The following is a 137934-nucleotide window of genomic DNA, read 5'->3' as shown; positions in this document are numbered from 1 at the left end:
ACACCTGAAAGTTACTACCTGTCTAACTCTTACTTAGCCATTTGATTTCAATACCAGTTGGGACAAAAGGATATCTGAAGGGTTTTAGTTATGGTTTTATTTTTTCCCTTAAAATCAATGTCTCCTCAATAAATCATTGAATCCCAGAATATGCTGAGTTGAAAGGGACCCATCAGGATCATTGAGTCCGACTCCTGGTCCTGTACAGGATACCCCAAGAGTCACACCCAGTGCCTGAGAATATTGTCCAAATGATTTTCAATCTCTCATCAGGCTTGGTGCTGGGACCACTTCCCTGGAAAGCCTGTTCTAGTGCCCAGCCACCCTCTCGGTGAAAAAACCTTTTCCTAATGTTCAACCTAAACCTCCGCTGACTCAGCTTCAGGGCATTCCCTTGGGGCCTGGCACTGGTCACCACAGAGATGAGATCAATGTCTACCCTTCCTCCTCCCCTCACAGGGGGAGATAGGAAACAAAACATACTAGTGAGTAATTTAGCAGAAAAAATACACAAACTGTTAAGCATGTGAGCAGTTTCTTGAGATAGTTTTCTTTTCCTGATATAGGATTTAGAAGAATGGAAGCTAACTTGTGGAGGATTACATAATAGATTAGGGTGTCAAAAGAAAGTTTTCAGTCACATGAAGTCTAATAAAGATTAACAAATTCCTGGCTAAAATAATTTAGGACAGCACTTGGGACCTGCTTTCAGTATCTGATTAGAGCCATTGATGACTGTACATCTTCTGGGGCAGGTATTCCTTCTGTATGTAACTATGGGTTTAAATGGTGAAATTAAGTTACTAACAATATTCATCAACTAGACAGATTTCAGTGGAAAAGTTTAAACAAAAAAAAAAAACAGAAGTCAACAGAGGGTTGGGAAAGACTGTAAAATAATAAAAAGTTCAGTCTTCTCTGCCTTGGTGTTTTTGGTTTCAGCAGACGTGAATTTTGTTTACAGGTTCATCTTTTATGTATTGTTGAAAATCAAGTTGAGACATAAAGATAGAATGCTACTTTTGAGAAAATATTGCACAGAATTAGGATATAATTTTCTTAGTCTCCCCAGTGAAGTTCCTAAAGGTACAACAGTTGAAAATTTCCTATCATTGTTACATCATAGGTTTAATTTCTCTTTCATGTAGAGCTTAATCACATCTGAATATTCTTGCCAGAATATCAGTTTATTGCTCTTTAAGTTACTGTTTTATTAACAACTATTAAATCACTCATGGTACAAGCTAGTATAATAAATTAGTATGTAATAGGTATAAAAATTAAGCAATGTTAAAACTGATAAATTATAGTAACCATTACTTAAAGAAAATGATTTTCATTGAATTTCCTGAAATATTTATTATTTTTCATCTAGTAAACACAGTAAATTATTTAGTTTCTTAATCCTTTTCTGGTCAAAAAGGCTACTATAAGGGAAGTTTACTATTGCAATGAAAATAAATGTATTTATTATCATAGAACATGCTTTTCTAGAGCTTAGCTATGTACTGACCACTCCTGTTCTGTGTAACTTGACAAACAAAGCACAAAATTATAATAATAGGTTGATTTTAAAAGTTTTTCCAACCTAAATAATTCTATGATTCTAAAATGAAAATACAACTGACAGCTGAAGTAGCTTCCTAAAATCCTATGTGTTGGGATAGAGTGACCTCCCGGTAATGAATGGAGAAGGCGAAGCTGGTAACAGGGTACTTAACGAGTGAAAAGTGAGACAGACCCATGTGTACATTGTTCAGAATGATTCTTCACATTCTTCTACTCTGATCTATGTGACCATGGTCACAGGGGTTTTCAGGTGAAGGAAGAGACAAGAACATTGACTCCATGTTCAGAAGGCTTGATTTATTATTTTATGATATATATATTACATTATGACTATACTAAAAAGAAAAAGGACAGGTTTTCTCAGAAGCTAACTAAGCTAAGAATAGAAAGGAAAAGAATGATAACAAAGGCAGCTCTCTTGCACTCTGTCCGAGATAGCCCGGTCCTCGATTGGCCATTAATTATAAACATCCAAGATGGGCCAATCACAGGTGCACCTGTTGCATTCCACAGCAGCAGATAACCATTGTTTACATTCTGTCTCTGAGGCCTCATAGCTTCTCAGAAGGAAAAATCCTAAAGAAAGGATTTTTAGTGAAAAGATGTCTGCGACAGATATACCTGTCCAGAACTCAAAGTCTGTCACTGACATCAAAAAATGGTGCAAAATCTGTAGGAGGAGGATTGCAAGAGCTCTGTATCTGGCAGCAGCTGCCATGTGAGTCTGGTGGACAAAACCACAGGCACAGCAGGACATTCTTACATTATGCATAGAGCACAAGAACATACTTGCTGAAAAGTGTAAATACAGATTCCTAAGGAACAGGCAGTACCATTTTTACCATTGCTTGAGGCAGTACAACTCACATTTAAAGCTTTTTTAGTGTGCTGCAATACATGCTGTTCTGTTCTACCTTGGGTGTATAAAAACACAAGCATCTGTGATAACCATGTTAAGCTTCCACATCTAAAAAAACCCAAACAACCAACCAAAAAACTATATTTCATACTGTGATATTTTTCTGGGAGGACTATTGTACCAAATAAATCAGTGTTTGCAGGAGTTGTCTCTTACATGCACGGTGTTAGTGGTGGTCCTCTCAAACTCTGAGGTATTTTGTGCTAGATACACATTGTTCTATCTTGCTTCTTTCTCCTAGACATTGCTTTCCAATGCACCTCAGAACAGAATCCTGGTGTTGGCTTTAGCTGTTGCTGTAAGAGAATAATAATTGTGCCTTGATTTTTCATTTTAGTCATGGAGAAGTAAAAAAAATAATTCTAAGTATAGTTTGGATGCTTAAAAGTAAAAATTCAGTTTACTATTGTCATCATTTAAAATTTGTAGTACTTATGCTGACCTCTCACACTCTTTTTAATTTTCTTCTTCCTATGCCCCAAACATGCAGAAATTTAAAAGGAGAAACATAAGAAAAAAGCTACATTTGACTGTAAATTTCAGTGGTTCCACAATGAACTCAAATAATTTTTGTGTTTCAGCTGAGAAAAAGTCAGCATAGTTATTGAAGAGGTGTTTGAGAAAAGAATTTTTAAATGAGACCAAGTAAGTACAAAAAGGAAGTGAATTGCTAAAATTGTAAGCTTTCTTTAACTAAAATTTAGCTTTGTCACTTCCTATATACACAAAATTACAACACTGTCAGGAAATTACTATTTTATCCAAGCTACTCTAATGTGGACAACAAGTTCTCCATTTGATTTAAGAATCAGGGACAAATTGTCATTTTAGGCCTACATGTTGTGTATTTTACTATATTTTTTTTTCCTTGAGTTAGAAGTGTGGAAAAAAAATTTCCAAGCAAATACTCATAGAATCATAGAAAATCCTGAGTTGGAAGGGACCCAGAGAGAATTAGACAGGGCAGAAGACTTTTCTCCTTTTTAATGCCTTTATTAAAAATGATCAGGTTAAGGTTGGGAAGCTCGATGGGTCCGCAGTATCTCCGTCCTCACCCTCAGGAGTGGCTTGGAGGAGAAGGAATGTGCAGCTTTATTCACTAAAGGACAGAGCTGGGTGGTCTCATCCTCACAAGAGCAGTGGGGGTACACCCCGTGATTACAACTTTTAGGTTCTGCTGTCTTTGTGGTCTTGGCTCCAGCTGAGGTCTTTGCTCAGGGCGAGGGGCAACAAAGGTTCTCAGCATCTCCGCAGGCTTGGTACTTTGTTCCTCACATCCAGACATCACTCTGATCTCTTAATTCTGTGTTGGCTCGTTGTTTTTGGGGTCTTTTTGGTAAGTTTGGTGGGGTGGCTTCCCATGGCATGCTGGTTCCGAAGTTATTTTGCATGCCCTCTGATGTCCCCCGCCATGCCCCCTCCTCTCACTGTCCAAGCAGAAGGGCTATCAACTTAGCTTTAGGCAGGGCCATACTGATACAAAAGGAGCAATTAACGAGAATGACTGGTGATTACAATAACAAACAGGTAGAACTCCACCTTGGCAGCAACTGGTCCAACCTGTTCACTTTGCAACCTTTTTACAAAAAAAAAAAAAAGGGAAACGTTCTTTTACTCATAACAACCAGGATCATGAAAGTCCAGTTCCTGGCTCTGCACAGCACAGTCCCAAGAATCCCACTGTATGTCTGACAGCATTATCCACAACATCCTAGCTGAAGTTTGTAGTTTTTACTAAAGAAAATCCACTGTAGAAACAAGTGCTCAAAGTCTCTCTTGACACTTATTTTGCTCTCTTGTGCTAATTAACATGAGCGGTCAGAACAATTTCTACAAAACTATGAAGTAGTAATTGCATTTTAGCCAACTTAAACACAGGTAAGATGACACAAAACATGCTTCAAGCTAGAACTGTTCTTGTTTCTCTGTTCCTTACTCTTTGCAACTATCAGAGAAGTTTTTGTGTTTGGCAATCCCAGAGTCCTGGTTACACTGACAGCCCATGGATGAACAGCTCTTCCAAGAAGATGTGTAGGCAGAAGGAAGGTCTCAAAGACATCTCCATGTCCATTCTCCCCATTCTGTTTTGCTTCACTGGACTCCTCCTGTTTCACATTTCATCAAGAACTGCAACTAAAATATTTATGACAATGGCACATAAAACAAAGCACCTATGCAGGAGTAGAAGGTGAGTAGGCAGCAAAACACATATTCTACATAAACTAAATTTTTGTGATCTGGGAATCTTGGGGATAGCAAATCCCCATCCTGCTGCTACTTTTTACTCTAGAAAGTTTAAAAACAAAAGCTTTTCTCTCAAAAGGATATGCTAACATTATTGAGCCACATTGCTTTTACACAGAATGAAAAGTGCAGACCAAATCATATCAATAGCGAAAAATTTACTCCCTGCCTCTTTGGTTTCCTCATTTCTTTTCCCCTAATTCAAGAGGTGTTGAAGGAAAGCGGTTGCTACTTCAGTAACCTCTTCTAAAACAACTGAAGAATAGGTTTTTATTTGCTGGGGAAACTAGAACAAAGTAGCAAACCTTAAACATATTTTTTCAGTTTAAAGTGTGATAAGTCTGTAAAGGCCTTTTCATTGTTCTAATGGTTTACTGGATCATGCCTGGACTTTTAAAGGTCTTGTAGTTATGGTCTGTTAGCTGGAGTTTCAAGTACAATTAGAAACAAATAAACACTTACTAAATGTATGATTTATCTGCTAATAGGACTCATCTGAAGTCCCAGACCACAGGAATTTGAACTGAGACTGTTACATGGGTCGCCATAACCTTGCTGCAGGCATCTCAGATACCACTAGCATCTAGATTAATAATTCCTTTTACATCTAGCAATAATGACAAATAAAACTTTCAAAATACTGATACCTGATATTCTGAACAGCTGTGTGATTTGGTACAATAGGGCTGGAATCTCTCTTCTGGTGACTACCATGAAAAAGGAGTGGTGTAGCCTGGCTGCATCTGTTTTGCTGGAGCAAACACAAGGGCGGGGTGTTCTTACAGACAAGGTCCACCTGGACCTGTTTTTTTGTGCATGTTGATAATTCCGGTTTTGGTGAGGAAACTCAGGAGGAGCTTCTCCCTCTGGTGGGTCTTGGGCCCACAGCATTCCCATGCCCAGCTGATGCAGGAACAGTTTCAGCTCTACAGTCTCAGGCACTTGATGGTCACATGGGGCTGTTCCACAGAGAAGGCTTTGTGACTGCAGCAAAGAGGTGTTTGATGAGGTTGCATCTTTTGGTTTGCTTCACTGGTTTGGGCTGTAGGAGCCTGCTTGTCTATTCCCTGCATAGACAAAATTTCATGTATGAAAAAGATGGGGTTTTCTTCCTCTTTCTTCTTTGGTTCATCTATGTTCTTTTTGTCTACTGCTAAGTTGTCAGCTTCAGATATTTAATAAGATTTTTACAGAGGCTGCCCTAATATTTTCAGAGGGTTTCCCATGACCTAGTAGTAACTTTCTAATGAAAAATTTGTCCATGTTGTGACCTGCTGTGTGGAAGAACTATTTCCAATAAATCCTGTCTACTAAATCTTCTCCTATTTATTTTGTAAGAATTCCTCTTCTTCTGGGGACACAGGAATCAGAATTGTCTCAATCACTGTCTGAAGAGGCGGAATAAACCATGAGAAGTGGCTGTTCTTTGTCAGAAATAAATACATAATTGATCCTGATTATAGTATACAACTGTGGAAGCCACCCAAGAAGAAAGACAGATGGCTCTCAAGCCTGGAGATAATAGTCTAGTGACCACAAATTTTAGGTTTTGAGTGGAAACTTGAGCATCAAGAAGAAAACAGTCTCTTGGGGACCTAGTTACAGAGTAGACTAGTTATAAGAGAAACGAAAGCACATAGATGATCTTCTTTGACATAATTTTCTTTGCCACTGGAGGGTACATGGGAGTAAGCAGACAACTTATTGTAATGCCTGCTTTGCTGAAGGACCTTTTCCTATGGTTCATCACTCAGGATGTACTTGTGCTGGTGTCTCTGAGGTGGAGCAAGGGACACTGGAGCAGATCTGTCTGGGTATTTCAACACCTGTGTGTACAAACAGGCAGCACAAACAGATGTTGCACTGTGTGTGGCTTCTTTCACCACATGCAGTCCCAGGAGGTCTCTGCATTCTGCATGTCCTGTGCTAGGAGAGGCAAAATACATCAGTAGCATGATGTTTCATTAATACTCTGTGGCAGGGTTTTCAGTATGCCTTTTGGTTTTGTGCACAATTTACCACTAAAACGTCTTCAGAGCAGGGATCTCCAGATCTCCACCTATCCCCAGTTAACTTGTCTGTATGGGGGATGAAGCTGATGGTGCTGATGGTCACCTAAGGAATACAGAGAGACTAAGTGCTTAAACAGCTAATTAAAGAAACACTAGGAGCTTTCTGAATTTGTTTGTTGATATTGCTGTTAAGGAAAAAGAAAATCACAAATCTGGATGCCCTTTCAGTTAATATAAACCATCTGTCTTCTTTAGTCTACTTTTCTGGCAGAACTTTTACTTTTGTGGTTCTTCTTCTTCTCTTTCTGATTATGAAACAATCCCCAGTGGCATGTCAGAAATCACCATAATAAATACTGACAATTGTTCTGGGGTTAGCATTAAAGGCTTTCAAAACCCAAGATATGTCTGAAGCTGTGTATGTAGTCATTGGCTTCAAATGCAAATTGCCCTTAGTTGTGAACATGCTACAAATTCTTTTAACACAGATATGCTTGTCAAGTGCAAATCAGAACTTGGTCTTTGGGACACCATTCCTAAGGGGAAGGGAAGTTTCCCAAGAAATCAGTTGGATACAGTGAGATGGCTGGAGGTCCACAATCCCAGCTGGGGAAGGTGGAGGGGGTCAGAGGTTTTTTGTAGCCACAAATCTTTGCCCTGAAGACAAGCAGGGACAGAAATGGTAAATAACTCTCACAGCTGTGTACAAACTGTTTGAAAAGGAAAAAGTGTGCAAGGCTGTTTTTCAGATAAATTAGTGCTCCTACCTAAAAGACTTGGCTTCTTCTGCATGTTATTCTTCTTGCCTTGATTTCATGGGTGTTTGCTGACTTTTATGCCTGATTGGATGAGACTAGGACTTGACTCATGGCCTCTTACATTCACCTTTCAGTTGTGGAGAAAAGAGGGGTGCAAAGGAACAAGAAATGGTTTAAAGTTTGCCTCCAGTGAACTGGCAGCTGTTTTGCCTACAGCTGAACTGGTATTTGAACAGCAATACATACTGTGGCAAGGGAAAGGATGAGAATGTTAAATCTAGTGTTCTGGGGAGTTCTACAGTATATTATAAAATCTGAATCTCAAATATATTTAGAAAAAATGCACACAGAGGCATAGAAAATAACCTATTTATACACTCATTAATTTTAAAAAGTACTGGTTTGTTTCTGTTCTGAAAGTAGAAATCCTGACCCTCTACTGTGATGTGCTGGATGAGCTGAGGTAAGATGGCTTTCATAACCTTTCATAACCAGACAAAAGAATTAATAAATACCTTTAATACTGTGTTTGGATGTTCTAGCTGTTTGCTGCTGTTGAGACTATCTTTCTATTTCCATGTCCAAATAGCACTGAACAACATAAAATAAAATGTAATGTTTTCTTTGTCTCCAGCATAGTGTTCAAGGATACACATCTTTTCAGTTTGCAGCATCTCTAGGTGACTGAAAATCTTTGCCTATTTCCATTAATATCAAGTGAAAGTCTTTTTTTTCCTTCAATGGGAGCACAACTGAGTCATTACATACAGTTTCTTGAAAGCAATATCTGTTCCTGTTTTCTTTCACTTTTTACTTTTTTCCTTCTAATGTCTATTATGGAAATTAATAAATATCAATATTTTATTATCCTCTAGCCTTTTACTACACTCTTTTTCTATTTTCAAAATTTTTTTTCAAAATTTATTCTGTTGTTTTGGCACACAACTACTGTTAATGGAAAGACTTAGTTAATAATATTTGGAGAGTATTACAAACAAAACCAGGGAAATACATCATCATGAGACAGGTTGAAGTAAGCTGAATATTCAATTCTGCCTGTGCCAGCATTTCAGAAATATGGGTTTTTTTCAACACTGGTGTTCACCACTTCTATTTTCATCAAGAGATTCCAAATCTTCATTGAAATCTACAAGGGAAACAGGAGAAAGCTTAATTCTATTTTTAAAAGCAGGAGATTGTGTAAAATATTGGTATTGAACAGAGTGTGTGACCATAGCAAAGTCAAACACAATTGGACTCTCTAGCACTTGACATCGTGTAATAGGGTTTCTGTTATTTATGTGAGTCAAAATTTAGCCTCCAACACTAACAAACTGATGTCATTCCAGTTCTGGTTTGAATTAGCAAAAATCAGAGCTTTTCTTTCTCCTCTTATTTTGCAATAACACTGCCAATTAAGAAATAAGACACCAGCCATGAACAAAGAAGCAGTTCCTGCTCTAATGAGTTTGTGGTCTGAATTCAACAGGCCTGATGGTCACCAGCTGTTTTACAGCATCAAACTTGTATTTCCATCTTAAATTGGATGTCCTCGTGAAATGTAGCTCCTCTTGCTTAGGGAGCCTTTCTCTTGTTTTTCTGAACATACTGGGGATTAGAATGATGATCTGTATAGTTACCCAAAGAAAAATGATTTACTATATGTCTGTCTTTAAAACCAGATGTTTTAAATACTTCTGCTCACAGAAGTCTCCACTTCTGTTGGTGTTTGGGAATCTCTTTATTTGAAGAAAACCAACACAGGTAGTTCTTATGCACAGATTATTTCAATGAAGAATTTTGTAATTTTTTCTGAATAATCTATTTCATATGAAAATTTTATTATTTTCTAATGGGTTCCACATTATAGTAGAGGAAATGTTTTGTATTTGAATATCTGTATAGAGGCTTTGCCCCAGAGGTCCCGGTTGCCCTTGATGGGCTGCAGCTGCAATGTCCTTGATTGGGCTGCAGCTGTGACCAATGAAGATGACTGGGATAAAAGGGGGCGGGTTAGCCAGTCAGGGAGAGCCTTGATCTGAGAGAGAACAGTATGCAGAAGAAGGAGTCAGTGAAGATCTGCAGCCATGAGAATACACCAAAGAGGTATGGACTTTAGAAATCTGATAACAACGGTAATTGGTGTCCCCGATGTGATAGTTAGCAGAAGATAAGACAGCGGAGAGCTGTGGCATGGCCAAGAGCTGTGGTGATAGTTGGCAGAAGATAAGACAGCTGAGAGCTGTGGTGGCCAAGAGCTGTGACAGAACACAGCCTTTGGGTCAAGGAGCTGTGAAAGAGTATAGCCTTTTAGCAAGGAGCTATGTGTGTCGTACATGGCCTGTGAGTCACGAGAGAATATGGGTGTTGTACACGGCCTGTGAGTCATGGAGAAATGTATGTATTGTACTTGAACATCTGTATAACTGTTAACTCAAGTAAAAGAAAAGGGGGAAATATAGTAGAGGAAATGTTTTGTATTTGAATATCTGTATAGAGGCTTTGCCCCAGAGGTCCCGGTTGCCCTTGATGGGCTGCAGCTGTGATGTCCTTAATTGGCCTGCAGCTGTGACCAATGAGGATAACTGAGATAAAAGGTTAGCCGGTCAGGGAGAGCCTTGGAGGAGTCTTGACCTGAGAGAGAACAGCATGCAGAAGAAGGAGTCAGTGAAGATCTGTAGCCATGAGAATACACCAAAGAGGTATGGACTTTAGAAATCTGATAACAACACCACATTTCCTCACAGGTCTGCAGAAAGCAATAGCTGCTGCTTTCCCACTCATGTTTTGTGTGAAGCTGTCTGCACCAATTATGGAAAACTCCTGGCAGGACTGAATCAGGGGATTCCAAATAGGAAGACTGTTGATCATGGCATACCTTTTTGGCACAGATTTTCACATGGCTTTTTCATAAAATTTCTGTCTTCAAACTGGGACAACTCATCTCAGTAGAAGTACTCTCACTTTGCATACACACTGTAGATTTTAATTACCATTTTACATTATTGCTACCACATCCATGCCAAGTGCTAAGCTGGCCATAATTTTTTTCAGCTGACCTCAGACTTGTCAGCATCATTGCATGGTGTTATACTTTTAAACATGGCTCCTTTTTATTTTAACACACTCATAATTTTGGATACTGATACTTTATCTCTGTTGCTACCTATTCTATAATTATTGTGACCAAAATCTGCAAGTGTTTACTTGTGCCTGATGCTTGGTGAATATGTACTGCTGTCTTTTCTTTAACATACTTACCCATAGCATAATAGGAAATCACAATGCTCAGTCAGGCCATCAATAGAACATCTCATTTTAGGGATGGAAAATGTAGTGATTTCTGAGCTTCATATAAAAACAGGCCATATGTGATGTTTTCAGTCCCTGTGTGCTGTATGATTCCTTTGAGGAGAGTCTGAGAGAGCTGGGGCTTTTCAGCCTGGAGCTCCAAGAAGGCTCAGGGGGATCTTACTAAGGTGTGCAAGTACCTGAAGGGAGTGCACACAGGGCAGGGAGCCAGACTCTTTCCATACAAGCCCAGTGTGAGGGCCACAGATGATGGGCACACACTGAAACACAGAAAATTTCCTACAAACAGCAGGAAACCCTTTATCACTGTGAAAAAGCCTTGGCACAGGTTGCCCAGGAAGGCTCTGGAGATGCCATCCCTGAAGATATTTGGAAGTCATCATGGCCCTGGGCACCTGATTCTGGGTGGCCCTGAATGAGCAGGGGGTTGGACCAGATGGCCAACAGAAGTCCCTTTCAGCCTCAGTTAGTCTATGGTTCTGTCATTCTGTGCATGCCTTTCCTAGAGTCTCCAATTAAACTGAGCTCAAGTCACGTATGTTTTGTTTTACAGACTGATTTTTATATTATAGAGGTATCCATAATTTCCATTTCAAATTTTGATGAGGTATCATAATGTATTATGAAATAGAAAAGGCAAGTTTTCAAGTGGAAAGCATAGAGGTCAAATTGAAAATTAACAGTAGCACCAAAGGAAACAATAGCAAATAAACAGAATTGTCAGGTGAGTTGATTGTAAATCTTGTGTGATTAAGCAGCTGTAAATAGGAAGTTACTGAATTACAAAAATGACTAGGGTCTGTTGACTTTTAAACCTGGGCATTGTTAAATGGTCCCTATGGTCATCTAACATAGTTTAGCCTCTGGTGGTTGTATGAAAGAAACTTGCCATTCAGCGTTATTTTCCATCTTCTTTTGCTCACAGTTGCTACTGTTGTGGCACAACTTTCTTTTGCAAGCTTAAAATTTTCCATTACAACAGAAATAACATAACTCAGACTGGCTTTTGAACAAATATGAAAATTTTCTTGCAAATAGCACAATTTGCCAGCTGATATAACAAGGGATTATATATACCTGAGATTGTAAGTCATGAAGAAAAGCTGCAGTACATGCTTGGATTTCTTTGTTCTTGCAGTCAGCCTCATCTTCTGGCTCTGCTGACCTGTAGAGGTTAGACCTCCCTGCCCATCCTACTACTTTGTATTCCTCTAACAGTTTTATTTCACTCTGTCTGTTCCTTGCAATCTCATGACCTTGAAATCGCTGACCAATATATGGTAACACCACAGAGATGTTCAAAATGCCTGGTGAACAAAGATGCATGCTGTTTCTTCCACCTCCCAAAAGCAGCACAGCTCATTCCTTTGCCTTAAGTGATGAACTCTCTACTCCATGTGGGAAAGGGTTTGTGACACGATTCAGTGTCATTGTGTCTATGTCACCATCCCTTTGGGGCACCTCAGCTTGCAGTACTGTGGTAGATTCTCAAGGTTCTGAAATTCTTCCTTGGCTTATAACTGTCTCACAAGCAAGCATGGAGTTTCCTTTCTCCCTGCCTTTTTCTGACTGGCACCAAAATAGAAGTCAGACATAACATATTCTTTCAGGGTAACTTAAAACTGAAACAAAATGATTTCCACAAAAGGAGTTACTAGGGAAAACTAAAGAAGTAATTTGCTATAGTGCTCTGTTATTCCCTGGCATTTTCTGCTGTTTCCATCTAAAGCCTAGTAATTCCACAGGTCTTTGGATTAAGCTGCAGAAAAGATCACAGCTTCTTGTTTCTTGGTTACAGAAAGGACTGTATTCCTAAAGGACTGGATATCAGAAGATGAAATAGAGGTTAAAATGAGATTATTTTTTTCACACTCTTTTGAAATTCATAATTTAAGTTGCAAGCACCCACTACCATTTAATTATCTATTGCAGTTTGGGGAGCAAACAGCTGGAATTGGATCTATGTGCATTTGCAGAGTTACAGTATCACTGCATGTACCTTGCTGTACTTCGATGGATGGAAACGTACTCACATGGCTGGAGTGCTGTGATGGATGGAAACAGATTCTTTAGGAAGGACAGGCTGGGTGAGTGAGGAGATGGAGCTGCCCTTTGTACAAAGGAGCAGCAGGAGTGCATGGAGCACAATCCTGCAATGGCCAGCACATGAGTGGTGTTGAGAAAGGTCTCTTCTACAGAAGACATGCTTAGGAAAAGAAGATCTGCCTCAGAGAAGATCTTCAGATCTTCAGATAAGGTCTTCAGACAGCTGGACGACACTTCACTTTCACTTGCCCTCAGGGGGTTGTTCAGCTCTTCAACTCTATCTGCTGCAGAGTTAATGCAGTACAGCACAACTCAGGAATTTTCCAGACTCCACTGAAGATGATTTCCTGACATTGGTGACTGAAAATTCAAAGAAGTTCTGTTGTTTCTGTTAATTTCACAGAAAAAAAATATTGGTTGGTAATGTGAATATTGGGAGGAGCCATGACTGCAGTTAGCACAAAACAGTGTAGTTCACTGTGTACAAATACCTGATGGGGGGCATAAAGAAGATAAAGCCAGACTCTTCTAATGGCACCTAGTGACAGGACATGAGACAAAAGAGAAAAATGAAGAGACAAAAGAGAGATATGGGAAATACTACTTAAAGAGAAGAAAAAATTTTTTAGTGTTTGGATAATTAAACAGTGCATCCAGTGTCTTAGGCAGGTGATGGAGTCTCCATTCTTAGAGATATTAGAAACCTGGTTGAACAACAGCCCTGGTAAACTTGTTGTAGCTGACTTAAGCAGGGGTTTTGACTAAGTGACTTCCAGAGATACCCACCAACCTCTGAGATTCTGTGACGTGGATCTGTGATAAAAATAGATTCCACAGCACATTTCATGGTAAATTTTAGAAAAGCTTATTCATAGAGAAATTACAGGGAGAAATTCCAGCTGACAAAGCACTCTTTCTTTAAAAATTTAGGAGCATCAGATTTCTTTAGTCTGTTATGCATAATGCCATACAAGTAACAGCAGAACACGCTTCTATTTATTCTCGCATACACTTCTGTGGCCCTTTCAGCCCATGGCTTCACTGCTGTGTGGAAGGTGAGCTAAGTGTCCCAGTCATCTCTCATATAATTGGGACTAATGGGCACCATCAATTAATACTATTATGCACAAGCTGTCAGCTGGGGTGATGACTTGCAGACCATCAGCCAAGTATAAAGGAAATCAATACAAAGTTAATCAGGAGATTATGTGTTGACAATGCCCAGCTCTCCCTTCTCATAAGGCTAGGTCTGGACAAAGGAGTGAGAAGCCTGGTGCTTGGGAGAGGTGGAACAGTGATGAACAGTGGCCCAGTCAGTCTGAGGAAGCTGATGAAGTTGTTGCTATGTCACGGTGATAGATGTAAGACCTGTGTGGGAACCCTGCCCTGGAGCTCTGCTCAGACCAGTTCTTGTCGGCCCACCTGTAACTGAGCACCTCAACCCTTATTCTGGTTTGTTCTCTAGGTGACTATAGATATTGGCACAATATAATCATAAACCTCTCTGTGAGAGTTCACCTTGATAAAAAACACTCCTGCACATCTCAGAACAAGTAACAATTAACATCTAGAAACTTATGGAAGGAAACAGGGTATCTGGCAGCTTGCTAGTTATTGAACCCATCTTATGATGATGCTAGAACTAAAAATGGAGTGTTCCTAACCAGAAGAGAATGCAACTCTAAAACATATACATGTATTGTGTAAGTCAGTCACAGGACCCAGTTCACGACTGCACATTGTTGTGGAAACCTCATATCCAGTGTCATTAATTATTAGTCATTTCCCCCCTTGGACCTTGCCATATACTGTAATCCTCACTCACTGCTTGTCTCTAGATGGTTGCAAGAAAGCCACAAATTGTAGCTTGGTTGACAAATGAAATTTGCTCGTTTACCATGATGTGCAGCTTTTGGTGCAAAGACCACTACTGGCTCATCTGGTATGAGGTAGCCAGGGTGCACAGATTATTGGAGACATTGACCACATCAGCTGACAGGGCAAAACCACAGCCACAAGAAGGGGTGTAATTTTGGCTTTTCTTTTTTTGCCTAAGTAAAAAACTTTAGAAGAAATAGCCTCATCTGTTTGTTAGCTTTAAAAACAGGAAGAAGAACTTCTAAAGTTTCTAGATTTAATTTTTTCTTTAGAGATTATCAGTGTGAGTCTGTCATTCCTTCTGCCAATCTGGAAGCATTCATAATGTCCAACAGTTCCTAATAATTCCTAGGGAACAAATATTTTAACCTGTGAAAGACATTTTTGTCCCTGCCGATTGTCAAATTGGCAAGGCTTTTTGGTTGGAAAGCAAATCAGGAATGACAAAGTGGTGCTCTCTCTTTCATGAAAATTGGCTTCTAAAGTACACAGTATACAGGGATTTTTCTGTACCCCCCAGGTTTGCATTCTTTATGTTCATTATTTGGGTCCTATACTCCCTTAACTTGGGCTACATAACATTTCAGTTTGAGAAGCCACACTCTTCTCACACCAACCACAGGGCAAACAAGGAAGAAGTAGACTGAATTATAAAACTGAGATGTGAAATGACAACCAGGCCTTAACTGTTTAAATAACACTAAATAGATAAATACCTGAGCTTATTAGCATGCTGCTCTCTTGCTGAGGAATGAAATGGATGATTCCAAACAATAAACAACCACCATGTTCATCTCCCTCATCTCCCTTGTTTCTTGTTCCAGCCATTTCCCTTCTCCTACCATTGTAATAAATGCTGCACTAAAGATTTTCAACAACTGCTTGAGTGCCACAACATTTACAGATAAGAAACAAATTGGTGTAGCAGGGAAAAAATTAGCCAGTTTTGCCCATGAAACAGGGTTTAAGTCAGATCAATTGGCAATGCAGGAACACTGTGGAGCTGCCATTCAGGTTTTTCATCAGGTAGCTAACAAGTTATGACCTGTAATCAAAGTAAGCAATACATTACAGAGATTCTTCTTTGTTGTACGTAATCTGTTGAAATGCTAGCATTTAACATGAGTGGGCTGGGGTACCCTGTGGAATACCTGCCTGCACAGCTTTAAATATATATTCATCTCATGGCCCATATATTTATGCTATATATCAAATAGAAAATCGATAAGCAGCTGGAGCTGCCTCTTTGGAGGGTTGTAAAAGTGAAGCTATACTTCTTGTGATACTCAGCAATCTCTAGCATTCAGTGAGTGTCCTGATTTCCTTTGCAGTTGTTGTAAAATAAAGAGTCTTCTTCACTTTGTTATGAATTTGTAAAACTGCAGCCATAGTTCCTTCAGGCAAAAATGCCATATGTATGTCAGCTCTTTTGTTTTTGTGGTGGTTGGTTGGTTGTTTTTTGGGGTTTTTTTATTTTGTTTTTTTTTTAATCTCTTACACTTCCTATTTGATGTTGCAACTGGGACTGCTATTGATGTGAGCATGTATTTCATTTATGTACATATGTACATATCCTTGCTCTATTCAGCATGTTTCAACAGAAGAGATGGTTCCAGTGCTGGCAAAGAGAAAGGTCTGACACAGGCAGGAGGAATACCCAGCTAAAAGGTGGAGTATTGCATGACTTCAAGCCACACAAAATTCCAGCCTGGCAGCCAGGTGAGCGCAGTAACTTGCAGCTGTAGGACCTCAAACCCCAAGGATACAATGCTGAGATGGTGTCTGCTAGCTCTTTGCTGACTCAGGAGACAGAAAAGGTCCTGACACAGCTGAACTAATCCTGTGACAGATCTCTCTTAAAGAGGGCAACCCTTCTTTGCAGGATTTTGATAAATTTTTGGGCAGAAATTTTGCCCCTGTCAGGTGGGTTCATGACCCTATTTCAGTCTCAAGAAGCCTCTGGAAAGCTACTTTATAGCGAGATAAGGCACATGCAGGTCCACTTCACTGAATTCTAAAACATAGGCACTAATGATTTTCAACAGCACTGAATAAATCTTCCTTTTTTTGTCTCACTTCCTTTCACCCCCCCCACCCCCCCGTCCCGTTTTCCATCTCTGCACATATCGTCATATTTGGCTTTGTCCTCTGTTTTCTACAAAGTTCTGCAAAAGTAATGTCATCTGAGGAAGAAACTGTCTGCAGTGCATTTATTTATACACAAATAATATTTTACCATGGCAACCTTAATTTTTTTCATTGTGCAGTCCTCTGTATCATGAAATAGCTTTTGAACAGCTGGGCATTCCCCTGCTTCTTCTGCAGCTGATATCTCAGAGAAATCGTAAAAGTATATTGTTACAGGCACAGAACCAATAAACAAAAGGGACACCATTGATAGAAAAGGTTTTCTGCAGTTGTCAGTGGCTTTTGTTCATGACAATAAGAAAGAGTTACTTATTTTAAAATAACCAGTGATGTTAATTTGCTCATATTTGATGTTGTAGGCCTAATTGTATTTACTTTTACCTGTATACTGTAGCATCTGGTACAAATTACTGTCCATGGTGTTTTGTTATTTCTGGATTAAAAATTTTTGTTTACAGTTTCTTCTCTTACCTGATTCATTCCACAATGTCCAAAGAGGATAATGGCACTTGAATGCTTTTTGAGCAAAAAAATACTTTTCTCTTTTCAGAGCTATAATTTGCAGCAGAATATAGGTAGTCTATATTGGAAGGAACAGTTTACTTCGGCCAATTGGACACTGCTCCAATGTGGCCTTCAGATAACTAACCCAGACCCTGACTTTAACCAGGTACCTTTGTGGGGGATAAGACCTGTTCATGATTCCAGATGTGTTCTGAATTACAGCTTTTCCTGAGCCCAGCTGCCATCCCAGGTCTTTGGGCTGAGCAAGATGTTGCTGACACTTCAACTCTGAGGTCTTTGATTTCCCTGGCCCAAAACCAAATCCTAACTCTAGCTTTATGCAAAGTAAAACTTCTCCAGTTCAAAATATACGCTGTCCTTCTACTCTATCCCATGACCATCTGGATTTTCCTAGAATTTTGTCTTTATGGGAAAACTTTGCAATTTACAAGCCAGAGTTACACTGGTACATCTTGTTTCAGAGTACTGTGAATCCCTTTTAAAATGAAAAATACACTTGTTTTGGAATTAATATTTAGGCTATATTTTTGCAAGTAGTCCTTATTCTCTATTTCACAGAATCACAGAATATGGTGAGTTGCAAGTGACCCACAAGGATCATGGAGTCCAGTTCCTGACCCTGCACAGGGCACCCCAAGGGTCACACCAGGTGTCTGTACTTATTAAAATTCATCTTTTCATGTTGACCAGCAAAGGTTGTTTTTTCATCTAGATATAACTAACCCTCAGTAACAGCACACTCACAGGACTGCTTTAATTGAAGCATTTCTTTTTGTTCTCACCTGAGTAGCTGAAATATTCACTAAAATGCCTGAATCTTTAGAAGTTCTGAATATTAGTTGAATATTAGTTCCCAAAACCCAAAATTTGGTAACATTTCTTCCTTCTTCTTCCCAAGTTCATTTCCTAACTGCTCAGATACTCCTTAGCAGAGTATCTGGGGAAATCTAGCGCTCAGCTTTGCCTTGAGAGGTCTTCACTTGTGGTGGTTCCTGTCTCTTGCTAGTGAAGCAAGGTGCTGTAGCTTGGACTTAATACAAGAAACTCCTTTACATGGATGCATGTGGAAAGGCTACTTTTTACTACTACTTTTTTCCTCTGTAGTTCTCATGGCTGTGAGATTGCTCCTCTCACTTTGGCTCTCCTGCTTTGACAAGGATGGTGCTACTCCAGCTCCTACCTACTGGCTTCCTTTCCTCCACAAGGCTGACCAGCCTGAAGTGTGAAGCTATAGAAGAGACTCTTGTAGAGCTGCATTCCCTAGGATGGATCAAGCTTCAGTATTCTTGTGACATTCCTGATCACTTATACCAACTGCAAAATCAGTGACTTGAGCACCCTCCACTGACAGAAAAGGACAGAATTTGTAGCTAAAAGCAATATCCAGTGGCCTTCAGGGGCCATTATCTGGCCAGCAGGCCCATTCTCAGCCTTGTAGTCAATGTTTAGATACTGCACAGTTCAGCCACAGAACCACAGAATAATAGAATGGTTGGGGTTGGAAAACACCTTTAAGATCATCCAACCAACTAACCTAACACTGCCAGGTCCTTGACTAAACCATGTCCCTAAGTGCTACAGCTACGTATCTTTTAAATTCCTCCAGGGGTGATGAATCAACCATTTCCAATAATCTGCTAACTGTCTGGTTTAAAAAAAAAAAAATCATCGAACTCAGATGTGAGAAGAATTGCAAAACATTCATTAGCTATTAGACTGAGCACTGTGTAGCAAGCTATTTCTCTGGCACCTGAACGGTGTCTCTTTTTTTTGTTTGGTTTTTGAAAGAGGAAGTTGCAGTTTGCTGGTGCCAGCAGAGATTTAACAAAATGACAGATCACTGGGACTTAACTCATTTAGTAATTTCATATGCAGGTGTCATTCTTGACTGTTCCTTTTACTCTTCTTCACGAAACCACAATGTTGTAAAACAAGAGCCCACTTCGTTCCAGCAGCTGGCTTTCCTTTACAGGGAATTAAACAAGGTCTGTAAAGGTAAAGTAAGGTCCTAAAAAATAATATAGAAATTATAAAAGTAGCCTGATTATTTTAATATAAGAGAGGGTTCCTGAGGTCTCTTTGTTGCTGCTCACAAAGAGTCAGCTTTACTGAGCAGTGCCTTCATGCCCAGCTTTAACCTCCCTGAGACTGGCCTCCTGGTCTTTTCCCTACTATGAGAACCCCACATATTACAGAATAATTGAATATTTTTTAAGGATTGCTCAGCTCAGTCATTAACTAAACTCTTTTCTGTAAGTACAGCACTACCTACAGATATACATGTGTCTCATATATATACTTATATACTGCAAATGCTGACTTGGCATCTAAAACAGATCAACCCCTCCTGTCTGTTGTTGTGGCTCTGTATCACAGCCCTCAGCAGCAGCCAATCCTGCCAAGCTCAGTTGCTGCAGAATTCCCTTCACTGAGCTTCAGCAGGTGACGCAGCACTGCCCTGATTGCAATTTCCATTCACAAAGTCATGTGCTCCTTAAGATCAGTCACACACCCTCAGCAATCTAGAAGCAGTGGAGAGCTCCATGGGTCTCCATGTGTAGTTTTCAGAACATCAGTTAGCAGATGCAACTTCAGTGCTCAGAAGAGTAAATACACAGAATCAAGACACAATAAGTTGAAACAACATGACAAATACATGCATTTTGTTAGGAGTAAACTATGTTGGGCTGTGCAGAGCAGGGTATTCCAAAGTGTTATACAGAATCAGTTCAACAGAATGTAAATTAATTTCCTCTCTGAGCCATCCCCAAAAGCACATAGGTGTACCTGCTTTGCTGGTAAACACGTGGCTCATGCCAGAGACAGCAGTAGGAGAGCTTTCCCAAGTGCTCCATCTGCAGCAGTTGCAGTTTGCTCCTAAGAGTACCATGTGATAGTAACCAGAAAAATGAAATAATACTGCCAGGAGTTTTTGCTGCTTATCCCATGGGTACATTTCTTCTCTTACCCCACCCTCTAATGGTAAACCATGTGGGAGCAGAAATGTCCAGCACAGCCACTGGCTGCTAGTACCTTCTACCTTTCCAGTGGAAGTATTCCTACAGCATGACATACTTACAGAGAATGGAGAAGACAGCAGCTGCAGAAACTGGCTCATAGGCAAGATCAGAATTGTCTGAAATTGTGAATCACAGGACACAATGGGCAAAGGACATAAGAAATATGGAAATGCCAAAGCAAAGATAGATTAGATGAATTCGGCTCAAATTATTTGTATTTTTCTTATTGAAGGTAAATATAAAAAGGAAAAGATGACAGGACTTCTGTCTAAGTACACTTGTAAAGTGTCATGCATGATTATATTTCCATTAAAACATATAAAGCATAAAATAATAATATTAACACATGTATATGAGAAGACTGAAGTTTGAACACTGAAAGTTTGAACACTACAAGACTCATTTCCTTTTCCAGTCCTGATATCCTTTTCCCAACTGAGAACAGTACTGGTGTCCAATGTTGGAGAACAAGTGGAAAGTTTGGATGCGCCTGGGCATGCAAAGAGGTTTTTTTATTAAGTGTATTTTCCAGGGTTTCAAAGGAAACACTGGAGAGGACAGTATCTGTAGAATTGAGGACAGAATCTGCAGAGAATTTGGAAAAGCTCAGACTTTAGTTGCTGCTGTTCTCCTTCTCTGGTGCTGCCGTTAATCTGCAAAAATTGAGCCAAATTAATAAAAGTCAAATGGTAGCCTGTGGATTAATTTTGTACTCAAAGCAAGCTCATTTAGAAATAGGAGTAGACAGGAGGTGTAACTGGCCTCCTGCCTTATGCTAGATCTCTGCATTCCCTGTCTCAAAAGGCAGTAAGGACAAATGTGGCTTACCCATTTCCTGCCTGGTCAGGAACAAACTGGGTAAGTGCTTATGGAGCTAAACTCAGCTATCTGTAGAAGCCTTTTGTACCTCTCAAATACTCCTATATAAGAATTAATGGTGCTTCTGACATTTGTTTTCCCTTCTGAGGTTGCCTGGTTAGCATGGCCTTGATTATGTTACTCCCTGATATGAAGAGGACAACCTAATTAAATCAGCAGCAGGAAAGGATGGGGTGAGATTTCAGGAAACGTGAGTCAATAAGGGGCAAAATGCTTTTACAAATTCATTATTAAGGAGAATGTCTTCTATACGGTTCTTGGAAAAGAGTGTAGTGGGCCACTGAGGTTTTACACCAGTTTCAGGAATTTTAATGTCATCTCATTCACACACACTTGCTACTTCTTTGGCTCCTGAGAGGCTGCAGCAAGCTGCAGGTGCCAGTTTGAAAACCAGTTTACACATTGTGCTGTAAACTTTGGTGGCTGACATGTGAAGCTAAGCCATCTCTGCTAAGAGGTGGAACATCTTGGAAACCAGCAAGGAAAAAACTGAGGGCATGAGCCACTTCAGCTGTTCTTGATGAGTGCTTATATTGCTGAATCATCAGCATCCAATGGCTATTTTTTTTTTTCAGAAGTGGCGTATTCTAGATAATGCAGTAAATGCAATCTGTGTAAAAATAGGCATGTGTCAAAGCTACTGGAGAAATTTAGCTAATTAATTAATGGAGATCCTGAAATTGGCCAGAACAAACTTTCTAACTCAATTTGAAGGATTAGAAAGCAAGCATTCTTTATCTGCACAGGACACACAGAGGATCAAACTCTTCTCATTCTGTGTATGAGGTGAGACTTTACAACAGGGGGTTTATCCATCATAATCATACATATTCATTAAAAGGTGTTACTTATCTAACACATAAATACCACTTTCCTAAAAATAATTTACACACATCCACCTCCTGCTGGAAGTCCTTTTATAGTCCTGGAGAGTAATAAAACGGGTCTCTGGTGGTCCTATTCACTGAATGCTTTGATATTAAAGTATGGTAATAAAATGGAAGTCTGTATTTTAAATACTACTGTGTGCCACCAGTCAAATCTGAAAAGTATGCTATGTCTGCAGCTCTGATTAGACAAATAATTCAGAATTTCTGTATTTGCAATGCAACAAATTAAGTGATCTTAATCCCTTTTAGATGTGAGGTGAGAGAAGGCCACTGAGGTAGTTGGCCTGGAGACCCTGTCCTGTGAGGAGAGGGTTCAGCTGGGAAGAGAGATAACTTTGGCAACATCCAACAGCAGTCCTGGACAGGAGAGGGACAGAGGAAATGCAGCGTCAGGACTCATCACAGTGGTGCATGGCTGGAGAGCGAGAGGGAGTAGCACAGCTGAAGCAGTGGAAATTCAGAGCATTCAAAAGGAAGAAACACCTTCCGCACAAAAACAGCCCAGGACTGGAGCCAGGCCCAGCCAGCCTAACCAGCCTTGGAGGTTATCAAACCCCAGCTGAGCAACCTGGTCCAAGCTCAAAGCTGGCTCTGCTTTGGACAGAGTTTGGACTGGATGTCTCTTGTGGTCCAGTCCTGAGTTGTTCTGTAAACTGATGAACTACAGCCCTTGGAGCATCTCAGCAGCTGCTGGACCATTCTTAGCTAAAAGTGCCAGGGTACCCTGCCATGGTCCTCTGAAGGTCAGGTTTAGTGGAAGGGAAGGACAGACAGGCAAGCTGTGGTAACACGGGAACTCTGGCGCAGTGGGAGCCCCTTCATCCTCTGCAGATGTGTTCGAGTGGGAATCTTCCTGTTGTGCACAAACACCTGACAGGGAGCACGTCAGCCAGAGCCAAGCTCTTCGAGTGGTACCCAGTGATGGTAAAACAACGACGGGGGCGATGCACTGCGTACAAGCTGAAACGCGGGAAAAAACACTTAAACGTACGAAAGCACATTTCCCTGCGCGTAGGGTGAAACTCTTCCGCAGGCTGCCCGGAGAGGAGGCGGCAACCCCCACTCTGGAGGGCACTCCAGCCTCAGCCACTCCGGCCCCGGGCCACCGTCGGGGGCCAACCCCGCTCGGCGACAGGAGTGGGACGGGCCGCCCACCCGCGCTGTCCGCGGTCCCTCCCCGTCCCTGCCCCGCCTGCCCGGCCGCTGCCCTGCCCGCGCCCCGCCGGGGTGCCGAGGGCCGCTCTCCGCGCCGCACTCCGCGCCCCGGGCCGCCCGCGCGGAAGATGCTGCGGCTCTGCCTGCTCGCCGCGCTCGGTAAGCGGCAGCGGCGGCGGCGGCGCCTCCCGCCCGCCCGCCCGGGGCGCGCCCGGCGCTGCTCGGGGGCGGCGGCGGCGGCCCCCGGGCCGGGCGCGCCGTGACCGCGGTTCGTTTTGTCCTTGCAGCTCTACGGCTGGCCGCGGCGGCCTTGCTTTCGCCCGGGTCGTGCACCTTCGAGGACAGCGCCTGCGGCTACCAGTGGGACTACGCGCATCTGCCCTGGACGCTGCACGGCGAAGGTGAGAGCGCTGCCGCTCCCGGGCACAGCTCCCCTGCTCACCCTCCCGCCCGGCGCTGCCCGAGCCCGCGGCGGGGCGGCCGCATCCCGCGGTGCCGCTGCTGCCGGCGGGGCCGCCCGGTGTTCCGCGGGGAGCAGCCACCGTCGGGTTCCTCCCGCCGGGTGTGCTCCCCCCTGACAACAGACAGACCCTGCGGGGAAGCGTCTGCACTCCCCCGGCACAGGTATCTCCGCAGGTTTCTGCAGGATGCCTCAGAAGTCTCCTTTCTTTCTCTGTCTTTCACGTTTTGCTGGGAAAAGGTGTCTTTTATCAAGACCTCTTTCTAAAAAGACCAGTTACATCGGTCCCATTCCTTATGCATTATTTTCCTTATGCGTTCCTTATGCATTATTTTCTTTCTTAATGTATTTTGGGTTCTACTCCAAAAGTGGATGCATTTCCAGGGCAAGAGACAGTCTTTGGCAAGAGTATCTTTGCGACATGTTCAATTAAGACTTTTCTCCGCTTTATAATATGTCCAGTTCAACAGAAAAAGTGAAGTCTTTCAGTAAGTTGTACTAGGCTTTACAAGACTAAATGCTGTTGAAAAGAATAATCAGTCACTGCACAGTGTCCATGCAGCTCTGACTACTTGGTAAGTTTTCAGTGTGGGCTGCAGTTTTTGACTGAATCTACATGAACAAAAGACTAAACAAAAATATACAGAGCATGGTTGTAACTGGGTAATCAAATAATTTAGTTTTGATTATGTGTTCACCAAATTGTTCATGAAGTGAAAGCTGTGTTCACACAGAAAGAGAGACTATGTGTTTTTAAAGTTTTTAAGCCCAAAAACACATGCCAAGAATAATGAAGAAGTGAGTACAGATACAAAGAGATAGACAGCTTCTCAGAAACCATTAATCAGTGCTCCATTCAAAACTGGCTGGTCCAGTTTTGTATTCCACTTGTCTCTCAGTTGAGAAAAACTATTTTTTCCCCTGATTCATACCCAGTTCTCACCTATGCAAAATAAGTCACCTTCATTGTTACTTTTTAGATTACTCAGTAGGCTTTGAGAATGTACAAAAAACCCTAACTCAGAAAAGCCTGCAAGGATGTAATAATTGAAATATGTGCTTTTTCTCTTATTTGATATATATTTCTTAGTTTATTTATTTATTTAAATATACATTAATTTTCCTGTATTTTTGAAATTTCCTGTATTAGTAGAAATTTAGTTACCATCTTTGCTGTCCCAGCTATGCCTCCCAACACCATGCCCTCCTAGTCTATCTGTCTGCAAAGCAGCATTTACTTCCTCCTTGTGATTTACAGGCAGCCACATCATAGTGGTATTGATTCAGCTCTAAGGGACTGGGAGCTGCTGGGAGCAAAACCTGCAGAAGTGGATGTGTATCATGTTGTGCATATCCACACTACAGTGTTTCAGGATAGAAGGACCTTTGACCAGGGGTTTGGGTCAGCAGCAGCCTGCTTTTTTTGGTGCACAGAACACAATTTTTGTTACTATAGTTTGATCTTTCTTTACAAACAAATAGACCAGCAGCTGCATGGCTTCTGTTATTGCACATCTCATTTTCAAAGATACATAACTGAACTGTTGTACTCTGGGAGGATATGTGGTATACCAGCTCTCGTAATAGGCATAGTTCTGTCAGGATTTCCATTATAAACAGTTTTTCTGCAGTCTGTAATTTGATCCTAGCAAGACATTCTGTGCAAACATTTGGCACACAAGGTATTCTGTTGGTCTCCTCAGAAATACATTCATAGAATCACAGCTAAATCTAGCTGAAAATAATCCATTCTAATCTACACAGCAGGTGTGCAAAACTAATCTTCCTTAGACGCTCTTTCATTCTTTTGTCTTATAAAACCATGCCCCTTTTGGCAGCTCTGTGTCCTTTTATTTGCTGGTCAGTGTATGTGCCTGTGGTGATTTACTGGGACAACAGAGGAGGTTAAGAACGGGAGACACAGCTTAGCTTTGAATTGTTCAGTTTCTCCTTGCATTGCTTCAAAGTTGCTTTATTATTTTAAAATGTTATTTTTGCAATAGAATTGCATTCAGTGGGTCTTTAACAGGGATTATGTGACTTGCAGTGCAAGTTCTTGCATCTTATAAATGTCTCAATAGTGTAGTCTTGTGCCAAACTGTCAAGGTGATGTAAATATAACTAAAACCATGCCCAGAAATTTCCACTCCATACTTGAAAGTATTTTGCCCAGTTGCCAGGGAAGCCAGTATCTTCTGATGGGCCAGGCACACAGAAAGGAAGTATAAGTTTTGCTTTTGTTTGCAGCTACATAGCCCCACTTAAGTGAATGTATTTCTAAGGTTCAGCTGCTGTTTTAAATGTTTCTGGTTTCTCTTCAGTGTTCTGGTAGTTCCAGTATACAATAATTTTTTTTGTTTAATTTTAGAATTTTCATAATTGAAAAAAAATTAATTTTTAAAGTTTTGATACCTGTAACTGGCATTTTAGGGCCTATTTTAATCAAGTGCAAATCAAAAGAAAATACTCAGTGCTACAAAGGATAGCTGTTTCACTGCTAAATGCTTTACTCAAGACTGGCAAACCAGGCCCTGGTGAAGTGGCTGTTTGTAGGGACAGCTATAAAGGAAACAATTCAGGCATCTGTCCAGTCGAACTGTGCTCCCATAAAACCTCTGCTTCAGTGAACCCCTCTGTAAGCCTCAAGCTCTCTCACATGACTCTGAATTCAGGAATAGGACCTGCAAGCATATCAAGGTGCTTTTTTTAACTGTCAGCTTTTTCAGTGACTGGCTAGCTCAGTGTTTGCCTTTTAGAACTATGATGATTTTAGCAGACAAACACCATGCAAGGGAAAATGTAACATACAGAAAAAGCTGGATATAAAGTGGATATAAATTTCTAGTGAGCCTTGGGGTGGTTTGGGAAGCACACCCAACTGAGGTCATGGCCCAGGCTGGTTAAATACAGCAGCAGGCTTGAGGCAGTGTGTTCCCTAAGGAGCCAGTTCTGTTTTCAGTGTAGCATGGGAAATTCCATGCAACATGTTCTGCTGTTCTGCTTTGGGTGTTTGTAGGATACCAACTACACAAGAAACATTGAAAAATTGTTGCTCAGGAAGAGATCATCATTATGTCATCCTGCTTCTGAAATGAGCAACAGATCAATTTGTATGTTACCAGTGATAAGATCTGAAAGCCTTGTGAGGTTCTGCTATGCATAAACAGAGGGGACAATGGTCCATTTTCATTTCAGTGGTGTAGGCATGCCCGCAGAAATGTTACTGCATTCATGATGCCTTTGAACAGATAATTTTACTTTAAGTTCAGAATACAAGACAAAGATTAAACTCTTGGACTCAACCAATGGATAGGAAATTTAGGAATCTATATTCATCACTATTGCAGTAGTTAGAGATAGTTGAGAAGCTTGAACACCATGCTGGTTCTATTAACACCTGCAGGTGTATGGAGCATGAGTTCATATCCAGTTATTTTGGGGCATAGAGCTTTGCAGATGCAAACTGGCTAATTTTCAAAAGAATTCACTTTTTTGTCAGGAGCATATGTGTTTGCAAGAGAAATACCAGTTAATTCTAATACATGCTGTCAAACTGCATAGGGTAAGATTCATCAAAAAATATTGAGATTTTCTTTAACCAAATTGAGCAAGTATTTTAGATGACAGACATGCTGTGGAAATCCAAAATGGTCTTTGAAACAAAGGAAGATGTTGTGTGTAATAGGCAGTAATCCTCAGCAGAGTAATTAATAAAACCATGCAGACCCACTTGAAACAGCAGTAGGAAATACAGCCTTGGTTCAATTGTAGGCATTCTAAAGTGTTAGGTTTGGGCATTTTTTGCCAAACCTTATGCTTAGCCATGGCCAGCACAGAGCTCGCCATAACCTGATGGTAAGAACATCCTGCTCACAAACATTATTAGAGATAAATTTCATTAAACACAATAACAGTGGCATGTCTTTTCTGTGACTCTGGGCAATATTTACATTTTTGCTTAGAATATCTGTACAGCACTTTGTGTGAACTGTGGGTATGTTTTATTTTCAATTGCCCTTCACTCTAACAGAGCCTGGTTTAATACTGCTAAAAATAATGTGGATTTTGGCTTTGAGCTTAACTCTGCCCTAATGGAGTTTGCTATGCTGCATCTGCTTGCCTGGATTTAAGCACTAGATAAGAAACTTGTCTATTATGACAGCAACCTATAAGGAAGAATGAGTTTTTATTGGCAATGTGCTCCAAAAAGCAAGAGATCATTGTTTCATGTTCCTAATGAGTTTTGTGGCACTGAAACACTAAAGCTGTCACTGGTAGTTGATACAGCTGAATGGACCTGGCTCTCATAGGACAATTGACAGCTTCAAATACCTATTTTGTGTGTGTTCCTTTTCTTCAGAAATTCTGGAAGTGTGTATTTCTTCATATCTCATGTCGCCAAGGCTACATTTTAATAGCCCACATTTCAGGGGTTTAATAATGTTTTTTCTTTCTGCAGTATTTTGAAGGAAAAGAGATAGATTTCACTCAGAAGAGTGATGTAATGGATTACATTACATACAAATATGGCCATTTTTTCTTATTCTTAAAGCATATGCCTATTTTTGCCTCATTATTCCAAGATGCTGCTTCTGTGGTGCACTCCAAACAGTGCACCAGGTAACAATTTATAGAAAGCAAGCAACATCAATAACAGTAGCTTCAGGAAACTGAAGTTTGTCTTTTGTAACAGATTTATCACATAGCTACACTTAAAATTTTTTTGAAAATAATTTCAAGAGGCAGGACAGCTATTGCAGGCCATCAGATAAGTCAGGCGTGAGAGCAGCAGCATAAGGAATCTCAAATCTAAACATTGTCTGCATACCATTTAAATAGCTTGTATTTACAGCTGTGCCATATGACTTAAAATTGACCTCTTTTGATCTGAGCTCTCTGATCTTGAATGTCACATCATGTGGTTGTAATATGCAGAGTAATGAAGCAGGTGATAATTGGCAATCCTAGATTTTGTGGCACAGCAAACACAGTTCATGTCTGATCTGTGCTCTGCCATGCTTCGTTACAAACCTATTGGCAAATAAATTAGCACATTTGAAGGCTTAGTTTTCTTTCCATCTATCTGCAGTACTTTCCTGTATGTTGGGAAGTACATAATTTGAAAATGTAAAAAAAACTTGTGACATTGCTGGCTTTGTACAACTCTTGTACAAGACAAGTGGTCTCACGTGTTTGTTGTGAGATCACTGTGTACTTGGGAGTCAAGGAGACTTGCACCAGCTTGTACCTAGCTGCAGCAGAACCAGGCTGGCATACCCCAGAGCTTGTTTGCTGGCAAGTTCTCAGTTGAATTCACCCTGCCACAGAAGCTTATTGGTTTGGGATTTCCAAACCTGTAGCCACAGCATCTCTGCACTGAGTGCTGTTTGATGGAGGGTAGCAGCCCTTAGATTGGCATAGGGTCTGTTTTGCCTTGATCTGATAATTAAAATGTTGGTGTTCCTGGCCAAAGTAATTGAATTTAGAGAGACAGCTGTCCTTACTGAAGAGCGGGGAAAGAAAAAAACTTCTTTTACACTTAGACTCTCGTGTTCTTCTTGTTTTCCTTTACTTCTGGTACCATTTCTCCTGTACACTTAACTTTGACTACTCAGCCACCACTCTGGTGTTAGCAACTCCTTTCTTCATACTATTTTCCTGTTCAGGCTGTCACTGGCAGTTTAATAGTGGTACCATGTGTGAGGAGCATTCAATCTTGCTCCAGCCTATCCCTTTTCTTGCTAATCCCAGATCCCAGAATCTTACATTTTGCTTGCCCAGGTAAAACTTCCATCCTAAGCTCCTGGGTATTAGCATTTTTATTGAGCTATGCCCACATTACTGTTATTAGTGTATTTTTTCCCCATCTTCAGAGGCAGGTCTTGTGCGAAAAAAAAGACAGCCAAGGGCACTTTATGTCCATGAAGAGCTTCAGCAGCAGTTGCCTATGCATGATGACACTTGTGATAAGTCTGGCCTTTCCATTTGCCGCAGGGGAACAAACAAAGCTTAATTTGTTGTCAGTGAGTCACTACATGAGAGATGAGTTTCAAAGCATTCCTCTTCTCCACAGAATAGTAACATTCTTATAAGTGTATTTTCACATACAGCTGTTACTGATTCAGCACTTACAGAGTCAACAACTGCTGTAGTGCATTTTGCACTGAGCCATGGAATCTGGCCACAAGAGAGGGAGGATGGCTCTCAGAAAATTAATGTTTACTGAATATACCTTGCACTTCTGACAGTAGGCTGGACTTTGTTTTGCATAAAAGTACTGAAAATAGATAATTTGCCACTTGAATTAAAAAAAGAAAGAAAGAAAAAACTGTAGGAGGGCAAAAGAGAATTTGGGAGTTGTGATGGAGGTGAAATCACCTCAGTCAGAAAAGTCACTTGCATGTAACCCCTGGCCCTGCAGATGTTGTTGAAGTTTCCTAAAATTCAAGTACAGACATGCAAATCACTGAAAACTGCTAGAAATATTTTCAGCTTTCTGAAAAAGAATGGAAGATGCAAATGAACTGATGTTAAGTTTCTTTCAGGAATTTCAAAATGCAGCATGGCATGAGCTTTTTCATCAATAAAATTCTGTTAGGCAGCATTTTGTGGTTGTTACACCTATTGCACTACATGCATAATAATTATGAAAAAAGAAGAAGAAAGCAAATCATTTGCCAGTTCATTTTTTGGAGGGAAGGGAAGAAATTTTCACTATAAATTTTGGTCAAGATCCAGTGTGAGTCAAGATCTGTAGTGAGGAAAAGTAAGCTTGCACTTGTGCTGAAAGGATGATCACAGACACTCCAGAAGCACTTCTACTAGTAAAGAAGATTTGTTCATCTTGCACATGGTCCAGACTGTTCAAAACTTTAATAGAATCAGCCTGAAAATGCCCTAATATTCTTATTATATAGGATGCTATTCAGTAGAAATATTTGGAAGCTTATTGAAAAAGTAAGTCCAAACCAGTTACAGCTAGCTGGTTTTGTTCACTTTTTTTGGAGCTCTCCCATGATGTTACTTTCTGAGATGTTTTGTCCCCAGCCACTGTGTGCAAGAGCAATGCAAGCAAAGCTATAATTACTTGATTAAACTTACCAAATAGGGCCAAATCTTCTGTGGTTACATCTCATGAAAATATACTTAAGAAATTGGAGAGATTTTCCTTTAATGTTTGAGTTTTCACTGTCTTAATAATACTTTTTTGTTGTTATGCTACAGAAGGCCAGATAAAAGGCCACAGTCATCCATGTAATTTTATATAATGCTTTGATTGCTTAGAATGCTTTATATAATTTGAAGAGTTTTATTGCTCCCAATGAAAAAAGTAAGCCTCTTTTGCCCCATCCTTGACTGTGTCTCCAGACAGCCGGAGATTAACGTGTGATTATTGTAGTCCTCCTTCACAGCACAATCAAGCCAAAGATTCCTACAATTTTACGTAATGGTATAGTGGTCTTTGATTAACAGTGTGTTCTACACTATATGGCTGTTTCTTTCCTCCAACACATTTTCCTTTGCCAAATGTGGCTCAAGATCAGTATTTGAGACTACTCTACAAGTGTGAGTAATTGTGTTGGTGTACTTTGAATGCTGTTTTAAATAGATATATTCTCTGATCAAGTATGAGCTACATGTCACTAGCGCTTCTCTCTGTTCTGAAAACCTTGTAAGTCTAGTATGAAAATAACCATGAATCATGGTAATTAGATTTCCATTTGAAACATTAGCCAAAGTCTTTTAGGAAACAGAGTCTTCACAGTTTTCAATTAGCAAACTGTTAAAATGTTTTAAGAGGCACTGTTGTGATGTGCCAAGTTTCTTCAAATTTCCTAGCCCACAAAATGTATTTGATATTAAAAATGCATAAAGAACTACAGTAATGGAAGGGCAGTTTACAGCTGTTGTATACAAAACCATATTGAGATACAAAGCTATTAAATGAGGTAATTATCCATTTTTCAGATGATCTTATTTTTTGGATGTTACATCACTAACAATTGATCAATACTGTGAGACTGTTGCCTTGTCTGTCTCTCATGCTTCAAAAAGATTGGAGCAGGCTTCTGTGTGGCAGTGAAGTCTAGGGAAATGCTAATGCATTTGTGGCAAAATTTTACACTGGAGAGTAAGGAAGCCAGACAATTATACCTGATCATACCTGTGAATAAGGAGATTTCTCTGTTTTCTAGTAATAACATTAAAGATCATGTTCTAAGGCACTAAACAAAATTTAGATTTACTCTGTAAACACTTCGGTAAAATTTTTAAGTGTTCCAAAAAGCACTTTCCCCTTGCTGTAGAAATCCTCAGCGGATACATAAGATGGGGAACCTTAATTGTCCAATGAACTTAATAATTCATTTGTAGATCTGGCAATGAAAAGATGACTCCTTTTGCCAGCCAGCCTCTTTCACATTTGCTAAACATTGTTTATTCCAGCCTGGAACATGGTTTTTTGCTTTTCAGAAATTACCATGAATATGACTTGAGAAGGCCCTTGAAAAAGGCTGGAGTCAGCAGGTAGGATGAGTGCTTTCTCTGGGTTAGAGAACTGTGGAATGCAGCAAACACCACTTAACATCCGTCTGTTCATTCCAGGGTTAGATGATAAGGTTGGTCCCTGGCTATAAGAATCCAGCTAGGCTCATGGAGTTATAGGTACCTGTAAGGCAAAGTCACTTCTGACTTAAAATCTTTATGGATACTGCAAGATCCGTGAGCACTGAGGGTCTTTTGGGAAAACATTCCATGTTTTTTATATTGTGGCCTAGTTAGGAACTGCTCAGCAGAAAAGGCCCTGGAGGCTTTGGTGGATACGAGGTTGGACACGAGCCAGCAATGTGTCCTTGTGCAAGGGCAGCTCGTGGTGTCCTGGGCTGCATGAGCAGTGTTGCCAGCAGCTCAAGAGTGACTCTTTCCCTCTGTTCAGCACTGCTGAAGCCCTGTCTGGAGTTCTATCCAGTTCTGGCCTTCCCAGTACAGGAGAGACATGGACATAGCGGAGAGAGCCTAGTGAAAGATTGTGAAGATGATTAAGAGACTGGAGCACCTTTTCTCGTGTGAGAAAAGTCTGCAAGCGCTAGGACTGTTCAGTCTGGAGAAAAGAAGGCTTGAGGGGGAAAGTTTATATTATAAATAAATAGAAGGACTGAAGGGAGGGTGCAAAGGGGACAGAGCCAGGCTCTTTCTGGTGGTAGCCAGTGACAGGACCAGAGCCACACTGCACACACTGCAACACAGAATGTTCTCTCTGAACAATAGGAAGCACTCTTTCACTGTGAGGGTGGCTGTGAGGCTGTGGAGTCTCTATTCCAGTTGATACTAAAAAGTTGTCTGGACATGGTCCTCAGCAACTGGCTGTAGGTGGCCCTGCTTGAGCAGGAGGGTCAGAACAGATGATTTCTGGTGGTGTCTTCCTTAACTATTCTGTGATTCTGCGGCATCTTCGTATTTTTGACTGAAAGTTAAAAAAGCCCTACTGCAGTGGCCCTTCAGAGATATCTTCATGCACAGGAGAAGAACATTAGAATTTCTGGTTCCTTTTAAAGTTAAGAATTAAACAGAATAGTCACATGCTATGTGTAGGTGCCTGATCCATTTATATGTATGTATATATGAAATCTCTGCACCCTCATGCAAGAGAAGAAATTAGTTTGTTGTAGATCCTGTTAGATGAATGACCTCTTAGTTGTAAGCAGAATACTTGCTGCTTACTGGTATCTTTGGAGCTTGACTGTCATGTAGCTTATGTTTCTAATGCTTATGGCTGCAGAATTTCATGGGAAGCAGATAGGTTAAAGTGTAGAGTGCTCTGATGCATTTTGTGACAGGATCTGTTCTTTATAATTTCCTACCTTTTTAGTAATTTCCTTTTGAAAGCTTGCCTTTGGTGTGTTCTGTTTTAGACATGGTTGTTATCCTGAGGAAGTTTTAGCAAAATAGTTGTGCTCCATCTAATCACTCTTGGCAGATCATTCTGCACATGAACCTCCTTGACTGAGACCACAGTTTTGCAGCTGTTTGGCCAAAGTGAATTGAGTTCATTTTAGGCCATATGAGAGAGTTGATGGTAATTGGCATCATTGTTTTCTGGAGCCAGCTGGGAAGCAGATGAATCAATGGATATTGACTCTGAGTTGCTTTCAGCTCATCACTATGTTCAGGCAGGTGATGAAACAGATGTAGATGTCTTTGCTCCCTCCCTCGCATCTATTTGGTTAATAAGAGTCCTTAATTCTCCCAGGCCATGTATTTTCAAGCTGACCTGCAGTTCATTATCAGTATTTATTGCTTTTGTCTGCTCCTAGCAAATCCCATCTTCTCTCCTTCCCCTGAATGCCAGATGCCTGGTGTACAGCAAGGTATATTCTCTGCCTTAGACATGTAAACACTTGTGGCAAACAATCACAGTCATTTGCAGGATCTAGGCACAAGATGGAACCAGCAGACTGGGTACCTGGTGACACATTTCTTCATGCTTCACAATCTTCCTGAGATATTTTTTATCCCAGGAGAATAATATTTGTGTACCCAAGTGTCAGTTTTGTCCTGTATGATTACAGTAGTACAACAGTGAGAACTGGAGTAATGCCATTGTTGTTATATTTTGCCTCTACTCCATAGTCATTAATTTTCCATTATAGAGCCTGACAGTTTGGTGTCATCCTTAACTGTTCAGTTCAGAAAATTTACTCAATACAGGCTGCAAGAAAATGAGGAACTTCTAGTACTTCTGTGGCTTTGAGCTACAGATTGGTTTACTCCCCTAGCTGAGAACAAATTTGGATATGGTTTTCCATTGTGTAAACTACTTTTTGATTATGTCAATTCCTGAGCTCTTAAGGAAAGTAAAGTCTGCCTTGAATGCTAGAATACACAGAGATACCCAAACATAAACTGCAAATGCAACTATTCTGCTGCCTGGATTTCAAAAGCTAACAAATATAGCAGCAATAAATGTTTTAAGAAAACTGGATATATTAGATATTTTCTTCACTTAGAGGTAGGCCTTAGCAACATGCTAATGTGGGCACAAGCAACTATAAAATCTGACACTGTACAGAATAAACTGCATTTTCTAGTTTGTGTCATTATACAGGTTTGCTTAATGTTTGCATCTGCAGCTTAATATTGAGCTTCACAGTGCTCACTGTCAGTATTCACATCTTCACAGACAGCCTTGAGAACTCACATCTAGCTATAGAAATGCTTCATTTTAAGATGTTGTTTTATAGCATTTCAAGTAGAGTGACCTTTAACATTTTTAATATGCATCCATATAGCCAGGCAGTGCTAATCTAAGCTGAGCTTTGCAGAAGTTTAGTTGAAGTTCATTAACAAGCAGGAGGAATTCAAATGAATGAAGTTTTTCTAGTTCCTATACTGTCATTGCTTTGCATTTGAATTCTTACAAGACCTTTTACAGAGAAATTTCTTTCCTGGCCAAGGATATTCTTGTGTGCTTGAGTGGAAACATGAGAAGCTTTATACCAATACCAGATTGTTTTCTAAATATAGCCACTTCTAGTTGTTATTTTAAACTGAGTGTCAAACTGGAGAGTTATTAGGGCAGTAACTGTGGTTTGTTTGAAAAAGAAGAGAGAACGTTGCACAGTGAATTGTCTTATATGGAAATAAGATGAGTGGTATGTGTAGTTTGGACTACCACATGTAGGTAAAAACCTGAGAGCAGTAATCAGTGTTTGTTTTTATATAAATTTGGAGTGAGTATAAAGTGAGTATAAATTCACAGCTGATGGATGTTGAAGCCAAAAATAGGGTTACATGATCAATCATCCCTTATTAGCATAGGAATGAGAATCTTTTCCTGTGCTGGGTCAGCTAGATATTTTTCTTTTAGTTAAAAAAGTTATCTTTTCATGGTTCCTTAGATTTTGTGCTGGTCTTCTGATGGTTTTGGTTTTTTGTTTTTTTTGTTTTTTTTTGAGAGAGACCATTTTGTGTTTTCTGTTAGCTATGCGTCTAGAAGGAAGTTTCATTGCTATGCCTATGGTTGACCTGCAGGTTAGTCCACTGTGAGAAAGTTGAAGCCCAGAGCAGTAAGAAGTCTCAACAGAAGTCCACAGACTGAAAATACTTAAACAATTCTGTGAAAAGGCCAAAACCTCCTACTTTATCTTTGAAACTTGCTGGAAAATGGAATTGTTGCCTGCTGGACATCTGTGGTAGCTGAATCATCCTCATAAGGTCTTTTCTAATTCAGTGGTTGTACCATCTGATTTTGTACAGTGTGTGTATGAGCTGTTTTGTACTGCAGTGTACCCCCTGGCAGGGAAGGGTGGCCAACAGAAGGGGCCTCACAGGAATGTTTTGCTCTAGCCTGATGGAACAAGGCAGCCTATGAATCTTTTGGGGAGATGTTTGCAGGCTTTACCTGGCCAGGGGGTCTGTGCATTTAAGCACAGGTTTCTGAGCAGGTTGCATGGTGTGCCCAGGGAATCTGCTGCAGAGTTTCCATTAGTGCTGCTGTGGTCACTCTTGTCCCCTGAGGTGCCTGAAGGTGGCAGGAAAAAGCATGGGGGAGAGCTTAGGAGTGGTAGATTGTCCAAAGCCATGAATGCATCAGATAGGTAGACCACAGTATATCTGATGAAAAGGCTGCTGAAGGAATCCAGGTCAAAAAGGAATTGATATGCAGCATGAAATTTCAAAATTTAACCAGGAGTCATGGCTCTGCTTTACAATCACTTTATTTCTGCCAACTTCTTATATCAGCATGTTGACAAACAATAAATCAATTTATTTCCAGAAAGCTGAGAGAATTACAAAAATTATGAAATATCGAGACCTCTGTCAGTCCTCTATCAACCAATTCTGCTGCCCATCATCCCTAACTAATACCAATAGTCTTATGTCAGCAACAGTCTGCAAGCATCCACAACCAAAGAGCCATAAGCTATGAGGGAGAATGGACCACTATGAGGGAGAATGGACCACTACTGTGACAACTTCAGTGAGCATCAGAAATGAGCATGAGATGGGTTGTTCAGTTCCAAACTTTTATTCTTCATTAATGATTCCCTGATCAGATTAAATCAAACCGATTATATAAGTAATACTCCAAATAATTGCTTTTGCTCTTTTCTCCAGTTGCGACATATTTTTAATTTTCATCTAAAGCGATTAATTAAATTAATTGCTTTTAAAACACCAACTGCAATGAACTAGTCTATACTTACTGCTTTATTCTCCTATTTCACCAGCTTATTGCACAGCTGCATAATATTTAATAATAATAATGTGGAGATAAGCACAACACAGTACAGTGCAGGCACAGAATTGAGGACAAGAAGTGGATATGGACTGTAGGGGGAAATGAAGACCACCGAAAACTATCAAAGCCCTCTGGACTATTTCCATAAAGGTCTAAAAGAATGTACCGTGTGTGGTAGCTGATTCACATAGAAGGCAAGAAACTTATCTCCAGGGCAGGGATAACTTAGCTGTAGAAAGGTAGCTCTGCAAAGCCCAGATGCCTGGGCACTTCCAGGACCCTGGACACCCCAGCTGGTTCAATACTAGAGCCAGGACTGGTGACATCTTTTTCTCTCTTCCTTCCTCTCTTTTTCTCTCTCTCCTTCTTTAATTAACATTTCTCTCCTTCTTCTCTTTTACCTTATGCCTTTATCCAAAACCCACTGTTTTATTTTTATATAGCGGTCAGGAACAAACACACCAATTTCCTTGGCAAGGGTACAATTTACTAACAAAACTTGATAAGCTTTTGCAGACCCTCTGATTTTTGTCATTCCTTTTGATCAGGAGCCTCTATGAATCTTGCAGAAAATTTAGCTACCTACTTGAAGGTTGTATTTTATTGACCCGCCCCATTATAATTTTTTTAAAATGGAAATAGTAAAATGCATATAGCAAATTTCTTTGCAGCATTCTTGTGTCATTACATTTTCCTAAGTTCAGAATGTGAAGACTTTTTCCCTTAGATAATTTTTTCATACTAGATCAGCTTCTATCAGCTTCTTGGTACCTTTAGAGACCAGGGTTTTGAAGACTGGTATGTGACCTCTTGTGCTTCCTTTCCTTCCTCAGAACTTTGCAGCTATAGGGCTCAGTATTTCAGTATCATGCATTGAAAAGTTGTCTTTTCTGCGTTCCCAATGGTTATAAATATTCCCCTTGTTTTCCAGGATAAAACTTGGCAAGCATCTTCTCTTGTGGCCTAGTTTACTCTCAGCTTCTGAGGTGTGGAGAAGCAGCAGCTCTGGGAGTTTCCCTCTGCGTGCTCTGGAAGTGGGGCTTTCTCCTGCTTCACAGCAGAGGGAGAGGCTGGGGACTATGTCAGAAGGTTGTACTGATACCATCTTTCATGGCAAATCTCGTGTGTGTGTGTTTGTGTGTGTGTGTGTGTGTGTATGTTGTGAAGCAGCTGTTGATGCTATTTGAGTCTGTAGCTTGGAGCAGAGGCTGGAAAAGACATCACTACACCTTTTTATTTTAAAGAGTTGAGCAGCCTGTATATGAAATTTGAACCCAAAATAACTGTTGTCCAGTTAGTCTAATTAACAGTCTAATTGCTCATTAACATTTAGTAAGAAGTTAATTTTCTCTGTAGTCCCAGAGATGTCCATTGATACTTCTGTGTTTTGTATTTTGTAAATAAATTTTGAAATTTCAAAATTTATTTCTGTGTGTGATGAGCACACCTGCAGATTTCTTCAGTAAACAATGAGCTTTCTCTGCAAGCAGCAGAAATTTCTGGCTCTGCAGGGTAACAGGCGAAGGTGGTGGGATCAGCTGCAGGGACAAGCTTGAAAATCTGTTTCTTGAATTGCTTCACTAGAAGCAAAGCAGTGAGGCCCTGCCAGCGACCAGCCAGACATGCCAGCACTCCTGTCAGTGCTGTGAGCAGCGTATGGGAGCACTCACATGCGCCCAGTGCGAGCTCCTGGCTACCATTTCCCCTCCAGGGACGCGTGTTTGCAGAAAATACTTTGGCAGCGGAGAATTTGCTCTTCCTGGGGAAGCTGCAGACACAGAGAACATGTGTTTGGGATCGGCACTGAATGTGTTTGTTGATGCTGTGTGAACTTTGGTAACACCTTCAAGCCTTGCAGCATTTGCCATGTCTCAACTTATGAGTTATACTTCATGGCAAATATGACACTAAAAAGCATTCTCAGAAGACATGGACTAAGGACTGTTTTTAGAAAGACCACACAAAGCTTGGCAGATAGAGAAAAGTTATTTCTGCAGTGTTTATTTTCTGCATAGTTTGTTTTTATTCAGAATAAATGTGAGGCACATGCTGCTCAGTTAGGCTTGAGTGTTCATACAGTTGATACCACAGCCAGCACAGGCATGCCGAAAAATGGCAGCAGGAGCTAGGAGGCAACAGGAGGGTAGTGTCACACATTTTGTAGTGTAGTATTCTACACTTTATTCATACCTGGGCATCCATCTGAGACCATTCTTGGGTACTTACTAGCAGCCAGCTGGGAGGAGGTGAGGTCAGATCTGCTGGCACATTTTGGGGTTCTTTAACTGCATTGTGAGCAATACTCAAATGTAGGGTGTACATTTGCAAGGGAACTAGTCCTTTGGGGTAGTGCTAAGTGCCCAGTGAGATTTAGCACACTGAGTGTAAGTTAATTTAAACAGTGTTTTATGGATTTACATAAACTTCATTGATGTCTATTTGATCACCCTAGGGTCACAGAATCACAGAATATGCTGAGTTGGAGGGGTCCCATCCAGATCATCGAGTCCAACTCCTGACCCTGCTTAGGACACCCCAGGAATCACACCATGTGCCTGAGAGCATTGTCCAAACTCTGTCAGGCTTGGTGCTGGGACCACTTCCCTGGGGACCCTGTTTCAGTGCCCAGCCACCCTCAGGGTGAAGAACCTTTTGCTGATATCCAGCCTAAACCTCCCCTGACACAGCTTCACACTGTTTTCTTGAGTCCTCTCACTGGTCTCAAGAGTGCAGAGACCAGTGTCTGCCCTTCCACTTCCCCTCGTGAGGATGTTGAAGAGCACAATAAGTCCTTCCCTCAGCCTCCTCCTCTCTAGGCTATTTAGGATATAAAATAAGTGGAATAAATCCTAATAGCCTTAGTGATCCCTTAGGGGGAATAATACTAACATAATAATAAAAATATCTAATAAGAGGCTATAAACTCAATTACTTTGGAAAGTTTTGACAAGCTTTGACTTTGACTGTGAAACAGGAGTCAGTGAGGACATCTTGAAGAAAAGAGTTTCATGAACTGGCAGGGTCAGATTGATAGATTTTTTTCAATGACTCATTTATATCTCAGGTTTTACTTCAGTCTTGATAAATGTGTCTTATAGCTCAAGTGGGGTTTGCTGAATTCCTTTGTGAGTAATTACCCAAGGATAATACTGGATATTCACTGGAATGGCGTTGCAGAAAGTACTAAAATTCACCAACATTCTCATGAGGTTTTCACTTCAAAAGTAATCTAGGAAAAAAAAAATGGAAATATTTGAGGCATTTGTTACCAATAAAGTCTTAGCATCTGTGGTGACAAACGTCCCAGGGCAGCTGGGGAGTACTTGAAGGGGATGCCTGTAGGAATTCATTTGTTGACTGTTGCCTAGAAGGGGAAGCAGAGAGGCCATCACAATGTGACAGATGTGTGAAGACTGGACTGGGACAGACAGATGGCAGAGCCCTGTGCCTGGTGACATCTGATGGTCTGAGGTGAATTTAGATGTGTTAGGTGGTTCACTGAGTTGGACAAAGAAGGGTTTGACTAGCTATTTTAATTTAAAAAAAACCTAGGGAAGCTAAAATATATCAAACCTCAATTGCTTATAATCAACAGTTAGATATGCCGTAGAAAGCCAATTACTGCTTCCTAAATCTCCTAAATGACTAAACATTCATAGCATTGACTAGCATCTATCTCTTTCTGTTCCTTATATCAGAGTATGCTCAAGGAGTTGTCTTTTGCTTTTGATACTAAGTGATCCTTAATAGTTTTGGATAGTTCAATTATCCTGCTTGGAGCAGAAGCTCCATGACTGAATCATCTTCCAATGGTTCTAGGGACTGTGACTACTTAGGGACAGGGGAGAGAATCCTAGGACATCAGCCCCTCCCCACAGAGGCCCAGAGCATCCTGTAGAATACTTTGTGAATTTTATGGATATTGAGACCATCAGTAAATTCACCACTGTTCTAGAGATTAGAGTTATATATTTTGGGACTATTTTGATAAACCCTTCTCCAGTTTTGTGGATTCTGGCTCAGTCTGTCTGTACATCTCATACACACTTTCAGTGGCTACTAGCCTCTGCCAAGCAGAAATGATGTACAGGACTGCAAGCCTAGAAGCATCCCTAATAAACTCAAGCCAGTCTTTGAAATAGTTATTTGATGCATGCAATTGTGCAGAACTCCAGGAAATGTTAGCCATGGCCTGGTGGTTGTGATGTTCAGCATCAGTAGATGTGTTCCTTGACTGAAGGTTTTGTGATTGTGCATGTTGAATTTTCACCATTGCATGCACCTGGTCCAGGATGCAGCTTGCTGGGGCAGAAGATGAGTCACTGCAGCTGCTTTCTTGCTTAGGGTCAGTTTCTCAAGAGTGGCCACCAAATGAGTAGAGCAGGAAATAAGGGGCTGCCCAACAGCAGCCAGTGATAGACTCATTGGAAGACAGTGATCTCCAGCAGATTTTGGAAAAGGATGGTGTGGCTAAGCCGGTTCCCTCAGGTGACCTGTGACCAGGCTACTGCCCACACTCATCAGGATCTGATTAGCTCACCTGTAAGCTCTTTCTATAGCCAGCTGTTTCAGCTCATGTATATAAATATGTGCCTCACCTGTCTGCAGCTTTGTTTGCATTTTATGATGTGAGATCATTGATCAGCCCACCATGAGCCTGCCAGTGATCCCAATGATTCTGGTATAAAAAAGAATATGAAACCACTAAGCTTATATAAAGCAGGAAACTGAACTCATGGGAGTTCAACTTCTGATGTTAGTGAAACCAAATATGTATTTCAAGTTGTTTTTTTTTTTTTTTCCATCTGTGTAGGACCAGGGGTCTGGCTGGGTATCAGAATAAATGGAATTTCTACTACCTATAGTTTCCCTTGGAGAGGCAAGGGATCTATAGTTTCCCTTGGAGAGACAAGGCTTGTGGACAGAGGTTCCATTTTAGTTGATCTGATGTAGCTGGGAGAGACAGACAAGTGTTTAGGCAGATGAGGGGTTTTCCAGGGTAATGCAGTAGGCCAAGTGTTTGGCAGATGCTGAGAGAGCAGATCCAGGCAGTAGAAAGGTTTAGCTTTTATAGTCATGCATTTAGTGCATCCACATGGCTTGCAGATGCACTCCAGAAGGCCACCAGCTGAGGTTTTTTTGCTTCCCCAAGGGAAAACCTGGTCCAGGACCTCCCATGCATGCTGTGACCCTAGTCAGTCATGAACCAAAGCCAAGTCATGATGGGCAGACTTGTTCCTTGCTCATGCCAACTCGAAAGCTTACTTGCCCTCTCCCTCCCAGGACCATTACTTCCTGTGACCAGTTTGACTGCTTCCCTAAGTCCAGGATTGCTTCAGAGCTTGGCATAGATGTGAGCACCATGGGCTTTTAGTTTAACCACTTTGGAGCACACCAAGGACATGACTCAGCCAGGAAATCTTTACTTTTGACGTGCCTGATCTTTCAGATGAGGGAAATCCAGACACGCAGAAACCAGAACAGTGTTGACTGGGTTGGAGTATCTCTTCTTTTCTTTCTTAAACTCCTACTCCCCATGGCTGTTCTTGTCCATCTGATCCAAGGACGAGTGTGGTCCCATAAATGCCCCGTTTTAAAACACAGCAAGAAGTCCCTTGTTTCATGGTCTGGCTCACCAAATTCCTTCTGCTGGCTCCCTGTGGACTGATGGCCTACAGTTTGATGTGGATTGCAGTTTTGATAGTTTTTTCTTCTAAGATGTGCCCCCAAAACTGTGTGGACTACAGTTAGGCAGGTTTGCCTTGGCCAGGCTGAGATGTGCTCATACCACAGAGCACATTATGTGCACATAACACAATACAGAGCAATACAATACAATACAGAGCTTGTAATATGTCACCTGCATACTCCTCTACATCACATCACATGCACCTATGTAAGCAACTAAAAGGAGTAATGAGTGAAGTAAATAGACAACATAATGCAAAAGGAATGAAATTTTCTATTTTTCTGCTGAAGGAGGGATGCACTCCACCAAGGCAAGCAGCTGTGCTGGAAGAAATGTCGCAGTGCATTCCTTTGTATGCTTGCTCGTGGTGGAAACATGATTTAGCAAAGAAACAGAGCTAGTAATGGAAGAGATGAGAAATGTAAACAAATAGATGCTTGGTACTGATTCTACTTCTTATCTTTAGTATTCCTGTGCACTGGAGGCAATGGAAACTCATTTAGGGTGACAAAGAATAAAGGAAAAACTTTTTTCAATTATTTCCCATCCAGAAATTCACAGCAGAGAACCTTGTGTCTCCAAATATTGCCTATATTGGAGACAGAAGATGTTGATGTATACCAGCTAACAGAAGTCATGGAGATGTCTTTTGGAAAGAGCTGTCTCAAGGAAAATCAGAGATACCCAATAAAAACTTGGCAGCCTTTGTGTCAGCAGATGAAAAATTGTTGAAATTATGTGATGAGTAGCATGAAAATGAGAACTGAGTGATGTGAACAGCAGTTTCCTGAGATTGATGGGTTGGTTGAAACAAGAGAAACAAAATTTGAAAGTGCATGAAAATTGTTGAGGTCATTGTGAAAGGAAAAAACCCACATGCTTGTGGCCCAGAACAAACAGGAGATCTGGTGCATGATGTAAAGACCTTGGGACTTGAAGGAGAACAAGGAGACGAAGCATCCCCAGTGCAGTGGAGCAACTCCTCTAAATCAGAAGCAGAAAACAGCAGCTCAGGCTGGACCCTTGCCAGACCTTCACAGGCAAGCTGACGGATGGAGGCTGGAAGACTTTTCCAGAGTGGTAGTAGCTGCAAGCAGATGCCGCAGTCACAGAGTGTTTCAGGGCTACTTGTATTGGTTTTGACAGACTTTCTAACAGCTGTATTTCTGAACTTCCTGAGGAAACAAAGGCCAGGGCAGGAGGTGGAGCTGGTAGTTAATTCGTAAAGCATCCTTTGGGAAAGGAGACTTGGAAGATTTATGCCCCAGGGCTGGCAAACAGTTCTCTGGCGTGGTCTGGGTGAATGCAGCAAGAAAAAGATCAAATCATTAATCTCAGTTCCTGGAAGGAGACTCAGCTTGTAAAGTAAGGTGAGCTGGAGAGAAAGCTGCTGGAGGAACTGCTGTTGTCAGGTTTGTCCATTTGACCAGAGGAAGGTGGGTGACTACCTGGGTGAACTGCCTGTGTGTTCATCACACCAGGCCGTGTTTTTCTAAAAAAATTCTTCTTTTTTTTAACATACTACTCAGCTTTATGCGAGTTACCTGGAAATGCTGTTGATGCCCTGAAGATGACTAGCACAGGGGCAGATCTGGTGGGGTATTCGGGTTCCCTCCCTGCCTGGAAGGGCAGCCAGGTGGGACCACAGGCTTTTTATGCAAAGAAATTATATCTTTGGGCTTGAAACTGCTGCTGCCCCTGCAGATACAGAAGAGAAAGCAAAACCTTCACAATAGCAATCACTGCAGACAATAAATGCAAAACACCCACCTCCTGCTTCTCCATCGCTCAGCTGCTTTCACAGAGCTGCTTTTAAGAAACCATGGAGGAGACAAGGAGGCTTAAAGAACAGAACGTTTTTTCAGTGATGACAACACAGATTAGTCCCAGGGTATACCACGTAGGTTGTCTGGTGTGAATCTAACAGCTTACCAGAAATAAAATACTCTGTGGCTTGATGGGAATGAAAACACCGGTTATACCCTGCAGCATCAAGTAGCTGTAATCATGGCAGCCCCTTGAATGTCTGGGACTGAGACTCTACTTTCATTAATGAGGGACAGGCTTTTCCACTCAGCCCTGTGTGTATTGTGAGTGCATCCATCTGTTCATAGGAGAAACTGCTGCTGCAAGTCTCCCACAGGCCAAGGGGAATGGATTAAAAACCGCTCCGGCAAAAGTGGATCAGTGCTTGTGTACTTTTGAGACAATTTAATAAGTAACACTCTGAAACGAGCTACCTACCCTTCCAGGTTTAATCACTCCCTTTCTACCAATGAAGAGAAAGAAATAGGAGCAGATATAGGCGAAGAAAATTACACTTTACTAACAAAACAAAATAGCAGCAGGCAAAAAATAACACTAACAATCACTAGTTACAAAGGTGCTGAAATCTCACTGGCTCTTGGGGAGCAAGGGGAAGCTCCAAATGGGGGAGTGACCCCTCCAAGAGGGTGCTCTCCTCAGGCGACTGCATGGTCTGGGAGACGTGAGGAAGACACGGGCAAACTCTGTCCAGTGCAGCCTTCTCTCTGGATCAAAAAACCGGGAAGGCAGGAGCTTCCCAAGCAGTTCTGGTGGCAGAATTGCTGGTATAGCAGAGGCGTCAGCCTCTGGTTCACTGGGTGTTGGTGCTCTGGTCTTGCTGCCTCCTGCTGAACTCCGCCGCTGTTGGTGCTGCTGTTCCCAAGCTGCGGCTGTGTTGAGGGGCGGAAACGATCTCCCCAAGCACTGAGATAGCACCCTCCAGCCCCTACAGCTCTAGCCCCATCCTGCAGAATTCACTCCGAAGCAGGCCTTGATTGTGGAATGCATCTTCTCGCGTCGCTGCTGTTGTGGGCCCACAAATCTGCCCGAAACAACTCCCTCTCTCTGAAGGCAAGAGAGAAACTAAAAAACCCACTAAGAGGAGCCTCAGGCTTGAGGCAGAGCTTGGAGGCAAAGGAGCTCTGCTTGGGTGACCCCGGCTTTAAAAAGAACCAGCACCTGCTGGCCCCGTGTTTCCCGGCACACTGCCAGGTCTTAAAGAGACAGTAAAAATTTTGGGCACAGATAGATGTGGAATAAAATAACATTTTGGGTTATCCACCACACTGCTGCTGCATTTTCTTACCTGCAGGATACACTTCATTTGCAAAATTTTGTCCCTCTGGCTCTATTGTTAATATTTCCAACTATATTTTTCTGGAGATGTAAGAAGACTACATAGATCTCAGAAATGTACTGCCTTTCTAGCATTTTTTTTTTTTGCAATAAAATACAAAAAGAAATCCCAAAACTAAAGCCAAGACCCAAAACTGAGATTCTGAGATTCCACAGAAGGCATCGATAGATCAACTTTTGTCCTAAGGAACCGTGGTAACATTCCTTCCTGTTTCTGTATCGGCAATACAGAGAAAAATGAAAACAGGACCTTGCAAGTGTTAGAACATTTCTTGCCATTTTTCTGTATAAATGAGTATTTAATCAAATGTAGTTCTCAAATTTTCCTGCCTCATAGTTCCTTATTATTGTTTCTCTTGGAGCTTGCTGCTTATATTCAGTTTTTCTTGTAAAGCTGTACTGTGGCTGAACTAAGTGAACAGCTGTGTCAGACATAAACTCTACCAAGAGCCAGAACAAGTCTGTGGTTGCCCTGCCAAATTTTTACGGAGGAAATGTATCATTGAACTGGTAATTTTTTTTTTTTATTTCAGTGGGTATTTGGGGGCTTTTTAAAATTTTTTCTCAATGCAATTTGTTTTAGTTTATTAGCCAGCATCTAGCTTTTTTGTTTTGTTTGTGCTATTTACAGCGGAAGCAATCAGTGTAGTTTCTGTGCTCTTTTTTGGAAAAAGCACGATTTCTGACCTCAGTAGCCCTTATTCCTTAGCCATTGATGTAACCACTGCTGACAGATCTACTGATGCCCACCTTTATGTATATATTTTTGGAAAACTTGGGTGAATGACTCATGGAGTTAGTGCATCACCAACTGTAATTGAGAGAAGCTCTGTATAGAGCTGCTTATTAGAGCAGCAAGATGACAGACATTGATACAGGAGGATTTTAAATATCGAGTTTCATCAGTGCATGGTTGCACTGAGGAGGGATAGGCTTGAAACACAAGTGACCTAATTCCCCCTGGGCTCAATGTTTTGCTTGAACATGGAGGAATATAAAATGAACACATGCTTGGTCCTGTAAAGTTTGATTCAGTTATCAAGCAGAAGACAGTCAAGTTACATGGTAGGTAAAACATCATCATAGAAATGTGGGTAGAGGGAAACATATCTGAGTTGCCTTTCTCCCATCCCTTGCCCTGGCTGTAGGTGTTTGCCTTCACCAGGCATCTGCTGGCTGTCAGCTGTCAAAGGTATTTAGCAATCCCTGGCTTTTGTCATGTCTGCAGAGGTTTGTCTTTGCTCAGGAGCGAGCAGGGCTCATTGATAGAGATTTAAACTAGATGTGTCAGGGAAGGAGACAATGTCAGGCTTGCCCCTGACAAGCTGTGGGATGACATATCAAGGTTAAAGGGACAGGGTGCAGGTGAGGGTCCTCAGCCAGTGGACCTGAGATGTGCTGGCCACACTGAAGCACATTTGATGTCTTATGGAGACAAGCCAGGGGCTCCTGAGGTAACAGAAGCCAAGAAACACCAGTGAAATATCTAAGTGAGATTAGAAAGTATTCATCCAAGAGGGCAGCATGAGCTGGCAGCTCAGCTGAGGTGCCTTTGCACCAGTACACACTGCGTGGGCAACAAACAGGAGGAGGAGGAAGCCACTGTGCTGCTGTGAAGTTATAACCTCACTGCCATTACTGAAACTTGGCAGGACAAATCCCATGCTGGATTGCACCTATGGATGGCTATAGGCTGTTCCAGAAAAGTAAGGGTGGAGGGATTCCCCTCTGTTTCAGGAGGTGGACTGAGTGTAAAGTTCTGTCTCTGAAGAACGGGCATGAGCAGGTTGAACACCTGTGGGTAAGAATCAGACAGAGACAGCAAAGAGAACCTCATGGCTGGTATGTTCCACAGGCTACTCAGCCAAGGGGAGACTGCTGACAAAGCAGCTGTGAGAGGCATTGTGCTTGCAGGCACGAGGAAGGCACGAGTCTGGCCAGGGGCCTTGAACTCTGGGCAAGTAACGGGACAAGATGTGGGCAGTCCAGGAGACTCCAGCAGTGCACAGAGGATAACTTCTGAAGCCAGGTTATAGACAGCCCTACCAGAGGGGGTGTGACACTGGACCCGTGGGTTGCCAACACAAGTTAATTTGAGCTGTCAAGATTAGAGACAGCCTGGGCTGCAATGATCATGCACTCAAGGAGTTTGTAGTCCTGAGGGATATGGGTCAGGTAAAGAGTAAAGTCAGAATAATGAATTTTAGAAAAGCAAAATTCTAGGTTGTCAAGGATGTAGTCAATAGGATCTCCTGGGAATCTTCTCTGAGGGACAAGGGAGCAAAAGAAGCCTGGTGGATCCTTAAGGTTGCTTTCTGTAGAGCACAAGAACTAGCAAAAGGAGGAAAAGTTCAGGCAAAGAAGGCGAAAGACTAGAATGGGTTAGTTGGAACCTGCTGATTGAACTAAAGGGTAAGAAAGAAGTCCACAGTCAGTGGAAGCAAGGACAGGTATCCAGGGGAGACTATAGAGTCACAGCCCAGTTGTGTAGGAATGGAGTGAGGAAGGCAAAGGCAAGGCTGGAGCTGAATTTCACAAAGGTCACAAAGAAAAAATAGAGAGCATCTATACGTCTGTCAGCCAGAAAAGGAAGGTCAAAGAAAGCATTTGTCCCCTTGATGAGCAAGGCTGGCAAATTGGTAACTAAGATGAGGAGAAGGCTGAGGTGCTCAAAAGTTTTTTGCCTCAACCCTCACTGGCGGCCTCTCTCCCCATGCCTCTTGAGTGAATAGACTGTAAAATGTGGCTGAGGGAACCCTCAGAAAGAATTAGGTTTGTGACCACCTGGGGAATCTGAGTATACATAAGTCTATGAGACCTGATGAGATGTATCCCAGAGTCCTGAGGGAGTTGACTCTACAGTTGCCAGGCCACTCTCCATGATACTCAAAAAGTCATGTCACTCAGAAAATGACAAAGAAAGTTCAGCTTTCCTGTATTTGCACAGCCTCTTACACTAAGGGCTGCATCTATCCCCCTGAGCAAGTAATTGCTGGAAATTGCATGCTTGTGTTTCTGTGTCATCAGGCTTTTCCTAGAGTTTTGTGACTACTCTCATCTGCCTTCCTATGATTTTGAAGAGTAGCCCTCTCTTGATAACTCCTGAATGACTGCTATAAATTAACTGTCATGGGCATTTGCAGGAGGATTGTGGCATGCTGCAAAATGGAGCTGCGTGTTACATTTTTGAGATGCTACACCACTGTGCATTCATCAAATTCTCCACAGACTGGAAAATAACCTTCTATTACTCCCACAAACAAGTGTGGAAAGTTGTCTGCTTTAATCCAAGGACCCCGCCTTCGCCTTGCTTTGCTCTCACAATTGCTCTGTGTCAGTCCTTGAGGTCTGCATTGTGAGACCTTCCTTTCTGCACCAATGGCCACTGCTGTTACTGAAGTACAGTTTAGGGCAAAGGCTGTGTAGTCAATGCAGCCATTCATTTGGAAGAAATTTAATGTTGGTGTTTTCCATGCTTGGTACTGCCAAGTGCCACGCTCCCTGATCCTGATTAGCAAAGCATTTGAACCTACACATAAAGCTCTCTATCAGTGCTCACATTGATTTCAGTGGAGCCAATTACACATTTAAGTTTTCAAAGAAGCTAAAATTATTAGGTTGGGAGTGAGAGCACTCTCTTTCTGGAGAGTTAATGAATATGTAAAATTAATTCTTTTAGAAAAAGCAACCAACCCCCATTCCCAGTTAAAAAGGGAGTTCATGATCTTTGCTCTCATACCTGAGGTGAATCAGACAAAAGTGGGAGCAAGTGCACAACACACAGACAGCAGAGTCAAATTTACACTGACATAATCATCCCGATTGGAAATTATAAGAGGCTTTCTTTGAAACCACTGTTTTTGTAGAAGAAACCTTAGTCTATATACAATTAAGTTTTAAAACCTGGCAGCCACTTAAGCCTCATAGCTGGTAATTTGAGGTCTTCATGTGAATGTATTTTCCTATGTCAATGCTAATTTATTTCTGGAAAAAAAGAATTACTATTATAAGAAGGATCTGTTTTCTGTGGGGTTTCTCTTGAAGTACAGGCAAAAACAGGGCTGAAATCTAAACTAAAATTGCCAGGCATGGATTCCAAATTGTAGGTTTCTTTGTCAGTAAAATGATCCAAGTTCAGGCCAGCCTAAAACATAGATTCTTCATCTGAATAGGATATTACCAATTACATCAATGAAAACCAAATGGGCAAGAAGCATTTGACTTCTGATGGAGTCTCGGTGATTTCCCTCTATCTTCCTGTGAAAAAGCATGTGTACCTTGGGCAGGCATATGTCAGTAAATAAATGCTGTTTGTGCTAACTTGTGTGAGCTAACTGGATTAAAGCATGAAAGTGGTTGCTAGAGACTTCCTTGTAACATAGTGGCAGATGAAGTATTTGTCACGCACATTAAATGCCTATTTTTAAATATTTATTCCCGTGTTTATTTTTCTTTCAAATACTGCTGCAGTAACAAGTTACTTGTACTTTGCCAGTGATTTTGTATCTTTCGCCAGTAGACTAAAACCAGCAGATATAAAGGGAAATCATGATAAGAAGCAAAAAAAAAAAAAATTCCCAAAAAAGGGAAAAAGAATGCAGCTTTTCTGTATTTGCACAGTCCCTTGCACTGCTTAGGGCTGCAGCTATCTCTTAGCAATCATTTATCTTACATCAGTTAAACAAAATGTGCAGTACAAATGTGTTGCGGGGCACTGTGTCTGCAGGTGAGAAAGGGAGCAGATGCAGGGGGATGCTGTAGCATGCAGTTCCCAAAGAATCAGGTGTTGTCAGAGTGACTGTATGCTCTTGGCATCTTCCTGGGAGGTCTGTGGGAGAGGACTTTGGGAACCCCATAAAGCAGATCTAAACATGTGCTTTGCCTTGATGGGGTGATGACCCTCTGTGCAGATGATTTTTCTCCTTCGGAGAGAATACTTTTAAAAAGGCAACAAAGGAGCTTCTGAGAAGCAACCCCAGCGTGTCTTGTTAGAGTGGGAGGGTTCAGGCAGGATTTGGGAGGGGATTTTTGTGCCTCAAAGACAAGCAATGTATTTAACATCAGTGTAGCTGCTGACATTTCTGAGTTATCCAAGTATTTACATATGCATGGAAATTGACAAGCTCTGTGGTCAAATGAGATGAGATTAAAGAACAAGTATATTCCCTGGAAAGTGATGTGCTGCTGGATAAAGGCCTAATTGGACACAGGCCCCGACAGCACTTTTAACTCATACTTGCAGCTTGGGTGATGAGAATTAGTATCAGAAATGTGATCTGTCTAATGTACATTGACAATTAGGTTAGAAGGATCCTTTTCTTGATAATCTGTGGGACAATGTTTCATGCGACATGGGTGTCCTAGTTTGTCTTACTGTTTTGTTTTGTGGTGTTTTGGGTTTTTAAAATTTATTTTTAAGTTTTCATTTTTTGTATCACTTGTTTCTCACATTGCATTTCAGGTTTCTGTGACTCTTGTAGTCCATTTTACTCTTGGTTTTGATGTCTTAGTAGACCTTCACTATAATTTATTTGCTGTTGCCTCATTTTTCTACACATTGTTTCTTTTCCACTTTTTTTTGCCTCCTCATGCACTTTCAGCTTGTCATTGCACCCTTTTATTTTTATATGGAAGGCTGTTTTAGACCTTGCCCCAGAGAATAATTTTAAAATAATCTTGGACTGCTGGTATGTTTAAATGTTGTTTTATATTCTGTGATTTTTTGAATCTGCAGACTTGAACACGTCAGTTTTACTTAGAAGTGTCTTTCTAGTTTTGTTATTTGAAACCAGAAGTGCTTTGGGAGTTTTTAGGTGCAATGTCTCATATGTGTTGATTTTAAGCCTACAGGAAAATAAAAAGTTTTGGTCTATAAAACAACTAAATGTTCCTGCAAAATATTTCTCTGTGTGCAAATTGTCTTGTCAATCAAATTGTCTATCTACAGCTATCAGTTCCAAAGGGTACTACTTAATAATCTGCTTTACACAGATAAAATATCTTGTCTCAAAATTTCCAATAATTTAAAAATTGTTTTTAAAAAATATGGGAGACACATGAAGTCACATTTGTGAGAGTACAGCAGGATATCAAAAGGTTAAGTAACTTATCAGAGGAGTGGTAGTTTCAGCCTCCTGACCTAGTCCCAGAACTACCATTCTTTCCTAAGTAAGTACTTTCTCCAAGGACGCAAAAGCAAAGCCTCTGACATTTATTATTCTGGTGTGTGTCTGTTCCCAGGACATTACATTTCTGTGGATACGTCTTACAAGGGTGAGAAAGCAGTGCTGTCCAGCCCTGACCTGTACTCCGAGGAATGGAGCTGTGTCAGACTGATCTATCAGATAGCAACAACTTCAGACGCCTCACCTGATCCTGCCAGGCTCAACCTGTACCTGAGGAAGGAAGGAGAAAGTTTTGATCGTTTGCTGTGGTCAGCCAAGGAGCCATCAGACAGCTGGCTCATAGCTAGCTTAGATTTAACCAACAGCACAAAGAAGTATAAGGTAAGGCCAGTTAAAGAAGATGCCACAGGCTTTCTGGTGCAGCCCAGTGCATATGCTGGGCTGCACAAACTTCTTTTTTTAATATATGCAGACTTTGAGCCCTATTCTTGGCTTTCATGTCTAAGGCTGGCAGCACAAGTCAGCTGAGCCCTCTGTCCCTAGCACCCATGAGCAGAACTGGCACGAGGCAGTGCTCTGACCAGCAACTGCGTGGAGCAGTTCATGGGGACACACGGCCAGCTGAGGCCTGCCATGAGGATGCTTCATCTCCTGGTATCCCTGAGGAGCTGCTGGTGCCACATGGCAGATACAGGAACCCCCAGGTCCTGCATCTGCAGCTGTGCTCACTTATTCCTGCCCTCTGTGTCTTTCTGGAAGGAGCCACATGCTGACAGAAGAGTATTTCTACCCAGAAACCATCATGTTGCATCACTCACAATAATGTCTTGCATAACCACAGCTGAGGAATATGGAATTCCATACTCTTAAATGAAGTGTGGGAATTTTTTGCCTTGTCTCATTGTCCTTCAGCGTGTCTTCTGTGGTTAAAGAAGAACACTGGCTCCATCTTTAATGCATTCTGCCAAGCTCTCTCAGCAAAAGCACACTTGACTGTAAGAGGATGATGGTTCCCCAAGAAACATTTAATTTGTTCTCTTGTTTATCCTGTTTAAATATTCAAGGTACTAATGAAATTCTAAAATTGACAGTTTGGTTTATATTGTGCAGCTGGTACTGGAAGGTGAAATGGGACAAGATAAATCCACCAGTATAGCAGTTTTTGAAATCAAAATAACTTCTGGATATTGTATTGGTAAGTACTCTTCTCTCAACCCTCATATTCTCTGCATGGAAGAGAATGCCTTGTTGGCAGTTTTAAAACTGGATAGAAGATCTGGCTTTAAAAAAAAGACAATGGCTTTTTCCTAATTGAAAAGCACACTGCCATATTCAATACAGATAATTTTTAAGCTAAGAGTGCACAAACTAGTACGTGGGGTTTTTTCACCTATCTCTGCGGTATACACACACACACACATGCACGCACACACACACACACACATATATATGTATGTGTATTATATACAACAATATAATTCCAAATCTATTTATTGTTCAAGCAGGAACAACTGTTATATTTTAAAAAGTTTGCACTGCTTCAAATATTAGACATAACAGCTGCATGACTGTTTCTGCTCTCTGCCTGCTCATGGCTTCCTTACAAGTATCATCTTGAGGCTACAGACAAAAAACTGTGCTGATATATATATATATTTACACTTACTACCATTTCCTTATGATATTTGCTAAAAACTGCTAATGAAGTTCAAAAATTCCAGTGTCTAGGAGGCTAGGAGATCTTTACATTTCTCGAGAGCTCTGGTGGAGTCCAACCAAGTTGTCACAATTCTTTGGCTCTGTGAAAGAGACAAAGCAGTTGCATTACTGTTATAAAATACTTACCCTACTTTTCTTCTGGCCATCCCTGATTTACAAGTGAAAGTTCTGCTTTGACTATTTACTACAAGGAGGTGGTGTATTTAAATCTGCTTTGTTTGGTTCTAAATTACAGTAGTCCTATCCTGGCAAATGGTGGAAATATAGATTGTTCCAAAGAGGATGGAAATGAAAATTTTATCCAAAATTATCAAAAAATTTGGATAGGTTAGCTTCTATTTATTATGAGCTCTTAAATGCTGTGTCCAGTTTTATAAATATAGGCATTATCTGCTCTGCCGTATGTGAAGTGAGGCCAGTGCTTAGCAATTTGCTGTTCCTATTTCTGTAATGAAAATGTGTGCACTCAGCTGGTGGTGTCTGCAATTGCAGAATGTGACTTTGAAGAAAATCATCTTTGTGGCTATGTGAACCGCTGGAATCCTAACGTCAACTGGTTTGTTGGTGGAGGGAACATTCGGAATTCTCAGTCTATCCTGCCCAAAGACCACACACTTAACAGTGCACTGGGTAAGCAACAAATGTAGACCAGAAATATAGTGGGAAAATCTGAGTGTATGATTCAAGTATGACTCTCATACTGGAAGTTATTATTATGTGAGTTGTTCCCATTGTGGGGTTGGGGTGGGGATGGTAAGAGTGATTTATGGGCAAAAAAGGGGATTAGAAAGAGGTTGGGGGATTTTGCAGAAGTTCAGACAAAATTGCTTGTAAGCTTTATAAAAAGGTTGTTACACTCTTTGCTAGGATTCAAAAGTAGTCAGAGATAAGAGTAGAATTTTGGATGTGACAGCTGGAAAATTCAACTTTCTGTGTATTCTAAATGTATGGGCCACAGTAAATTTTAGATTCTTGTACTGCTGCTCTGTACATCTGGCAGGGATTTTTTTTCCAATGGCTGTTGAGAAAATCGAGTAGGAAAACTAAGGTATAAAAAACATGCTTGGAGAATCTTGGGTGAAACTGTACAGTTTAGAAGTCTTGTTTCTTTCAGTCAAATGTGGTGCTGTTAGAACAACCCCTCAGAGACATAATGCTGGGAAAAATTATTGGAATTTTTGCACTTGTCTGGTATGAAATGCTTATCCTTTAACACCTTGCTCAGGGAAGAGATTTTTACACAGCTGTGAAGAAGGCTGTGGGATAACTTCACCCTTGCACAAAGTACCACAGCAGGTGATGGTCAGGATGTGGGGCTGGTGCTGCACACCATGTGTGGGGCTGCCTGATGCTTGTGGCAGTGCAAGGAATCACATCTCATGAAAAGCAGGGTTGATCCTCTTTCCTTAACTCATGCCGCTGTGCCTTTTTATTTACTTCACAATTGTGTGAGTTGAGTACAGAGTGCACTCTCCATCTCTTTGTCACCCCCTGGCACTAAAATGCCTGTAAAATTCTGATGGAAGTTTAAACTCACCACACCTTCAACAGCAGACAGTGGATCAGCCTATTGAATAAGTGCTATGACAGGAAACACTCCCAGCTGGGAGGGATGTGTTTTCCCAGCTGGGAGGGATGCGTTTTCTTGTAGCCACAGCATTTCTATTTCACACCAAGCCCTCACTGCTGAGCAAGCCCTCTCTTTACTGAGAAGACTTCAAGAAGCCTAAAGTCACAGAAGAGCCTTCTTTTTGCAAGAATTGGGCTGCGAAGTTGCATCATCCAGGGAGATCGTAGGTAAACTATGAGATGTGCTAAAACTGCAGAACAAGAGTGAAGCTGAGAACCTTGCAGGCAAGTATTGCTGAAGTCACCACTCCCTGGCAGTGGGCAATCTGGAGGAGACCCACAGCCAGGCAGTCCTTTCCCCTCCTTCCACCTGAGTGAAGCAAGAAGTGACATCTGAAGGTCTGAGAGTGCTCTGTGCCAATTGATGTAGTGGTGCCACTCAAACTGAACAGCACAGTTTGCAGTGCTCGTGCTGAAGTACCCCTCCAGTCTGACACTTCTGTCTTCTCCAGGCTTTCTACTTGTGAAGAGCCATTTTTTGTTCATCAAATACTGTTTGATGCTGTGCTTCTGGGAGTGCAGAAGAAGAAAAACTACAATACACAGCATGTTTGTGAAGATGGATGTGTCCTGTTTAAATTGAGATAGCACTCCCAAAATCAAAATATTAGAAGGTGTACCCTTAGAAAATCCTACAGGTCATTGGCTCATATTCATGATGGGAAGATACTCTCCTCAAATGTAATGCATTTTTCTGTTCATGAACATCTCCCAAAAGTCTTCTTTAAGGATTTTACATAAAAACTCCAGTCCATGCAGTAAAAATAAGACATTTTTTATAAATCAAATCCTAGATACACTAAGCAGATATGTAAGGACTAAAAGCTATTGGACAATAATCTGATATATTAAATGAACTGCTTTGTAAAAGATGAGAAAACACATGGCTTACAATCTTGTTCATTTACTTGAATTGCTTCAGTCAAAGTTGCACTTAAGAGAGACTAAATACTACACCAAGGGAGATAACACGGTTGTTGCACATTTTTCCATTTATGAATGGCTTCCAAAATTTAGAGTTTATTATGTTTCAAATATAGATAAATATATTATTTCTAATAATAATAAAGACTTAAGAAAAGAAAGAGCTGGGACTGACTATTTTGCCAAGTGGTATCTTAGCCAAACAATTTTGGGCTGTACATAGGAGGAAAAGAGAGGAAAAAAAAAACTTTTAGAAGAGCTAAAATTTTCTAGGAAGCCACCATTGTTGCTCATAGATATATATGTCTAGTCCTTGTTCATCTGCTGATACTTCTTGTATGTGGTGTTCTTTAAAGAGTGTCTTATGCCAAATGTTTCTCTCCTTCTAGGTCACTACATGTACGTGGACTCTGTGTATGTCAAACATTTTCAGGAAGTGGCCCAGCTAATCTCACCAAGGACCACAGCCCCAATATCTGGCTGCTTATCTTTTTATTATCAGCTTAAGCAGGAAAGCAGCATTGTTTTTACTGTTTACCTGAGAGACATGAGTGGCTTTTATGAAGAGATCTGGAAAACAGACAGTGCACTGAATGCAGACTGGGCATTGGCAGAAGTCAACTTCAATGCGCCATATCCCATGGAGGTAAAGCAATCCTTCTTGCTCAGTCCAGCTGCGACTTCCAGATTGCCTCAGACATGAGTGCCAACTCAGGCCAAGCCAGGAACATAGCAGGCACCATGCAGTATCTGAAAGATAGCTGTAAAGATGTTGGTGATCTGTGATATCCTTTACCCTTTGCATAAAGATCAAGGAGGGATCACTTTCCACACTCATGCTTGATTTTGAAGACAGGGGGTTAGTGCTTGATCAGAGTATCTTGGGAGGTTGTAGAATCTCACTGATGGGAAGTTTTTTAGTTGGTGAATAATATCAAGGTTCTCTCCATTCCCTGTTTCTATGACTCTCTGATTCATTTTTGAGGATGCTGAATATCGTAAAATAATGCATAAGAAAAATTTTAAAAAATATTTGAGGTCTATTCTCCACCTTACTTAGATCCTGCAGTTCATGAGAGAAAGTCCAAACTTGGGTCCTTTGTACAGTAGTCCTTAAATGTGAAAGACAGCTCTTGATGGTTATTACAATGACTGTCAAGAGTATCAGAAAAAAATTGAATCTTTTATTCCCTAGTGTTTTCTAAAAAGTACCCCAAACTTAGAAGACTGAAATAAACAGTGTATGTATATTATATACAAACACATATACTTACATATATGTGTATTTTACACATATATTTGTAATTTATATATATATACAAACATATACTCTCTCTATACATACATACTTCTAATAATGGATTACAGATAAATTCTACTCACTTTAATTCTACCCAAGTTACTTGCTAATTCACCATAACCCTGTAGACTTCCAGAAATTACTAGGGGTAAAGCTAATTTTCATGAGATATTATGTAGGCCTTTTGCACTCTATAAAGTCAGTGATAATCCATTCAAATCATCAGACTTCACGGGAAAGGAAGGCAGCTCTCAGAAGGCTTCATAATACAAAATGGTAAGTGAATTACTGATTCACTTAATATAAACTAAATTCATGTTTAAAAAGGGGAAAATCAGTCCTAGCACTATCGATGGAAATTAATTAATGATCACTTAGAGCTTGGCAATACTGTTGTTGAGTTTGTGAAAATATCCTCTCATTTCCTGGTGGCATTCAAAAATCCATCCAGAATGTTGGAAACTACCCATAAGGGAATAAATAGCAAAACACGGGATGTTGTACTACTGGGTAAATGCACAGCGAAACCTTGTGTTCAGCAGGGTATGCAACTTCAGCTTTCTCAGTTAAAAAAAAAGAGATTTAAGAAGATTAAAACAAGATTAAAAAATATTGTCCAAGAGGGACATGCAGATAATGAAAAGTACGGAGAAGTTACATCAATGAAATAACAGTTTTCAGCCCTTAAAAAAAAGATGGAAGTAAAATATGTTAGATTTTCTTAAGAGTCATGAAGGACACAGAAAAGATTAACTGTTCCCTGTTTCTCAAAATTTACATTGCTGTTCCAAATTCTTAGTTACCATGTAACAGCTTTAAAATAAAGTGAACAGAGGGTCTTTTCATATGTGATTCAACCACTTCCACAACATACCATAGATACCCTTATTAAGATCAGTTAAAAAACTGATCAGAAAAATTAATGGGAAAGGAAGAATCCATCAGGAATATAATGTAAGGGAAGAAGAGCTGAAAGCCTGTAATTGTCTTCAGAGCACCTGTAGGTGCTCTCTGCTGGAAAAAAGGCACTGGGCTAGACAGGCCTTTAATCTGCTCAAGAAATTTCTATGTAATTTAACACAGAGATAATTTTATAGAGATAATATTAAACCTTAACACATAAATTCTTTGGTTGCTTCGAGAGGGTGTTCTTCTTTGTTTCATCTAGCTAAAGGAGATTGCTCAGGATTCTTTCACTAGCTCTCCTAGTCTGCAAAACATCACAGGCATTGCCTTCACTGAAATGAATCTCACTCTGAAAGCTTTTGTCCTTATTTCCTGGCTTTGTCCCTGGGGCTGGCTCTCAAAGTTTTCCTGTATCTCAGACCTTTGATACTTAAGAGAAATTTTAAGACACATCCTCAAGAGTTATAGATGATCCTCCACTTACTTGAGGAAATTATTTCCTCTGGGAATGACTAAATACAATACATTGTTTGATCTTTGTGGTAAACAAAATACAGCAATAGCTGTTCTGGCTCTTAAATAAATTCTATACAGAAAAGCTTCCCTGACAGCTAATGCCAAGTCATGGGTTTCAATATCTGAGGATATTTACAGAAAACTATAAAATTTAATCTATTAATAGCAGAGTAATGAACACAGAGGGTTTTTAGCTCTTGATCCAGACAGATTCTAGATAAAACCGGAGGTTTAGTCAGTACAGACTGATGATTGTGAATAGTGGTTTTGTATAATACAGTGGCAGAAGCCTTACTGCATCTTTAAAAGTGGTGCTTCATAAAGCAGAAGAGCTATATTCCTTTTGGTGTTTCCTTGACGTGGAGTGAGCAACGATCTATTGCTAAGGTCAGGCTCTGATTTATATCCCTAATAAGTGATGTAATTTAATTAGTCCCAACACTTTCAGCACTATATGAGATGTGCTGGAGTCTGTCTGGGACATTCAGTCAGAATTCTGTATTTCAAAGATGTGTACCAAAATTATTGCTGAGTATATGGCAGACGAATAACAACTTACTATAATTTCTAGGTAATATTTGAAGTGGCTTTCAATAGCGCCAAGGGAGGTTATGTTGCCCTCGATGACATTTCTTTCTCTCCGGTTTACTGCAGCAATCAGACAGGTATGATGAGCTCTTGCTGCTATTTCTCTCCCTTGTTCCCTCCCTCTGCCTTGCTCCTCAGAACTGTCTGTCAGTATTTGCAGTTTTGGTGCTACCTTCTCAGCTGACCAGCACCACTGGGCTCCTCTTCCTTCGGAAGACATAACAGCAGATAACACCTGTGCCATTCATTTTTTTGGAAACAAATTCTTAATGCTTCCTCTCCAAAGACCTTGCCCCAGGGTTCTGCAGCTGGAGTGCTGGACTGAGTGCTGTATTTGCATCACTACTGGTTTTAAGAAATTACCATTTGCAGGCTTGTCACAGAAAGAGAGGGCGGATTTTCCCAGGTGTGATGGTATGAGGAAGAAAATGCCCTGGGCTTTTCATTAATGCCAGTGTAGGCATTCTTCATGCCACATGCCCTGAGGTGTTCTACAGAGCCAAAACATGAGCTTTGTCTCCCTGTCTTCACTCCTCCAGGAGGTATTACTCATCTCAGGCAGGGCGTGTCTGTCGAGTATTTGTTAGGTTTTCACAGCAACAGACACCACCTGAATCCCTGTGACCTCTGATGTAGAGGCACTTGGGACAAAGGAGATTGGCATTTGAGCGTGCAGCCTCTTAAGTAGCTGGTTGTTGGCATTTTACTCTGGCACTAAACGCTAGTCAAAAGTAGATGCCATCTTTTCCTTTGGTCAGAAGTTTGAATTTTTTGGCAAATTCTTTAAAGTGATCAATGAAAAAAGGGCTGTTGTTTCCCCTTTTTATCTCAGAGTATCTGCTAACTCTGCCTCCACCTCTGAAGTATCACTGCTGAAGGAGGTAGATTCCAGATACATTAATCATTAATAATCCACATCTCCTGGCTGGGTAAATCCATTGTTTCATTATCTCCTCAATAACTTTTTGGTATTTGCTTTATTTTGCAACGAAAATCCTAAGTTATGCTTGCAATTTTCACGGGGTTGGAGCTGCTTATCTGTTTTTTCCATTTTAATTTTCAGACAACTTATATCTGTTGAGAAATGGGATAAATTTTATAGCATTTTCTGCCTCAATGGTTGAAGTTCAGATCTAATCTGAATGGATCAGAATCTGTTCTGAATATGATAGGTTCATCTAGAACTCGGCCTACTAACTTTGATTTTGAAGGTTGGTTTTGTGGTTGTTTTGGGATTTTTGTTTGAGAAATGAAAGTAAATTATTTGCTTTATACTCTTTTACATACAACATATACAACATATACTGTTTGATCCTTCAGACTTATCAATTATTGTCATCTTCAATTCTTCTGAGTAGAAATGTTAAAAAGCAAGAGCTCTCCATTCTCCTTGTATTTGGCCATAGCAGTATATATAACAGCACTAAGTTTTTTCTTTATTTTTTTCTGGAAGTTTTGTTCAACAAAAGTCTTGATGTTAGGAAATGGAGGAAAAGGTACCAGAGTACTAAACTTGCTCAGCAAAGGCTGAGTCAGAATACGGGTTTAATGCCACATGTTAGTGCTCCACCTGCCTTTTCTTTAACTAGGAAAGCAGAGGTGGGAGGCCATGGCTGCAGGAAGAGTTAAGACACATAGGAGGGCTTAGATTTGGCCTATCTGAGACTGAAAAGACCTCAGGCATCACTCCAAAGCCACAATTTTTGTTCTCCTAAAGCTGATAGCCTGCGTACCTGCCACTGGTGCAAAAGCTCTCTTCGTCTCCATGAAGAAAGGTCATATGTGCTACTGTAGAGTGATGTACACAATGTCCTGTGTCTGGGCTCCTGGCAAAGCCAAAATTTGCAGGATAGCTTTGGGTTGTGCCTCTCCTTCCCCAAGCACCTTCTATAAGCACCTTCACCTCTCTTATGGTAAGGCCTTTGAAGAAGTAGAAATGTTTTACTTACTAGCATGGCCCATATAGCATTTTTTCAGACTGAGAGGCAAGTTCTGACCGAGAGAAGAAGAGAATTCCATACTGCAGGTCTAGAGGGAGCCATCTGCAGGGCTGGGCGGGTCTTAGCTTTGCTTTTAATCAACTTTACTATAAATGGTTCAGCTTTCTTCTCTGCAGTATTAGCATGGTGTGAGGCAAGCTCCAGAGCAAAGTTGCCAGGAGGTGGTACAGGAACTAAAAACTGTTTTGCTTATCTACTTCCAGCATGCACATGCACACACGTTACACGTAACTATAAAAAGGATTTTTAATAAATGCTCTTTAAAAAAATACCAAGTGTTGATGTTCAGTGTACACACAGGCACATGGACACACTCATTTTGTCCTAATAGTCTTTTGAATGAAGGAGCAGATAAAAACAAATGGTCTGAATATCTTTGTGAATTGCCTATCCTGGAGGAAGAATCTGGTCTTAGTATCTGGAGCTCATTTGTGTTTTAGGGGGGCTGTGAAGCAGGGTTTCTCCTGGCTCCAGCAAAAAGTATAAGAAGATAAGACCAACTTGCAATAGAAGTTTGATAGTTTGATTTCATCATGGCTGTCCGCGATATGTGTAAAATCTTTGCATGTGCTTATCTTCGGTAAAGAAAAGCAAGATGAAGCAAAGTATGCTTTGGCATCCTTCTGCATCAAACCTATGTTTATCACACTGTACTCATCCTAACAGAACATATGCATCTTTCTTTTAGGAGCTCCTTTCAATCCTGCCAATGCAGGCTGCAATTTTGAGGAAGATCTGTGTAATTTCTACCAAGATCACAAAGATGGCCCAGGATGGAGCAGAGTGAAAGTGAAGCGCAATGTGTATAGAGCAGGAGATCACACTACTGGATTCGGTGAATCAAAACTGCTTTCTCCTAGAAGAGTCAAACTATATATAAGTATTGTATAAAAGGTTAAGGTTAACCTATTGTATCATTGTTCACTCTCTTAGATAATACCACTGCCACAATGATTAGCTTGCCTCAGTGCAACTCTCTGCCATTAAAGATCAGTGCTCGCAGCTTGGTCCTGTCTGGAGCTCTGGCTGTGCTTCCCCATGTGTAGAGGACGAAGGTCACCTATTGAATAGTCAGGCAGGACCACAAATCAGAGTATCTTCACTGTACTGCTCTGTAGTTGCTGGAGGGATGAATCCAAAAAAATATGGAAGTAAATGTAATAATAGGTTAATGTATTTTTTTTAGAGAGCAAAAGTGGTCATTTAGCTCTTCTAGGCTTAGAATAGTTGGCTTTTTTAAGGGAGAACATAAATATTATGTAGTGAAACCACATGATGAAAAGACTGTTAATAAATTCTGAAATTCAGACATCTCTTTGAGTAGAGTATTTATGGTTATTAAGCATATGCACTAAGGTCTCAGTTCTTTATACATGGTGCAGGGAATAATAGGCCTTGTACCACACCCTCCTTTTTTTTTTTTGTCTCACAGTGGTAACCCTGAAAAGGCCAGTTTTCCAGTGAGGCCAGCAACCCAGGGAATTTTTCGGTATAGATTTGATAAGTGCTTATTTCTGGTAACTTAGCCATGTGCTAGTTTAGCTAGAAGCAGACAGGATGCTTTAGGAAAAAAATGGTTATTTCCTGTCAGAGTGTGATAATCTATTTCTTGCCAGTTGGAACTGTTTTTATAACCCCAGTCTGATGGAATAACAGAAGCTGCTTTAATAGCAAATTAGATGTACTAATACCATATTAAATACAATAATTATGCTTTCTTGCAGGCTATTATTTGTTGGCAAACACAAAGTTTACATCACAGCCTGGGTACATTGGACGTCTGTATGGCCCGACCCTGCCAGGAAACTTGCAGTTTTGTCTGCGTTTTTATTATGCCTTATATGGGTTTTTCAAGATGAGTGGCACTCTTGCAGTTTATATCTTTGAGGAGAATCATGTTGTTCAAGAGAAAATATGGTCTGTCTTGGACTCTCCAAAGGGAGTCTGGACTCAAGCTGAAATCTCCTTCAAAAAGCCTATGCCTTGCAAGGTAAGACTCTTCAAATTTCCCGAATTCTGAGAGGAGATTTTCCTTGCCTTCTCAGAGTTCTTTGTTATAGGATTAATCCTAAGTGAGCTATACCTGCAAAGTGAATTAGCTGGAGATTTCACCAGAGGAGCTCTAACAAAAGCCATTTGAGTCTTAGTTTCTCAGCATGCTCCACATCCTCTCATTTTTGTTTGCTTGTTTCCTATGTGAGTCATATCATCATTGCACTCAATTGCAGATTTTAATTAATCTAAAAAGTACTGGTAAGTTCTGGTCAAAATGGGGAGCTGATCCTCCTTCCCTAAACTCAACTGCTGGGTTACAGTATGAAACTAGAAGTCAGTGTAAATGAGAGCAATGGACTTGAAGAATTAGCAGTGTCTCCTTGGAGAGGTCATTACATCATCTCAGCACATCAATAACACATTGATACTTGACATCACCTCCTGAGTTAGTCCTTAAGCCATTGTAATTCCTTATCTCCACTCTTTTTTCAAATACTGACTTTTGCACAGATTTCTATAAGTGCTACTTCTGTATTTATCCTGATTTCTCGAACAGATTTTCACTATCAGTGAGTCATCTACAGAGAGCCAGATGGATCACTACATGTTAACCAGAGTGTGACAATATGTTGAACACTTGAATGAAAACTTGTCTTGCAACTCTCAGTATTCCTAAATTAAAGACAAACATAAATATTTTCTCCACTAAAAATTAGTTTTTGAAATAACAGCAGTTACTGACCATAAAAGGTTAAAAACCAGCTGCCTAACTCTGTTGACAGGCAAATTTACATTTAAAATTTCAGTCCTAGTTGTTGGGTAGTGTTTTATGTCAGACACCTGGTATCTTAAAGTTTCAATGGGTTTTTTATGAACTTTATCCATAAAACATAACAGAATTTGTAATTCCCTTTCAAGTATTAGAGAATAAAAAAAGAATTTTATTTGTGCCCAGCAAGTGCATACTAGAAAAGTTTCTCATAGTATCATCCCAAGAAACTTGTAGAGAAGTTAAAATCATAAGCTTATAATTTACTTTTGTCATCTCCTGTTTAGGTATTTCTTTATTACTTCTGGAAGGGTTTAGTGGCATAATCAACTGCATGAGTACTGATGACATCTGAGCATGACTGTTAGAACTGGTTGACAGTCTTGGAGGTTGCAGGTTTTTAGCATCAGACATATACATGAAAAATCTTTTCCAGCATGAATTTGTGAAGAACAATTTTTGTTTTCCTAGAAGTCAGGATATGTAAAACAGTTGTGAGGAAGCTTGCCTCACTGCTTCTGAGTCTGAAGATGTGTAGGAGGGGGAGAAAAACTATGCTCTGCAGAATGGTTTATTGACCTCTGTCAATTCTTAAAAACCTTCTCTGGATGCTTCAGGTCTTGTGAAAGTCTTCCTTCCCATGGAAACAAGTTGCAAAATGTTTCTGTTGAGGAGGCATTCCTCAAATATCAGAAAATATTAGGAGATTCATTTGGCTTAACATAAGTCAGCATGTGTTTAGCAAACCATAATTCAGGCACCCCTTAGCTAAATAACTATGTATTTGACAGGGGGTTCAGTTCATAAGGTTTTCCTTAGATAAACAGAACAAAATGGGTTAAGTACTGAAGCATATTAAATGGAAAAGTACATCAAGGTATGTTTACAGATGGGAAGGTAGCATAAAAAATACAAATATTGCCAAAGCTTAAGCATGTCTGCTTAAGGCAGAGGGTGAAAACCTGGTGTAGTTACAGGCTGTCTGCTCATAATATTTAGAAGTAGGCTCAAATGCAGTTGCACAGGGAATTTGATTCTGGCTTTTCCTTGCAATCTCATGTCCAGCTCTTCAGGCTTAATACTTTTAAAAGTCTTTTCATGCTTTATTTTGTTTGTTTCTTCTTTTCCAAGGCAACAGAAGGAAACAAAGTATTACTGTGTGGTACTGTGTAAACACTCAGGTTAGTTATCTGTGAAGATGTGTCTGCCTAGTAGTGAAATAGCTGGCAAAAACCACATTACACATTTCAGTGTAGGGCAGCTGTGGAGGTGCACCAGAGCCTGTTTTGGCTGGTAGAAAGGAGTGGTAGGAACCAGCAAGTAAGGGATTACACTTCTGGCTCTGGAGGGAGACAGTGCTGAGAGACATGACAGAAGCTTGACCTCTCTTGTCCTGTCTCCTGCAATCTGTCCTGATGTCTCTTGCATCCTCACTGAGGCATCTTTATTTTATCTAACCAGTCCCATAGGCAATGAACCACCCCTCTGCCCCCCACCCCAGTCCTCATCTTACTCTCAGCTCTGGACAATCCAAGTTTTTTTTTTTCCTGTAATATTATTCATGTTCCATTCTGTTTGCCCTGCTTGTCCCATTTCTTACAAATTTTAGTTTCTCAAAAACTAATGACTTGACAGAAAAGATAGCCCTGGCATAAAGATCAGACTCTTGACACTTTTCTGCTTCTACTCCAAAGCCTTGGAGTGCTCAAGCTTTTCACAGAATTTTTTTGTTTAATAGGGGCAAAATAAGCCCTTTTTCCTAGCCTTGTTCTTGGAAATGATGGAACTGTTTTGGATTAAATCTTCCAAAACAAGGCTGTACCAAGGACCTAGCATGGAAAATCTGCGCTGAGATCATTGTGTCTTGGCAATGTTATAGACAAGTGAAAAACAGTCTTTCAGTGGAGAGAGGTGGTCTCAAAATAAGATAGGGCTGCCACCTTTCCTCTAATACAGACGTAGTGACTGATGAGCCTATTTTATTTTTTCCTGAGATGTATCATATGTAGACTTGGGTGATAAGAAGTTGTACAGTAGTTTGGCTGAGCATCTTCTTGGTTACCAGGAGCCACTTTTGGATCGGGTCAGCCCATGTGGAAACAGTAAACAGTCTCCTGGCACTTCCTTAACAGCTGGTCAAGTCAACAATAATGTGTCCTGAAGGTCAAAATTATTTTTTCAGCCAGAAAACAATTGCTATAAAATAACCAATAACTCAAATCCTTCATCTTTTTTCTTCTACAAATACTACTCCCAAAGCTTTGAAAAATATATAAAATCCATCTAATACATTTTAGTTTTGATAGCATATTTGTTTGCATCAGGACAATAAAAAGATGCAGATTTTCAGTTCTTGGTTTCTGTAATGGTTTTTGCAAGTTCTTTTTGAATTAGCTAACTGCAGTCTGGCACAAGTTGATGGTTTGAGTTCTGTGAGCAGGAAATATGAAGCTGGCCAGCTGGCTTTAATATGACATTTTGAAAATAAAATGTTTTAAAGGCTAGGCAGGTATGATCCAGCTAAGCAAGTCATAAATGTCTATACCTACATATATATATGTGTGTTTGTGTGCATATATATTTATATTTACATATATATGTGTGTGTGTGTGCACATACTGTAAATGCACATGCTGATAATGCTAGTGAAAAGGCAGGGAATTTAAAATCCTGATTTCCTAATTTGTACTTTCAGCACTGTCTCATAATATTGATTTATACTGTACCCAGGGAATCAGTGTGAGAAGAAAGAAATAAAAAAAAAAATTCTAATGTTTTTTGACATCACTTAAATCCTTCATGGTTTATTGTATAAGCCTCTTTAAGGGCCGCATGAAAACCTAAATCTGAATTATATAGATTATTTTCAGTTGATAGAATGTACTGAAATTGATCTTTCATGCCAATACATGTCAGGAAAATGTAGGAGCTAACTGGAAGAAAATTTGACATATCATTTGCATCCTTGAGAAGCTCACATGAACTGTGAAGCAAGAATCTACATTTTAATATTGTGTGTATGTGTGTGTGCGCGCGCGTGCGCACATGTGTGCATATGTATGTGGGTAAACACCAGCATGGAAAAATATTTTTCTTATGCAACTTCACAACAAATTCCAAATACCTAGATTAAAATGAAGGTCTGAGTTCAGTTGGGTCTGCTTTTATCAATTCTGCTCATTTTTGCTAGATTTGGGTTACCATTCTGAAGCTCAGGTTTTTGAAAGCAAACATCGTGTGGTTTTTATCCATCATGTAAGCTTTTGCATTATTACCTGATAAAATAGTGCTTGAACCTCCCAAAGAGTTCAAAATCAAATCCTCAGAAAGGTAATTGGCATAATAGTCTATTCTACTACCCTATCTAGCTGTGGCTGCATTTTTGTTTTTTCATTGCATAAGTATTCTCTTATTCCTCTTTGATGGTTTTTTCCTCACTCTCTTTACTTGAGTTCATCTGCTTGCTTTCTCTTATCCTCCATAAGTAATTTTAGTTGCAATTGTGAGAAAGGAAAATCAAGTGACTCTGTGTTGCACTTGAATATTTACATGTTTTAAAACAAAGAAAAGAGAAGACTTTCTCAAAACTTTCCTGCAAGATGCTGTGGAGGCCAATAGTAGACATATATTTAAAAAAAAATAAAATAAAAAAAGGAAAATAGACCTCACAGTGACTGTAACCACGGTGGTCCAGTTGTGACCTCCAGTTCAGCAAGTTCTTCAGCTTTTTTTGGGTTGGACATAATATAAAAGCTTTAGTGCTGGTTTCTTTCTTGTACTGTTTTCCCTAAATATCTATTATCACCCTGCTGCCTTCTGATGCCAGCAGTTTATATATAGACACAAACAGGATGGGGCCACTGGGATCAGTGTCGTGAGCAATTTATTTTCAGCATCAAGTCTCTTTACATGGTTATAACAATTGAGAGGAGAGATGCTAACAGCTCGCTGGTCCAGCAGGAAGCCAAAGAAACTTAATGTTACAAGATACCATAAATGCGTCTCAGCCAATTACATAGAGCAAAAGCATACTGACGGTAGTTCTATCCAATCACCTTAAGCACACGGAGCTTTGGTTGAAACAATAGTAGCCTATTCTCAAACACAATAGCTCATTTATAAGAGACAACGAATAAAGCTCTATAGATAAGCATAACCTTCTAGATATCTACTAAATAAACTTGTTGCAACTTAGAAAGCCGAATTACACAGCTCTATTGTTCTATTTCTCACGTCTTCTCTACCACTTAGTTATCTTTTTCTGCTGTGTTAGCACTTCACAATTCCTGCTGCATATGAGGCCTGTCTTTTTTACCACCTTCCCAAAACCCTCTGGTTTTTATAGATTCCCACAATTCCCCCTCTCTGTTGACCAAAAAAGAAACCTTCATGATGGTATTGTATACTACTTGTGTTTCATAGCCCTACTATAATATTTTTACTTACTATCTGCTTAAGGCCTGTTTTTGTGGACACTAAGCATTGCTATATCACAGCACAGTAACTTAATGCTGTGAAGGCCCAGTCAGTGAAAAAGGTATGAATCACGTCTGACATTGGTTGCAAGTCATTGTTCAAAAAACTCTTGTAGATTCCAGGGTCTTAACTCAAAACCCTCTTCCATTTCTATACCTTCAATCTACCATTTCCGTGAGATTTTGAACACTCTCTGTAATTCCACTTCCTATTTCTCTCTCTTGTATGACAAAAACTTTTCTGACCATTTTGTTCATCATTCGTCATACACACTGAAGTATGCAGGGGATCACTATCAATATCACTATCAAAACACCCAATACATAGAGACTTATCTTGCAAAGTTCCCTTAGCCAAGGTGCAAAGCTTCATTCTTGGAACAGATCATCCAACCAGCACCCACCATCTTCTTTAATTTGGGCTGTCAAATCTTTCAGTTTTTGTGTGCTTTTGTGGATGGGTTCAATGGATTCAGAATGATCGGACAGGTTCATACAACACAATCCTTCAAATTCCTCACAATCATGTCCTTGTGCCAGTAAAAGAAAATCAATTGCTGCTCTATTTTGAAGGGTAGCATGTCTAACACTATTAACATTGGTCAACATGTCACTGATTGCAGAGGATGTGGCATTAGTTTGTTTACTCAGCCAACATCCAACTTGATCTAATTGTTTCAATGCCATTGCTGAAGCCAATATACCTGCAGAAACCCTCTTGCAGCTTTCCAAGGCATGAAATCACTTCTACAGTTCTCATCATAATGATGAGCAGATCTTGTTCTCCTTTGTTTCTTTTTCATGACCTCTTTAGCTGTGGGTGCAATTACAGTGAGCATCCCAATGCTACATGGGCCACCTTCAAGTGTGGTGGAATGCCTTTCCAAGCCCTATCTCCACAAATGAACCAATATCTCTTGGGTAATTGTCGTGGATATTGGTCAGTCTCAGAAAGCACATCCCAACTGTTTGAAAAATTACACCAAAACCTTAAATTTCTGTATGCAAAATAATGAGGAGTAACATTGTACTTTGGAGGATCACCTTTTCACCAAACACTAGCTGTGAAGGTAAAGCAAAAATCCATTGTTAAAGAACCAAGGATTTCCAATTCTTGGGGTTCAGATGCTGCTCTGGGAAGTTTTTTGGCCCAAACGTTCCAATTCAATGTGGGATCGTTTCCATTATCAATCTTACCTGTCTTACCATTGGATTGCTTTTTGAGGAAAGGCAAATCTTTTACTGGCACACCAACCAGATGGGTTGAGAAAGGTTTTTCTGGTTCTGAATTAGACAAACATATAGTACCCAAGCCTGCTGCCTTGGCTAAGGTCACCCAAACATTTGTTTTTGGTTGTTCCACAGGCAAATCTGCACGACAAAAAACAATTAAAACCCACCAACACCAACATACAACTTGCATTTGCTCCATCTTTTTCATGAGCTAAGTTTTGGCAAAATTCTCACATATATATAATTTTAAAACTTTGCTTTTAGCCTTAAGATAAGATTTGACTTTGAAAATCTAACAGAGGGGATATATAACTTAACAAAAACAAAAACCCAAACTTTTGCCAAAAATCAGCTCTACTAAACAAACATTTGACATACAATTAACATACTTATAAATAACATTAACACAAAAGTTTGCAGGTTCCACCAATGCACAAGGAACGTCAGGAGTGACCTGGGATCCCTCTGCTCGGCTCGCGTCTGCGTACTTGCTTCTTTGGTTCTGGACTCGTCAACATGTTCTGGGGTGCGATATGGTTTGACGTTTTTGGCTGGGACCCACTTAATTCCTGCACCTGTAGAGACAGAAGCATACCCTTTGCCCCAGGTGATTAATCGGAAAGGTCCTTCAATTTGTCCAGACTCAGGGTTTCTAATTAAAACAGGAGGATTTTCTTTCAGTTTTGCCTGTGTGTTATTTGAAAAATGCCTAAAAATTGGTGGATCAGGTTCTGCAACCGAACTGTTTAAAAAATTAAAAACATATAAAGCTTTGTTCAGCCTCATCTGAAGTGTGACCTCTACTCCCCCTCTCTGTTGATCTAAAATGTGTTTTAATGTTTGATGTGCTTTTTCAATTGCTTGGCTTGTGGGAGAGTGAGGAATACAAAAGATGTGTCGAACACTTCATTCTTTTAGAAATGTGGCTAATTTTTGAGAAATTTATGCAGGACTATTGTCAGTTTTTATTTCTTGGGGTACACTCAATGAAGCAAAAGCTTGCAGAAAATGATGACAGGCATGATTACTTGTTTCACTTGTGTGAAGAGAAGCAAAAATTGCACTAGAGAACATATCTACTGAGATATGAATCTTTTTAAATTTACTAAAGGAAGGGTATTTAGTGATGTTTGTTTGCTATAACTGCAGGCTTTGTAAACTTCGTGCATTGACAGCTCTTGTAGAAACAGGAGGCTGTACAAGCTGACAGGGCAAGTACTGATGATTGCTTTAGCTTGAGTTTTGGAGACTCGAAACATTCGCACAAGTGCTTGTGCGTTTTGGTGAAAAAAGGCATGACTCAGTTTTGCTTGTTTAAAAATGTTTGGCAAAGTATTTGAAATGACTATTGTGAGTTTGTCCGCTCTCGCGGTTTTTTCTACTAAAAATCTAGGAAGCGAAGAATGAGCTCTGATGTGAGAAAAAAAATATGGATTAGTTCTATATTGCAAAGTTGTAAAAATATATGAAAGCTAATGATATAAAGTATCATTACTAACATCTTTTAAAACTGACCTTTCTAATTTCTTAACTACATTAGCAACATAAGCAGAATCTGTGATTAAATTAAAAGGTTGTGGAAAGAGCTGAAAAGATTGAACTACAGCAGTAAGCTTAACAATCTGAGGAGACCCTTCTACTATTTGAATGTCTGATACTTAAGCATTAGTTTTTTGGTTCAACTAAGTTACAACTGATTTGTGACTTTTGCTAGACCTATTAGTGAAGAGAGTTACTGCATTTAAAGGTTCTTCCCTTAATTTAGGTTTTTTTCTAAAACTCAATTTTGCTTGCAATAATTTGTGAGCTGGGTAATGAACAGAACAAACACTTGGAAAATCTAAAAATGCATACTGTAAATCATCAGAGTTTTGCATCGCTTAATTAAGATAATCTTTTTTCAATGGTAAATAGATAACTGCAAAGTTTTGACTTGCTAAAGTTAGCAATCTGGTTTTGGTTTTGATTACAATTTGTGCAATCATTTCTAAAACTGTGAAAACAGTTTTTGGAAACCTGTAGGGAAGAAAAATCTATTCTATTGTCAACAAAGGATTTGGCTCAGAAGGGTCTCATTGAAAAATTAGACCACAAAGTTGCATCTTTTCTCTTAAAATTGCAAAAAAGAAAGGCTTGTCTGGAATACAGCGATGAGCTTGTCTTGTTTGGAGAGCTTCTATGACTTTGTCGAGGGCTGCACGAGCTTCAGGTGTTAAGGTTCTTGGAGAAGTGATGTCACAGCTTCTTCTCAGTAAATCGAAAAGTGGATTCTGTTCGTCATTGGCGATTTCTAAAACGGGCTTGACTTAATTGATTTTTCTCAAAAGTTGTTGTAAGTTTTGCAAATTGTTGACACTGGTCTGGATCTGTACTTTCTGCGTTGTTATGGTCTTCTCAGTCATCTTCTATCTCAGATACTGCTAGGGTGGAACTTCTTGGATTTTTGTTGCAGAAATTACAAGTCTAGTATTTTGGATTTCAATCACAACACTAGCACGGGTTTGCTCTATCTCAGACTGCGTTGGAGCTGTGATGAGCAAATCATCTATGTAGTGTAGAATCATGGATCTTGGAAACTTCTGTCAAACTGGAGACAGAGCTTGAGCAACGAAATATTGACAAATTATAGGCGAATTCTTCATTCCTTGTGGCAATGATTTCTAGTGATATCTCTGCACGGGTTCTCTTCAATTGATAATGGGAACAGAAAAGGCAAATCTTGGAGCATCATCAGGATGAAGTGGAATGTGGAAAAAACGGTCTTTTAAATCAATGACAATGAGAGGCTAGTGCTTTGGGATCATTGATAAAGAAGGGAGTCTAGGTTGAAGAGGTCTTATGTCTTTAATCACTTCATTGTCATAAATCAGGTCATATGACCTGATCATCTTCAGGTCATAAAGCAACCTCTAGGAGTCTGATGTCTTTTTGTGGATGACGAAAACTGGTGAATTCTAGGGACTATTTGTGGGGGCGATGGGACTTTGCTGTAATTGTTCTTTTACTAATTTTTTAAGGATATTTAATTTTTTCTCCGTCAAAGGCCATTGATCAATCTATATAGGATGATCAGTTTTCTAGGTCAACTTTAAAGAAACTGGTTTATTTCTTGTACTGTTTTCCCTAAATATCTATTATCACCCTGCTGCCTTCCTTGTACTTGAGCTGAGTATCTTTGGACCTTTCTTCTCACATCATCACCATGGTGATGCTCAATGTTAAATTAGTCTTGCATTTATTTCTCTTTGCTGGCAAGAAATCTGTATTTCCTGCTTGTCCACCAAAGTCACAGGTAAATGACTAAACTAATCTTGGATAAACAATGAAAACCTAGATCTCTGTGATCAAGTCACTAGTGTAAAAAATACAGTTCTCCAGTCAGGTGCCAACTGAAGGAGGGCAGACATTCTCATCCTCACCTCCTCCTCCTCCTCCTCCTCCTCCTCCTCCTCCTCAAAACTCACACTTGTGTCAAATAGAAGATTTTTTTGGTACTGTTCCAACAAAACCTTTATCAGTCTTCCCACAATAAGATATGTACCCTGAAGAGGCTGGAATTAGCTGCATTTTTATAGAACAGTCCTGTCATTCCTTCCCTTACCTTTTAAAATGAAAAACTTCTTGAAGAACAGTCACCAGAAATGCCTAAAATAAGAATGGTAGAGTTAGTTTGGAAACAGTAGGATAGTGCTGCTAAGTGGGAACCTCAGTTCCTGTGGTGCTTAGTACGTGGTTATTGAAACAGCATACTTGAAACTAAAAAACTTACTCAGGTTAGGAAGCAGTGCCTAAATGGCTTGCATCTTCTCAGTTGCTAAGCAAGGTGATATGTTGCATGAAATATTACACATCTCCTTTTGGAATCTCCAATTCTTAATGGTCAGGAAACTGTTTAACGAGAATGAGGATAGAGCCCTTACAGTAGATTTGTGGAGATCTGTGAGGATGGTCAGGGACAGATGAGAATATCAGTGTCCTGTGTATATTTATGTGCAGGCAGTGTTCTCTACGAGGCTGTGCAATCCAGCAAAAGGAGATGTAGGATAAACAGCCTATGACACTGGGTTATTTTGTTAGCTTTATGTTTCTCTTTCATTGTTTGTTTCTGCCCTTGGACAAGATAGGTTTTCAAAAATACTTGTTCAACTGTCACAAGCTTATTACCAATGTTATCCAATTATTTACATAGAAGCTTTCACATTACATTATTTTTCCAATAGAAGCTCGTTGTATTTACATGGCAAGAAACTGAACTTGCCTGGCAAGTGTCATTTTAAATCAATCTGTTTTAAATGATAGAAGCTTGCAGATGTTCTAATTTTGGCTTACTTGAATTCTTGATAAATGAGTTTCTGACTGTTTAGGCCAAAGAAATACAAGCAACTTAAAATCTAGTTTTATTTAAGCTGGCTATGAGTAATTTGGTCTACACTTAAAACATCTGTATTGAAAAGCCCTGAGACAGTCAAAATGGTTTTCCCATCCCCTGTGTGGTCAGTCCTTGGCTTACATGCTTATATGTAAGCTCTTTATTTGCATAACTGACTGAAAAGTCAGGCTCCCTGTCTTGTGTGAAAACATCTTGACTGCTTCATCCTGTCAGGTCACACTTTTGTTTCTAGTGTTCAAATTATTTTTTTATTTTGTAATACTTTTGTCACTGTGAGGAAGTTAAAACAGTAGCTTCTCAGAAAAAAACCCATGTCAGACTCCACTATAACTGTGCTTCTTCTTTAGAAGAATTCTAAATTTAGAAAATTCCTTCAATTTTCTTTTAGGAAATTGAACTTTGAATGTGTCTAAGTGACAGACTGAGTTTTGTGTCTACACAGATTTACAGTGTGTCATTTAAACTAGGAATATTCATTAGGATGGAAAAAATAAATTACCTTGCTGCAGAGGCATAGCTTGCTTTTAAGTCACCAGTTTGGACGTTTTCATATTTTTCTTCTGTTTGGCTGATCTGGCTCTCTAATTGAGCAAGATATATATGTTCTTGGATAAACAAGGAGGAAAGAAAACACACAGAACATATATATCCAAGGGAACATACAGGCATCTCCTTTTCTCCTGTTCTCAGTCCAGCTCCCACCAAGCCTCCTATAGCAAACTTCCCACTATCCCTCCTTACACTGAAGGTACCTTACTGCATGTCCTCCTATTTCTTCTCCTCTAAAAGCAGATTAACTTTATATGCGTGTGAGTTTTAATTCCATGTAGAGTCGCTGAGGGCTAAGGATGAGAAGTCCCTTCTACCTCACCCAGTATCTGCAGCACAGCCCAATGTGGTGTCTTAGCAGAAGCTTGCTCAACTGGCCGTTTTCATCTGGCATTGCTCATACCTCATATCATCCAGGATAAGTGCTAAGAAAGGATTATTGGTACTTTGAGACTGAAGGCCAGGACCATTGATTAGGCACTGCAAGATAAACAAACCAGCTTCTAAGCTGGGGCAGTGGTTTGGAAGGAAATTGATTCCCCAGCCGTGTCCTGTTATTGGAACAAAAAGAAACCTGAGAGATATGTTTTATTTTCCAGTAACACGGGCAACAACTGCCTTCACTGGATACTGTTTTTAATTTAGCGTCCAAAATAGCATGAGAGTCCAGGAATCTCTGTTACCTAGCTTGAAACAATCAGTATGTTGTTCATCTGCCATGCTTTATGACAAACGGGAGCTCAGCACAAAGAATCCTCTGTTGTCTTCTCCAAGGCATGAGATAAAGTCATAAGATTTTATTTTGGAAAAATTGACCTAGCAAATATTTTAATTCAAAACAAGAACAAATGCAAAGCAACTTGAGATTAGTTCTATTGAGACTGTAGGAAGGATTCAGAGATCTGACTGAGTGTGAAAATGAGTAGTTTAGTAAATCCAAGTTGATACAATTTTGGTAGGTAAGGTTCAAATACTCAAATATTTTGCTTTATGACAGAAAAATATATTTAAAACAGAAGAAGAGTGAATAAATTTGACCTGTGAATAAAAATGTTCTAGTCCATTGCTTAAAATTAAATCAAGAATGTAACAATAAAATAAATTGAGGGGACTGTAACAATTTCAGTAGATTTGCTATAGCCAGTACTGAAAACTCTGCACTCACAAGTAGAAGCTCCCAAGTAGAAGACTTTGTAATTTCATCCCCGAGATTATGGAGTGTGCTCATGGCACTGTGTCCCTCAACACCACAAAAATCAAGTGGAAAACTAGTGAAGCTTAAGCTACAGATGGCAAAGCTGAACAAGTCACTGAATCAGATCAATCCTTTGGTTGTACAAAGATTACTGGTTCAGTGGCCTTTGAGAGACCACAGTTATTGTTGTGATGCTTTTTAAATGGAGGGCTTTCTCCAGGACCCAGTGGGTAGTTACATACCTTGTATGGAACAAATTACTGCAATCTAAGAATAAAAAAGAACTTAATCCTGCTCCCAGTGAGGTCAGTACTAAAGCATTGCTTAAAACATGACTCCACAGTGTGGATATGTTATTTCACAAATGGGGACTGACTTCACTCTTACATGTGTGGTTTTCTGAGATTCATGGATTTAGGGCTACAATATGTCTTTAGTTCATTACAAATGTTCACCAGAATGCATTTATTAAAATTCTGGCCAATGGTATTCACCCAATTTCAGTATCTTATTTTATGCTTATTTTATGCTTTTTTTCCAAGAGATGCTACTGTTTTTAAAGGATTGCCCCTGTCTCCTGACAATGAATTTATAAAGTATGAAAAAATTTTTGTCCTGTTAAACAGTTCTACAGTGGGAAGAAAAGAACAAAAAAAGGTGTGAGGTTTAGGCCACCATATGCTGAACAGTTTTGCATTCTGTGCAGGGACACTCCGTAACTCCATACCAGTGGCAGTTTAGAAGACAGATAATCAATAATAATCAGGCTTGGGAGCACTGAATTGAAGAGTTTCAAAAATTGCTCCACCCTGAGCAGCATAATGCATACACCCTTCCAAGTTTTTGGTGTAGTTCCTGTTATTATAAGCAAATGAGTCAATAAATATTACATAGCAAAACAAACTGGCAAAATACCATGTAAGTACCATACTGAAAATGTTACTGAGCCTACTAGAAGAGAACGTACTAAGTAATGCTCTAACAACTTTTGAATGCCATTTTGTACCCATGTGAAACTTGTCAGTCCACATTTAACTTCAAATATGCAACTGAGGTGTTGTCCAGAAAATTAAACGGTTAGAAGTGACAGTAATCCATCTGCAATCACTAGAATAGAATTCAACACAAAGGCATTGTTTTGAAAAGCTCCTCCTAAATTATGGTCATAACCCCAGTGGTCAGACAGATGGTTTGGTGTAGTTAGGCCAAGAAAACTGCCAGCAGTGTTTTCATAAAATAAATCCTAATATGTCTTCTGTAATTCAAAGAGATCTGTGTCAATTTTGGCAGAAGGGCAACTGAGAGTCTTAGAGTTTCTTTACATTTTGTTTTACTATCTCATGAGTGACTTGTATTTTCCATGGCAGAATTAATGTTTACTCAAATCAATGATCTTGGATGTTTTTATTAACCTTCACAAACTCAGATGAGCACTGTGAATTATGCATAACATTTCAAGTCTCCTGCGCTACGATGTCATGGCACTGAGTCATTTATGAATAATCCCATTGTGTGTAGTAGAGTTCCTCTCTATTGTTCTTTGCATTTTGCCACAGCCATTCTTGTCCATCACTCCACATTACTCTTTCAAATTTATTTTTCCATGGATAAAACCTCTTAGTTTTCAGGATAAGACAGCTGAAGATATTTGAGCTGTTCATGTTGGGTGTTGGGCAAGAAAAAAGCACAGCCTCAGTGAGTCATGTTTTCTCAGAGACAAAAAAATACTCTAGTAAAATGGGAATTACATAGAGATATACATAATTTGCCTGCAAAAGTGAGAAAATATTTTCTTTAGATTGAAAACATACATTTAGTCCCCACTAGAATTGACATTTCAGTCATTGGCAGAATGTGCCAAGGCAAAGTGCATCCATTATTCCTGTTCTGTAGATTTCAAAATTATCTGTGCATTTGGAAAAAATACTTAACATTTCAGACTCTTAACAGTGCCAGGTTTTATACATGAAACTTCCTTTTCATCCTGTATCGCAGGTTGTCTTTGTTAGCTGGTGTAAAAGCTTCTGGGACTGTGGACTTGTGGCACTGGATGATGTATCATTGAGCCTGGGAAGCTGCCAGGCTGCTGGTAAGACCATGTGTATTTGTCATCCAACAGCTGCTATCCTTTTGAGAAGAGTTCATACACCTTCATTTTCCAAGCCTATCCTACAGCAGACTTCATCCTGTTGCGGTTTCTTGTCTTTTTTTTTTTTTTTTTTCCAATAAGTATTGCATAAATCCTATTTCTGCAAAGTAGCAAACATCCAGCAAGGACCAGTTTTTGCTCACAGGGGTACCAGATAACTCCTAATAAATTTCAGTGACTCCAGAGTGGTTGTATATAGATGAAAGGTCCTTTGAGGGCATTAAAATAAACCCACAGTTCAACTGAGTGAAAAGTAGTTTTCAAATGGTCTTTAAGAAGCCAGAAATGGACCCTGTGTTTTTCAAAACACAGCATAATTTTATTTTAAGCAAGAAATACAGTTGTACAAGGTCAAGACACAGCCTCACCTGAGCTGCAGTTCTTTGATGAACACAGAGAAAAGCAGTCCAAGACTCCCACTGTAGTGGGAGAAACTGAATGGTTTTCAGTAAAATTTTACCCTCTGACATGCACAGGCCAACCTCTCTGAACTCACCAAACTCCCCCTTTTGTGGCTTTGTGAGGTTTGACAATACAACAATTGTATCCTGATTTTTTAAAAAAGTTCTCATGAGGCAGGCACAATCTACAGTCCCGTTCTTCTTTGGAATAAAGCCATGTCTTTGCAATGGTCCTAAAAGCTTTTTAATGACCTCTCTTGATTGGATGCATTCAGGCTAAAAAAACAGAGAGAAGTCACATGTACAAAACAAGATGCCATTTTTCTAAACTATTTCCAACAGCTGTCTTGCTGTAATTTTTAAGTAATTGGAAAAGAAACCAAAGGTGCAGAACTGGTATCTGGGTGTATAGTCATGCCATGGCTTGTCTCTGATGGCAGCAAAATAAATGCCTGAAAAATGCCCCAGAGGTATCAAGGCTTCCTCCTCTTCAAAAGGTGTTGGCAGCTCAAAATGTCTACTTCTGAATGACAAATTAAGATTACCTGACAGAAGCCTCCTGGCGTGCACCTGAATTATATCACCTTTTGTATGATCTAATAGAATTGAAATAATGAAAATACTCCAGTAATTGCAGCTCTCTGGTATGTTGTAGGCTGCAGTAGAGTCTGGTGCCAAAAGAACAGAGGAGAGCTAAATGTGGCATTGATTTCAGTTCACAGAAACTCCAGTCTTTGACAATGCTCATTTATTATGCATGTTATACATGCTGGGACTTATTAACCTGCTTGAGGTGCCAAAACAGTGAAGAAAATTACACTGGTAATTCTATAACAGTTATAGAATCATAGAATTGCTAAGGTTAGAAAAGACCTCTAAGACCATTGAGTCAAACCATTAAAACTAAAAGACCTCTTAAGATCATCTAGTCCAAAACACTATTGTGAAGAATAATAAACTGTTTTAAAGAATCCTAGGACTAGTGAATCCTAGTTACTGAGCTAGACTAGGGCACAGATTTTCCCAAAGATGTGAAGAGAATTAAATTAAATTTTATACAACAGTTTGAAGGTAGCTTGTATAATCTTGTGACTATTGTAAACATTGCCAGGTAGCTGTAATTGATGTCAGCAGGTGAGGAAATGCAATACATTACTTGCGTAATCTCTCCATATATCAGTCTAACATATTTTAAGTTTTAAACTATATCCTCTCCTTACAGATTTGTTGCTGCCCACTCCTGGAGAATGCACTTTTGAAAAAGATGAGTGTGTGTTTACCCAGAAGAAGAGAGGTCGTGGGAGCTGGCACAGGAAGAGGGGTCCAACTCCCACTTCTTACACTGGACCGAAAGGAGACCACACTACTGGGGTAGGTGAGTTAAATTCCACATTGAACTTTCAGAACAGAGTTTGGCAGTTAATAAAAAGTATTAATTAAATATTTTAAATGATAACCCAGAAGATAGAGAAAGCTTTTGCTCTTCTATTCAGAAAAGTTACTAATCAAACGAAATAAGCACATTTCACAGGGAACTCATGAGTGGTTTTGAGAATATTAAGTTAAATCTGAATTATCTGAATTATCTCTAGGCCATATGGATAATTTGGTTGCCATGTCCCAAAGTAGCCTTTTCCTTAGGAGATAAAAGAAGAGGATGACTGTCCAGATCTCACAGAAAAAGCTCCTTCCAAACTCCCAGTTTACGTGAATATTCCCTGAGACTGACTTCAGACCTATTTTCAGTTTATGTGGATCATTAAGTAGTCTGAGAAGTGAGGCTGATAGCTTGACTTTAAAACTGAGAGCCTTTTAAGCCTGGTCTGTGAATGATTATTCCTTAGTTCATTTCTTAACAGCAAGCTGTGCAAGTGGTTGGGATTCTTCTGTATATACCCCTTTGGGTTCAAACTTAAAAGAAAACATGAAGAATAAAAGAGATCCCACAAGCCTTTATTTTGAAAATGTGTTCCACAAGCTCACTAGTACAAGTTCAAGTATTTAGGACCCCCATTAGCATGAAGGCGCAGAAAACTGCATCACCACCAACCACAGCCTAAAGCATACCCTCAGATGTACTTGCAGCTGTCTCAGAATTCCAATGAATCAATCTCTACCAGAATGCAATTCCTGGTGTAACTGCAGCTGTAGTATATTCTTCCTTTTCTGTGGCTACATATTTCAACATATATAACCAAGTTTTAAGGGTTCAGGCCATGAACTGGTGGAAGGCAAATTCATGCCCCTCATTCCATCACTCAGATATCACCAGCTGGAGCAAACTGAAGTGTGTGAAAAGACTGAGGAGCATCCCCACATCCCATCTGCTGCATAAAACAACTGTTCTGTTTTGAGATGTACACTCTGCCAGAAGACAGTGAACTCAGATAATGCAGGAACTCTTCATGCAGTCTCAGTGTTCCCTTTTTGTGGTCTGTCCCTTTACATGCCTGTCTGTCACCACAAGTCCTGGGGGTGAGATTGCCTTCAGAGGGAGTGGCAATTCCCAAGGATCAGTTAGACAGGCAGAATGCTGAGAGCAGCAACAGCAGCCAGTGGATACTTGAGAGTATCTTGTGGTACTCAAGAGTCCTATTTTCTGTGCAAATCCCTAGTGAAGACATCCCCTCTCAGCCAGGTTGTAGTTTGGTGGTGAGCAGCAGTCAAGAGAGAGGGTGAAAAGGAACATTATCTACAGCTGTAGATCCATAATTCATACAGTGTATTGGAGGATTCCCAAGCTGGTTTGTACCAAACCTAGTGCAATCCATTTCAAATATTTTGTTGTTCACTATGCATAGAAGTACTGTCAGTTATTTCTTATTATTTTATTATGCTTATTACAGCATAATAAAATAACTTGCCTTTTTCTCTAATGACTGAATCATACTATAAACTTGTTATAAAGACTAGATCATCTCTTGGCTTTATGAATTCAAACCCAGCATTATTACAGCACACCATTATTACAGTATCTCAAATATTACAGTTCACAAATGCAGAAAGTCTGTGAATCATTAACAAAATAGTTTCAATCATGGGGTTTTTTTAATATAATGAGTATACTGAGCATAATGAACATTCCAATGTAATGTATCCTACTTTGCTAATATTTACTTATATCTTCTAAAGGATACTACATGTATATAGAGGCATCTAACATGGTCTATGGACAGAGAGCATACCTAGTTTCAAGATCACTAAGAGGAACATCTGGAAAACAGTGCCTGACATTTTTCTATCATATGTATGGAGCTGGGACTGGATTATTAAGTGTTTATCTAAAAAAGGAAGGGGATGATGAAGAGATACCTTTGTGGAGGAGGACAGGGGAACAAAGCATCTCATGGCTAAGGGGACTGATAGAATATGAAAGTGATACAAACTACCAGGTAAGAAAAAAAAGCAAGAAGCAGTCAAATTGGAATATTGAAATGAAGTATGTACTAGAATCCAAGTTTTGTATTGTTTAAAAAAAAAATTACAATAAAATGTTTAAATGTAGGTGGCATTGAACGGATACCTGAAGAACATGAAATAATGTAATTTTTTACAAATGAAGTTAGGGAGGGATTTATTAAATACATGAATAAGTTGCAAGTAGGAAAACAGTTATGAATTCAAATGTATTTAAACATATTTAAATGCCATTTTAAAGTACTTAAATTTAAATGCTATCATTTTTTAGTCAGTAGTGGTAGGGCTTTTTCAAGATCATTTGTGTAATTTCTTTTCCTTCAGTTGTCTGTAGCCCTGTCCAGATTTGACACAGCTACTGAGCTGTGATGAACTGAGCTGTGATGAAATGGCAGCTTGTGTAGGATGATCTTTCTAAGGGGGCACCAAGGAGAAGGAATGATGCAAAGCCAGAGGTCTGTCTAAGGAGAAGGGAAAATGAAAGGGAGAGGAAAGGAGAGGGGAAGGGAGGGCAGAGGAGGGGGTAAAGGGTATCCCTTGAATAGATTGCATGGCTATTATTTTTTTCAGTCCTTCCAACATGTGGATTAATGAAAATTTGTGTCTCACTGTACAGATTATTTTTGAGGCAATCCGTGGTGTGTCAATAAGAAGTGACACTGCTATTGATGATATTCTGTTCCAGGCAGGACCTTGTTTGGGTAAGTTTCAAGACACTTTGTAAGAGACACCTGAAATTCACAGTGCTTGTTTGTGGGTGAGTGATATTTCCCAGTAGTACCAATCTCCATTTGATACTACTGCCGGGTTAGTGCAGAACTTTTACCCTCTAATAGGATGTGAGATCATCCTCAGAATCTCAACTAGTAAACTAGTGGCTGTAAACTTTCTAAAAACCACATGACAATACCATTTAAATCCAGCATGCTAATTAAATTCTGCTGTAAGTATTCTTATGTATGACAAAAATAAAAAGAATTACAGTATTTCTTCATTCTTTGTATTCCAGAAGTGGAAGAAATTCAGTTCTCATCAGGCTATCCAGACAGCTTAAATGAAATTGAGTATTAAATACAGTCTGCTGAAAGGAATGAAGCACATTGAAGAATTGTATGTTAGAAACTGCACGAACTGCCTGTTTTAAAATATGATTTAAGTAAATACTGGACTGGTTTGAATACACACCAATACATAGGAAGAACTTGGAGCACTCATGTTCCTTGCCTTTTCAATGAAATTATTGACTCAGGGCTTGTTAGACCATAATTTTTTGATACTACTTCCTCTTCTGCATGAGGAAGTAGTTATTACATAAGTAGTTATTACATAAAGGCTTCCCATTTTGCACAGATCATTCATTTTTAATTTTTTTAACGTTTCTGGTATATAAGTAAAAAGAGGAAATTCAAGTTGCACAATTGAAGTCAATATTGTGTTATCTTAAATCTGCATTCAGTGAATGTTTTGTGTTGGGGATAGAATGGATTTTTGTTAAGAAAATTATAAATGCTTTGAAATAACAAAGAAAAGAGTGTTAGCTACTAGTATTATCCTACAGGTTAAGTGCAATTATTCTCAATGACAAATCTCTCTGGGAAACTTAATACTCTGCTGGCAATTTTTTGTGATAGTGTATTATTTTACTATAACATATATTTGTCAATAACAAACTCACTTCTTGTGTTCAGTATAATTCAGCATAAGATGCTGGCCTGTGGAATTATATGAAATGCAACATTTTAAAGCCATAGGTTTTCTGGGATGAGAGTCTTGTTGTTTTTGGATTTTTTTTTATTAAATAAGTTTGTAGCTCACAGAGAATGCACTTACACTTTGCCCAACCACAGATGTCTTGCATTTATATTAATAGGAAATTGAATTCACGTCTTGTTATTTTTTAAGGTTTTATGTATGTATGTAAGGTTTTTTTAAATTTACTTTAACTTCCTAATAAAATGAAAGTTTGAGTATCATCTTATTGCTCTGCTCTATACTTCGTACTAATCAGTGTAAGGAGAAAGAACTGAACCTAATACAGTAGCCTGAATTCATTATTTTGAACATGAAGACAATGAAATGTGTGGATCACATCACCTAAGAAGGCTAACAAAAAGTAATCTGAACTGCTGCAGGAAGCTATGTACTGAGTGGTAGAAATTATTCTTACAGCCACCATATCCCGGTCCTTTCAGAACAAAGAATATGCTTTTCCTAACAGCCTATAAGGATCAACAGCATCTGGGATGGTCCAGGCCCTTGCATCTTTTGTAAATTTTCATTTTGGTGGCAGAAACAATTGAAAAGAATGTTCAATGTAATACGTTCAATACTCGTGCATTTATTTAACCACACATACTGAAGCCATTTTTCGTTTCCTAGAGACTGAGGAAGAGCCAAAAGGAATTGATATCTTACCTGCCTCTCCTAGGTACCTACAGTCTCCCTAGTCAGCTGCTTATGAACACATCACTCTTGCTATCATTCAAAAATGAAAGCAAACAGAAATAATGGACTGTTTCCTATGCATCAACACAATTTTACAGTTGTTCTGTAAAGTACATGCTTTGTTATCAATATTCAGCTCAAATTATCTAATCAGAAAACAAGTGAAGTGGTTCAGATAATCAGACTTGGTGGTTCTCTGTATGTAAATGAAATGAAGCATGAAGTACAACTGTTAGGCTCTGTCTCTAAAGATCTACATAACTCTGCCTCCCTCCATCAAAGTAATCAGATTTAGGCTGATAAAATAAAAGCCTAAATGAAGGACTCTAACCTGTTCTCCACTGAGTGATTTCTAGGGACCTCAGTGCTACAGTCATTTTATCAGTATTACTGAAGGAAATACTTATCCACAAGGTGTGAGGCATTGTCCTGATGAGGGGAGGGGGAGGGGGGGGGGGGAAGCAAAAAAAGGTGGGGGAAAAAACTCACCAAAAAAACCAAACCAAAGAAACACCTAAGTTCTTCCTTAAGTAGGGAACATCACCTTTTCAATCATTTTTTTGGCAGGAATTAAAGTACAGAGGGAAAATTTGAAAGGTGGCTTTCATTTACTTCAGTGTCTGATGAATATCAGTTCATAGAATAGGAAATTCAGAGACTAGTGAAAGAATGGCTACAAAACATTTGAAAACTGGGTATGGCGCATTAAGATTTCTCCACTAGCAAACTTCAGTTTTATGGTGGAATAAAAAAAATATTCTATCAGCTCCGTCCAAATGGGAAACTCCTCATGCAATTAATTTCTGCCCTGCAGCCATATTTATTTACTATTTTTTCTTTTCTTCACTGCTGCAGTAGCTGTACCAGTACCACAGTGGGGCAAAGAACAGTTCTTTTGAGACTTGCCAACCAGGCCTGTTTAATGTCTGAAAATTCTTCAAAAGCTAGTGAAGACCTTACAAGTAATTGCTTTAATCCCAGTTGTGTCGCAATCTGTAAAATGGAAATGAAAAAAAAAAAAAACCCTTGAAAAGCAGCTATAATGCCCCAAGCATTGGGGCTTGTATTTGATTGCTGTAAATGTAGCTTTGTGCTGGACTGGAACCCAGCTTGTCCTGAGATCAGTGTAAAGCCCTTTTATTGTCTTCCTGTTCAATGCCGTCCTTATTTTAATATTGGTTTTATTTTTAAAATATTGTCCCATTAATTTTCATTTTATCATTATCTTTAATAATTTCCAAAAAGAGGGGCCAATTCAGATCTCATTTACACCAACAGCAATCCAGAATAACAACTGTTATAAAATGTCACTGTTATTCTGCCTTTGTAAAATAAATGAAATGGTATTCTGACTATGGTGTCACACCAAAATAAACCTAATACAAACTTCACAATAATGAATATTAACAAAGACATCTCAAGCCAAGCACTAAAAGAGCTGGCATTTTGTCCACCTGGATGCAAGCAGTGCTTGCCAGTGTGACTGCCCTCACTCAGGAGACACAAAGGAGCAGTGGTGTAGGGCAAAGCCTGGAGAGAGCACGCTCCTCTGGCAGTGTGACAGACACACTGAGTCCTGTTCCCTCTCTCATGTTTTGAGAGAGAAAACCTGACTCTGATCCCACCTCAAAGAAAAGACGAGCTGTCTGTTGTGATGCATTCCCCGGCCACGCTCTTTGGTCTGGGCCACTCAGGAGCTCTCCTGAGGCCTCAGCCTCGATTCCTGGCTCCTGGGCTCACCCTTGAGCTGTGTTCCCAGAAACACCCGGGAACAACTTCTTGTCTGACAGCCAGTCTTGGAATGTTATTTACCCGAACCATTAGCCTGAATCATGGAATCACAGAATTGTTAGGGTTGGAAAGGAGCTCTGGAAACCATCCAGCCCAACCCACCCTGCCAAAGCAGGGTCATCTACAGCAAGTGACACAGGAATGTGTTCAAGTGGGGCTTGAATGCCTCCAGAGAGGGAGACTCAACAATCTCCAGGGGAAGGCTGTTACAGTGCTCTGCCACCCTCAATGTAAAGGAATTCTTCTCACGTTGAGGAAAGCTCTTGAGCTTTACTTTATGGCCATTGCTCCTCATCGTGTCGCAGGACACCACTGAAAAGAGTCTAGCAACCTCTTCTTGGCATCCGCCTTTGAGACAGCTGTATGCATCACTGAGATTCCCTCTCAGTCTTCTCCAAACTAAACACGCCCAGCTACTCATAGCTACTCAACGCTGTAAACGAACGCAGGGAACGCGGCGGTGACCGGTCCGCACGAGCAGCGGAACGCGGGACTGGGAAACGCTCCACCCCGACCCCCGCAGAGCGCTGCGCCGCGGCCGCCCCAGCAACAAGGGCCGCAACGCCCCGCAACGCCCCGCCCCGCCCCGCCAGCCAATGAGCGCCGGCGCTCCCGGCCAATGAGGAGCTTTACAGCGGTTCAGCCCCGGGCAACCGGGCTGGGCGCGCGGCGCGGGCTCAGCCCCAAGAGGGAAGGAGGGGCGGCCAGGGCGGGAAACATGGCGGCGGCGCGGGAAGAGGGGAAAGTTGTGAAGCGTGGTGAGTCTAAGTCCCCCTTTGTACCGGGCTCCATCGTCAGGATCTTCATGAAGAACTTCCTGTAAGTCAGCGGGGGGCGTTTCTTCGCTCTTGAGCGTCCGCGGCCTGCTCCTTCCGCCCCGCTGTAGAGGGGCCGAAGCAGCGCAGCGGGGTCGCGCGGGTACCGAGGGCTGGCGGAGGGGGTGCGGAAAGCGATGTTCCAGGGAAGGTGGTGTCTTACTCGGCGTGGGTCGCTGGGAGACACTGCTGTGTGGGTTACGAGTCCCAGGGGTTGTCAGCGCAGTGTCGCTTCCTTGGCAGCGCGTTCCCCGGTGCTGGGCAGCCTTGCCCAGAGACGATGGCTCCTGTCGGCCGTGCAGCCTCTGCGTGCTCTTCGTCTCTCAGGCAAGTGGCTGCCAAGCACTGCAGAAGGGGACACTGCAGAAAGTGCTCGTAGGGCAGTGGCGATAGGCCTTGACACCCATTAGGATGAAGTGTGTGTGGTCTTTGCACGTGTGTTTTCCACCTGCTGTGTACTGCGAATAGCATGGGTTTTGGACGTATTTGGACCAGCAGAAGTCGTCGGACCATTTGCTTACGGCTCCATGCTAGCCTTGAAAATCTTCAGTGGTGTAGTGCATGAGACACGTATTATGTGTTAATTGAATCCTCAGAGATAGTAGTTAAATCCTCTTTAAGAGTTCATATACCTTCTCTTCCACAAGTACATGGTTTATAATATTGCGTTGCCATTATCTACTTTGTACTCCTCCTTTTGTGGTAGTATTTCAGCTCTCTGTGTTTGGCACAGTTCAGGAATAGGAAATTCGTCAAATGATTCTTTATAAATTTAGGGTGTTAACTTGATGCGAGTTTCCATGAGTGAGTTTGGTCTCTTCCCATAGTTACTATTAGAGTAGGCATTCTGGATGCACATGGTGAAAGATGTCTAATGCAGTTAGAAAAAAAACCCGAACACTGGGGATGATTTGATACGAGTTGAACTCCAGAAAGCTACTGCATTATCTGTTTTCTGTCTTCTTTTTGATGCATAAAATAAAATGAGACCCTGGTAAGTTTATTAAAAAACTTATCATTCTATTGCTGGATTTTATGCTGCACAGTCACTGATTTTAAAGAAAGTTCTGAGTACTCTGGCTGGTGGGAATGTCTTTCATGGTGTTTCACTGAAATGTTAGTTTTCACTCTCGAGACTTTCTTACAAAATGGTATTTCACAATTGAGTCTAAAGGAGGAAATTGTATCTGTTTAATAAAGTAATGAAATATTTCTAAGCAAGTTCCTTTTTTATAAAGGTAATATAGTGTTTTAAAATTCAAAAACTTGCTGTGCTTTCCAGGACATACACTGTCTGTGAAGTACATCCAGGGCCCAACCTGAACGTGGTCGTAGGTGCTAATGGCACAGGCAAGTCAAGTATAGTTTGTGCCATCTGCCTGGGACTGGCTGGAAAACCTTCTTTCTTAGGGCGAGCTGATAAGGTAATTATGAGCTTTTGTAATTTTCATAGTGAATCTGAATTTCATTCAGAGCGCTGTCTAGCAGAGGATGGGGGAAAGACTCTCTTCCTTGATTTACTTTACTTTTATAAAAAGTGAGGCATCTGAATTGAAGAGTAATCTGGTCCAGAGACAAAGGGGAGTTATTTTAATTAACTACTAGCTGTCTTGTATAAATTATGAAATGAGAACACCTAAATTGTAGGGCAGTCTGAGTTGACTAGAGATTTTATTTGAAGATGACTAAGCATCCACAGTGGGGTACAAAAATGCCACTTAATGGCCTAAACATTTGATAAGAAGTACCAACTAAAGGAGGAATAGACAAAGTCAAAAATTCTAAAATATGTAGTACCTCTAGAAATAACATACTAATGTGTCTTGAAAATTCAGCTGAAAGCATAGAGGCACTGATCTTTGATTTAAATGGAATTTGGATTGCTCTACTCTATTTTCACTTTTTACTGTCAAGATAAGCATTGACACTGTAGTAGGAAGGTAATATCTTGACATTTTCAAATTTTTGCACTTGCTTTCTTGGATATTCTTGTTGGATGCAATTTCTCTGAGTAGGTTTGAAGCAATTAATCTAGGTGCTTGAATGATTGCACATGTTCTCTTGAAGCTGCTCAGTCATAAACAAATGGGAACATGGGAATTGACTGCATGGCAATATTGTGTGTTGGTGTTTCTCTTTAATTCTCATGATGTATTTTCATACTATTAGAATTGTCAGTTCTAGTACAGGTACTCAGCACTGTCTTTTCACTTGTCTTTGTTCCCCAAATTCACGAGAACTTCTTCCTGTCTGTGGATCTGCTGATTATAATTTGTTCAGTTTTCGAGGCTCAAGTTGATTAGAAATTGAATGGAGGAGGTTCTAATACTGATGGTGGAGGATAGTAGTGTCTTCCTTTATTTTTAGTTAGTGCTTTATTTTGCTTTTAATTGTGAGTTTTCAGTAAACTACATTGTTTAGTAGCTCCGTTATACAAATGTGTATTCTTTTAAGTTAATACATTTTATTTTGCAATAACAACTTGTAAATTAATTTTGTAGGTTGGTCTGTTTGTGAAGCAGGGGTGCATGAAAGGCATAGTGGAAATTGAACTGTAAGTAGTAAAACTCTTTCCTCAGGTGCTTTTAATTGGATCATTTCCCCACAGTTATTCACAAACTTGTGAGAAAAAAATTTGTTGTGCAGAGGTTTGTCTTTAAGCTTAATTTGTCATTTTTTAATTCCCACAGGCTTCGGAACATAAAGTTATATAATTCTCACACAAGAAATAAGCAGTGATAGATACTCATGATCTTGCTTTCTGAAGCATTTCACCTTGTCTTGATGTACAAAAAATGCATAGAAAAAGATAGTTCTGTATGGTGTGTTTATCTTTTGGTTACATTTAAGGTTCTGATGATTTTGTCACTCCTGCCATCACTATGTGGTGGTTTGAATTCTTTTCATTAAAGAAAAAAGACAAAAGTTTTAAAATAGATCGATCTGTCTTCACTTTCTTATACCGATACTGCTGGTAGGAGGGGCTTGCCTACATTCTCACTGAAAACATCACATACGGATAGAAAAGAAGTAAAAGAGAAGATCTGACTAATTCCATGTAATGCAGTCCTGTAGGTAAGCTGCCACAAAACAGAGCAACTGGAAATCTTTTGGACTTAAAATTCCATTAGTAGCTTATGCATAGGGCAATACTACATGCATCTTTTTTTGTGTATGCTATGGCACAGGTGACTTTAATAAGCCTTAGCCTAGTCTGTTGGCCTGAATGAAAGAGAAAGTAGAGATAGTCAACTGATTCATAGCCTGTGTTAATTTGCATAACAATTGGCCACCCCGATCAGAATTTTAGAGAAAATTTATTTTCTCTAAAAATAAAATTTTATTGAGACAAAAAAAAAAAAACCCACAGCAGACCTTGGAAAAATTTGTATGTCCATTGGTTATTGTGGGAATGATCAAGTAAGACCTTCTTTAGTGTTTGGCCAGGCAAGATGTATTCAGGAGATAGGATGTCTTTCAGGTGGATGGTGCAGTTGTTTTAACATAAATATATTCCAATGATACTTGAAACTCCGGAGAGAATCTTGCAATGTATGAAGATTTAGCAGTTCATAGCTCATTAGACCTAGCATGTCATGGTTGCAGTGTAGTTGAGTCCTTTGTCTGATTGGTAGAAAATGTTTAAATACAACATGTAGGATGGGAGACGATGCAGAAGATTGTAGGATGGGAGATGATGCAGAAGATTGCTTTTTCGACAGGAACTAAAAATTGAAGTTCTGTAGGTATGTGTTGCCTTTGTTGAATTTGGCACCTGAAATGTAGCTAAACCCAAGTTATGATAGTAAAATGATGTTATTTTAATGAAAGGAAGGAGCATGGCTTTGTAGGTCTTTGGAATGAAGCCTCATAAATTAAAATGAGGTGACGCAGGAAGTAGTAGTTCAGTAATCAAGAATGGGATTATATCCCTATGGTGCTTAGTCCAAACACCAGCAGCAGATGTGTACTCACTTCTGCATTGAACTTCATTCTTAAATGTCCTGAGGTACGTCTATATTCCCTGCATGTCTATATTCCCCATCCTTAAGAGTGTGCTTAACAGGCACTAGGCAATTTTTAAATCAAAATTGTAAACCAAAATCCCGGGAGTTTGACTTAGTTGTTATTGCTGCATCTTGACCGACTAAATTTTTGAAAATAGGTATGGAGCTAGAAAACGAAATGAAAACTAATGTATCTTCTGTGGTTTTTAAAAGCAGAAAATGAAAATAAGTATTTTTGTGTTGTATGCTATTTTTTTCTCTAATCGAGTATATATGCACAACTTACTGATGTATTTCTGTGTACTGATACTTAAAGATGTACTGTACCTCCTTCACACCAATTTTAAAACTTATTATTGTCACACAGATTATGCTTTTATAGAAACTGTTCATATTTGTAACAACTTTTAAGTATTTCATACATTCAGCATGAGCATCTCATTTATGTTAGTAACTTCTGAGTTAAGATTTGCAGATATTCTTGATGTTTCCTATGTGAGTTTAGTTCATCACTGAAGTACTGGATGTTTTCTGAATCACGGAAATAGGAATCTGATGCTACTGTCCAGTTAATTTAGATTAAATATTTAGCTATCTATAAATTTTAACAATACTTTGACACTGGGTAACCTTTAAAGGTGGAACACTTTTCAGATGTTCTTGGAAGTGTAAACACTTCTTTCTATTAATCAGGTTTAAGTCACCAGAAAATATTCTTATCACACGTGAGATTTATGTGGTGAACAACGCTTCAGTGTGGTTTATCAACAGAAAACCAGCAACCCTGAAAACAGTAGAAGAAAAAATTGCAGCCTTAAACATCCAGGTGGACAATTTGTGCCAGTTTCTTCCTCAGGTATGAATCAATTTTGAAAGACAGTGGGTGAAAATGGAGTGCTGTGGTTTGAGAAGATTTTGTTGCTGGTTAGCTTTAGCAGCACTTTGCCTAGGTCAGTGGGACAGCACAAAGAACAAGAGGGTTGAGGCAGCCATGCTGGTGTAATGGTGAAAGAAAAGAGGAGCTGTGTGACCTTTAAAGCTCACTAATTGGACAATTTTGTACCTGTTGACTCTGAAAGGAAAGATGCTGATGTTCCCTGTCTTCGTGTTCAAGTAGCAGCACTTGCTAATACAGCCTTTCTGGTAATGTCAGCAGTTTGTTAAGCATAGGGCTGAAAGATGTATAGGATTGAATTATGTAAGAGTAAAATCATCCTAATGGAAAGTAAGTCTTAAAGGAGAGAGATTAAAGAATACTACTGACAGTTTCTGTATTTGAATGCATGTTCAAGCAGGTCAGGATTCATGTGTGGAAAGCTAAGTTGCCTCACACTGCACCCTAAAATTGTGATAGGTTCTTTTCCTGTTCATGTGGATCATCAGGAATGATAGTGAAAGGAAACATTATCAGACCCTAGCCATGGGGTTTTTGTTGAATTCAAGAAGACGTGCAGAAGAGCATTAAAGTTTAGAAATCTAATACTGCACAAATAAAAATATGTCAGGTGACGTATCGTTCACTTTCAGCTATGTATAGTATTTGTTTGGAACCTCAAGCATACTCTGGTAAAACACCTTTGTGTTTAAAAGAACTTTTTCTCTTTAGTACAGTCAGGTCAGTCAGTATTACTGTCAGTGTTGATAGTTCTGGTTTGTTTGTTCTCTCCCACTGTATCAACAGCAAGCACACTTCTTGCATCAGTCTCAGTTTTGAGCAACTCTGCTCAACAGAGTATTTCAGAGTATTTCAGTATTTCAACAGAAATACTTCCAATAGCCTTGTCTGCCAGCTTTAATAATAACTTCTATGTGGCTTAACTTTCGAGTTATTTATACTACAAAAGATTTATACTGCAAGGCTGCTTCAGCATCCTGAGAACAAATTTTCTGGAAGGCTTGATGGCTACTCCATGAGATGATCATTAACTATAACAGAGTTATTTAGCATAGAATAAATCCAGTATTACTGTATTGCACTGTTCTAACAAATCCTATATTTTTTATAACTTTTTGAAATTTTGTAGGACAAAGTTGGAGAATTTACAAAATTGAGTAAGACTGAGTTGCTCGAAGCCACTGAAAAGTCCATTGGTTCTCCAGAAATGTACCGGTTTCATTGCGAACTGAAAAATTTCAGAGAAAAGGAAAGAGAACTAGAGGTAAATATGTTCTTTAGACAGCAGTGAATGTAGGAAAAGTGAAATAAATTTTACCCTGACATGTAACAGAATTAGAAAGTGGAATTTATTTACAAAGTCTGTGGTAAGTTGATTTTACCAAATAATGCTCATCTCTCAGAACTCGTTTACTCTGACACTCCCATGCTTGTAAGTACGAAGATGTTTGCAGATGGTCCAGACCCAAAAGACGAGGAATGCCTGTTGTCAAGTACTCCTTTCTTTGGGATTTTTGACTGGCAACAACTTTCCTAGACAACTATTTTATGTCTTCTGTAAGTCCTTGGCTTAAGAATTAAAGCATGGTCCTTTGCTTTAGTGTTGCTCACTTCCTCGAAAACTAAGAGACAGACAAAAAGGAAAAGGACCAGTGTTCTGGGAACAATGTCTGTCCTTAGCCATATAGGCCATTCTTTTAATCCTTTGTTCTCCTGTTCCTGTCATTTTGGATGGTTCCCCTCCAGTTACTGCTGTACTAAAATGTCTCCTCTGATGTTAAATTTCTGCTTTAATGTACAGGTGAGATGTAGACTATTTTCTTGGAACTGTTTGGATACTGTAAAACTTGAAATTATATATTACAGAACTTGTGCAGAGAAAAATCCACCTCACTGGAGAAAATGAAGCAGAGGGTTGAACGGTACAAGCAAGATGTTGAAAGATACCATGAATACAAGCGCCATTTAGACTTAATAGAGATGCTTGAGAGGAAAAGGCCGTGGGTGGTAAGTTTAATTTCCAATGTCTTTCTCACTTAACCTGTTTTCTCTAAAACTGTGAAATTAGAAATAGGCCAAAAGTTGCTTTAGAAGAAGTGTGACTGGAGTAATTTGAGTGTTATTGCTTAATGCTTAGTGCAAGCAGGCCAGTTCTTGAAATTCTGTTCTTGGTCTAACTGTGATGTTTGCTTACATACCTAGCTGCAGTCCTTTTATTCTGTGCAGAGACAACTGGTTTAAGCTCTAGACAGCTCTGCTTCTTCAGCTGTAACTTTTTTACGTTTTTTTGTTAAAATTTTTTGGTGGTTATGTTCCTCTTAATTTATTAGTTGAAGTTTAGTGTGCATGACAGACATGTCACTGAATTTAAGTTGCTAATCTCAAAAATATTAGCATTTGAGCAGAAAAATATTTAAACACATTTGAAAGAACCTAGAGTAAAGAGCAGGTCATTTACACAAATCAAAGTCAGCATTTCTGAGGAGCACTTTAATACTACCTTAGTTTAGTGTTGAATGATCAGTCAGATTAAATGATTCTAAACAGCTCAAACTGATGGAGATTTCAGTTTACAGAAATAATATGTTGTTTGCCTCATTTGCAAGCTTAGAGTTAATTATATTGTATGTAAGTATAGAGATAATGAAATGCAGATATAGAACTTCCAGAAAACTTGATTTACTGCTCATGAAGAATGCAGGAAACTTACTTTTGCAATTTAGTATATAACGAAGCTTCACATGGCTATGCAAAGAGCATTATGGCCTTTGCATCTTGAGCAACTGGGAATCCCATCACTGCCTGTCGCAGACATCTTTTTATGAAAATCCTTTCTTAGGATTTTTTTCCTTCTGAGAAGCTGAGAGGCCTCAGAGACAAAATGTAAACAATGGTTATCTGCTGCTGTGGAATGCAACAGGTGGATCCATGATTGGTCTCGTGTGGATCTTTGGAATTAGTGACCAGTCATGGCAGAGCTGGCTCTCTCTCTGTCCGAGCCACAGACCTTTATTTTCATTCTTTTCTATTCTATTCTTAGCTTAGCTAGCCTTCTGAGATGAAACTTTTCCTTCTATTCTTTTTACTATAGTTATAATGTAATATATATATATCATAAAATAATAAATCAAGCCTTCTGAAACATGGAGTCAACATTCTCGTCTCTTCCCTCATCCAAAGACCCCTGTGACCACTGTCACAACTGCCTTCAAATCACCTTGCTAACAGCAGAGGGATTTAGGGGAGTAGCAGTTTAAATAGATGGATGGTAGTAGGTGTTAAGGAAGTAGGATATACCTTCTTGTGATGTCAGTACTTGCTGAATGGTAGGATTTTTTCTTACTACATTTGTTAGCCTGGTGTTGCCTAATGAATGTAGACTGATGCTGATTGTTCTCTGTTGTAAGATACTCGCTTATACAGAGCTCTAAAGGCTTGCTGGACGCTGGTAGAGGAAGACTAAGCTAGTGATTTTATCTGCTGTCAGTTAAGTTACCTTCTACAAACTAGAGAACATTGCTGTTAGTTATGTCATACTTAAGCAAGTTTAGTCAGACTTTGATTAAACACCTTACTTCCACTGCTGTCTTCTAGACAGCTTATATTGCTCAGTATGTTAAAGGCTTTTAGTGGTTGCACTCAGTTAACTGTAACTTTTTGGCCACCGAATCCACGGAGACAACAGTGTGCTTTGACACCTTGGTGGAGTTCTGATTGATAGTACAGAATCAGTAGTGTATATTAGATTCACAAAAAAGAGAAGAGAACTGGAGGTAAATGTGCACTTTAGAGATGCTGAGAGCAGTAACTATAGGGAAATTCTAATAAATTTTAACACGAGATTTTTAATGTACTTAATTTACATTTGAAATCGAAGGGCATTGATGTAATTGTTTTACTAGTTAGAGGATATCTGAATTATGGGCTATAATAAAATTTCGCATTCTGTTGCTGTTTTGTGATTTGTTAAACTGTGACAGAATTTTTAGTGTTCTCTTACATTGCAAAAATACCAAGCTCTTTCTAAGAGAAGAATTGCATTGTTCTACAAGAGCATGGGGTTTTTTTTGTTGTTTTGACCTAGCACTGTTTAGTCCTTAGAATAAATTGGTGGGTTTGTGTTTTAAAATGGGGTTTACTGAAATTGAGAATAGTATGGGAGTTTATTCTTCCTTCTGTTGTAGCAAAGATTCGTTAGCTTTACTAAACTATTTAGCTGCTATTCTTCTCTGGATTTAAACCAGATTCTAAGGATTGGAAGTCGATTGTAGTTAATATACTAGAAGAGTAAGATCCTCATCAGTAGATAGAAGTGTAGAGGAATAATCATATGATGTCTACAAAGTGTCAGTATCAGGTGGCTGCTTCAAATCCGAAGTGGTGATTTGATGTGAAGATATTTCATTTGCTTCATCCTCCCCTAAATGCAGATTTCAACTTGAAGACTAAACACACCAATCTGTTGAATTTACCTTTGTAACCAAGCAGAGTAGCTACACCTGAACTTACAAGTCAGCTGGAAGGCAGATCTATAAACACTGCATGATGTTGTGAAATAGAGAAACAGACAGCCTGGAACTATGATAACTCAAATAGGACATTAGACTGTTTTTTAATCATAGAGGAAAAGAGAAGTCTAGTGATGAGCTTTTTCATGTTCTGATCACTGTTGAAGTGCATTTTAATTCTGAAGACTCTACTGCTTTTTACCTGAGGAAGATTTTTTTGTCAAGCGATTTTTTTTCTAGACACTGACAACTGCTTCTATACATGGAGAATTATACACCATTTTCACATATATCTGTGTTTAATAAGTTTTTGAACATATACTTTAAATTCCATAGAATTACATAGTTCCTGGAATCATGTCATGTAGTTTTGAAAATGTGTTTTGGTCAAGTTATGTCCATTCTTCTTTTCCTCCCCTCACGTTTACAATTAAGAAAAATATTGGTTCAAGATGCAAATATCTCTTGAGAAAGCTGAAGTGCTTTTGGAGTTCTGCAGGTCTTTAGTGGAGTGCATAATTACAAGCATCAAAGTTACTTGAGTACAGATACACCAGATCTCTGTATTTTGGTTGAGTCAGAATTTCTTAAAGTATTAAAAGGATTTGCTGTGTAAAGATTATGTCATGACAGTTCTGTGGAACTTGCTTGTACTTTGTATTTGTGGACTCTGAAGTGTAATTGTACATGTGTGCATTTGCTTTAATCTTGAAATAAAATGCCTTATTTAGAGCAGAGCTAAATTTTAAGCTTAATCTTTCAGATAAGTGAAAATATAATCCTTTTATCTCTGTAACTTTGTAGCAGTGGCTACTGACTGTACTTCACAGGATTACAGCGGCTTTCATCAAATACTTTCTGACTTTATGAAAAAGATACTGTCAAGAAAGACCTTGGATTTTGTAGCCTAGGTTGCTTTATCTGTGATTCATAAGGTTAGTTAAGTAACTATGAAAAAGTGGTAGCACATAAAGCCAATTAACCTGTTAAAATTAGCTTCCAGGTGGTCTTCATGTAAAATTCTTATTATTACTATTACTGTTACTGTTGTAATATTAACCTCCAGGGCTTGGAATAAACTAGGCATATGTTCTGAATTAGGGGCAAAGTCAAACAGCCTTCCCTTCCTCTGTCCCCCTGCATACCTGAATCTACTCTCTCTGGACCTCTGAACATCTTATTTTTTTTCCTCATGAAGCTTTCATAGTCATGGAATATATTGTTCTCTTATGTTTCTTAGTTTGGAGGGGCTGGGGAGAGGTTCCCCTTCTCTTTGTTCCTTCCTTTTTTTAGTTTTTTTTTCTCTCCAGAGAGTATAACACACACAGAAAAATCACTAATAATGACTCCTTTAGCTTAAACTACTTTCTCTACAAAATTCCCATCTTTTTGAAGTGGAGGTTCTTGGTCACCCAACTGCTTACCATTTCTTTTCTCTCATGAATGTATCTTGAGTTAAACTTCCTGGATAGCAATGGCTTTGGTGTTTGTGGTGTGTGGTGGAGTTTTTTTTTTCCCAAAAGTATGTTCCACTCTCTCCCCTTGGTTTACTTCAGCAGTGGCTGTGTCTGTTACTTGCTCTGACAATCTGTCCAGCTCATTTCCTTTTCTTTCTCCCAAAATTGTCTGTGGTTATTTGCTCCTTAGCTTTTAGACTCCTGTGTAAGTAGTCTCAAACTATGAACAGAGAGGGGCTAGGGAGTTTTTTCCATGATCCCAGATGAACTTGGAGACAAGGTAATTGCAGACAAATGGGTTGTTTCTTCTGCTAGTTGAATTGCATATTATTTAAGAAGTTTTAATAATGAGTCCTTGTTCACTGGGGACTGAATGATCCCTATAACTGTTTGTCATTTGAAATAGTAACAGTATTAATTACATAGTTGCTCTAACACTAGTTTCTGAAAGAGATATTTTTCTAAAACTCATGGACAGTTAAATAAAATCTTTGGACAGTATAAAACACTGCAACAGAATGCAGCAGTTTTTTATTGTTTTACTTTCTTTTTATTGTTTTACTTTACTTTCTTTTTATTGTTTTTACTTTACTTTCTTTTTATTGTTTTACTTTACTCCTCCAAGGAATATGAAAATGTTCGTGAACAGCATGAAGAAGTGAAACAGTGCCGAAACCAAGTTAAGAAAGAACTGAAGTGTCTGAGAGAAATGCAGGCCCCATGGACAAGAAGAATCCAAGAAGCTGAAGAAAATTTAAACAATCTGGATATGAAAACCAGAGATAATGTAGGTATTGAAGTTCTTGTTTACCATAGGTAATATTTCAGGTTCTCTGTGTTCAGCTTTGTAAAATGTAAAGTAATAACCTCATTTTTCCTAGTGTGTCATAATGATGTTTCAGCAGAAATTTTCCTGAAGCACCTGTGCCCTTGGTTCTTAGTGCCTTTTCTGTGTCTGTTCAAGGAATATATTCCTTAGTAAACCTTTAGTAGCAGTTCTTCAGTCTGCTCTTGGTTTTGTAAAAGCAAATCTTTAATGTACAATAAAGAGAAATTTTAAAATCTGCTAGGATATTTTGTTTATAGTTTCCCCAAGTTAAGTACTTCCATTAAATTAGATGCCTGTTTTCATCCGTCCTGTGGTTTGGGTTTGTGGGATGTTCACTCCTCTTATCTTCTTGAAATATGGTTTATTTAAGGTAAATTACAACTTTACTGGCCTAAAAGCATTCCTCTAATATTGAACATAATTGCATAAGTAGGACTTGATTTTTTAATTAGACAGTAATCGTCCATTAGTTGTGAATATTTTTATAAGGGAATTTAATGGTAAACCTATTTATATGTTACAGTTTATGTAGCAGCTGCTCTTCCTGGGTTTATGAAAAAAATATTATTTCCATATGGAAAATAAGAGTACTGTAATTTCCTGCAGGATTTTGACTAGTATTTGCTATTCAGACTGCAGAAGTCATTGTGTGTATAAGCTGCACAAATTTGTAGTGGATAACCAAAGTTAAATGATCATATGAGAATGTTTGTTTGCTTCAGTGAATTCTGTTTGTAGAATGAGGGTCTGAAACTTCAGTGGCATTTAATACACTGTGAGTTAATAAACTAGTTATGTGCTTTGTCAAAAAAAAAAAAAAAGCCAAAACACACCCTCACCCTAAATAAAAAACAAACCGAAAACCAGAGCAGAAAGACCAGGCAAAAAACTCCTACAGGTTTTTGTTCACAACATTGTTTTTGTTGTGATAAATGCTACACTAACATTAGGAAGTACTCAAGTACCTCATAATTATAAGAAAATTCTTTGGTGAAAGTAATTAGGTTTTGTCTCCTACAGTATTGCAAGAGTTTATTGTGCTGTGAGGCAAAATACCTCAGTGTTCCAAAATGTTGTAGTCTTACTGCTGTTGCCTCTTTTTGGTCTGGTTGGGCTTTTTGTTTTGAAGGTTTTTGTTGTTTAAATGTACTTTCTTAGAGAAAAGTTAACATCTGGAAATTTGATTTTCATAATGCAACAATGCCTTCATGCTTGTGAATTGATAAACTTTGTTCTCACTGCTTGGTCTTATTGTGTTAGGTTTTACCTGTATGTATCAAGCTACTCTGTTTTTTTGGAACTGGGAGCAGTTCTACTTAACCATTGGTACCGCTGTTCTTGGAAGTATTGGGCTGTATTCACATAAAAGTAATCTTTTTTGTTAAAGGTTCTACTTTGTTTCTATAAGAAACCTAGGACAGGCAATGATCATTTTAGTTTTAACTTGCAGGGAGCTTGCTCAGCATAGGCGCTTCCTACAAAAGAGTGGAGGAAAACCTAAGAGAATGTTCGAGATGATTAATTCATACTCTTGAATCAGCATATTTTTCTTTTCAATCTAAACTTGTTGAGTAAAGCTTTCATATACTCTATATTCAAAAGGTTAACTGTGTGCTAATTAATTATTAATTAATGAATTAATAATAAATAAATAATTTATGTCTCGAAATCGGATTAGGTACATTTGTTCTACAGTATTCCAGTAGCCAAAAATACAGGAAGAAGGAAAGAGGATAAATTGGAAATAAGTAATTTATTGAAGACTAACTGAGATACTCTAATATGACTTTCCAGTGATGAGTTAAAATTTTGTATTTTATTCATAACTAATAATATTCTGTATATAGTAGTATACTAAGACGCTTCCAAACCTGTTTTTTCTGATGTTAAATGATATGTTCAAGTCTAGATTGAATGATTATAATTTTGTCTTGAGCTCAGAGTCCAGAATTGTGGAAAAAGATGTAAGTGAATGTATTATATATGTTGTTATGGCATTAGCTATTTGCAAGATACCAGGCAAGTTAAGAAGATCTGAGAGATGTATTGCTGCTTTCTGAACTTCTGTGGCAGTACCTTTTTTTCAGCTGCTGAAATGGCTTTCCCTCACACATACTTTGAGACTTGGGCTGTTGAAATGTCTTTGGAAAGGAGAATCAGTGCTGGTTGCACTGTCAGGAGATAGCAGCTTAAAGCCATTATAAGCTACTTAAGTCTTGCACTGTCATACTACATCAAAACTATGTCGTGATTAGTGCCTCACCTTTTCATAGACTGCTTGAATTTTTTGTAACTTAAAATTCTGTCTTTGTACAAATGCAGGCATTTGGCAAGAATTTCACAGGTGAATGTTCTGTAAGCCAGAAAGAGTTGATTAATTTCAATTTGACATTAAGGGAAAGCAGTTTAATATTTAAGTCTGCTCTATTCTGGATACACAGACCTGTAGGGAATATAATTCTCTTCAGATCCTTTGCTCGAGGCTTATATCCATTATCAAATAACTTTAATTCTGACTGCTTCTTGAGATCTTTATCTTAACATGAGGATATTTATGTGAGAGCAGAAATAACCGCACCTTCATTTTGTTGTTCTTGAAGTTTGTTGGCAAAAAGCCCAGTATGGATTTGTAATTTTTGTCTGGAAGGAGCTGAACAGCAAAGAAAGGTGGAGTAAATCTGGGAATTATATTAATATATCCAGACATTGTATTACTTTTTCTCCTGTCTCTTTGTGTAAAAACCCTTTCAATTTCTGGATTAGAATAAAAATTTTTAGTAAGACTTGGTGGTTTGAGTGGTATCATGTAGAATGTGGAAAAAAGAAACGGACCCATTTTATAGGAAAAGTTTGAAATGGTGTATTTTCAGAACAGTTCCTTCAGGCTCTTTAAAGGCATTTGAACAGAGTTAACTATGTAATGCAGCTTTCTAGCAATATTTAATGGCGTAAAGCAGTCTTTTTTGGTTATACAATGAAAATCATAAAGACAATTCTAGTTGTTTGTCTGTTCTGTAGATAGGTTTATCTAGAAACATATAACTGAAAATACAGTGGTAAATGAAAAGCAGAATTCCGGTTCCTTAGTAGTGCCCCAATTTTGAGAGCCGTTTTGTGAACATTGTGCATCAGTTTCCTGGAGAGAGCTTCCTCTTCAGGCTGCCTCTGTGAACTCTTTGAAAAGAGCATCACAGAATCATTACTTCATAGCAGTTAACTGCAAGACCCAGATGTATTTCTTCTGTGTTGGCTTTATGCAAACTGTCTGCATGACTCTTAAAATTTGGGGGCTTTTTTAGGTTGGGGTAGAGAAAAAATTCTGCATAGTTTTATTTTCTCCTTTTTTTGATGCATCTTATTGTTTTCAGTATGACTTTTTGTAGGAAGACATTTCTTCTGCTGGGAGTGCTGTGTTGGTTTCCATGTATGCACTGGAATTTACTTACAATCTTTTCATCCTTCTGCAGTGTTCCAGTATTCTCTTCACAGTGCTTCAGCCTTGAGGGTTTAGGGAAGGAGGAATGCAGTTTTCAGAGAAAAGATAGTGTATTTCCCCTGTGTTCAGAACTCAGCTGTGTGAGTGCCTGGGCAACTTGACCTAATAAAACCATGCTCTGAGAAGGATAGGACTGGGTAATGCCAAGAAATTCCTTCCAACCTATATTGTTCTTCTGCTTTATAGAAGCTGAGGATAGAGAAAGAGCAGAGACATGGATGCCTACACATGAGCCAACAAGTTGTCAAGCTCAGTTGTGTAGGATCTAGCTCTAGCACAATGCAGTTCAGAGGTAGGATGACTTGGACAAAACCTGGTTTGGCCATCCTGTGCCTAGGAGCTTAAGCCTTGCTCGCTCTTTAGGATCACCTTTCTTTGCAAAATTGGTTTGGAGAAAGAGGCAAGAACATTTTATAGTTGTAGGCATCTGAATGTAACATTTGTATTGAAATCAAGGATGGATGTATTTCAATTTCAGATTAGGCGCTTCCTCTATGTCATGCCAAAATTTGCAGACCTATAGCGGAATGGTTGTGAACAGTACAGTATGAATGCTGTTATGCAAGTCTTGACAAATTGCTGAAATTATACCTGCTACAGATACAGTTAAGAAATGGGAAAGGATGGCTTTGTCAGTAGTAAAATGGGGAGTAAATACTTAGTTGTGCATATACAAGATGTTATTCAAAATCTGACTGCTTTTTACAAATATAACTGAATTGATGACTGTAAATTTAAATATCTTGCTATATGCAGACTGCTGAAATCAGAAATATTTCCCAGAAATGTAAAGAGAAACAAGATGCTTTGGAGATGAAAGATAAACAGGTAAGACCCTTGCTGACTTTTCTTGGTGTGTGTTTTTGGGTTTTTTGTCTGCTCTTCTGTTAGCAGAGTGGCAAATTTCAATGAAGATGCTGCAAGTCCTTGTACTCTTCACTCCCTCTGGTACACAATGCATCTTTACAACTCTATCAGTCAAACAGGAATTACTAAGAGAGATGTGTATACTGCATAAATTATGTTGCCTACTAAAATAGACAGTGTGTGTGTATATATTGATTGACAGACATATGCACACATGCCGTTTGTGATAGACTTTCCTTGAAAAGCTACAGCCTCTATAGTGTGAGGGGTTACTCACACTGTAGAGGCTGTTGGTTGCTGCTTCTAAGGATATACATATTGCATCTTGTAAAAGAAACATCCTTGCAAGGCTGTGAAACAGTCTCATCTATGCACTTGGTCAAGAAATGTATAGTAAATGAAATGTATAAGGATGCAAAGTCAAAACTTCCAAGTTGTGTTTGGGCTATAGATTTTACTTAATCATAGACTAAACTTCAGATGTATTAAGCAATGGTTAGTTTATTAACCTTTAAGGTTCTGCTTTTGTGAAAATGAAGGAACTTCAAAAATTGGTTTATAGGCTTGATTGTATTTTTGCTTATGTTCTTCAACTGCCATAGTGCTATTGGAACTGTGTCATAGTGCTGTTGGAACTGTAACAGACTCTTGGGGTTTGGGTGCATGGTTATGTCAGCATTTAATAGCAGTTGCACAGGTATCCTAGGTATTTGTTGTAGGTTCTGTATACCAAACTCATTTCTTGTTTGAAATACTCCAAATTTTTAGATTGAAGAAATTAATCAAGCATTCAGAATGAAAAAAGATGAAGAAACAAACAGGCAGAAGAAAATACACCAAACTCAACAAATAATAGAGGAGTGGCAGAATGAGCTGGATACAATGGCAATCTGTGAGAATCTTCAGCCACAAATCAATGCTGTTAATACTGAGCTGAAAAAATTACAAGAAGAGAAGGCAAATATTGATAATGATGTTAGTGATCTAAGAGCAGAAAAAAACAACCAAGAGCGGGAAGAGAAAAGTAAGTTACTTAAGGTTTTTCTTTGTCAATTAATTTTATTATTTTAATGCATATGCTTGTACAGAATCTCCTTGTCCTGCTGTAATGAAATAATTCAAGGTGTTTACTTCAACTACTATTTGTAGTTGGCCTACATGTATAGCAGTCCTCACTCTTGTTAACAGCTGTATTAAAAATAACAACCACTTTCAAAATTGAACAAGAAGATGCAAAATTAAAATTTGACCTTAAAACTATCCTTCAAGGAATCAGCATTTCTGATATCTGGAAGGAGAGTCCTTTGGCAGTTTGGAGGTTTGGGGGATTTTTTTGTTAAAAAGGAAGGTCTGTAGTTAGCAGGTTATGAAAAGCAAGCCCAAACCTGACGGAGAAAGCAGTTTGCTTTGAAGAGACAGTATTTTAGCTACTTCATATATTATATGTAGTATATTAGCTGCTGATGCTGCAATTGTCCTTCTTAGATGAACTTTAGGTAACCTTAATTCCAGAGTTTCTTTACATTAGTCTGGGATTTGCAATTAGTCCTTTCTAATAAATGAAATTAAATTTAAAAACTGAAGCTTGACAGCTAGTGAGGGCGTTGTGCAGCTCTCTGGCCAGAGAGACGCGTCCCAGCTAGCTCGCCAGCACAGCTAGTAGCACAGGGGGGCACTGAACCCGATAGCTGCGCTTCGGGTCAGCGCTTCAGGCAGTCGCCCTGCCTTATAGCAGGGGACGTTGCCAGGTTCAGGACGAGGCCGAAAAGTGGCTGCGGACAACAGGAAAAGAAGAGGGCGCTCTCCGGTCGGGGCAAATCCAGGTTTTTTGAGAGTCCTAGGGAGGCCAGCAACCAAAGAGGACGAGGGCTGGGATTACATGAATTTATAAAGGGTGTGGGCGGTAGGGGTGGAACCAGTACAGGAGCAAATGGGAATCTAGAGGGGAGCGGGGCACATAAGACTGACATACAGAAAATACCAATGGAAACAACTTAAAGGAGGGGCCCTGGCCCCTGAACCAATCACTCCGAGCCCTCAGCTGAAGTTTCTGGAAAGAAAGGTGGTAGTGAGGAGTGACTGGAGGGCACTGGGGCAAAGGATACATCCAATTGCTAGTGAAACCAGGGCAGAGTATAAAGAGATACAAGGGTCGACGTGGCAACTGGGGTGACAGGCAGTAACTGGGAGGGGAGGGAGAGCCAGGGCAGAACCATTTTAACATAGAGGGGGAATGGAACAAACCAGCACAACACAACATCTCCCCCTTTTTTGTTTAAAAAAGAAAAAGAAAAATAATTGATTGCTTAAACAGAGGTGAATTGAACTTGGTTATAATACTCGGCATCCAAGTAAGGATCTCCCAACCAGGGATGGCTCAGAGGGGCAGGGTCCCATTGATCTTCTTCAGGGGTTTCTGCTTCCTCTGACTGTCCTTCAGGAGCCATGACCTGGTTGATGTCCGGGGTAGGAACGATCCTACCTAGCAGTTTCTTGATTAAATTCCAAACGATAAAACATTCAACTAAAGCTACAATCAAAATAAAGAGGATCCAAAGGACAGTTTTCAAATTTGACCCCACCCAACCCGAAAGGCCCCATCCTGAAAAGATGTCCCCCAGCCAGTCTGACATCTCTTTCTTGATATTGTGAACCAGATCTTGCATTTTGCTGTCCTCACGTCTTCGGCCTTGGATGATAAATTCAAACAGCAGAGGCCCTTGAATTCTTCACAACGATGATATGTAGGAGGAGCAGAAAGTCAATTGCTGCTCTGTTTTGAAGAGTTGCCTTCCTTGTTATTTCCTCGTCTGATAGGAGGTCCAATAGAGTGACTGATGTAAGATTGCCTTGCTTAACAACCCAACACTCTAGGCAGGCCAATTCACCTAGAGACTTGGCTGCAGATACCCAGGGCAAAAACAATGTAACTGCAACCATTTTTGGCTTTGGCCAATGATTCATTTCAGAGTCACACTCTGGGTCAAGATCTTTAAGATCTCTTTTGGAACGGGCCGAATTTTGTGTGACATTTTTCAATTTCCAATCTCTGATTTGGGTCACGTTGGGTGTTAACAGCGACAGCCTCCCGATTGTGCAGGGACCTCCGATAAGGTGAGAGGGGATGCCTGCCCAAGCTCGGTCTCCGCAAATTAAAAACACACCATGGTGTAGAGCCAGGGGCTTGCTTCCAGGGGCGGACGGTGCATGGATTTTGATGGCACTTCCACAGCATTTCTCGGCACTTTATTAGTTCTTAGACTGCCGAATGGAACTGGGGTGAAGGGCAGAAGAAACTGAAAACAAAAAGAGGCGTTGGCAGAGCCAAGCAACTCAAATTTGAGGGGTTCCGAATTTAAAGGGACCAGCCCTTTGATTCCATTCCTCCAGGCCCACCCTGGGGTCAAAATGTAACAGAGAGGAGATCTCTTTAGAGACCAGGGAAGTGCATGAGGTGGCCAGAGGAGAGGAAAAGTCACTGGGAGGGAGAGGGATCCCCACAAGGCACGACAACATTGGGTCCTCTGCTGAGCCGGTGTCTAGGCATATATGATCCTGGCCGAGGGCTTTGGCAAGAGTCCGCCAGACGTTAGTTTTCGGCTGGGGGACGATCCAGGGGTCCAAGGGTGGAACGAAGGACCTGAGTGCTGTTGCCAGCAGGATGATGTTGGTGGGGAAATGGGCCATCCGGGTGAGGGTCACTAAAACGATAAGAGAATAATTAAAAGACTGACTGGAAAATTTGAGTTCTGCCCTGAGGGAAGATTAAAGGAGGTCGAAATCAAGGGAGAAGCATTTCCGCCTCCTTCGCCAGCAGGCCTTCTCAACCTGCGCCACTGCTCCAACCTTAAGTGCCTTCTTTGGGAGGAAGGGCCGGACCCACTTGGATGGTACCCACTTGAGACCCAAGGGAGTGGACACGCAAGCGTACCCCCTCCTCCAGGTGACCAGGTCAAATGGCCCTTCCGTTTTCCAGGTCTCTGGGTCCTTAACTAGGACCAGAGGCCTGGCCTTCGGCTGCAGCTGTTTATGTTGCCCGAAGTGTCGCACAATAGGAGGGTTCAAATTCTCAAAGGAACAGTTTAAAAAGTTGATGGTAAAAAGAACTTTGGAGAGACGGACATGGGGGGACTCCACCTTCATGGCTGTATGTTGTTGCTCAAGAACCCTCTTCAGGCTCTGGTGGGTCCTCTCCACCACAGCTTGGCCTGTCGGGGAATAGGGGATGCCAGTCTTACGTTCTATTCCCCATTGCTGCAGGAAGCTCCTCAGTTCCCTGGACTTATACGCTGGGCCATTGTCAGTTTTGATGACCTTGGGGATGTCCAGGACAGCGAAGGCCTGCACGAGATGTTTTTCGGTATCAACTGCCCTCTCACCTGTGTGGGCAGAGGCATAGATGGCACCGGAGAAAGTGTCCACTGAGACATGTATGTAACTCAGCCAGCCTAAAGAAGGGACATGTGTTATGTCCATTTGCCACACCTCGCAACTAGAAACCCTCGGGGGTTAGCTCCAGAGCTGAATGATGGGAGCTGATGGGACTGACATTGGGGACATGTAGCCACAATCGCCTTGGCCTGTTCTCGAGTAAGTTGGAACTGCCGAACAAGGCCAGGGGCATTCTGATGGAATTGCTGGTGGCTGATTTTAGCTTGACTGAACAGGTCAGGGAGCGGGGCCATCTGAACAGGGGCGGCAAGGGCATCCAGTCTTCAATTGCCCTCCGCAATGAACCCCGGCAAGTCGGTGTGTGACCTGATGTGCATCACAAAGAAAGGCTGCTCTCAGCGGGAGACTAATACAACCAATTTGGAGAGCAAGTTAAACAAAGGAATATTAGACACTTCTTGAAGAACTGCATTTTCGGCTCTGGACACTACACCTGCAACATAAACCAAATCTGTAACCAAATTGAAGGGTTCAGACAACCTCTCAAAAGCCCTGACGACTGCGTCGAGCTCAGCTACCTGTGGAGAACCCTCCACCTTAGCGACACCAGCCTCCCACCACTGAGTTTGAGGATCCTTCCAAGTCATCACTGATTTGTGGGATGCTCCAGACACGTCAGTAAAAACAGTCAACGCTTTCAAGGGAGTTCTGCTCTGAATCCCCTTTATTGATGGAGAGAATTGAACGTCTTGGTAAATAATTTGTGGGCCAGCCGATCGACAGCAATTTGGCCCGTGTGGCTATCCGGAGCAAATTGAAGCATTTCATTAATCTCAAGCAGTTCTTCAAAAGTTTTCTTTTTGAACTGGCCCGATTCCAATTTGATGGGAATGTGAATACAGTCAAAGTCACAACCAGCCAACTCCCTGATCCGCGATCTCGCTTTTCTGATCAGTTCTGCCTGATGTTCAGCTCTGATGGCTGTGTCATCTTTTTGGACCTATGATGGCTGAGGAAAACCCACTCTATAACCAAGAGAGGGTCCCCCGAGCCCCAGTCCTTCCCCTTGATGTTTTCATCCCATAGGAAAATCACCCCATGGAGGTGTGGCAACTTTCCTAATATGACAAATTTGAACGGCAGGCCTTGTTGGTATCTGTGGGCCTGCCTGGCCGAAATGGACTGTTGGATTTTCTCCAGTGCTGCCTGAGCCTCTGGAGTAAGTGACCTAGGAGAACTAAGCTCCTTTCCCCCTTTCAATAAATTGAAAAGAGGGGCTAGGTCATCAGTTGGAATTCCTAGCCAAGGGGTTACCCAATTCAAAGACTCACACAGCTGATCTGCCAAGGTCTTGATGTTGGTTTTGATCACCAATTTTTGGGGAACAGTGGTCCTCCTTGTTATTTCCAGGCCCGGGTACTTCCAGGGTGACATCCTTTGAATCTTGTCCTGCTGGAGCTCAAACCCTGCAGCAACCAATGCATTGATTGTCAAGTCAAGCACGTGGGCCAGTATGTCTTCAGTCGGAGCACAAATGAGGATGTCATCCATGTAATGATAAATGATGGCATCCTCAGCAGCTGTATGTATCGGGGACAGCAAGGAAGCGACATACCATTGGCAAATGACAGGGCTGTTCTTCATTCCCTGTGGAAGAACACACCAATGGTAGCGCTTGCTTGGGGCTCCACGGTTGATGGAGGGAACCGTAAAGGCGAAACGTGAGGCATCATCCGGGTGAAGGGGAATTTGGAAAAAACAATCTTTGATATCTATCATGGCCAAATTCCAGTTTCGGGGGAGCATCGCCGGGGACGGCATCCCTGGTTGGAGGGGGCCCATATCTTCAATTAATTTTGCGGAGGTTATGAAAGAGCTGCCACTAATCTTTTTTTGGTTTTTTGATGACAAACGCTGGGGTGTTCCACTCAGACATGGTCTCCACCAGGTTGCCCTTAAGTAACTGCTCCTTGACGAGCTCATTGAGTGCCTTCAATTTTTGTTTATTGAGCGGCCACTGCACTACCTGTACTGGTTCATCAGATTTCCACTTCAGTTTCCAGGTAGGGTGCCCCTCAGTGACTGCAGCCCGAAAAACCTGAGGAGCCACTGGAAGGTCAATTCGGGCTCCCCATTGGGCAAGGACGTCCCTCCCCCACAGGGGTTCCGTGTAATCTAAAATGAATGGGTGTATAGATGCCAATTGCCCATCTGGCCCCTTTATTTGTACGGTGCTCTTAGACTGTTTTGCCAATTGTAAACCCTCAACACCATGAATGTGTCCAGCCACATCTTGCAATTCCCAACACGACGGCCATTCCCGGGAAGGAATGATCGTCACATCTGCCCCTGTGTCCAAAAGGACTCTAAGAGGCTTGTGGTCTCCCCCCTTCGAAAGCTGACATGTTATTCAGGGTTTCTCCTGCCCCAGGACCTGAGCCCAGGCTACCGAAGGGTGACTGTCTTGCAGTGATGAAGCAGGTAGTCCTGGGACCCAGGTCAGCTCAGGCACAGGAATAGCCTGAGCAATGATCTGTCCTTTGGGCAGGAAGAGGGGAGGACGGACACAGTACAGCCCCATTGAAAATTGCCCTGGGTTGGATGTCAAGAGACCCGGGACAATGTTCAACTCAATGGTGTAAACTTTGTGTCTCCGATAACCACATACTTACAGCTGATCCGTCCCCAGTTACCTGGGCACTCCAGGCACATGGTCACTGATGGAAATCAGAGTCCTGGAGGTGGAGTGACTTCGTCAGCTGCAGCCTGTAAGGTTCATTTTTAGAAAGACTGGTTAAAACTGGCACAGGTTGGAGACAAAGTAAAAAAGACAAGTCCGGTATTTGAAAGTCCCATCTGGTTGTGGCAGCAGGTGATTCTCCCTCTTTCCCCTCCCCGCGAGATGGTAACAAACCCGCCTTATTTATGTCTTTGCGCAGGGGGGGACTGCGCTCACACCTTAGTTTTTTTGGAGGGGTTTCCCCTGAAGCCCTTGCTCTTTTTTAAATTCATGGAATTGCCTCCTTAAGGGGCAGTTGGGCATCCAGTGCCCTAACTTCCCGCACAGATGACAAGGGGAAGTCGTCCTCTGGGATGGTCCAGGGGTGTCAGGCCATGGTGGATGGTTGTTTGGAGGAGCACCAGAGTCTGCAGACAAGACGTCCATGGTGTCTACAGTGCCAACTCTTCGAGGTGGGGGTCGAGCCCTGTGGTCAGGGTCTCCTGACGTTAAGGAGACCCTGTGCGCGCAGACCTCGAGCATTTGTTGCAGGGTAGGGGAAGGGTCCAGGGGCAGGGTAAGGATGGCATCCCTGCAGGCGGAGTTGGCATTTGTCAAGGCCATTTCCTTGAGGAGTTCCATCCTGTTTCCCTCGCCTTGTACCTGCAACTCAATAGCTTTGTGCAGCCGTTCAACAAAGGTGATAAAAGGTTCGTCTGCGCGCTGAGTAACTTTAGAATAGGAAACCTGAGACACTGCTGATGGCAATTTTAAAAGGCTCTCTCAACCGCTGTACTACTCTCCCTCAGCACTTCAGCAGGGATGGCCCTGGCCTGAGAGTGCCCATCGGCCCAATTCCCCATCTCACAGTGGAAATAACCCAACCATCTAAATTATGCCCAGTACAGGGGTTATTCCACAGAGATGGGAGGATCTCCACCACTTCCTTTTTCCAGGCTGCTTCCCAAAATGCAAACTCAATGGGGTTAAGCAGGCATGAAAAAAGGGATTGCAGGTCAGAGGGGGTAACCTCCAACTGAGCCAGTGTCGCCCTCAGGATCCCCCAGAAGTATTCACTCTCCTGGGAGAAATCCTTCTGGGCTTTGCATAACTCCTTTATTTGATGGTGGGGAAAAGGGGTCCATTGGGCTTGTGTTCTCCCCTCCCTCTCAGGGTAGTAGGTGACCGGAGCCGTGGTAGGGATAGAAACTGGCTCTGGATCTCGGGTCCCTACCCGCCCCCGGACACCAGAGCATGGGAACCAGAAGTGGGAGCGTAGGAACCGGAGGTGAGAGGAGAGGGGAGTGGCTGGAGGACTGGGCGGGGACATCAGTTGACAAGGGTCCTGCCCATGGGGAGGTGGCAGGAGGTGTGGTTTGGAAAGAGGGAGGAGAACTGGGAAGAGTTACCAAGGGAGGAGGAGCGGGGGGAAACAGGGAGGAGTCAGCGGAAAGGAAGGGGTTTTTCCAGGGGCGAAAAGGATTGTGGGGAGAACATGAGAAAAGTGCAGGAGAAACTATGCGGCTCCCTCCATCTTGGGCTCCATGGGAGCCATCTTGTGGAGGGAGGCGAAACTGAACGGAGGGTCTCTTAACTGGGGTCTCATGAACTGCGAGAGAGGGGGAAAGAGAGGATCCCCTAAGAGTCTGGCTAGGTCTCCTAGGGCTGGGGGGATTTGGGACTCTGAGGGGAGCCAGGGTAAGGGTGGACACCCTGCGCTGTGCTGGGCGAGCTGCTCCTCTCAATCCCGACTTCTGGGCAAGCAGGGGAGGGACAAGGGCTAGGAACAGGGGTAGAGGTGGAACCATGGAACAAATTGGAAACTGAGAATTGTTTCCCCAATTTTGGTCCGGATTTTAGTAAAACTCTAATTTGAAGGGGCCAATATGAGATCTTCGCCAAGGAGGAATCCCCTGATTTTATGGAATTTTGTAATTTGGAGGAAACAATTCCCCAAAAATCAGGGTTGCAAATTTGATCCGGAGAAACCTCTGGAAATTGGGAGAACAACCACCTTAGGGATGACAAAATCCCCCCCCCCCCTCCAAGGATACCCACAACTTGGGCAGAAGCCCTCTTTTGAGCTGCCAATTGCCAAGCACCCATGGCTGTTGATGTAAAAGAGGCAACTCAAACCACCCACTGCTCTGGCAAACCTTAAATAAAACAAGAAGAGCCCCACACCGGCCCCTGTCAAAAGAGGGGGCTGCGCAGCGAAAAAGGAAAGAAGTCACCTCGAGCCACTTACGGCACTGAGGGTAAAATCCATTAAAAAGACAGGGGAAGAGAAAAAAGGAATACTTATATTAAATCATGTAGGGGCGAAAAGAAGATCCGGAGCAATGGTCCTGTTGGGGGAACGACTCCTGGGGTGCCAAGAGCTGCCGTTCCCAATCCCCTGAGAGCGCCATCCACTACTATGGGGTCTGCTCAACCGGGGGTTGGATCCGCGGCCAGAGAGGCTTTGCAGCCTTGTCCATGGGGTCCGGTGAAGTGCTCAGGTCAATGAAGACCTGGATTAGAAAGCCTTCAGGGCCCCATGTTGGATGCCAGGATCTGCCGCTGTCTGGCCAGAGAGATGCGTCCCAGCTAGCTCGCCAGCACAGCTAGTAGCACAGGGGGGCACTGAACCCGATAGCTGCGCTTCGGGTCAGCGCTTCAGGCAGTCGCCCTGCCTTATAGCAGGGGACGTTGCCAGGTTCAGGACGAGGCCGAAAAGTGGCTGCGGACAACAGGAAAAGAAGAGGGCGCTCTCCGGTCGGGGCAAATCCAGGTTTTTTGAGAGTCCTAGGGAGGCCAGCAACCAAAGAGGACGAGGGCTGGGATTACATGAATTTATAAAGGGTGTGGGCGGTAGGGGTGGAACCAGTACAGGAGCAAATGGGAATCTAGAGGGGAGCGGGGCACATAAGACTGACATACAGAAAATACCAATGGAAACAACTTAAAGGAGGGGCCCTGGCCCCTGAACCAATCACTCCGAGCCCTCAGCTGAAGTTTCTGGAAAGAAAGGTGGTAGTGAGGAGTGACTGGAGGGCACTGGGGCAAAGGATACATCCAATTGCTAGTGAAACCAGGGCAGAGTATAAAGAGATACAAGGGTCGACGTGGCAACTGGGGTGACAGGCAGTAACTGGGAGGGGAGGGAGAGCCAGGGCAGAACCATTTTAACATAGAGGGGGAATGGAACAAACCAGCACAACACAACAGTGTTGTATACATATTCCTCAGTGAATGTTGCTCATTTGCACATACCTGTCTGGCAATCCAAGAATCGTAGAATCCAAGAAGAAACTGAGGTAGGGAGTCCAGGTGACCTGGGGAAGGAGACACTATATTTTATCTTGAATAGCACAAAATTCTCAGGTTCTGATCTCTGTCTCTTCTGAATAGTAGATGCTTTCATACACAGTCTCTTGTCACACATTTTGGTTTTTGCTAGCATGAAGTAACAGATATTTCACATTACTAGTCCTACTGTCTCTTTCCTCTGGGGATGTTTTTGTTTTTGAGTACAGAGTTAGGACAAGTCCTGAAAAAACATACTTTCATGGCAAAATTCCTGTATTTTTACTGTGCTTACCATATTTTGTTATTCTTTGGATAAGTTCTTAATTCTCTTTTAAGCTTTCATAGTTTTATAGATTTCCTGAGAAGTAGCAGCATCTCAATTCTGGAAAGAGAAACTTAGTTCTTACCATTTACTAACAACCTTAGTTTTGGAGGAGTGTAGTCACTAGATACCAGAAAATGCTGGTTATAATGTGTACTTACTGTGGACTCTGTTTAAGACACTACCTTAAATTACAGGAATAATTGATCGCCTTGGACAACTTAATAATATAATGCATATGAAGGAAGAGAACCTTAAAATGAGATTCCGAGACACGCACTCTGCTCTTATGTGGCTAAGAAACAACAAAGACAAGTTTAAAAAAAAAGCTTGTGAACCCATGATGCTTGAAGTAAGAAGATTTACTTGCATACCACTCTGTTAACGGTTAGATTATATATGTCTTGCAAGGCTTCAAGAATGACTGGGAGACTTTTGAGACACATCTTGGAATGTACTGCCAAGTACATGCAGGATATTCATAATTAGAATTCCATAGGCAATGTTGTAATTGAGTAAGGTGGGATGGCTCCTTTCCTCCACAAGAAGATGCCTGTTGCAGGCTTCCTCTGACATGAAAGCACAGAGGAAGCAGTGGTGCAGTTATTATCCAATCTTATTACTTAAGTAGTTCTTAGTTGCTGCTTAAAAAAGCACTGTTAGTTGCCAATTGAGTATCTCCCTTTAGAGCACAACCTGCTCAGCTGTGGTTACTTCCCTCTGTGATCTCTGAGTGGCTTTTTTGTTTGTTCTACCCAGCTGTCTAGAGACACAGAAATCAGTTGCTGGTTTTGTTTTGTGTTTTGGTTTGGTTTGATAACTTAGGTATGATCTAGAAATAGCAGGGCTAAATTTTCAAAGAGAATATTACTTTTTTTAGTGCAATATATGCTTGCAATGTATGCTCCATGTAATGTGAAGAGGATGAAGATCTCCAGTTGCACTTCTTTTCAGAATTGCAAACTTACTTAATATATTGCTACAATTTACATTAGTATATCAGAATATTTATATACAACTTCTTACACTTGGTACATGTACTAGGACTGTTCAAAATTACTTTTGGTTAGAATAGAATCCCTAGTATTTCTTGTTATTATCAGAACTTTGAATTCTCCCTGAAAAACCACATCGTTTTATAAATGCTTCAATAAGGATATCTTTACTTTTACATATGGCCTCATTAACCTCTGTGACATCAATTGATGTGTGGATTTGTTTTCTCTCTGTTGAGGTGTAACCCTGGCCATCAGTCAAGCCCCAGGCAGCTGCTCACTCACCGCCCCTGTTCAGAATTCGGTAGAAAATCAGAAGAGTAAAAGCTTAGACAGCTCATGGTATAGAAAATTTAATAGGGAAAGCAAAAGCCATGCACATGAGGAAAGCAAAACAAGGAATTAAGTCACCATTTCCATGGACGGGCAGGTGTTCAGCCATCTCCAGGAGAGCTGGGCTCCATCATGTGTGACAGTGACTTGGTATCTTGGTTTTGGCCAAGGACAGGGTTAAATTTTGTTAATGTTTGAGAGGATGTGTGGCTGAGAGGGTGTGGCCAGACCCTAATTTTTTCCATTTAACTGCACCTCTTTGCAGGGTGGGTGGGGGAAAGGGACTCTTGCTGTAATTTTGCCTTTCAGGTTGGGAGAAGTTACAGTGGGCAGTCAGCATTTGTTGGGGGTGTAAATTGTTAGTCTTACACCTTTTATTATCAAAATTGCTGCAGTTACTGGTTGCTTTCTTATCTTATTGCTCTTTCCAGTAAATTATTCTTATGTCAACCCATGATTTTTACCTTTTTTGCCTCCAGTTTTCAACTCCATCCTGCTGGAGCAGGAGGCAGGGAGGGGACATGGGGACCAAGCAGTGCCATGGTTTTAATGGGCCTTCTAAATTGAAGAATACCATTCCTAAACTATGACATTTGGGAAGCCATCACTCCAAGTGTACCTCCTTCCTCTCACATTATATACTGAGGATGATGATCTGGAATATCCCTTTGGTCAGTTTGAGTCACCTGTTCTGGCTCTGTTTCTTCCCAGTCTCCATCATCCCTACCCTACCACTGTGGCAGCATAAAGAGTAGAAAAGGCCTTGGCTTTATGTAACCTGTGCTCGGAAATAACAACCATCTCTGTATAATGAACCCTCTGTTGAGCACAGGCCCAAAACACAGCCCCATACTGGCCACTGTGGAGAAAATTAACCCGACCTCAGCCAAAACCAGTACACTTTGGTATCACGTAAATTAGTCTGGTGTATTTAAAAATTCCATCTTTCAAATTGCTGTTAACTGTACCCAGCCTTTCTCTATTTTGAGATTATTAAATTGTGTAGTTCTCTGTAATTTTGCCTTTGTGTTTCATGTATAGTGACATAGTGTTTAATTACTAGTCAAAGTCAACTGAAAACCACAAACATTAACATTTCATTCAGATTTGGAAAGCTTCATCCATTTTAAGTATGTGGGGCTTTTTTCTTAGGAATTCAAATGCACTTCAGCTTAAGGAGTGTGGTGTTTTCTGTTGCTAATGGAAAAACCCTTACTAGTGCTGGAGCAGAGCCATTAGACATAAGATGGGGGTGGTTTCAGTTGTAAGGTCAGGATGGAGCGGGAGAGGTGGTATGGTGAGAGATGATGATAACTCCAGGAGTACTGAAAAAGGATATGGATGGCTAAAAATTAGGCACAGTGATCTGTGACTTACCATAGGTTTCCTCCCAAGAGAATTGGTTGCAAAAAAGGCAAACAAATACATTTTTAAAGACATAGTTCTTGTTTTCATTAAATATATGTGTGGATATCATCTTGATTATTTGAAGTGTTTTTTGAGGATGTTAAGTTGAATTGTATTAAATCACTTGCTCATTACCTTTCTTTATTAGATCAATATGAAAGACAGTAGACATGCAAAATACGTTGAAAATCACATTTCGTCCCATGACTTGAGGGCTTTCGTTTTTGAGTGTCAAGAAGATATGGAGACATTTCTGGTGGAGGCAAGTTGGCACCAATTTTAAAACTTTTATTAAGTACTGAAGTAGGAACCCTGAACTTGGGAGTCTAGTGACTAAATCTGTTTGATAGTGATAAATACCTATATCATAACAAGTAGATAATGTGTTCAAAGATTTTCTTCAGAAATAAGGCTTCCTTAAACCTTAGACTAACTGGATACATGTAGGCATATTAGAAGATGTGGTTTTTTTAGATTGTCTTCCTCCTTTCAACCTTCCTTAAGGCAATAATTACTTAAGTATAAAATGCTGTGTATAAGAAAATGGGTAGAGCAGAAATCTACCCATTTAGTACCAAAATTTTCCACTGCCCTTTGAATAAAGAGGCAGGAAGCATCTTTTGTGACATGCAGTGGTCTAAGCAGCAAATTAAGCTTGTTTTTTCATAGTTCGACTGTCTCCAGAATCAGTGAGAAGATTGTTCCTTTTGAAAGTCAGGCAGATGATGCAAGAGGAAAAAAGCAGAAAATACGGTATTAAACTGTCACAATGTTTCCCAACTACAGTCAACACAACCGTGTATTTAGTGACAGCCTGTCCTGCAGTTTTTGAAGACACATCCACTCTTCATGGAAACTAACCACTTTTTTATACCTGAACAGTAGTGGTGATACCTGAAGTTCTGGGGGCTTATCTTGCTTGTGTGGTTGTGGAACTCAGTTCAAGGCTGCTTTAACCAGCTCAACTGATCTTCACTTATACGAGTAGCTCTTTAGACTGAGTGGCTCTTTAGCACTTGGTTCTGGGTTTCTTTGATTGCTTTGATTTTCTCTAGCATATAGTGTTTTCAGGGACATTAATAGAGTTTGCTTTTAGAGAACTTGGTTATTTCTGAGCCAGAGTGAATTTGTAAGTTCTTCCAGAGGTCATCAGCTGAAAATAATTCTGACTCTGAATCCGTAATTAATATTTTATTTGCACATGGTTTATTTTTCTGGTCTTTACCAAATAATCCAATATAATCTTAATATAGGTGCGCGATCGTCAGAAACTAAGAGTGAATGCTGTATGTGCACCTGATGAATCATGTGCTGAAATTTTACCATCAAGACCTATTGAAGAATTACAGTATGTATCTGATTGTATTCGGAAATAGTTTTAAATGCAGTGGGTTTGTTTTGTTGCTATATATTAGAATTTTTTATGCAAATCAAATTATCACCAGTTTAGTTCTGGGTTAGTGGGACTTCTTTCTGACCCTTCAGTAACTTCAGCTTGCTTACCTGCTGAATTTGATTTGTGATGCTTACTTTTTTATCTCTTCTTCAGCCAATACGGATTTTATTCATATTTACGAGAGTTATTTGATGCGCCTTCTCCAGTGATGAGTTACCTTTGTAGCCAGTACCGTGTTCATGATGTTCCTGTGGGAACACAGAAGACCAGAGACATGATTGAAAGGGTAAAGTATCTGAAGAAGCTTAAATGCACCTGTGGTGTGGAGTTTTATTTTGGAAGTTGCTTGGCAAGTAAACACGGAGAATGCAAAAAATTGCTTTAGCAATTTTATTTATCCTTTTTGTTTGCCTTGTAGAAGTGGGAACACTTCATTATGGGCTAACATATTGCAAGACATTTTAACAAATTCAATCAACCTAATTATTTACTAAGCCTAATTGACAGAATATAGCTGATGCTGCATATATAAACTGAGCAACATTTTTAGTCTAATGTAACTTATCCTGTGGAGGCTTTTTTGCTGTTTCTGGTGTAGTGGACATTTTTTATCTTTATTTATCTTGAGTTATGGTAAATCTTTGGTTATTTATAGTATCCTTTTTGATATGAAGCTTTTAAAACAAGCAGCTTTGGTATTTTTATACCTTCTTTTTTCCTACAGACACATTTGCTTGACTAATACATTACAGCTCACCTTATGGTTTCACCTATTAATTCTTTAGTACTTTGTTTCTTTGTTACACAGGATACTTGTGCAACATGTTACGTGAGGCAAATACAATCCTTGTTCACTGTGCAGTACCAATGCTAGCAATTTTTCATTGGTGTCTGTAATATCTTGACAATCAGACTTGTTTAATTAGTTATGGTAATATACTCCAACAGTATCTCAACAGTTCTTTGCTTACCAGTCTGAATTACAAGTGTATTGCTGCATTAAATTTAGCATCTTTTTGCAAAGGTTGTTAATAAGTAGGACCTGCAGAAGCTGAAGTTTTTTTACTGTGTTTATCAATCACTTGTTCCTTGTCCTGAAAAGTATTGTCTTCAATAATGCTTTTGTCAGGTTAATATTTTTCTGTATTTCTTAGATCATACGGGAAACCAATCTGAAGCAAATTTATACAGCAGAAGAAAGATATGTTATTAAAATATCTTCTTACACAAAACAAACCATCTCTAGTAACATATGCTTGAAGGAGGCACAGTATCTCACTAGTTCAGTGGATACAGAGGAAAGAGGACAGTTGGAAAACCAACGACAGGTACCAATGTATTTTTGTAGCTGTGTATGTTGTGAACTTTTAGCTGTTTTATCATGGATTAAGCAGAGCCTGCATATGTTGTATGGCATGCAGTAAGGATGCTAGTGTTGCATGTTCTTTTGTTTCAGGACATCAGTAATACGTTAAAGTCATTGGATGCACGTTTGACTGCACTGTTCGAGAGACAGAAACTTCTGGATCTCAGGGACAATAAACTCAGGCAGGAGAAGAAGGTGCTTTTAGAGAGAGGAAACCGGAGGAGGCAGTTGGAATCAAAAATTGGTGTGAAGTATGATAGGTAGGAAACAAGCTATGATATCTATGAAAAAATCTACAATATCTATGTTATCATTTTAAAAGCAGAGATATTTTTGTTTTCTCTCAATACAGCATGCTTTTGCCCTTAAAAAGTAACCAGTATTTGAGCATTAGATATGGGTGATAATCAAGACAAGGAAGGTGTTTATAAATTATGACAGTATCTGAGACAACATGTAGCAATGTTCCAGATGATTTTCTGTAATAATATCATAGGATTCCAGTTAAATATCACTGCATGTATTTACTCATAAATTAGGTTAATATTCTAACTTTGTAACACATATCTAGGTAATGCCATAATGTGTATAAATGGTACTAAGTAAGCATGTCAGGGATTGAGTAAGGCCCCATTTGTCCATAGTATCATTCATTACATATGTTTTGTTTTTGTGGGCCTCTGCAATTGGTTTTTCTGTTGCCGTTTGTCATAAGGCGTGAAGTCAAGGCATTTTTCAACTGGTATTTCATTTAAGCACACACTCTCAGTAGGCAGTGTAGACAACATAAACATCCAGTCTGGAGCTTTCTTGTTTTAACCTAGGAACACTGTCTATCAATTCTTCTACTGTGTACCTCATAAGACAACTTTGTTCCATCCTGTCAGTGGTTTCTGTTGTGCAAAGATACAGGGCTGATGTTATTAGTCTCTTGTCTATGGTGAACAAATAGAGCGCCCTCATCCTGTGCTGTAGAGTGTGTGCTGTAACCCCTGACCATCTTCATTGCTCTCTGAGTTTGTACCAAATTGTTGAGGTTTGGCACAGTGGTCCAAACTGTGTGCAGTGCTAAACAGAGTGGAAAAATCACTTAACTTGCCTGTGCTCCTACTTGTACAGCCTAGTTTGCTGCCAGGGTGCACTGCTTGCTTATGCACAGCTCATTGTCCAGCAGTGCTTCAGGTTCTTCTTTGTAGAGCTTTGGTGCAGTCAGTCTGTCATGAGCCTGTATTACTGCCAGAGCCACTGTCTTCGCAGGACAGGACTCTGCATTTGTCTTTGCTGAATCTCACAAATCTTCTGTCAACCACTTCCCCAGCTTCAGTAGACCTCTGTGAACAGCAGGCCTATTGCTCCCTCCCAGTAGTTCAGTATCTAAAAACCTAACAGCAGGGCCCTCTCTTTGCTCTTCCATGTGACTGGGAGGAGTCTAAACAGGATAGGATCCAGAACATAATCCTTGGTACTGACTTCTGGGCAAGAGAAAACAAACCAAGAGTCGCCATAGAACCACATTTTTTTACCTATTTAGTCTTCAATTAATCCAGACTGTGGTCTTGAAATTCAAATGCATGAATGGTGTGGGACACAGCACTCCAAAAATGAGAGAAATTAGTCTGGATCCAGCAGACTGAGAGGATGATGAAGCTGATGCAGGTTGATGCTCCTGCATGAATCCAGTAGTGGGGCTAAGCCTGACTTCCCACTAGACACACACAGAGCACATCTGAACAGCTTATGTGTACATAGTTACACACTGTACAGTGGTCATACAGAGCAACTGGACAGATGCAGCACTGGTGATTGCCTCATGTTTGTACTGTGTCTGAGCAGCATGAGATTACCCTGGTGCATTGTCTGTGCATGTCTGTGGGCAGTGTGGATCCCATTGGCAGCTGGTTCCAGACACTCTGAATCTGCGCAGTCAGTACCCCTAGACCTCAGTCTCCTGAACTGCTTGTACCTGAAAATGCAAACCCCTGAGGCTGTAGCCCTGCTTCTGTTGGCCTGTAGAGACTGCCTCCCTCGCCCATGTGTGCCTGCATGCTGAACTGGCTGTGACTCCCTAGTTTCCAGTAGCTCATGCTGTGGTCTTTGTCTCAGAGATACAGAGGTAGCCACGACTACCTCAGTTTGCACCCCATAGCCAGTACTGCTGTCATCTTACCCATAAGCACATACACATGGCAGCAGTCTGTGTCAGCCAGGCTGATCCTCCAGTAGCCATTTCTTCCTGCGGTGTCACTCACTTACTGTCTTGGCTCCTGGGCCACTTGCTGTCTAGTGTGCCTTGGTCTTTATTAGGGATCAAACACGCTCTTGCACACTTGTACCATGGTGCTGGCAGCAAGGACAATCACATCATCCCATGGTACACTCGCTCTGGTCTCCAGCCAGGTGCAGCCATCACAGACAAGCAGGTTTCCCCCTTTGACTTGTGATTTGACTACAATTGCTTGCACTTAGACTTCCAAACATGTGAGTGCCTGAGTAGAAAGCAAGAAAAGAGGGAGGAATGGAGTTGAGTAAAAAGAGAATGTGTCAGTTGGGCATGGCTGGACAAGGATAGCAACCAGCCCACTATTTACATCTAAGTGTCCCTCTTATCCTCACAGTCCTCTGTTTTCCTGTATGTGTTATTCTCCAAGTTACCTAGTTTCTCCCTTTCCTCACATTTTTTGCACTCTTAAATATGTAATAGTAAGAATCCTGTGCTTTTCTGCTGGATCCCATAATGTCTATTCTATAACACAATGTCCAGCACTATGCTGTTCTACAGGAGATGCAGAGGACTGGGCTGGTTGGGAGGAGTCTCAGTGACAGCAGCTGATAGCGGCTTTTTGACTGCAGAGGTTGAAGGACTCTTCAGTCAGGGACACTAATGTTACCCTCTACAGACTGAGGTTTCTTTTGACACTGAATTGATGACTAGTGAAGCTGGATGACTTGGCCTTTAGGAACAAAGATTCAGGGCGCTCTCTACTGAGATAACAGCAAAATTGTCAGAAACAAGACCTCTCGTTTTGTTATATAATTACTTTTTTATTTAGATATCTTCTATATCATAAGTAGGAACATCGTTTTGTCTCCTCTATATAATTTTTACACTCTGCTGCTTCAAAAAGATATCCATGTGTTCATGAGCTTCAGTGAGCAATTGGTAACCCTGGTGAACCTTCACAGGACTTGGCCAGCAGTGAGGCTGCTCAGCCATGGTGACAAATTTGGGTCACTCAGAGTATCCCACAAATACACTGTAGCATGTTTGGTGCATTCCCAGTACTGCTAATGCAGACAGAAATGCCCACTAACACGTGAAAGAGCCACAAAACCACAGGGTTTCCAGGTGAACTGCAGTCAGTGGAGAATAACTGGTTTCTTAAAGAGGAAGGAAGCTGGAAAGGTGGTGTGACTGTCTCTTTGCCAGGAGAGCTGTCACGAAAGGTTGTGCCACCACGTAAAGTAAGGTAGGGGACTGCTGTTGGAGTCACAGACAGGCACGTGTTCACTCATTTTCTTGAAGCCCAGTGTGGTACCCCTGTAGACTTACTTGACAATAGTATTTTCAGATATTACTTTTGCATTTCAGAGCCTGAAATTACATGAGAGCTGTATCATTGCCTGGAAGAGTGGATTTTTGGTTTATTTCAGTTACTTTTTTGGTTTGTAACATGACCTGTAGGTGTGGTTCTTAGGGACATAGTTTAGTGAAGAATCTGGCAGTGTTAGGTTAGTGGCTGGACTCAATGATCTTAAGCTCTTTTCCAACTCAACCAATTCGGTGATTCAGTTGAGGTGCAAGAAGGCAACCCTCCTCAGTCCAAAGCAGGCCTTGGTGTTGACTAGATTGATTGGTTTCACACCTGGACACTGGTACTGAGACTGTGCTGGGACAGGATGTCCCTTTCTCTGAGTCCTGAATTTGCATTCCCATCTGCTCCCATGGCCCTGTGCTCCTCTGAGCTTGTGGAAATGGGCATTTCATGGACTCATGGCTCGTGTGGTAGGCCTGGGTGTAGCCAAGATGCAGGGTATTATTTGGACTTCTGGCAGCTGCTGTTGTCTCTTTTATGTGTGGAGATGAGCTTCTATCAGGTACCCTAACAGAAAGCTGAAATTGACGTAAGTAGCAATGGCTTGATCTCCGTCACCTCATTGTTTTACAGTTGGTTCACGAGGTATGGCGTGCCCTTTGTAAATGCTTGATGAATCTCCATGATCACCTTCTCCATTATTTCCCTAGAATTGCTTCCTGAAGGGACTTGTTTTACTGTTTTCTCAGGGATCAAAGCGAGAATGACCAGTTTTTAGTTTCCTGTATCATCCTCTTGGCCTGTTTAGCAGTTTTGAAAAATCTCCAAATGCTTTGCAGCTCACTAAATGTCATGGTTCCTCTTCCATGTTCTGAAGCTCTAAAACAAGTGAAAACTCTGTTTTTCTTCACTGAGATGAGGATGCAGTTATTTTTTGGCTAGACTACGTAACAAGAATTAAGTAAACTTCCTGAACTCACCTGTGTTGTATTGTTACAAAGAAGTACCAGAAGAAGAAAAGTTCATTCCTTACAGTGATTTTTTTTTCTCTGATTTGAAATTTACAGAAGTAAAGGACTATGCTTGCACAATGATGCTGTTAGTAGCCAAAAGTGGAGTTTCTTTAACTGCTACTTGTTTTGTCTGTTGTATTTCTTTGGTTTAAAGTGCATAGGCTGGGAATGCCTCCAATATATTTGGAATGTTTATGATTATAAATTCCTATTCTTGCTAACTGTTGGTTTTGTCATCAAGTGTAGGAATGTTTGTGTTTTTAGTATGATTTATTTTTAATCACAATGAATCAAATATTGATTCCTCCCATAGTTTAAGACAGCTGGAACAAGATGCTATTGACCTAGAGAAGGAATTTCAGCTGGCAAATGTAAAAATCAAAGAAATAAATAAACAGAAAGCAGAACTTGTTACTGAACTGATGCATCTCATGAAGGTATGTATTTTTAACTTGGTATGTGTTCCGCTTTTGTGAAGAGTCCAATTCTTGTAATTTAAGTGGGAAGCGTGCAACGTTTGTTACTGTCAATGTTTTCAAGCTAGCTTTCCTAATTATTGAATAATATTAACTTTTTCCATTTTTCATCTCCTTCTACTTTTTTTAAGTCTGTATTTCTGATAATTATTTTAAAATTGCTTAAGAGAATTGGAAATGAATAAACTTTTTCCTCTGCCCAACTTCATACTGTAGAAACTTTGTGTTAAAATGACAAATAGTGAAGATCTCAGACCTTGGCTCACCACTGTAGTCAGATGTTAGCGCCATCAAAATTTTACCTTGTAGATCCCCTAGGTCTACAGTAGAAACCTTCTTCCCTTCCATTAAGGGAGAGGATTCATTTGTATTTATGTGCTGATCATAAAGACATGATAAACAGTTGCTTTCAATGGCCTATATTTGTAGCTACCCTTTAGACAGTAAACAATGTGTTGATGGTTTTGAAGCCTCTGGACTGTTCCTGAGGCTGACTTGTTTGAAAAAACCCCAAACGTTTTAATGTCAATGTCATGAAACCAGATTCTAGTGATCATTAAAGGTCTGTTACGTAGCTGCCCAAACACAGTCTTGTTTAGTTGTCATGTGCTGTTTCAGTTAAGACATCAGATATAAGGGTTTCTGTGCAACTTGTCAGTCAACTGCAATGTCATTACAAGATGTGTATGTCTTTTGTGTTTATTTTTGACCTTTTCCCTCCCTGTGTGGCATATGACGTCCACCAATATTCACCTGTTGGATGCTTCTCTCCGAATAACAATTGAGATGGCCTTAGCTCTTACATTTCACATGATAGTATATAGTGAGAAGGGAAAGAGAATGGGGCGAGGGAGCGTTGATGTAAAATTGTGGGTTGAAAGTAGACTTGTATATGTATCTACATGTGTGTATTTATATCTATTTGGTGGAAATTATATATGTATCTGTAGATACTTAAAAGTGCATGTGGACTGTACCTCTTCGAGAACTTGGGTCACCACTTTTCTTTGAATTTGACAGCAGTATTGATGACTTGAGCACAGTGTGAAATTGTATGCTATGACTAAAAGGATGGGTATTTTCTAAAGTAGTGATTATATCGGTTTTGAGTCTGGTGAAAAAAACCCTGCTTTGTTTTCCTGTGTGTAGAGGATCATACCATTGAACGTCAACAAAGTAGATCTGGCTTTTCAGATGACCAAGGTGACTGCTAAGAAGAACAGACTACAATCAGAGTACAAAGCAGGAACTGTACAGCTAAGAGCTGCACAGGTAACAATATTTATGAATATTGGTGTGTCTACTATGAAAATGTCTCATTGGGAAGCCTTTATGCTGTTGAAAAGGATGCTTCTCTGTCTTTGTTTAGAAGTGGCTCTTAGTACTGCTAAATATTTAGCCTTGATTTCTGTGGTTTGACTTCAACTTCTTCATTTAAAGCAGAATAGTAGCTTTGCCATCCTCAGTTAAGACAGCTAAGCTGCTGTGAAAATGTGCCACTTAGTCATCTTATCCTGGATCCTTTTATTGTAATAAGAAATGTGTAAATACTTTGTATAACAAAGCCATGAACATCTTGTCAGTAATGTGTATTGTCACTGGGAAATTCATGTAATATTTCTAGTTGTCTCTGCACACGTCTTCATCATTTAGGGAGAAGCTTGGGCTGGTACATAGATGTCTGGTCAGATCGGTAGACAGGATTTGTGATTTGTAACATTCTGATAATTCTTAAAAATTGCCTCCTTCCTAGTGAATGGTGTGTGAGTCAAGTGGAGTCCCATTGAGGCCCCCTCAAGAAACCAACAGGAACATTAACATTGCCACATACTTTCTAATATATAGAAGAAATAAGGAATCAAAGCTTGTGTATTTATATTTGTCTAAATTTTATTTTGCACGTGGGCATTGACAGTAAACTGGCAAAGTTGAGTGAAAATTGAAAATTGGCTTGTTGAATTGTCAGTGCATTTACTAGTACATGCTTGATAGTAACATCAAATATCTATTGCCTTCTAGTTTTTCTGTCACATACTGAAGTTTCTCCTGCCACTATATATTTTCCTTTTCGCTGAAGAATTTTACTTACCATAGCTTGGATCAGGCATATTCAATCTGTTGAATATTGAATCTGTTTCAGATTTTATGTGCCTACAGATCAACTTGAACTCTTGTTTCATGCAGCTCTGCAGACCTCCCTTCAAGTGGGAGATCTATATACAATTGAGAATTGACATTCCTCACTTCAGTTGATTCAGAATTGATTTGGGCTCTGGAAATGACCAAATACATAAAATTTATGCTTCTTGTAGAAAAAAAAGTATGGGTGACTCTCACAGGATCTTTTACCTTCACTATCATGTCAAAATATTTCAGATGAAGCCATTTGACTTTTAAATTTGTGGGATCCAAAAAACTATTACAGGACATATGCAGATATCCAGTGGAAGGTACCTATTGTGCTGTACAATAGCATTTATGCTAATTCCGTATAACTTGAGATCTTGGCTGGAAAGAAAATTGGGGACATCCTCCCTTTACTGTTTTATCTGTACAGCTCTAATGCCAGTCCTTGCATCCCTCCTCTGCAATGGACTTCATGAAGTACAAGAGATGGTCTAAAAAAGGCCTCTTCTAAAAGTTTTCCAACCTTTCTGAAAGCACCAACTCAGTATAGAAAAATATTTTTACAGTTTGTTTGTGGAGATTGTGAAATGCTTATCTGTAATGCAAAGATCTTTTGTGTAGTGCTTAGTGGAGAGGGAGGGAAGAACAGGTTTTTTTGAGTTGATAGCTGCTGAGAGCAGGTAACTAACTTGTGTGAGATGATCACTAATGATCATACCCATTACTACACTTCTGTTGTATTTAGTAGATAACAATCAGTTACAGTTCCAGAAAGTAATGTGAATGACTATCAATGTCTGTGTCCTATTTTTAAAACTGTGAAACAAGTATTTCTCTAACTGTGTGATTTCAAATGAAAACTGAAATTTTTTCACCACTGGAGGGCTCCTATATTTAGCTGAAGTACACAACAGTAAAACTTGGGAAGATAACTCTTGAATCTACATGCACACTTATTAAGCTGAGAGAAAAGAAATTTAGGTATTTCTGAAGAACTTGCTTTTGATCAGTTTGCCTTGGTATCTGTTGACTTGATGAGCAGAGATGTATAATGGGTTTTGGTTAGTTGAAGCAAATTGTTTTGATATTTTAATAGTCTGGTTTCACCTACTTTTTCTGCTTCAGATGTGTTTTATTGCTAGTGTGCTAGAGTTAGCTCTGGAAATTCACAATAATACTAGAAAAAAAGATAGTGGTGATTTTTAAAAATATCTTTTGATATTTCTAACAGCAACGTTTTCATGAACTGGATAACAGGAAGCAACTTCTTTATGAGAAGTGCAAGGAACTGATGAAACAGGCTCAACACATCTGCAGATTGGGTCCAGATCAAGATTTTCCAGAAGAATTTAAAGTTGTATGTACAAAAAGAAAATTTCACGTATCTCTTGAATTTTTAACTTCTTCTGCAAAGAATAATGTATTTTTTTTTATTAGAAGGCTCCTAGTAAAGGATTATGTGTACTTCTGTTACTGTCATTAGCCTTTTAAACCACCTTTGCAATAGTGCTGAAATACCCTTTGACTACTACTTTGTTTTGTGCACAGGGGAGAGAAAATTAGACCTTGGATTTCAATTGAAATCCACAGTCTTGTGTTCACAGAAATAAAGAGAGGCCATATTTTTCTACCTTCCTGCTCTAATGGAGGAACATCAAAGAACTGAGTTCTGAACCCAGCCTCTCAGGAGTATACATTTGCATGACTTATCTAGCATAGTCCATGTCTTACAATAAATCTCTGAGTATCTGTGCCTGCACAATTTAGGCAACTGAAGATCATCTAATTATGTATCTTAATTATGTAACCTTCCAACCTTTTTTCTCGGTCCAGAATAGTGGGGGAATCTCGCTATGTTAAATCTTGAGTATCTGACACCCTGATTAAAAGTAACAAAATAGTTTATGGTTTATCCAATCTTTTTCTTTTTTTAAGAAAACTTGAGTCATTCATTAGTATTGCTTTGTAACATGTGCAATCCTTTGCCATGTAGGCTTTTCAGACTCTTCCAAACACATTGGAGGAAATTGATGCTTTTCTGAATGAAGAGAAAACCAGGGCTTCCTGTTTCACAGGCCTCAGTCCTTCGGTATGTTCATTGCTTTCCCTCCCCTTCTACCCACACTGTACTTGTTTCCCACTCTCTGCTAGGTCCTTCAGTATAATAAGCTAGACAGTATGAACAATGTGCTGTAAATGCCAGATTCTGCATCTACTCAGATTTAAAGTAGGTTCTTTAAAAAAAAAAGATGTTGCAATAATCTGAGAGAAACAAAGCTTTACTGTTTCCTTGCTTAAAATTAGAAATCTGTCTTGTTTAGTGTGCAGTGCAGTAGTCTGTGCAATTATGTTTGAACAGTATTGATGCAGTATGATATTTTTACAGTCAGGGTTACAATTAGCAAATATTTTGCTGACTGTTTTTTGTTCTGGCAGGTTGTTGAAGAATACAATAAGCAAACACAAGAAATACAGCAGTTAACAGAATATCTAGAGGAAAAGAGAAATGAGTTGAATAACTATAAGCAAAACATTTCACAGGTAATAGCTTAAGTTACTACATTATTATTATAATTCTACATTCTTGTAAGAATGTATGTACAGAAATAAATGGTAACATTTCAGATTGTTTTGAGTGTAAATGGAGATGCTAACTTCCCTAATTACAATGGTTTTTTCAGTGTAAATGCTATCTCCAAGGGAAAATTCAGGTCTTAAATTGATTTTACTTGGATATGTCTGTTTTTAGGTCAAAGAAAAATGGATAAACCTCTTGAAAGTGATGATTGAACAAATTAATGGAAAGTTCAGTAAGTTCTTTAGTTCTATGCAGTGTGTTGGTGAAGTTGATCTTCATATGGAAAATGAGGTATGATTGATTTTTCATATAACATTCATATTTTCTTGCATAATGTTTTGATCATATATTGCTAGAGAAAAAGAGTAAGTTGTCCTGTGGAGATGTTTTTTTTAAAGCACTGAACTTTTACTCAACACTTTCAATGTACTAGAACAGACTTAACAGTCTGATTGAAGGCAAGTGAGTCTTTATCCAGATGACTAGGACTTCACCTCCTGACTTTTAGAATTGGCCTGCAACTTACAAAGCTTGGTTAGAATCACTGTATTTACTTAGCTGTTACTCAGATTTATTAAGCTTATTATTTAATTCTGATTTTTCAGCTAACTTTTGTCCTTTATTATCATCTAAATATTCTGTTATTAGGCGTTGAATTGATTTGCTTCTACATGTAGTTACTATTGGAGTCTGAGGGCATTTGATCTGTTCTGAAAGCAGCTGTCATTTGGCCCATCCTGTTGCCTTTTCAGTAACTTTTATAGGTAGGCTTTACCTCTGGTGAAGAGCTTAAAGCATCAATAGAACTTGGGGAGAAGTATTCAGTGCAGTGAACTGGAGAGGGAAATTTGGTAGTTTCTTTTAAATTGATCACTGAAATGATGATGTCAAGACTTTCATGTGTTAACACATAGACTACACACTAGTGAAATTTAACATAATTTTTTTCTGACTTTTATTTTTTTGTTGTAATTTACTCAAGCAGCTTTTCTTAAAATAGCAGTGGCAGTTATTACTCATTGCAGAAGAGTGACTGTAAGGCTCTTTATATGAACTGCATAAAAATGTTTACCTGTAGAATAGTAATATGAAAAAGTAGAACATTAAAACATAGACTTTTCAGGTCTTTTGATAGTTACCTCGACAGATCTATATTACACAAAAAACTAGGTTGAAAGAGAGAACACAGAAAGAACAGTAAAGCTATTTAAAAGCGAAAGGCGTGTGGAGTGCCTTTCTGAATCTCTTCTTTGGAAGGTCTTGCTTTTCTATAGCAAAGATGTCACAAATAGTTTTAAGAGATTAGCTAGCAGTACTGTGACAGTGAGTAAAACTTCTTTCCTCAAGGGATCAGTGGCTACAGTCTAGAAGGGTGAATAATCTGTTCTCAAGTTTGCACTCCTTGGTGTTCTCTGCAGAAGAATCTTTTGCCTCTCCTGTAGATAAGAAGAGAGAGACTCTTGAAGTTGACTTACTTTTTATTAGAGATATTTCTGTGACACTGAAGTTCAAGCCTCTGTTAGTCTGCCTTATAGGAATCTTGAGGTCTGTGGATGTCCTTGGTGACACTACCTGCTGTCACCATTGGATAATAAGAGGAATTGGACATTAGGAGGAACTTCTTTACAGAAAATGTGATTAAACATGGAATGGACTGAGGAGGGAGGTGATGGAGTCACCATCCCTGGAGATGCTTAAGGAATGACTGGACAGAGCACTCAATGCCATGGTCTATTTCCCAGTTTGGTGTTCAGTCATAGGTTGGGCTCTGGTCTCAGAGACCTTTTCCAGCCAAAGCGACTCTGTGATTCTGTGTGAAACACTTCACTGGGTTCTTTCTTAACGTTCTAGCAGAAGCCTCTGTTCCTCTGGGAACAGCCTGACTTCCCTTGGTAACACAGTAGCCAGAATTCGTACTGCTAGCCATGATAACACTCACATTCCTCGATTCACTACAAGGAGTTTTGAGCATCATTTTTGTCTGGTTTTGGAAAATCTGTCAGTTATACAAACTGGTATTCAAAATACACAACTGTGTGGCAGTTGTCAAGGTCTGACTGATGCCAATGTGGTTGTGTTTCACAGTAATCTTTATAATTTGGTTTGCTAGCCTGTATCTTCACTTTTTCAAACCTACTTTTGCCAATGCATCTGAAATTACAGTGGGCTTAGAGACCTTAGATTCTGGGGTTTATTTCTCCTTACATGAAATTGTAATCAGAACAACTCACAGAATAACAGATCAGTTGGAAGGGCTCAAAAGGATCATCAAGTCCAGCTCTTAAGTAAATGGTCCATACAGGGATTGAGCTCACAACTTGGTGTTGTTAGCATCATGCTCTCACCAACCAAGTGAACTCAGTGGCCACTGAACACAACTTCAGCAATCCTAGAGAGTCCTCTGGAGATTTCTTTTTCATCTTAAGCATGAATGCATTTCATTTTATGGTCCTTCTTTTGAGCCACAACTGATACCTTGTATCATTGGCTGAGGCTGCTGCCAAGTTTCACTTCCCTGTTAAAGAAAAGCCAGCACTGGAATCCTTGTGTGTGGTTTTCCCATTGAACTATGAAAAGGAAATGGCTGTCCTGGATTTGGACAGCAGTGCTTGATGGATTTCGAGCTGCTTGCACTTGAATAGGTTCAGATTGGTACACAGCCTACACACACACACACCATTACTCCACTGATCAAACTGATAGTATCCTAAGGCTTTTTTTTTAATTGATGGGATTTATAGGGGCATTGCTTTCTTCTTATTCTATCCAAGATTTTTATTTTCTTGTTGATGTTCTTACTGCATATAAAACCTTTCTTAACCGGAATTAATAAATCATAGTCATGAAAAGGGAATGGTGTTGGAAATTCTGTAGCAAAAGTAGACATGAAGGAAAAGAATAATGAAGGAAAACAAATGAAACAGGATTAATATATATAGATGAACCAGAATTAATATCTTGATTTTAAGTTGATCCTGAGTAGTTGATAGACCCATGTACATTTGTATAAATGCCCTGTAATTTGCATGTCATTGTAAAATAAGCTATAATAAAAAGAAAATGAGTTTAAAAGGTACTGGCTTTTACAGGAGGAGTATGAGAAGTATGGAATTCGCATTAGAGTCAAATTCCACAGTAGCACTGAACTTCATGAATTGACTCCGTATTATCATAGTGGAGGTGAGAAAACTGTTTCTACTGTGTTATACCTGATGGCTCTGCAAGAACTCAACAGATGTCCCTTCAGGGTTGTTGATGAAATAAATCAGGTGAGAATCAATAGTGTGGTATTGCTCTTTCTGTGTACAGATGCTTATGACATAGTGGAGAGAACAGACATTTTTTTTTCTTTTCAGGGAATGGATCCAACGAATGAGAGAAGAGTTTTTGAAATGGTTGTGGAAACTGCTTGTAAAGAAAGGACATCTCAGTACTTCTTCATTACACCAAAGGTATGTGGCAGAAAATGAAATAGGAAGTGTAAAGTTTAGGAGATTGGGATTTGGTGTGATAATACACCAGTAAACACTGTATAACTTACCTGTGTTTTACCTAAGAAATTTGGATTAAAGAGAGTATTTGTCCATTTTAAGGACAGTCAGGCAAGAATTCAGACAACTTAGACCAAGGCTCATCTCAGAAGCCTGCTCTGGAGTTGTTGCCCCCACTGGAAGTATCATGTGTTAGCCACCAGCGGACAGGGTTACCATGGAAAAGGCTGTAAAAGGTAATGCCTCTAGCTAACACAAAATTCAGACTGTAGCAGAGACCAACTTCCAGACAAGTCAGATGAGGATATTGGGGAAGGAGGAGGCTAGTGCTGCTGACATCAGAACTAGAGGAGTCCCACATGATTACTTGAATCATTTTCCTGTGTTAATCTGAGATTTAGAGGCTCAGAAAAGATGAGATCTGTCCTCTGAGAGTGACCAGTTTAATTGTATTCCTCAGTCAAAATTTAAATAAAGGCAGTTGACTTACTAGTCATGCAGTGATGTAGTGCCAAGTCTTGAAAGGGGAAAGGGTAAATAAGGTGGCTGTCCACCTGCACCATTAACAGAGACTGATGTTACGTTGAGCTTGATCCAAGACAAATTGAAACAGTAAATATTACTTGTAAACCAGGGAGACAAGCAGTCAGTAAGTGTGCTGGTTTTCATTAAGATATCACTCTTGTATCTCTTCATACACTGTATTTTAGAAAATCTGGCTGATATGTCCGGTTTTTACAGTAAGTAGCAATTGAAGGGTCTGAGTAAGGCCCCCTCATAGCATTTACCTTACTGGAAGGAGATGGAAGGTAATGCTTGCTGTTCCTTCTGATCTTGCAGTATTCTTACCTCCATGAAGTTTGGTCGTTTCCTGACCACATTACTTCTTTATTGTTCTGTGTTACCTATTCCCTTTTGTCTTCTTGTGATTCTTCTTATTGAATCAGGTTTTCCATGCACTCTCCTACTTAGAGAAAGAACAGCATGATCTGGATGTTGAAAGATAGATAGCTCAACTAACTCTAATGCTTCCCAAATTTAAGGAGTTGTAGAAAATTGCTGTCTGGGGTCCAGAGTTTGTTGTAAAAGTGGAGTCTGTTGTCAAATTACTAAGTATAGAGACAGAGAAAAATTGAGTCTGCAGAGCTAACCAGAAAGATCAAAATTAAAATGAGAGAACATAATTTAAAAAATCTCCAAACTTTAAAAAAACATAAAAAGTCAACATCATGGTAAGAGGAAACTTGAGGACATGTTGCAGCATTATTCAGCAACAAGAGACAGGGTTATGAAGAGGTGGCTGAAGTGCCTCCTTCCCTCTTTCCTCCACAAGCAGGTGACATGCCAAGTTACAATGGCCTGTCACAAGAAAAATTAGTGAGAGAGCACGTTGTGTAAAGGTTGACTTGATTGAGAGTGTTTGTGTGGGCTGCATCAGAGGATAATTAAAAAGGCTGCACAGGGTGGGCTGAGAAGGCCAGACTCTACTGTTCATGGCTTACCGGCAGTTCCTGAGCCCCTGCTGTATATCACCACTTACCAGAAAGTGTGATAGTTTGTCTAACCAAGCCAAGTTCCATGTGTGTACCCAGTGGATACAGGAAAAACTGCAACCCCTTTTTTTCAGTGTGTTGACACCTCCTGTGGTTGTATTTTTAAGCAAGCTGCAGAGGGAAGTGGTATAAATTAATATGCAGTAAAGTTGATTAGGGATACTGTATTTTGAGTAGTTGTGATTCGCTGTCATAGTGAGTAGATGAACTGAATATGTTCTTAAAAGTGGATTTGAAAATTAGTATTTTTAATACAAATCTGGTGAAACATTATGTTTATTAAACATACAAATAACTCCCATGTTGGGAGTTAATCCTTTTTTCGCTGTAAAGTGAAATTCTAAATAATCTTAGGTTAGGTAAATTTTATCAAAACCAGGATTCATTTCAGTACAGACAAACAAAAAATTTTGTATTTAAGTGAGAAAAATCAACAACAGCATCTGGTGTAATGCCTAAATGACTGGGGAGAGGGAAGTGACAAGCTGAGCATCAGGTGCAGGTAAATTGTAAAATCTCATCCTGAGCACTGCTTATAATCTGTGGTTTGCATGACATCTTTGTCTGCTAGGCTTGTGTTTGGCACAGTTTGGATTATCATAAGTATCCAGCTTTGGCTGTTACACTTCAGAAAAGTAGTACAGGCACTGGACTTACTCCAGAAGGTAGCCGTGCAACTTGTAAGTAATTTTGATCATTCTGAGTTTCCACTAATGGAAATTGCTTAGCTCAGAGAAGCACAAGGCTAAAGAGAGACATAGATTTACTTGGGTACAATTACTGTCGCCTGTCCTGCCCTGGGGAAAAACATTATTCTGTGCCCACAGAGGAGTGGAGGTATTCTCTGGATACAGCAAAAAAGCAATGAGGTCGCTGGCAGCAAGAAGGTACAGATTAGATATGAAAACTTTCCTCTAATGAGAATACTGATGCATGGAAATTGGCTGAAGAATGAGTCCCTTTGAGGGGGTTTCTAGGAACAAATACACTTCATTTCTCAGGTTGTAATCCTAGTATAGTGATATTTTTGAGATCTAAGGTTTTTCATAGATCTTATTCACCTTTTTTAGATAATGGGGAACAGCTAGCTATTTTGACTTTTGTTTCTGTGTTTTTCACCAGCTCCTGCAGAATCTCACTTACAATGACAAGATGACTCTGCTGTTTGTCTACAATGGGCCTTTTATGCTGGAGACATACAAATGGAACATAAAGCGCTTCAAGAGACGGCAACGTCACCTTTCCAGCATGACTGAATCTTAATTCTACAGAAGTATTTTATATATCTTTATTGAAATATCTGGCTTTCAAGAATTCAGAAATTGTCAAAGAGGAAAACCCTCAAAAAAACTGATGATTGTGAACTTTGGTTCTTAAAACTTACACAAATGTTTGACAGATTTGAAATGCATGGTTTTCTTTTTCAAGTCTTTCATAGTGGTCACTTTCTCCAGATAACCTACTCTTCTCAATTGTAGGTTTAAAGAAAAAAATTCTTTTTTTTTTTTAAATATTCTGTCAGTTAATGCAGCATCAGAAGTGCAGGTAATTTTTCTAGGTTATCCTGGACTTACTCTGTGACCATTGTTTTTCTAGAGGTTGGGGATATTTTTCCAAAAATTGGAATTTGCTTTTGGTAAATAATTTTACTTTACCACAGATGTGGGTGTTATCCCATTTCCCTGTTGAAATGCAATTTCTTAAAATTAATTCAGGTGATCTGTAGAAAAAGAATGGTTTGTAATAGTTTGTTTTGTAAAAATAAACCTAAAATTAATATAAATAATATTATTATATGAATATATTATTGTTGAGTAAATACTTTCTCTTAAAATTAACAAATAAATATAGTAGCATTTCATTTTGTAGTGCTCTAATGATAAGGTTTTTCTAGGAAGTCTCTTAGGAAGGAGACTAACAGAATTCCAGGTCTTCCTGAAACAGTGAGCCTAGTGATATTGCAGAATAAAAACTAAGCAATATATAACTTCTTGTGTGTTTATTTTTCTAAGTAAAACTTCATACATTTTGGGTGATAGAGAAAATAGTGCTGCAGATTTGACATGTAAGTTTAACCCCAGGAGGATTTTACAAGGGGTCAGCTGCATTGGAGTGACTGTACAGTCAATTGCTTTTCAACAGAAAGCCATAAAAATGTTTAATAGCGTGTTGGCCATAAATGTTAAGTATTTGGAAATGCAGATTGCAACAGAATGTTGAAGACCTAAAATAAAGTCCTGATTATTAAGTTAACTATTAAATAAGTAAAATCCAGCAATTTGATACCTGCTTTCAGTGGGTGTTTTTCTTAACAGCATCCTGGCAATGAACTTTGCTAGTGAAACTGGTATTTCAGGCTTTGATATTCATGCATTCAAAATAAAATAGCCCACTACAAAATACGAGTTGGAATCTGGCAGGTTTTAGGTATTAAAAGGGAAGTATTGTAATTGTTCCTTTGAAGAGATAGATGAGCCCTCAGTGCAGCAGAGAACCACACATTCTTGTTACTGCAGGCCAGTGTTAGTCAATGGAATTGTCTGACTGTGAAATTAGTTCCTGGAGCAGTTTATATGATAATTTGTGTCCCAACACATGTACTGAACAGAAGATACAAAAGTGTGGAAACTCAGGCTGTGATCTGGAGTTAATTTGGATACCAGAGTATCTTTGACATAATTGAGGCTACAGGCCTGTCTGTCTGTGCACTGTATTGAAAGCTCTTGGTTTTAAAAGTATTCTTCAAAATTGTCTGTTACCAGGGAGTTTGTTGCTGTTACTCTTCGTTTTCGGATCTCATTGCTGTTTGCAGTAAATAGTTCTTATCTCTCAGCCTGTGATCTTTGCCTTTTATGCCTCCAGTTCTCTCCAGAACACTGCATGGGGAGGAGAAAATGGAGCAAGAGAGTGGTGTCTGGTTTGGAGAGTCTTGAGGGGGCACAAATTGGGAAGTGCCATTCCTAGACCAGGACAGATTGGCACAGTGTCTGATGGGAGGTGTCTGACAGAAGAGCTACAGCATGAGAAGCAGGGGAGGGGGAACCTTGGCACTCTAGCTTCTCTGTAAATAACTGAGCCAGAATTATTCTTTTCACTTGTGACTCACTAAAACACAGTGTCCAAAATTACTTTTTCTAGAACTTTTTGTTCTGGAAGCACTTTTTCCCCCCATACCTTGCTAATTAAGAATAAAACCACAATTAAGTACACTATAATTTGTGAGAGAAAGGATATGTGGAAGTGAGTTAAATCCTCCTCTGCTCCAAGAAGAGTTCTTCACCTGTTCATGCCTAAACATCTGAAAAGCACAACACTTTTTGTGCCATTGCACCCAGACTAGGCTTGCCAAAAGCTTTGCTTCTAGGAGGCTCATTGATAAAATGTCCTTTGCATATTCCAATAGCTTGGGTGAAGGGCAGTTTTTGTAGCAGGGGCTGATCTAGTAGTTGCTATAAGCTTGTTTTACTTTGATGCTAACTTCAGCCACTGACAAGGCTGAACTAGTAGGGAGAGGGGAGGTGAGTGCAGAATGATGATATTTTTAGCCACTGAAAGCTTTTCAGGCACGACTGTAGCAGTGTGGAAAGTCAGCAGGGAAAGCGTGGAAGAATAAGGACCAGTAGCAACAGTAGAGGCAGAAGTAAGA

At 40.0% G+C, this 137934-nt stretch overlaps 2 protein-coding genes across 3 annotated transcripts; both read left to right on the top strand.

Moving 5' to 3' along the window:
* The first annotated feature begins 23377 nt into the window (after positions 1 to 23377).
* On the top strand, positions 23378 to 84159 carry MAMDC2 (MAM domain containing 2). 2 transcript variants are annotated; one of them, XM_071448602.1, is made up of 14 exons: positions 23378 to 23514; positions 23643 to 23756; positions 52147 to 52412; positions 53142 to 53226; positions 54243 to 54380; positions 56693 to 56949; positions 59597 to 59690; positions 62302 to 62448; positions 63338 to 63603; positions 78215 to 78308; positions 79992 to 80144; positions 81902 to 82161; positions 82803 to 82887; positions 83196 to 84159. In XM_071448602.1, exons 1-14 carry the CDS (start codon positions 23484 to 23486, stop codon positions 83255 to 83257), a joined length of 2052 nt encoding a protein of 683 aa, XP_071304703.1. In that variant the 5' UTR covers positions 23378 to 23483; the 3' UTR covers positions 83258 to 84159. The 2 variants fall into 2 exon arrangements, with proteins under 2 accessions (XP_071304703.1, XP_071304704.1); XM_071448603.1 differs by lacking the exons at positions 82803 to 82887; positions 83196 to 84159 and having other exon boundaries at positions 79992 to 80140; positions 81902 to 82057.
* A 2892-nt stretch (positions 84160 to 87051) lies between these two features.
* Positions 87052 to 137120, top strand: SMC5 (structural maintenance of chromosomes 5). Its single transcript, XM_071448567.1, has 24 exons — positions 87052 to 87241; positions 88520 to 88661; positions 89739 to 89791; positions 91938 to 92100; positions 93269 to 93403; positions 94006 to 94146; positions 98730 to 98891; positions 103186 to 103257; positions 104065 to 104320; positions 114218 to 114372; positions 116904 to 117017; positions 118009 to 118103; positions 118305 to 118437; positions 119306 to 119479; positions 119608 to 119777; positions 124377 to 124500; positions 125689 to 125811; positions 127898 to 128023; positions 128660 to 128755; positions 129103 to 129207; positions 129416 to 129535; positions 132334 to 132513; positions 132601 to 132696; positions 135411 to 137120. The coding sequence occupies exons 1-24, from the start codon at positions 87141 to 87143 to the stop codon at positions 135549 to 135551; spliced, it is 3177 nt and encodes a 1058-aa protein (XP_071304668.1). The 5' UTR covers positions 87052 to 87140; the 3' UTR covers positions 135552 to 137120.
* The last annotated feature ends 814 nt before the right edge of the window (positions 137121 to 137934 follow it).

The sequence above is a fragment of the Agelaius tricolor genome, unplaced genomic scaffold, assembly GCF_023055355.1.
Source record: "Agelaius tricolor isolate 1412-34295 unplaced genomic scaffold, bAgeTri1.0.p SCAF_27, whole genome shotgun sequence".
NCBI lineage: Eukaryota > Metazoa > Chordata > Aves > Passeriformes > Icteridae > Agelaius > Agelaius tricolor.
Note: the sequence above shows the minus strand (reverse complement) of the source record. Positions and strands in the feature narration are given on the sequence as shown.

What these genes read in the sequence shown, in the direction of transcription:
- MAMDC2 (XM_071448602.1), top strand. Translation starts at nt 23,484, where the DNA reads ATGCTGCGGCTCTGCCTGCTCGCCGCGCTCG. An exon ending in AAAAGCCTATGCCTTGCAAG is followed by an intron (nt 63,604 to 78,214) that starts GTAAGACTCTTC and finishes CCTGTATCGCAG; the next exon opens with GTTGTCTTTGTTAGCTGGTG. An exon ending in AAAGTGATACAAACTACCAG is followed by an intron (nt 82,162 to 82,802) that starts GTAAGAAAAAAA and finishes CTCACTGTACAG; the next exon opens with ATTATTTTTGAGGCAATCCG.
- SMC5 (XM_071448567.1), top strand. Translation starts at nt 87,141, where the DNA reads ATGGCGGCGGCGCGGGAAGAGGGGAAAGTTGTGAAGCGTGGTGAGTCT. An exon ending in GGCATAGTGGAAATTGAACT is followed by an intron (nt 89,792 to 91,937) that starts GTAAGTAGTAAA and finishes TCTATTAATCAG; the next exon opens with GTTTAAGTCACCAGAAAATA. An exon ending in ATCTTCATATGGAAAATGAG is followed by an intron (nt 129,536 to 132,333) that starts GTATGATTGATT and finishes TGGCTTTTACAG; the next exon opens with GAGGAGTATGAGAAGTATGG.